Source organism: Camellia sinensis, chromosome 4 (assembly GCF_055761805.1).
Source record: "Camellia sinensis isolate YWXY chromosome 4, ASM5576180v1, whole genome shotgun sequence".
Lineage (NCBI taxonomy): Eukaryota > Viridiplantae > Streptophyta > Magnoliopsida > Ericales > Theaceae > Camellia > Camellia sinensis.
The window spans coordinates 221,534,584-221,647,658 of NC_138964.1; the positions used below are offsets into that span (position 1 = coordinate 221,534,584).

The 113,075-nt window shown below is 38.8% G+C and overlaps 8 protein-coding genes and 1 pseudogene across 31 annotated transcripts; 4 read left to right on the forward strand and 5 right to left on the reverse strand.

Moving 5' to 3' along the window:
- The first annotated feature begins 4,695 nt into the window (after window positions 1-4,695).
- LOC114273310 (lysine histidine transporter 1) lies at window positions 4,696-10,669 on the forward strand. The gene is made up of 8 exons (XM_028215075.2): window positions 4,696-4,992; window positions 6,833-6,990; window positions 7,382-7,765; window positions 8,409-8,802; window positions 8,913-9,018; window positions 9,136-9,227; window positions 9,967-10,035; window positions 10,136-10,669. The coding sequence occupies exons 1-8, from the start codon at window positions 4,948-4,950 to the stop codon at window positions 10,232-10,234; spliced, it is 1,347 nt and encodes a 448-aa protein (XP_028070876.1). The 5' UTR covers window positions 4,696-4,947; the 3' UTR covers window positions 10,235-10,669.
- Window positions 6,573-15,073, reverse strand: LOC114273311 (transcription factor GTE8). 10 transcript variants are annotated; one of them, XR_014328456.1, is made up of 5 exons: window positions 14,765-15,073; window positions 11,623-13,378; window positions 11,237-11,516; window positions 7,468-7,808; window positions 6,573-7,003 (listed from the first exon to the last, which is right to left on the reverse strand). XR_014328456.1 is itself a non-coding variant. In XM_028215076.2 (3 exons), the coding sequence occupies exons 2-3, from the start codon at window positions 12,637-12,639 to the stop codon at window positions 11,457-11,459; spliced, it is 1,077 nt and encodes a 358-aa protein (XP_028070877.2). In that variant the 5' UTR covers window positions 12,640-13,378; window positions 14,765-15,073; the 3' UTR covers window positions 11,033-11,456. The 10 variants fall into 10 exon arrangements, 3 of the variants coding, with proteins under 3 accessions (XP_028070877.2, XP_082723755.1, XP_082723754.1); XR_014328457.1 differs by having other exon boundaries at window positions 11,623-13,422; window positions 14,765-14,924; XR_014328455.1 differs by having other exon boundaries at window positions 11,623-14,894.
- Window positions 15,074-15,140: 67 nt separating this feature from the next.
- On the forward strand, window positions 15,141-19,023 carry LOC145788758 (thymidylate kinase-like). Of its 6 annotated transcripts, none has more exons than XR_014328458.1 (7): window positions 15,141-15,400; window positions 15,542-15,605; window positions 16,295-16,627; window positions 17,509-17,620; window positions 17,725-18,071; window positions 18,253-18,357; window positions 18,764-19,023. XR_014328458.1 is itself a non-coding variant. In XM_082867630.1 (7 exons), exons 2-7 carry the CDS (start codon window positions 15,568-15,570, stop codon window positions 18,911-18,913), a joined length of 798 nt encoding a protein of 265 aa, XP_082723756.1. In that variant the 5' UTR covers window positions 15,141-15,400; window positions 15,542-15,567; the 3' UTR covers window positions 18,914-19,023. The 6 variants fall into 6 exon arrangements, 4 of the variants coding, with proteins under 4 accessions (XP_082723756.1, XP_082723757.1, XP_082723758.1 ...); XR_014328459.1 differs by having other exon boundaries at window positions 18,771-19,023; XM_082867630.1 differs by having other exon boundaries at window positions 17,725-17,784.
- An 803-nt stretch (window positions 19,024-19,826) lies between these two features.
- LOC114273314 (cytochrome c1 2, heme protein, mitochondrial) lies at window positions 19,827-27,621 on the reverse strand. 7 transcript variants are annotated; one of them, XM_082867638.1, is made up of 8 exons: window positions 27,462-27,621; window positions 24,805-24,871; window positions 22,665-22,885; window positions 21,927-22,157; window positions 21,716-21,810; window positions 20,631-20,748; window positions 20,478-20,543; window positions 19,827-20,397 (listed from the first exon to the last, which is right to left on the reverse strand). In XM_082867638.1, the coding sequence occupies exons 2-5, from the start codon at window positions 24,859-24,861 to the stop codon at window positions 21,735-21,737; spliced, it is 585 nt and encodes a 194-aa protein (XP_082723764.1). In that variant the 5' UTR covers window positions 24,862-24,871; window positions 27,462-27,621; the 3' UTR covers window positions 19,827-20,397; window positions 20,478-20,543; window positions 20,631-20,748; window positions 21,716-21,734. The 7 variants fall into 7 exon arrangements, with proteins under 7 accessions (XP_082723764.1, XP_082723760.1, XP_082723765.1 ...); XM_082867634.1 differs by having other exon boundaries at window positions 20,631-21,242; window positions 21,716-21,787; window positions 21,878-22,157; XM_082867639.1 differs by having other exon boundaries at window positions 27,149-27,582.
- Window positions 27,622-28,683: 1,062 nt separating this feature from the next.
- LOC114273326 (4-coumarate--CoA ligase-like 9) lies at window positions 28,684-34,822 on the forward strand (annotated as a pseudogene).
- Window positions 34,823-40,173: 5,351 nt separating this feature from the next.
- On the forward strand, window positions 40,174-43,171 carry LOC114302275 (uncharacterized). Its single transcript, XM_028247277.2, has 4 exons — window positions 40,174-40,500; window positions 41,283-41,426; window positions 41,597-41,802; window positions 42,762-43,171. The coding sequence occupies exons 1-4, from the start codon at window positions 40,253-40,255 to the stop codon at window positions 42,926-42,928; spliced, it is 765 nt and encodes a 254-aa protein (XP_028103078.2). The 5' UTR covers window positions 40,174-40,252; the 3' UTR covers window positions 42,929-43,171.
- Window positions 43,172-43,574: 403 nt separating this feature from the next.
- LOC114302276 (Ribosomal protein L13 family protein) lies at window positions 43,575-46,906 on the reverse strand. The gene is made up of 5 exons (XM_028247278.2): window positions 46,663-46,906; window positions 45,514-45,585; window positions 45,095-45,261; window positions 44,658-44,769; window positions 43,575-44,088 (listed from the first exon to the last, which is right to left on the reverse strand). The coding sequence occupies exons 1-5, from the start codon at window positions 46,699-46,701 to the stop codon at window positions 43,864-43,866; spliced, it is 615 nt and encodes a 204-aa protein (XP_028103079.1). The 5' UTR covers window positions 46,702-46,906; the 3' UTR covers window positions 43,575-43,863.
- Window positions 46,907-59,920: 13,014 nt separating this feature from the next.
- Window positions 59,921-67,334, reverse strand: LOC114302273 (sister chromatid cohesion 1 protein 2). Of its 3 annotated transcripts, XM_028247273.2 has the most exons (13): window positions 67,009-67,334; window positions 65,190-65,454; window positions 65,060-65,097; window positions 64,937-64,980; window positions 63,448-63,500; window positions 62,937-63,352; window positions 62,518-62,629; window positions 61,713-61,849; window positions 61,285-61,637; window positions 60,977-61,013; window positions 60,555-60,576; window positions 60,322-60,454; window positions 59,921-60,218 (listed from the first exon to the last, which is right to left on the reverse strand). In XM_028247273.2, the coding sequence occupies exons 1-13, from the start codon at window positions 67,130-67,132 to the stop codon at window positions 60,108-60,110; spliced, it is 1,845 nt and encodes a 614-aa protein (XP_028103074.2). In that variant the 5' UTR covers window positions 67,133-67,334; the 3' UTR covers window positions 59,921-60,107. The 3 variants fall into 3 exon arrangements, with proteins under 3 accessions (XP_028103074.2, XP_082723767.1, XP_028103075.2); XM_082867641.1 differs by lacking the exon at window positions 64,937-64,980; XM_028247274.2 differs by lacking the exon at window positions 64,937-64,980 and having other exon boundaries at window positions 65,046-65,097; window positions 67,009-67,319.
- A 3,028-nt stretch (window positions 67,335-70,362) lies between these two features.
- MDA1 (Mitochondrial transcription termination factor family protein) lies at window positions 70,363-73,538 on the reverse strand. Of its 2 annotated transcripts, none has more exons than XM_028247275.2 (4): window positions 73,285-73,538; window positions 72,231-72,280; window positions 71,877-72,095; window positions 70,363-71,770 (listed from the first exon to the last, which is right to left on the reverse strand). In XM_028247275.2, exons 1-4 carry the CDS (start codon window positions 73,353-73,355, stop codon window positions 70,656-70,658), a joined length of 1,455 nt encoding a protein of 484 aa, XP_028103076.2. In that variant the 5' UTR covers window positions 73,356-73,538; the 3' UTR covers window positions 70,363-70,655. The 2 variants fall into 2 exon arrangements, with proteins under 2 accessions (XP_028103076.2, XP_028103077.2); XM_028247276.2 differs by having other exon boundaries at window positions 71,877-72,092; window positions 73,285-73,528.
- Between the last annotated feature and the right edge of the window lie 39,537 nt (window positions 73,539-113,075).

A 113,075-nucleotide genomic window follows, 5' to 3' on the forward strand; every position in this document is an offset into this window, starting at 1 on the left:
CTTGGTCATATATGTGCCTCTGTTTGACCACTCGTTAGCTGTTGCAAGTTGCAACAAAGATGAAAAAAAGAAAACCTTTGTAAGCACTTTATTTTTTGCCTTTAAATATCTCTCTTCTTTTGTCACAATAAACTTTTGTAAGTCAAGTGCATTGATTAGAGCTTTTGCACTTCATTCCATGTCTCAATATAGTTTCATATTATCTCACTGTTTAAAATTTGAGTGAAAATTAAAAGATGCGAGACCAAAATAAAATTTCTAATATGATTCAATGATTTTAAGTGCAATGAACTAAGACTTCAAAATTTATGTGCCTCAAAATACATTGAGGCGGAGGGTTGAATATAGAAAATTCTTAATCTTACATGTATACTGGATGAATGCTTTATTTAAAAAAGGGATTTGGAATTCAACCCTATCATTTTTATTGTGGGCATGAAAATTTAATGCACTTCAACAAAAGGAGGCTCAAATAAAAAGAGAAAAGAGAAAAGAAAGATGGCGAGAGCATTACGGCATCTAAATTTGAAAGTTCAAACCAATTCATGAATTACTAAACTTGAAAGAAAGTATAAGTAGCGTCTGGAATTTGCAATGCAAGAATTGAGAGGTTATGTGATAACGACTCATATTGAGTCCAATAATGTAATTTCATCATCTGATTTTTATATCAATATATTTATTTTTTTAATATAAATAACTTATTGAATGGTTTTACAAAATAAATTATTTAGTGGATCCAAAATAGATCCCACAGACAGACACACCAAGGCACAATAAACATTCAACATAAATGTCGCTAAAAATCAATGAAGTAAGCAAATCTCTTAGTTACTGAGCAGGTACGGGCTTAGAGAAGGTTGTTAAACACTGATTGTTTCTTACTTTTTATTTATTGAGGGAAGAAAAAAAAATCATAGTTATCGCAAATTTTTATTTTATTTGAAAGATAATTGATATTTTCTCATTTACATTTTCTCATGTAACTTTCCAACTACCCATCTTGCGCCATATATAGTTGAGTTCTTCTAAAAGAAAAACGTCAACTCATTACCTTTGTGAAGTTACAAGGCCAACCTCAGTAGTAGTTATAATTTTTTTTGTCACGATTAAAATAACTATAGCTGCCCATTATCCATTGATTAATCTTATGTTTATGTTGCAGGCAATAAAGACCAGTCTTCCCTTAATAGTATAGTTAGCTATCTGATTAAGAACATGTTAAAATACGCGAGTCGGTATCTTGGGGATTAGACAGTTCATAGTTTTGGAGTGATGCTTAAACCAAATTGACTGTCCTAACATACCACCACCACCACCCCTAGGGATGGCAATTTGAACTCGGCCTGACGGGGACCCGGACCGCCCCATCCCGATAAGACGATTTTTCCCCAAAAATTACCCGTCATAGGGCCGGGGCTGGTATTAAAAATAAATCCCCTACAGTTTTCGGGCCAGGGATGGGAATAAGTTCTCCGACCACAGCCCCGCCCTGAATCTATCCCCGAACTTATCCCCGTATATATATACTTTTCTATTTACTCATCTACACTCATTTATTCACTCTCTATTCACTGATTTCACTAAATCAATTCTCCTCTACACTACTCTCTTTCTCTCTCTCTCTCTCACACCCTAATCTAGATTTCATCTTCGTCTTCGTCTCACCCTAAGCCCCCTTTCTCTCTCTTCTCCTAACCTCCGTTGCTGCCTTGTCACCGACTCACCACCAATCGTCAATCGAAGAACCACTCTCTTCTCTCTTCTCTCTTCTCCTCTGTCACTCTCGCTCTCACTCTTTCTCTCTCAGATTTGATCACACTCTTTCAGACCTCTGTTACTCTCTCTCACACATTTGAAACCTTAACCTCAAACCCACGTCGATCGAAGCGGAGAAGGAGCCACCAGAGACGACGTCGTCCCACCACCTCTACCACCGCCTCTGCTATTCCACCACCGCCTCCGCCGATCGCCAACAGATCGTGAATCACCTCTGTTGCCACCGATCACCGATCTGAACAGATCGTGAATCGTGAAGCCCTTAGATCTCAGATCTAAAAATCATGATTCATGGAAAGTGAACCGTGAAGCTCTCTCTCTCTCTCTCTCTCTCTCTCTCTATATATATATATATATATATATGTATGTATGTATGTATGTATGTATGTATGTATCATCTCATTGATTTTTCAATACATATAAATATAGATTAACTTGTATGTATTTATGTATGTATCATCTCATTGTTGTTGTTGATTATTGATGATGTTGTTGACGAAGAAGAAACAAAGGATCATTGTTGTTAGATTATTATTGTTGTTCATTGTTGTTCATCTCAGATCTAACACAGATTATTATTGTTGCTACTGTTTTTTTTTTTTTTTTTGGCCCGGGGAATGTCCGGGGTCGGGGAAAACCGATCCCCGTTAGGGGACGGGGGCGGGGACAATGATGGGTCCCTCGTCGAGGATCGGGGCCAGGGCCGGAGACGGAGTAATTTTCAACATCGGGGACGGGGACGGTGATCCCCGGCCCCACCCCGACCCGTTGCCATTCCTAACCCCCCCCAAAAAAAAAAATCTAAAAGCTAAAACATGTAAACTACATTATTATTATTTGATTGAAGAACCGTGATTGGGACCCCCAATTGCCCCCCACCCCTACACCATGTGGAGGTTGGTTATTGGAAGGAAAAAAAAAAAAAAAAAAATTGCTGGCCAATCAGACCCTACTGGGGGTTCTAGGGGTCACCCCCAGTGGGGGTCTGAAACAATTCCGTTGATTGAATAAGCACAAGATTTAGATGTTGCTAAAAAAAAAATTTTAAAAAAAAAAATAGAGAAATAAGGAATACAATTTAGAAGATTGACCCCATTGGCTTTAATATTAAAATCATCGATTAGATCATAATTGTTAAACTAATAGTCATTAGGATTGACTCACCTCAAATCTTTCTATTGTCTCTCTGTTTCAAAATACTCACTCCCACAATATCATTAAAAATTTCAAAATACGATAATCTTAAGACATAATTCAACAAATATAAATAGAATAAGTCTAAGAATCCAAACTTATCTTCCCAGATTTTTTTGGATAAATAATTGTGTGGTGAAGATTAAATTTGTATAGTGTAAGGTAATCTGAATCACAAAATGATAATTTTAAATAATTTTTGAATAGTTAAGTCTAGATTCATAGTATTATTGATATAAATATTTTGAGATAGAAAGACGAGAATTTAGGGATAGAGATTTTCAAATCGTCATTAGATATTATTGAAAATTTTATATCTAAATTAGTCATCATAAAAGTCAATTACTATAAAGTGGACGTCAAAATTTAAATTTGACCGACTATAAAAATAATAATAATAAAATAAATAAAAATTAGTTAGACAGAAAGTCTCAGGGAGAGGGTATAATGAGTCGGTTGGCCACGTAAGGCCAATAATTCGGAGATCAGATACTTCAAAGTTAGGCCAAGTGTGGGTACTCTTAAAAAGGTCAAAAAGTTAAAAAATTATTTAGGTTTCGTTTGGGAACTTTTTTTTTTAGTTAAAAAATTAAAAAATTATTAAATTAGCTAAAAAGTCAACAACTCAAACTAAAAAGTCAAAGATTCTCTTTTCTCTCTACTTTTTACACATCTTTTCGTAAAAACCAAAAAAATCATCCCAAACATACTAATTTTTTTTAGCTCATATTTTAGCCAAATAGCCAAAAAGTTACTAAATTAGCATGTTCCCAAACGAGGCTTTAAAAAGTTAAAAAGTTAACACTATTTACCAAAAGTCAACAATTACGGCTGCACAACTCTCAATTCAAAATTTTCTCTACAAATCAATTTTTATAATTTTTTATTACACATTTTTCAATAAAAAGTCAAAAAATTAACCCAAACATCCATATTTTCAACCTCAATTTTTTAGTCCAAAAAGACAAAAAGTGCACTTATTTAGGACACCCCAAACAACCCCTTAATTTAATTAAAAGACGGGAATTCGAATACTTGCGAAGGTTTCCCAAGTAATTTCATATCGAAAAATACGAGAATAAGAGGAATTCATTTAGTCAAGTTTGCCACGCAAAAAATCATAATCGTTATCTACAGTTGTTTTAAACTTATTTACAATCTTCCTCAAAAAATAAAAAAAAATAGAAAAACTTATTTACTTATTTAATTTAAAATTTTAGATTGATTTGAGAATAGATTATTTTTTTTATATTTTTGCTAAAATATGAAATGAAAAAAAAAATTAATATATTTAGAATGATTTTTTAATTTTTTTATAATAAAAAAAAAAGCAAAAAATAGAAAGAAAAAAATCTTTACTTTTTAATATATTTTGTTTAGCTTTTTAACATTTTTAATAACTTTTTGATTTCTTAACTATTATAGGAGTCGCTTTAATTTACATTTGCTAAAAACTTTAAAATAAATTATATATTTTTATAAAAATGTCTCTTAAATTTTCTAGGACTTTTTGGATACAGAATTTTGAAACAGGATTTTCGTGCAAATTTCCCTTTGTTTTATTTTTTTATTTTTTTCTGTTATTTTATTTTGAGGAGATTAAATACGATTGGCGGCAAAAGAGATGTTCGTGAACAAAGAAATTACAGTGAACCTGCAAGTGTGAAAGGGCAAACTAATGACACAGTTTAACAAGTTAGATTTGACATCATGAAGACTTTTCTGTGCAAAGGCAAACAAAAAAAACTTCTTTCTTCCCTCTCTCCCTCCCTCTCTCAACTGTCTCATTCACATACTAACCCATGGCAATGCACATACAGGGGCTATAGGAATATCTTATATATATATATATATATATATGCACACAGGGAAATTGGATATTGTGTGAGTTCGAAGTCTTTATATCTTCTTCTATCTTTTGTGCTCTCTCTGTCTGTTTTCATAACAGACAGTACTCTCTGCTTTTGAAGAGCCATGGCACCTCAAGCTCCAACTGATCACAACTCTAACCCCAACAACGTAAGTCTGTGTGTGTGTTTATGTGCATATCTATCTATCTATCTATGTATCTATCTAGCCTATTATATAAAATCTACACGAGTACACATGTCACATTGATTTGATTTTCAAAAATACCCACAAGAGCAAATTGCATAAATAAGAAACAGTTACGTTATAAATTAAATAATAATTTTAAAAAAACTGTCAGTTGATTGTAAATTTCATAATAAACATGATCTTTTCAATTGCACACGTTCGTGTATATATATGCATGATGCTCGCATGCTCTCTCTCTCTCTCTCTCTCTCATGTGTATATATGCAGAGAATAGAGAATATGATAATGCTCTGTTTCTGCAAATGAAGTGACGGGTGTCTGATCCTCATATGCTCCAAATTTGGAGTTCAATCTAGCAATTTGTTTAGGCCACAGTTTCCCAGAACTGCTCGGTGTCAATTTTGTGAACCATTTGCAAGAATTAATGTCTTCAGTTCTTTGGACCTCTCTCTCTCTCTCTTTCTCTCTCTCAAAGAGAAAACTAAGAAAAACAAAATAAAAATAAAGAAGTATCTACTAAGATCTGTATGTACATATAGGGACGTGGTGAACATGACGAGTGACAGTCTGTTCAGTTCTATTAGTCTTTCCTTATAATCCTACCTCAATTTAAACATAGGATATGTTACACAATCCAAAAGGATTCGTAGTTCTAATGCTAGTCCGCCCAAACAAACATGACCTTACTGTAAAAGCTCTTTGGACTTTGCTTAAGAAACAACAATACTATATACCTAGAAAAATTACATTACTACCCTTAAGAAAAGTTGGTAAATTTTGTTAGTTTTACTAAACATTACTATGAAGCACAAAAACTGTAGCATATGACTTGGTTAGCAGTCAAATTTTGCACTGCTTAATTGGTGTAGTGTTCGATCATCTTTTGAGTCCAACCAAACAGTTAATTGGTGGTTGGTTAAACACTACATGAAATAAGCAGAACAAAAATTGACTCTGCCTACAAAACATGTGTTACAGTCTCTGCCTAAGAAACTACCTATATCAATGCATACAGTATGCACACCTACTCAAAAACATAAAATACACAAACTGAACAATTAAATATTAATTCCGAATATGGTTGGATATTCAAGATGATTTTAAAACAAAGGCCTAAATAATCATTACAATAACAATGCTCCAAGAACACCTAATCATTTTTGGCACTTAGAGGATGGCAACAGCTAAAATTCATTGACTTTATTTACCAGAAAATACCTTTTCAATGTACCTCGGATTGTGCTAAGAAATTTGTTTTGTTCTTTAGGTTCTCTTTGGATTATAACCCAATATCACCATGTACTAATTTATTCAAATGATGTGTTAGAAATAGACTTTTAACTCAAAATACATGGTAAAATAAATTCTATATCCCCATTAATATTCACACAAAAGTTTGCTAAGTATAGTCCAAGTAATTACCTAACTAACTTTTAATCATCGTCGCATACAGATTTCATTTTTGATCTAATATTCTAAATTCTGCCATGAAGGAAACCAATGGGCATGTATGGTTTTGCTCACCAGCTAGCAATTTTTCCCCGCTCTTCAGTGAAGCACAAACTTTTCATAATCTTCCTCAAAAAATAAAAACTATTCATAATTATTATCTTCCACTGTTTTTACAATCAAAAGTTTATAATTTGATTACTTTGGCTTAACTACAAGGACACTATTGTGCAACTTGATTCTCTTTTCTTCTTCTTTCTTTCTTTCTTTTTTTTTTTTTTTTCAATTCAAATATTAGGTATATTTTTTCTGGTGAATTAGTCTGAAAAGCATGTGTTGCCATCTATCACAGGTTGACACGCGGTCTGAGAAGGAGAAAGCAATCGATGCTTGGCTTCCAATCACTTCTTCAAGGAATGCAAAATGGTGGTACTCAGCTTTCCACAATGTCACTGCCATGGTTGGAGCTGGAGTTCTCGGTCTCCCTTATGCCATGGCAGAGCTAGGATGGTATGCTTGATCCCTAAACAATTTGTTTTTATTCATTAATAATATAACTCAAATCCTTATTAGTTGAAAATGTATTACAATGGAAATTAATATGTTTGTAAGTCAGTTTAAAGTTTGTGGAGGATAACCATTGACCGGATACATATTTAACAAAGCACAATGTTATTGAAATGTTTATTTTTATACCTTTTCATTCTAATAAATTATTCTTTGAAGGTTTTCAAGTCTTTCTTTAGAACCTCTGCATGTTTTAACCATGGGAATTTTCTTATCTAACAATTGAGGCATACGGCTTTCTATAAAATAACCATTTTCATTTACTTTTCAAGAAACAAAATTGTAATTCTACATCTACAGGTAAGTGATACTATATATATCTTTTGGTTTTCAGGGGTCCTGGTGTTTCTGCACTTGTAATATCATGGGTTGTCACTTTATACACCTTATGGCAAATGGTTGAGATGCATGAGATAGTACCTGGAAGACGTTTCGACAGATACCATGAGCTGGGTCAGCATGCATTTGGTGAAAAGCTCGGTCTTTATATTGTGGTGCCCCAACAGCTTATTGTTGAAATCAGCGTGAACATACTCTATATGGTCACTGGAGGGAAGTCACTCAAGAAATTCCACGATGTGGTGTGCAAGGATTGCTCAAACATCAAGCTGACCTACTTCATCATGATTTTTTCCTCTGTCCATTTCGTGCTCTCCCATCTTCCGAACTTCAACTCCATCTCTGGTGTGTCTTTGGCTGCAGCAGTCATGTCCTTGAGGTACAGCCCTTTCTTCTTCTATGCATTTTCTCATTATTGTTTGCTAGCATGGAAACATGAAAGTTACGTTTAAAAAAAAAAACCAGGAAAATATATCAGAAGACAAAAATACAAGAATCAATATAGTTCAAACACTAGTAGTTGCCACATTGACTGGCTAAGAAAGATGGACTGTTCTAAGAATGTAATGTGTTGTGTCCAACACGATACAACACTTGTCGGACACTTCCAATACTTGGAAATACGCAAAACATATAACAAGTTTGAATAATGTAACTTGGAATCCAGTGATAAAAACAAAACAATTTAAATTTATACCTCTTCTCCTTCTTTAGACTTTAAAAATTATTATCTTTGACTAAGACGTTCATATAATAATTATCTAACCTTATATATTATATTTAATAAATATACAAAATTATATATTTTGCAAGTGTTCCTCACATGTCATATCTTATATTTTATAAAAAATTATCTATCGTCGTGTCTGTGTCATGGATGTTCTTCTTAGTTGATTGAACAAGATTAGTGGGCAGAGAAATGCCGCAATACAGGAGGAAAACCCTCATTCTCAATAGTTCAATGTTTAATATTGAATGGCAAGTACTAGCATGTTTGTGCTTTAATGTTGTCTGTCCTACAGTTACTCTACCATTGCTTGGGCTGCTTCTCTGCACAAGGGTGTGCAATCAGATGTCGAATATGGATACAAAGCTAAGACAACAGTAGGAACAGTTTTTAATTTCTTCAGTGCCTTGGGTGAAGTGGCTTTTGCCTATGCGGGTCACAATGTGGTCTTGGAGATTCAAGCAACAATCCCTTCTACACCTGAAAAGCCTTCCAAGGGCCCTATGTGGAGGGGAGTGATAGTTGCCTACATAGTTGTGGCCTTGTGCTACTTCCCCGTCTCTCTAATTGGGTATTGGGTATTTGGGAACAAAGTTGATGACGACATCCTCATCACATTAGAGAAACCTGGTTGGCTCATTGCCATGGCTAACTTGTTTGTCGTTATTCACGTTATTGGAAGTTATCAGGTGCAAGCCAAAACTTTTTTGATTAAGTTGTTTCAAACAATTCATCATATTGATCAATTCTGATGATGTTTCTCTTTCTAATTTTTTTTTGTTATTTTCTGTTGTTTTAGATTTATGCAATGCCAGTGTTTGACATGATAGAAACCGCTCTCGTAAAAAAATTGCATTTCAAGCCAACTATGATGCTTCGCTTTATTACACGAAATATATATGTTGGTAAGTGAATTGTAATCTTTATTCAATTACTGCATTATATGAATAAATTTGTGATTTTCTCTAAGTTGAAGCTACATTTCTCTGATCTGAAGTTAATGTATTTTTTTTTTCTTGCAGCATTCACAATGTTTGTTGCCATTACCTTCCCTTTCTTTGGTGGTCTACTAGGATTCTTTGGAGGATTTGCATTTGCCCCAACAACATACTTTGTAAGCAACTATCTGACTCGTTTTGTTATTGAATTGACCTTGTTCGGTGCAGTTTATGAGGGATGCTTATAGCTTTTTTTATTTTATTTTAGGAATATGTGCCAAAATAAATAAATAAAGCAAGCTATAAAAAGGGTGTCATTTAGGCGGTTGACCAAATGGTGTTTCTATCTTTTTTTTCTATTTTTTTTATAATGCCACTAGGGTGTTCGGATTAAAACCCGACTAATCCCCAAGGGTGCACAGGCCCTCAGCAAGGATTTTCCCTCAAGTGCATCACGGTTAATTCAAGTGTTTTCCTCCAGTGCGATGGCCCCAAAAAATTGTTAGCACCTAAGAGGCTTCAATCCCTGAACCTTCGAGAGAGCGCACCCCCAAAACCCAAGGCCTTGCCACCAACCCCTTGGGGTTCAAATGGTGTTTCTATAATTTTTTAAAGCTTAAGCTGAGGGAGAGAGATAATAACTTTCTTTTTTTTTTAAGTGCGATATCTTTAACTTGTGTTTAGATTATCAGCTCTTTTTTTTCTTTTTTCTTTTTTTATGATAAATAAGAACAATATTATTAAAGAAGCATGATGATGCAAAGAACCAATAACTACAAATCAACGAACAAATAAAGACTCAATAATTGTCAGCTTTTAAATTGGCAAACTGCATCAAACCGGGTTTAGCATGGTTTATACGACAAAGATTATATAATTGTTTAAATATACTGTAAATTTTTTTCCTTTCTGCAGCTGCCTTGTGTCATGTGGCTTGCCATCAAGAAACCAAAGAAGTTTAGCTTGTCTTGGTTTATTAACTGGGTATGACTCTGACTTAAAACTTTGCATTGATTTCATTCTTTACCTTATGCTTTGAAGTTTAAAGCAAAATTAATTTTGATTTGGCTTCATCAATTTTCAGATATGCATTATACTGGGTGTTCTTTTGATGATTGTGTCACCTATTGGAGGGCTAAGGCAAATTATAATTCAAGCAAAGGGCTATCAATTCTACTCTTAGGTCTTAATCAAATCGTCCCACACCAAGAAGAATTGTCACAAATACCTTGGTTGGCGGAGAAACGAAAATCACAATGATACTTGCAATGGCCATGGAAAAATGGCAGCAACACATGAAGTAAAAAATGGGACCTCAAAAAGAGAATATTGCCCATGGAACCAACTTAGAAAGCTTCCTAGAGACCTTCATTATTTACACTTTTCATTAAATGGTGTGCATATGTATGTCACTTTTCATGTTTGTTTTTTCTCTAAAGCTTCATGTTTTTTTTTTGAAGTTTACTATCAGTGGTGAGATAGAAGTAGATTCTATAAAAAGGATGTGCAACTTTGTATTGTGTAGGGCACATATATGTTGTTGCCACTTTTTCTTTTTTTTTACCTTCCAAAGTGCAATATTGTGCGAATAAAATTCAATATTAAATGCTTTCATACATTTTTTTTTTTGCAGAAATACATCTCTTGCACAATCCTAATTATGTCTCCTCCTGTTGAGATTCAAGTTATAATACCTATGGCCACATTAGTTTCTCGGGGAACTTTGGTTTCATAATAAAATTGTGATACAGCCGGGTCTTATCATGTTGGAAACAAGGCAAAAAAAAATTGTTCCTTATGAGAAAATGTGGCTTGAAAAGCATGAAAAGAAGCAGATGATTATGCATACTGCTGTGTTTGGAATATCAATGATGTCAATCATGTACTGTTCCAAGAACAACAAAGGTAATTGAAGTCCATCATTGCCAATATGAGAAACAAAAACTTAGAATCAAAGAAACAGGAAACGGAAATGTGAAACATGGTCCAAAAATAGCTAGGTGATTTAAGTTAAAAGACTGAATTTTACATTTACAAAATAAACTATTAAGTACTTTAAAAATAGCAATATGAAGATTAGAATACTTTCATAATCAATTACATAACTATTCCCTAGAAAAGCACAAATCTTAAGTGGATACTTCACTATGAAATGACCAAATAGTAGAAATATAGGAAAACCAACCAGAATTGTAACTGGAGCTGCCTGAACTGATACATGTGTTGCTTTTACAGCCTGTATCTTTTTCTTTCTCTACTGGACTTGGCTCGAGACAGGAGGCTCATTCACATCAATATCAATATTGTAAATCCATACAAATGTACAATATATAAGGCGATATATGAAATATGGTTTGAGATGCAGTAAAGATGCCTGCAATTTTGGTAGCAACCAAATAGAATGGCTAATAACCTTTGCACAAAAATTGCATGGATAAATCACTAAGCCACGATCTGTTTAGTACCTGCAACAGATATGAATAGCGCATTAATTATGATAAACCATACTTGTTTAACAGAAGGCATTCATCTTCATTTTCATGAGGGAATATTGCATCAAAGGTAAAATACCTCTATTTCACAGGGTTCGGCTTTTGCTTGGTTCTTTCGTATTTCTCGTAAATAGTCATCTAGAAGCTTCCGTAACATGAACAAGGTATTATCACTGAGATCATCAATATAAACTTCAATCTCATCCTCTCTAGCTTCCCATCCATTTGAAATCTGATCCCTCACAAATTCAAAAATATTGTCTGGCAACTCTCCCAGCAAAGCCTCAAAGTCTCTACTTAACTTACGTTTTTCCTCATATGTCATTATTCTCTTTGCACGGCCAGGCATAGCTTTATGTTGCGGTGAAGTAAGTTTTCTTTTTTTTGATGGAGGCATTGGCTTAATAGTCCCCTTTTCTTCATGTACGTCTGATTTTTCTGGTAATGGCTGGGAATCCTTCAGAAGATTATTCGCAATAACTTTCCATCTTGCTTCAAAAAATTTACTCAAAGTATCAGCAATGATGTGGAAATCATTTCCTGGTGGATTGTAGGTCATGGCATTAGAGAAAGTTAGTCTGACATCAGCCACAAATTCCAACGCACTTGAGTACTCACTTGAAGCAATCTTGCTCTTTATTGTCCCCAAATCCATTGGATGCTTTATAACAGTCAAATAATCAGGAATGTTCAACTTTACTGCATCAACGGGAGTGTTAAAAACCCAACCATACTGATGTTGCATCAATTTTTTTAATAATGTCTTGCACTGTTCAATCGAAATTGCACTCAAAGTGCTTGATGCCCAACTTGCAGACACAAACCTCCCTGAAGTACCACGATTCCAGCCACGCCTCTTGCAGCCTTTCTTCCCTGGCCCAGAAGTCAACCCTTCCGATTTCTTGAAGTTCTCTGCTGAATACCCAATTAATAATGCTTCAGAGTGTTCAATCAAAATTGCATTCAAAGTGCTTGGTGCTGATGCCTGACTTGCAGACTCAAACCTACCTGAAGTACCACTGTCACCTGCAGGGTTTACTTTCTCTATCGAAGGCCCATTTTGTGTGTTGCTACAACTACGAACATCACTTTGCATCTTCTCTCTTCTGGAGAATCTGCGAATCTGTTTAACTTCAGCTCTCAATCTTTTAGTTTTGGATTGTGAGGTGAGAAAAGAAAGGAACTGATTATAGTTTCTCACCTAGCTGAGAGAAGAAAAGAAATTATTGTGGTTTCTCGTCTTCTTGTTTGGATGTATTGTGATTTCTCATCTTCTTGTTTGGATGAACATTGATTAAAAAAAGGATATATGTATCTTTTTATTTTATTTGTTTTGTATTTAGAGGGGTAATTTAGGTATTATAAATTTTTTATAAAGAGTAATTTTGGTTTCTCACTACTTTGGTCAGAAACAACTTAAATTTTGAGTGATTTATCTTTCTCACTATTTCTCTTCCTTTCTCACCATTTTTCACCTCATTAATTATTCAGACAAGTGATGAGAAACCTCATTCTCTCCATTTTCTTTCTTTTCTCACCAAACCTCTCCATCCAAACGGTAAATCCTTTCTCTTGGAAGGTGATACTTTTTAAAGACACCAAAACCATCGCATGTAGCAAAATTCAAATGGATGCATTTCCTCCTTGGACCACTTGAATCCTTCGAAGTATCTGTGTGTCAACATGCCCTGAGCCATCCGAGTCTTAATCAGGGAGTTAAATCAAAAAAATACCCTCCACGGAACCAATCCTTTGTTGACATCATCCACACGTAGCATGATTCTCAGACTGCTTATGTTCCCTTCTATCCAATATGTAACATAAATTGCTTACTTCTGCAAATTTTAATTGCAGGAAGTTAATTTCCTAGACCTGCACACTTTTTATACATCATAATAATATACATAAGAACATATACACATATTTTAATATTTAATTTAGAGTGCTACATTCGAACCCTATATTTCTGTTCCTTCTTTTCTTTTGTCTCCCCGTTTTTTAATAAGAAATCAGTAAAAATGATTCACATTCTCTAATGTATATATTCTTTTGCAACTAGAGTCATTAATACAGGTTCTGTTAACTTGATTGACTATTGTATATTCTTCAATAAGTTCAGCATTCATATTAAAGTAAAAATCCAACGAATCAAAAAAGTAGGTTTCAAGTACAAACGCAATTTCTGTTCAAACAAGAAGTACAAACGCAATTTATATCGAAGAGTGAAAAACAAAAAAAAAAAATGATTGTGGTCTCTCATCTATATGAGAAAAGAAAAAAAATGAATATGTTTTCTCGTTATCATGTTTGGATGAGTGAAATATTCTTCCATTGCATTTTAAGGGACAATTTAGATATTATAAATATTTTACAACCAATCAACTTGTATCTCACCAAATCTCATCATTTTAGTGAGAAATGAAATAGGTTTGGTAAGAGATTTCTCTTTGGGCAAATTACATTTGTAGTCTTTCTATTTTTGCTCTTGTGTCATTTTGGTCTCTATAATTTCAATTGGCTCAATTTTGACCTTGAATTTTAAGTTTGTCTCAATTAGTCCAATTTATCACAAATGTTAGCATTTTTTAATAGAAAATACATACATAAGTGGTATGTGCCATGTTTTTAGAAGCAAAATTACAAACTTGGTCTACTTAGTAAGTTAATCTCAAACCAATTTAGTTATTATTTCTTTAAAAAAAAAAAAAAGGAAGAACAAGAAAAAAACACTAACAATATTATTAATTGGACAAAATTAACACAAAATCTAAAATTAATGGTCAAAATTTAGTCAATTGAAAGTGTAGGGACAACAATGACACAAGGAGCAAAATGTAGGGACTTCTGGTGTAATTTGCCATTTCTCTTTTCTCACCATTTCTCACTATTTACAAACCAAACATGAGAAAAGATTATCATTTCTCACGAAATCACCCCATTGAATGAATCAAATGAGTAGGTTTGAAGTACATACTCCAATTTATACACACACATGGCCCTTATTAGAAACAAGAAATGGAGATAAAAACCAAACCTTGAAATCTTGTCCCAAAGGTCATCATGAGTTCCAAATAGCGAAATCATTCAGCAAAGCAGAATCTAGGACTCTTCTAGACATTGAATGAACGAAATTTCATATACAAAACCCAGAAACTATGACTCGTGTACCATGAACAAAACCCTAGATCAATTACTTCAACAAATTTAAAGCTCAAAGTTACCTTGAACAGCAACATTGTGATCCAAACCCTAAAAGGTAATAACATCGACTGATTCACAAAATCTGGATTTGCGAGCTAGAGCTCCGGAGGCGAAAGAGAAGAACTATGGAGGAGAGAGATACAGCGAGAGAGAGAGAGAGAAAACAGAGAGAAGCGGCGTGTATTAGTGCTCCACTCCACCTATGGCTTTCTAGCAATCTGGATCGTTGATTTCCAAGGCTTCGAATAATCTGACGGCTAGGGATACTGGGGACGTTCGCTATCAGATACAGATCCGATGGATGAGGTGGGTTCCGACTTCCGAGTAATGTGAATCATTGGGTTGGGTCCCACTCACAATTAGGGATTAAAAACCGGATCAGACCATTCACGGTTCGGGCTAACTGTCCGGTTTGATGAATCCTATAAATTGGGCAAATTTTTATTTATTTATTTTTAAAACCTAAATCCGATATCTGATCTGAATCTTAATCCGACGAGAATTTCACCGGCGACGATCATCTTCTCCGGCGAAATTGTTCTCCTCCAAAACCTCGCTTTCATGGCGTTGGTGTAGTGAGAGTTGACTGTAGTTGTTCATGGCTTCAGAAGCTATGTTATAACCAGTGAGAACCCTAATTTGTTCATCAGCCAAAGGTACTTCAAATTAAAAAAGCTTCTATTTTCAGATTGCTTGTCTTCTGGGCCAAAGATGTGTTTGTTAATCCTTCAACTTGCTCAATTGGAATAACTATTATACTTTATGTGCCTTTTTAAAAAAAAAAAAATTTATCACAGTTTGGAGGCGAGGCTTGAGAGTGTCAATGACACATGCGTGCTATCTCACAGCTTTGAAGGCTTTGTGAGCACCCTTTCACTGAATATCTTGTTTAAATGCTCTCTTTACTCATTTTTTGGACACTTCACACTATGTTTGGATATTTAGGAGAGAAGAGAAAAGGAAAGAAATGATTGAAATATCTCTCCCATCTTGTTTACCAAAATAAACTTCTATGTTTTTATTTCTTTTGTAGTTAGATGGGCAATGTTGGTAATATACAAAATTAGTAATCTTTCAATTTCTTTTCTCTTTTATTTCTCCTCATTTATCTCCTGTGTAGTAATCCAAACAAGTGATTAAGATTAAGGGAGATTGGTTTCTTTTCTTTTCTCTCCAAATCACTCAATCCAAACACGGTGTTAATGTGATGTCTGCTCTGTTTGGTTGCTGAGAAACAAAGGGGAATGAGCAGAAAAATAAAGCTTTATGTCAAATCCTTATGCTTTTGCATTTTGGAAGAAAGAATATCACCTCAGGTTCTTAGCTAAGCTAAATACTTCCGTTGCATTGGATTCAGACGACAAATGGTGAAATCATTTCCAACTGTTGAAAAAGTTTGTTGAAATAATTCATATCATTTCCCTTGTTTTCCCTAAAAACTTGTCAGGATCCAAACAGACCACTTTGTGTGTGTTGTGTGGATTGTTAGCCAAATGATAGATTATCATTGCTGAAGTCTGTCTCTCTGACTATTTGTTAGTTATGTTTAGAAATTTTGGGGCAGCAGGGACTCGACGGTCATTATTTAATTTGAAATTTCCATTCAAGTCTTCAATAAGGCAAATACACATGGAAAATAATCACAAAAGTGATTCAAGAGGTGCTTTAATTGTACTAGAAGGGTTGGATCGAAGTGGGAAGACTTTACAATCAAGAAAGCTGATTTCTTACTTGGAAGGACTCAGCTATTCAGTTGAATCATGGCGTTTTCCTGATAGAAATACTGGTGTTGAGCAAATGATTTCCTCTTATCTTGCTAACAAGTCAGAGTTGGATGATCACGCAATCCATCTACTCTTTAGTGCAAATCGTTGGGAGAAGAGGTTCGTTTCAATGTCTCATGCATTATGTTACGTTCTGCTTCTTCAAAGGTCTTGTGAGAACCTCAAGTTTAAACCTTATATTTGTGTTTAATGTTGCTTCTATTAGTAGTTTGTCATTCACATGAAGAATTTTTAAGTTCAATGCACATCAATCAAATTTGTGCTAGAATGGAAATTCAATCCTTCAATTTGAAGCCATCCCCATTTCATCTAGGAGAAGTATCAATGCCAAAGCTGAAATACGATTGTTCAACTTAAGAATAAAGAGAGATTATTATACCCTAAATGGTTGTTAATTTTAAAATTACTCTCATACGTAGAACAGTGCTCGTTTAAATTTTCAAGACAAGGGCTCAGCCAGACCCCTAATTTGACACACTAATTTTTGAAATATTTCATTATTATGCTCTTTCTAGTATGATTTCCCGATTCAAATTTCGTTTCACTGGATAAATTTCATTCTTGTGATGCTAAAAAAATAATGACTGAATTGTCAGAACTTATCTTAATTTGAATATTGGCTGGATTAGCTGTAGAATTTGTCTTCAATTGGTTTAGCACCCAGGTCCCAGCCCAAACTTTTCACAATTTCACATAGATTTTGAGAGTTTTATTGCCATCTTGAAGGTAAAATAGTCTTACTTTGATAACTTCACTTTCTTTAAAATAAAAAATAAAAAAAATCATTATTGCCATTTCTTTTCCATCAACAGACGCATCTATTTACAGAAAAAGTTGTTAGAATGTTGGATTTGTATTCCCTATGTGCCCTTTTCATGGGATCAGTCTGTGATTGATAATGATTTTGATTTGTGCACAAGCAAATGTTTGACATGTCAAGACTTATAAGTTATAACTGATCATCTGCAATATATTTGCAGATCCTTGATGGAGAATAAACTGAGAAGTGGAACCACCCTAATTGTAGATCGCTATTCATTTTCTGGGGTGGCTTTTTCATCTGCCAAAGGACTTGATATTGAATGGTGTAAAGTGAAGACATGCTTCAAACTATTTTTAAGTGGGATTTTTTTTTTTTTTTTTTTTTTCGGTGCCATTTCTTCCCTTTTGGTAGTGAAAAATGAGTTGTTGCACAGGCACCAGAGATGGGGTTGCTCTCTCCAGATTTGGTATTATATCTTGACATACCACCAAAGGTAATTTGTTCTATTATCAAGTTTGTTGTTGAACTTAAGGTACCAGAACATCGAAGATCACAACCATGTATTGAACCTTGCAGATTGAGTAGTTTTCCACTCTCTTTCTCAACAAATCCTGCTTGTCTGATGGCTAATTTAGTCCTTGATGATAAATGTAACTTCCTTTGTCATTGGTTGATGTTGTGTAAGTGTAAGGCACTTTAATTGGCTTCATATTTAGGGGACTCTTGGTCCAGAATGTGATGATCCTTGGTCAATTTATCACTCCTTCCTCATTCCATATGGTAAAATATAAGTTTACTGTTGATTGAGCTGTTGAGGTCATCTATTTAAGACTGATTTTTGTGGTATCATATTATATAAATGAAGAGAGTCTAGTTACTAGTTTCCTTTGTGTGTGTGCATATGTGTCCACCAAGTAAAACAGCAGCCAGGGTAACTGAAAAGTCCTTTTGAAATTGCCAGAAAGTGGCTGAAAGAGGAGGCTATGGAGTTGAGAGATACGAGCAGCTTGAGTTTCAAAGAAAAGTTGCCCGCTCATATCAGATACTCCATGATGCCTCATGGAAGGTAACATATTTTTAATAGCTCTTTTATTGTTTTGTTTTCCAGTGCCAATGGAAATGGTCTGGTGGTGTTACTCTGACCAGACTATGTACTCACTCCTTGTGATGTCATCCTTTGGCTCTCACCTCAGAGTTTATCACAACCTTTTAGCCTTAACATCAAGTCTTGTAGTTTATTTTCAAAATGCTTTTTGGTTTTCATATGGAATGATAGTGAGATGGGGGAAAACAAAAAATTGAAGGCATTAAATGTTGACACCGACTAAACTTGAACAATGATCCATTTATCTTTATATCATTTTTTAAGCATAACAAAAAAATAAATAAAAAATGGTCTTTTTGTTTTTAAAGTCAAGATTGGCGAATGTGTCTCGTTTTTTAAGGCTCCTTTTTTTGTGGATGTCTTGCAGACCATAGATGCCTGCCTCCCCATTGAAGATGTTGAGAAACAGTTGCAGGAGGCGGTACTGGATTGTGTGACAACATGCCAAAAGGGAAAACCCTGTCACAGCTCTGGTCAAGTTGAGATTGATTCCCCAGAAAGGAATGGGATAACTTAAATGTTGGCAACTACGATTATAAACAATAGTTCAGTCTGGTTTGTTATGAAGACAAATGCTTTTGATCCTCTCTGCCATGTTTTTATAACCATATTTAGCTTTTTTGACAACTTATAGATTGGTATATTTTTTCCAGCTTATTTTTGTTTTTTATTCAATTTTCAGAATTTTTTTTTATTATTTTATTTTTTTATTTTATAGATCCACTTAGATTAGATGATTTTAAATTTTTAACAAAATCAACTAAAAATGAAAATAAACCAAATTTTGAAGGAAAAAACAAAACAAAACAAAACAAAACTTTAACAAGTTGGCTTATTTTATTTTCAACGGACTTCTTTAAAAAAAATTATAATTTTTTTAGACCGAGCTAAAAGTAAAAAAAACTGATACTTAGAAACAAAATATAAATTAACCTATACATCATAGCCAAAAAAAAATTCCAAAATTTTTGAAGGTGGAACAATATTTAAGCAGGTTCCAGGAGCGTTGATTTTTTTTAGTAATTTTTATTTATTTATTTATTTTAATAAAAAACTATGTTTGGTAAAAAAAATTTTAAAAAAAATCTCTTTCGTTAGTGAAAAAGTTGAATATATGCTTAACTTTTTTTAAATAAAAACTAAGGTATCTCTCTTGTCCATAGACCTTGAAACTAAAATCAATACCCATTTATAAGCAAATAGTCAAACTGTTTTTTATTTTTTATTTTTTATTTTTTTAAGAGATGGCCAGCATTACTGTTCAATAAGACTACACCAAGCTCTCTCAACTCTTGTTCCCCATACATAGACACACCCACAAGAAACAAAAAGTTCTAACTCAATCTTATTTCTGCAACTACTATGAAAATTTTGCTTTCCTAATTTCTTATTTCCAATCAAACAATATTCCAAACAGTCAAAAAAGAAAATGGGGAAAAAAATAAGCTTTCACCAATTACAAAATTACACCAAACTGTCCCCAAGAGAAAGAATGTGGTATCATTTCAAACAAGGCCAAGAGGACTTCACTTGCACACACACAGCAACTCAACTCATGGGCATTGTTCAAAGCTCCACTCTTATTTTCACCATCACCAACCACAACAATGATCAATCTGAAAATGACAGGATCAACCAAATACATACTGGAAACTATCCAGGAAAATTTTGCATTCAACAACAATTCTAAACTAATTCAAAATTCCAAAAGAACAACACGTTTATACGAGTCACTTATTTCTCCCTGAATTGAAAACTTAACTCTTTGGGTCACCCACATTACCAATGGACAAGTTGAACAAATTCTTCGCAGCAGAAAAACATAATTGGCTTAATAAAATAATTATAATTATTGCCAATTCGAGTCCTCCCACAAGAGGATATCTAGTTGACGACATCGAGCACCAACTTACGAGACTTGAGAACAGACCACCTCATGCGCCTGTAATAAGCAGCCTGAAGCAATGCCAATGACAGTACAAATATCCACTTGAATCCCATCTGCATTAAGAGAAGTACACGTGTGAGAAATTAACTACCTCCTAATGTAATGTCGCGTGATAATATTGAAGCCAACATACCAGTTTTCTCTCTTCCATTTCTGGTTCTGCAGCCCATGACAAAAATGTCACAACATCTTTTCCCATCTGCACCAATATTAGAATATGAGCTTAACTGTCTCATATGCTTTACGATAATAAGCATAACAATATAAAAGTACGAGAGAAACCAACCTGAGATTCCGTTGCAGGGGTACCATCTTCATACTCAACAGCACCATCGATAAGCATTTTAGGCATAGCAATGGCTTCCCCCAGGAAAGTAAGGGTTATAATGCAAACCTTCTCAGATCTACAATACCATTACAACTTGGCAGATTATGGAAAGAAATATTACCCAAATTTACAGAAAAAACAATTTCAAAATATAAGCAACCTTGTGGTGGTTAACCCTATTGTGTATTATCCTAACTTTCACAATTAATTTAAAAAAAAAAAAAACCACCCAAATATAAGTTGATCAGGAAATAAGTGAAACACTATGAAGACAAACAATTCTTTTCACCAACAATCCTTCAAACACATGGGAGTGTTCTACCAAATAGAACAGATGGGGGGTGTATTATGCCTCTAATGAAAGCCTCTGCTTAAGCATACCTTTGAATCTGCTTATTCACCACGAAAGTCTACTTTTAATGCACCAAATCTAAAAAGTGAAATGCACCAACTACTAATGTCTAACAGAATATCAATGCAGACCCCAAAAAAATAAAAACACTTATAGATGGCAAAAGCTCTGATGCTATCATGATATAAATCTCTCAGGAACACAACAATGACATCCATCTGTAAGTGACATGAATTAATTTGCATAAATGACAGTATTAGCACTCCACATGATGCAGAAAAGGCTAAACTACCTACCACCCCCCAGACGTCAAACAATGAATAAGAATAATGAGAAAAAGCAGAGGACAAAGACAAAGACAGTTCCCTACATGCAAAACTATGACCAGCACAAACCATTACAAATTTATGACCATTCTTTGGGTGCTGCTATTGCCACAGCAGCAGAGGCTGCTAAGCCTTCAAGACAAAAGTTCTAAAATCTGGCAATAGTTGCATTCTTCTTTTTCTATTATTTTTATTTCATTATTACTTTCTGGGTATCAATTCATTAACCAAAGTGATTATCATTATAGAGCATCTACATGATGGCAAACTATAAAATTCTCCAAATGTGAACATACAAAACCATCATTGATCATACTACAAGTTCAAGAAGAAAGTTGAAGAAGACACTACAAATCAGAACTTACTGAAACACCAGCAAGAGGATCATGGTAACCAGTTAGAAGGGAAAATACATAGTTCTGACCATTGTGACGAGCCTGAAACTCCAAATAGTAAGAAACTGTAGAGATAGATAAATAATTAAAAAAAACCTAGAAATGAAATTAAAAACAGAATAAAGGAATTACTTTGGTGATAAGACTTAAATCTGGAGGATAGGCCCCTCCATTAGCAAACCTGGCAGCTTGTTCATTTGGATATGGCTGTGGAAAACGATCACTCAGTTTACCAGGCCGAGTAAACATTTCACCCTCATCATTAGGCCCATCAACGACCTCAATCTCAGCTGCCATAGCCTTTGTTTCCTCCTCTGTATATGCCACACCCACCAAGTCACGATATGAAATCAGGGACATTGAATGACAAGAAGCACAGACTTGCTGGTAAACTTGGTGACCACGACGGATCCTGTTTGTGTAAAATTAAACATATTAAGATTAGTGGAAGCATGAAACAGTAAAACAACTGCAAACAAGTGAGTCAAAAATCATTATGCAGTTCCAAAGGAAATGAATCTATTTAGAAGATATCATGTGTGAAACAATTCTTCAGCACCATGCTGCCAGCAGAATAGGAAGAAATATGTTTTGTAGTTAAAAAAGCTAAGAGAGGCGAATGGGATGAAAATATTTCATATTGATTTATCAAGAGAAGTGGTGATCTATGATTAAAATGGCTAGCTCTCAGATGCACAACTGAGAAGTGAAACAAGAAATTATCAAACTGGAAAATTGAGGCTTAAGTAGTTTCAATTCAAGGGTTGACCATAAATCAACCAAACTACAACAAGTTGCAACAATAGGTGGAATGATTTAAAAAGCAGTCCACAGATGACCCACTTGCTCAGGCTAAAGATGTATGCAACTGCAATAGAAAGCATCTGAAAAGCATGTCATAGGCTCAACAGATACTCACGAAGCATGGTCATATGAACTGAGAATGCCTTCGTGAGGCCAAGGATAGTTTGGACAAGGTAGACCATGTTCAGCCTCATCAGCAGCTGCTATTGTTGTGAAGCTCAAAAGCCCAGATACACCTGCTCCAAGAAGTGCAAATGCTCTCAGGGACTTCATTCCAGCAGATCCAGCTCCCTCTTGATCTTTCTTTGAAACAAGGGATGACAAAATTGGAGGGGCCTGACAGATGAACACCACCAATCAAAGTTCAAATTTCAAGTATGAAGTGAAAAAAAATAAAATATAAATAAACAAATAAAATTAAATAACCTAGTCCCGGACTCCCAGCCCAGATATAACAACTCACTTTTATCCAACACCACCCTTGCCCAACCAAGAATAACACTGATTCAACACCAAAACTTTTCAAAGTCAGTTGCAACATGCATAGCCATTGGTTCAAAAAAATTTCCTTTCTTTAAGTTTTGCATATATGTAATGGCAAACACATCAAAACAATACTAAATTCTTGGAAAAGAACTGGAGAAGACCACAGAGAAAAACAATTATGAGAGTAAGATTCTAATTTCATATTATGTTCCACATAAATTAAGTTTATAAGACCAAAAATAAAATCATACAACTGATAAATAGGGAATCCTTGTGCAAATATTAATATATTATGAGTTAATTACTTAAAAACCTCACAGCTTTAAAACAAGGAACTTCCCTATCGCTGTGTTTAGTTGGGAGACTTTGGAAGGGATTTGGAAAAAGAAAGGGAAAAAGGTAGAGTGAAATGTGAATAAAATATACTTACATTTCACACACATTTTCCCTTTCCCATTCCAAATCCCTCCTCAAATCCCCCAACTAAACACACCATAAAGGTGGAACTTCCTGAATTGTGCCAATAATTTATTAGAAACTAAAAATAGAAGTATTTCCAAGCAGCTCATATTATGTCTCTCTATGACGAATTTTCAAGGACTTTCTGAAAGTTTAGAAAAAACAAAATAAACTTGAAGTGCATCTTATAGTCTAAAATATTCTATCTTCAGTTCAATTTGAACTTCATAATGACGAAATCCTTAACGAACATCTCTGTTTAACCACCTAAAAAGGGATTTCTTCGCTCACAACGTTGATCAAGACAAGGCATCAAAAAGAATGACTCTGAAGTAACTTCCAGACCATGATCTCATTGAGTTGGAACCTCATCTTATTTCTAGCTTGAAACAAGGAAAAAACAGAGAAAATAAGAGGCATGAAACAATACGAGCTAACCATTTACACATGGCTGGTCATCATTATAGTAAAGAACCAAATGATATATGGCATGCATGTAGTTCACTTCTGAAAGCTATTGTGCAACATTTTTATAAGGCTGTGCTTGTTTCGGTGTGAGACATCTCCCAGAAACCATTTTTAGTCTTATGTACTTTCTAGATCGCTAGTCCCCGAAAAAGAAAAAGAAAACAATGAAGGGCAAACATTAAAGATTCATGTTCATGAACATGTTAGATGATACTCATTGCAATTGGACAGCCTAACAAATGCTTCAATCTCTTTCTAAACGATTTGACCAAACACACAAAAAATAAAAAGGTTTTCACAGATAACATTCCATTTGGTACCTTGAAAACACTACACCCAAGACTGAACTCCTTAACTAAAACTTCACACATTTTGTCTCCAGTATTTGTTTCAGGAAAAGAAAAAAAAAAAGAAAAAAAAAGAGGAAACAACATATTTTGTGGGAATGAGGAAGAATGATCCCACAAGATATGTTGTTAGGTTGCTGTTTCACTGAACATGGATTACAAAAGTCTGAGGGCTAATAATAAACACCAGCCCTCCGTACCAAGGGGTACCCAATTGGTCTCTCATTCTTGATTTCAGGGGCTCCAGTGCCATGGTTTTCTTGCCTAAAAAAGAAAACACATAGATACACACCACAACCAAAAACACAGTAAATTGATGAAAACCAGTCTTCTTTGCAACAGAAAATGATGGCCCACCAAAAACGAATACTAAGAAACATTTGAACCTCATATAGTATACACTTAATAGGAAAATGCAATGAAGTTCAAAAGCTACAAGATTGCACCAGTGAAATACACATATGAAACACTGCAAATGAGGAATGAGATTCTTACACTGGACTGAGATTGAAGTCTCCCCCTCAGTAACTGGTGGACAGCTCTACCAGCCATGTTAGTCAATCTGTTGATTTGTTCACCAAAAGAAACACAATTTTAATGAAAATAAACAAAAACTATGGATCTGGAAGAGCTCAACATTGACTTTATCAGAAGATTGGAGGCATCACTGAGAAGCATGGGAGCCGAATCCATACACCAAAAAAGGACAAAGTAGTGACCAGATAATAAATTTTACCCCCAACCGATCAAACAAGACATTGCAAAAAAGGCTTGGTTTAGTGAAGTTTCATTGTATTTAATGGTACGTGGACAATTTTATGCATATCGCAAAGCAAAATCTCTACTTTTCAGCGGCAACTATCTCTTATAAACCACATATACAAAGCTAACCTGCTAAAATTTGACAGCTCTGAAAGTCAGGTGCTAAGAAAAATTTGCAAACAATGAGAAGTTGAGTCTTACAGTGTGTTTGGAATTGGGGGATTTGACAGAATTTGATGGCATTGGCATTTCAAAATGGAATTCGATATGTTTGGAATGAACGGAATCTAAAATGGGGAAAAGGGAAAGCAAAATAAAGGAGTCTTGAAATCCAATGAAATGGCTGAATTTAAAGGGAATTAGAATTATAAAATCTTATCTAATCCCATATACCCATAATACACTCTCTTCTAATAAATAAGTTCCCTACTAGCTAATAAGGGCATGATCTTCAACAAACAAACAAAAAAACTCCTTTCCAATTCCTCATCAAACCAAACAAAAGAATGGAATAGTTTCCTTCTAATTCTAATTAGTTCTAAACACAAACACACACACACACACATGAAAAAAAAAGGAATTCCTTAGAAACGTTTTCTTTTCCTTTCCCATTTTGAAATCTACAATTCTAAAAAGATTTGGTCCCAAACACAACGTTAAGAGCCTAGAGGTAGAAAAAGAAGAAAGTTGGGAGGAAAGGCTAACGAAATCATATATATGGTCTTGACCATCACCACAAAAATAAAATAAAATCACATATAGAGCCTTAGTCATTAAGAGGTGGTGTAATTACACATTCCAAAATAAGAATGTAATCACACAGTGAATAGTAGCTATTAGCTTCAAAGGACCTCTCGTGAGTTCCTGTCTTCGTACACATCACCAGTACAGAATTTTTCCTTAGCTGAGCTGAATATAGAGTACACACAACTAGGCCTCATAGTATCAACTATGTTAAGCCTTTTAAGTTTTAGCTATTGCTTGCTTCCAAATTCACTTAGTTTATGTCCCAAGTTTACTGGTTTCCCAAGCTTGAGTCTACACTGGGTCGTCTATATAAGCTATGAAGCATAGGTACTCCAAAAATGGCGGCGTACAAGTATCGAGTACTTACTGGGTGCAGATACACGTACCTATACGGTGGTACACGTACCGGGAACGCCGAATACATGCCGGGTACAGCAAATACATTTGGGTACGGCACCGGTACGGCAAAATGATTTTTTTTTTTTTTTTTTTTACATCTGCTAAAATTTATTGCAACTCTTATTATTCTTCTTTTAATTTTGAAAATATCAAGTAATTTATTTCTAACACCCTTTACCCATTAGTCATGATTTTACTCTCTTTTACATCCTGTTTTAGACAATTAAAAAAAAAATAAAAAATTATATAACTTTTTAGACAGGTTCTTTTTTTAGTTTTGATATTGAAACTTATGATTTGTATGTTAGATGTTTAGCTATATATATATATATATAAAATCGACATACCCTAGTCGTACCCGTACCCTACATTTTTAAGAATTTGCCGTATCGACATACCCGTATCGCACCCGCACCCGCACCCATGTTTCATAGTATATAAGTGATGTACTCGTACATTTTTGGCAAACACTTGAAGTTAAAGAAGATCATCTGAGTCCTTTAGTTCTACATCCCTCATCTCATGGTAAGATACAATAAAAACACATCAGTAAGTGCTACTCTTAATGTCCTGGGAACACAAAATGCCTCAACCTATCTCTCTTTACTTTATCCTCCCTCTTCCTTGATTCATAACTTTTAGTAATCGCACTTGTTCCTCAATCTATCTTTCATTCAATTCTTCACCTTACATTAGCAAGATTGTCTTTTCACCTTACACAATCATGTACAAATTTCCATAATGTAAAAACAATGCTTGAATAGTGTTAAAACCCAAAATGAAAAATTAATATCCCCTCCAACAAAAAACCAAGACACCAAACAAAACAGAATTCAAAACCATAATCCATGTCAAAATCAGACATTTAATATCATGTTATAAAAGATACCACTGTAGAAATTCACATCCATAACACTACAAATTATGAGACCTGATTGGATCCTAAAAACCAATTCTGTACATTAGCTTCAACAATGAATTGCCTTCCGCACCCTAAATTACCTTCAGAACCCACGAAAAAGAAAAGAAAAAAAAAAAATGGCTATCAGACATGTTATTTATCGACAGTATTTAAGGTTGACGTTAACCAGTAAACAAAAATAGTGTGTTTTCTCATCTGAATTTGCGAATACATGTGATGTGAGGAATAAGATACGATACACAACCCTACTGAGATACAATGCAACAGAGCAGATCGTGAAAGCTTTCAGTGTGACCAGAAAATGATGAGAGACAAAACTCACAGGGGCGTCGTTGCTGGAGATAGCTAGATCGACGGCGATTTTAGTCTCGATTCCGATCACAGAGAGAGAGAGAGAGAGAGGTCCAATCCAACGAAGCAAGGCTACAGAGAGAGAAGAAACTATGTTACTGGAAATAGCCAAGTTCAGTCTATCTTTTGCTTCTTCAGTATTGTTTTGGGCTTTCGAAATTCTGTGTGTGTTGGGCTTCTTCTGGCCCAAACACATGATGGGCTCATCTTGGCTTGGAGCAAAAAATGGATGGTCCCTTCTCTCTCTCTCTCTCTCTCTCTCTCTATCTCTTCTTTTTCTTTTTCTTTTTTTTCTTTTTTTCAAGGAGTTAATTACACTCTTCACCACGCATATTTATCTATCTATCTATCTATATATTATATAAGTAAAAGTGAATTTTCGTGAGAAATTTTGTGTAACTTTAAAATTTTATAATAAATTTGTGAATTTATCAAATTAAAAAATAAATTTAAAAATAGTATTGGCTAATCCATTAAAATAATAATTTTCAAAATATTAATAATTCCATAATTTATAATTTTCAAAAGAAAAGATAAAAAAATATTTCATATCTTTTCAACTTAATGATTTTTATTTCTTTTAAAAAGAATTAAAATATATTTCTTACTATATTACTATATTATTCATACCATATATAATTACTCTCGAATTTTTAAAATTGATGATAAAAATTAAAAAAATTCAAAATATTTTAATTTAATTACACAAATTTAATTTCTTTTGTACCCCAGTCAAGATCCCCTCGTTACACTTCCTCCTTGCATTTTCTACTTGCAGGGCCTTCGGGCCTACTTTTAGGGGCAATTTTGATAATCCGAACCGTTTATATATTTAAGACTTATTCAGTGTATCATACCTGTAAAAAATCAAGTTGATCGGATATCAAAAAGTATGTGTTCGGAAAACTGTTTATTAAATTCTTTAAAACAATAGTTTTTAGTTCGATTTTTCAGAACACATGCTTTCTGATATCCGATCAACTTGATTTTTTACAAATATAATATACTGAACAAATCTTAAAATATGAACGGTTCGAATTATTAAAATTAGACCTAAAAATGGGCCCAATAACCTTGCAAGTAGGAAATAATGCAAGGAGGGCATCCTAATTCCCTTGCACGGAACCCACCAGCACGTGTTGTCTACTTTTTTTCTTTTTTTCTTTTTCAGGTTCATGAGCTCTCTCTATGTTCACAACAGTTGAAATGTAACCATGGAAAACTCAAACAAATCAATTGATCCCAATAGTGGTTTCTACTCACAAACAAAAATTTTCCATAGCCTCCGATCAACCGTCGTCCTTCCACCACAAACCACCCCTCTTTCCGCCGCTTCATTTGCTCTCTCCCTTCAACTCTCTTGTCCATGGTGCGATCCAACGGCTCTGATCAACTCAAACACTAGCCAACGCATCTTGTACTCCGACTTCATTCAGAAAACCAAAACCCTAGCTGTCTCTTTCCAAACCCTCACCGGCCTCTCCAAAGGCGACACCGCTTTTATTCTCTCTCTTACCTCGATTCTCGTTCCAATCATCTACTTTTCTCTCTTATCAATCGGCATCGTGGTCTCTCCCGCTAGCCCATCTAGCACAGACTCCGAACTTACCCGCCAAATCAAGTTATCAAAACCCGTGATCGCTTTCGCCACGTCAACAACCTGTTCCAGACTCCCAAATCTCCGATTTGGAACGATTCTCATTGACTCATTAAAGTTCGATTCAATGACGACGAGTTCAACTCGGGAACTCAGCCGAGTGGAAGTGAGTCAAAGTGACATTGCAGCGATCATGTACTCGTCTGGGACGACCGGAGAGGTTAAGGGAGTGATGCTGACTCACCGGAATCTGGCAGCTGCTGTTGCGAGCTATTATGTGCAGCAGGTGGAGGAGAGGGATTCAGCGCCGGTGCTGTTGTATACAATGCCATTTTTTCATGTATATGGCTTTTTTTACAGTTTGAAGTCGGTGGCGGTAAGCGAGACGGTGGTGGTGATGGAGAGGTTTGATTTGAGGAAGATGATGAGGGCCGTGGAGGAGTTTAGGGTGACGAATGTTGTCGCGGCTCCGCCGATGGTGGTGGCGATGGCGAAGGAAGATGTGGCAGAGGGGTATGATTTAAGGTCATTGGAGGGTGTTGGGTGCGGTGGATCTCCGTTGGCGAAGGAGGTGATTGTTGCGTTTAAGGCCAAGTTTCCATTTGTACGGTTGTTCCAGGTCAGTTTCGAGTTCGTGCTTGTTTTGGATTTGCTTATTTGGGTTTTTTTTTTCTTTAAGTGAATTTTTTAAAAAAGTTTTAAACTTTTAGACATACGGATGAACTAAAAAATTCAAAAATAAGCAAAAAAATATTACTCTTTTTATATAAAAAAAAATTTAAAATTTTTTAGATTCAACTCCACAATACAGATTAGAAAAATAAAAAAATTTGACATAATTTTAAAACAAATTTGCTCAAAACAACAAAATTCAAAGAAAGATGTAGCTTCTTTTAAGTGCATTTTTTGTTTCGGGTGTCCTAAATAAGTGTACTTTTTGTTTTTTTGGACTAAAAAATTAAGAAAAAAAATATAGATGTTTGGGTTAACTTTTTGATTTTTTATAAAAAAATGTGTATTACAAAATTGTATAAAGAAGTGTGTAGGAGAAGATTGTGTAGGAGGCTGTACGGACGGGCGATGGAGTCGACTGGTTGAGTAGATGAGAAAATATTGTCTCCTTCTCAGGCTTTGATTGAATGGTGTTGTTTGGCGCGTGAGGGCCCACCACGGGTCCCTTTTTTTAATCGGAACCGTTCAATGTGTAGAACTCGTCGAGTACTATATATTTATAAAAAAATCACGTTGATTGGATATCGATAGCTATCTGATCGTGTTAGTTTTTTTTGTTAATTGTTAACTATAACACCATCCATATTATACAACACTAATTTGATCATGTAGTTAGCGATATCCGATAAACATGATTTTTTACAGGCATATAGTACTAGACGAGTTTTACATATTAACGGTTCAGATTATCAAAACGGGACTCATGGTGGCCCCCACGGGCCGAACTTTATCATCCAATTTAGTTTGGGGCACACATGGAAAAAAAATTTCCTTCCTTTGACTGACTAGTTCATCACGTCAGTGGTCGAAAAGTTGATTTGAATTTACATTTGTATATTATTTTTTTAATGAATAGTAATAACTTTTTAATTTTTTTGATAACTTTTTCGCTTTTTGACTTTTTCTAAGGTTGCCAAACCAACCCTAAGTGTTTCCAAACACCCTTGTCAACTTCGGTCATAATTTTTTTTTTTCCTAAATTATCTGGTCATAAATTTTTTTTTCCTAAATTATCTGGTGTCTAGGTCTACTTACGTGTATGTCAACTAATTTCGAGATCCTGAGTAAATAATTTGAATAATTCGACAAACCTCTTGTACTTTCAAGGTTTTGAATAACTATGATCATAGTTTGTTATAGGTTTGAAAGTTAATAATCAAAATACTAGTAAAATTCTATTCATATGCATAAATTTTTCACAAAGATATTATAAAAATAAAATTGTTTATATCATTTTCAAAACCAATCTTATCTTTATATATGTTTTTTTGAAGAAAAAATGAGTAAAAATGTTCATTTCACTCGCATGTCAATAAGTTAGATTTGACAGTTACCAATTAAAAGTAAACTTATATATCATTTTTCTTAAAATAATTAGATAGGATTTGTAATTGTTCCAAACAATGTGATCCGGCTTCATCCACGCCTGAAAGTGGAGAACTATGAAGTAATGACAAGAAGTTATGAATAGTGTACTAACTGATTTTGATGCAAAATGCAAAGGGTTATGGATTGACTGAATCAACTGGGACAGCGTTCCGAGCAGTGACTCCAGAGGAATGTGAACGTTGGGGCTCAGTGGGGAGGCTTCTAGGAAACTGTCAAGCCAAGATTGTAGACCCCCACATTGGAATTGTTTTGCCTCCATGCAACCAAGGGGAGCTTTGGATCAGAGGACCCATGATTATGAAAGGTGACGACCCCACATTTGGGCCTAATTTAACCTTTTTCTCCTTCTTATCTTCCCTTATCAAATAAAGATGAATCAAATATAAATCCTAATCCAAACGCAGCCTTCCAGTCATTAAATTTGCCTCGAGATTTTTATATAATTCAATTCTTGGCTATATTTGGAAGCCATGAGTTGAAATATTAATAAACAAATACTATTGACATTATAATAAGAGATTTGGTGATAGCCTCCTCACTATCTAATTTGTCTTTCAAAAGGACAAGAATTATATAAATACTTTCAAAACCCCCTAATATTTTAAAACTTGTTTCTTTTACTATATTACCCTCATATCTATCAGCTCTTCTATTAAGCCATCTTCACTGTGTATTTCAGAGTAAAATTTTACTCTGTATGAAAGTAAAATTTTACTCTGAATAAGAGTAAAATGTTACACTTTGAAACTAAAAGTAAAATTTTACTCTGTATGAAAGTAAAATTTTACTCTAAAAAACTAGTAAGATGTTAGACTCTATACAAAAGTAAAATTTTACTCTGTATAAAAGTAAAATTTTACTCTAAAAAACGAGCAAACTGTGAGACTCTGAAGCTAAAAGTAAAATTTTACTCTGTATAAAAGTAAAATTTTACTTTGAAAAACTAGTAAAATGTTAGACTCTACACAAAAGTAAAATTTTACTCTGCATAAAAGTAAAATTTTACTCTAAAAAATGAGTAAACTGTGAGACTCTGAAGTTAAAAGTAAAATGTTACTCTGCACAAAAGTAAAAAAGCGAAGGCAGTGTTTGCGGCGGCTGAAGTGTTTGGCAATGACCACCTCTTGATAGTAAAATTTTACTGTCATTCCAACACCAGAATAAAATTTTACTCTAATTCTCTCAAACAAAAAACAGAGTAATAGAACAAGAGTAAAATTTTACTCTCATTATCTGAAACGAAAAATAGAGCAATAGAACCAGAGTAAAATTTTACTCTGGTTCTGTCAAATGAAATTAGATCAAAGCAACAAAAAAAAATTAAAAAAAAAACAAACAAAAACAAAACAAATTAATCAACATATCTAATTGAGAAGAAAAACTTCTAAAACTCAATCAACAATCACAAATCTCAATAAAAAGAATACATGTGTTCAACAACACTCATACACACAAATATATATATATACATATATTCAAAACTCAAATCTGTGTTTAAAAAAATATGTATAACCAAACAACTCCACCAAACATGCCTCAATTTAGAGACGATATGTTTCTCCTCGTAGACGATCTCCTTCGATTCCGGCACCGGAGGACAATTTTCCAGCCCGTAGTTGATTTCGTTCCCGATGTTTTTGATGAGTTCATCGTAGAGATCGGTTTCGGCATTGTTGATCGCCGGAGTTTCGCCTGATAACTGACTGGACTTGGCTAGGAGAGTGATGACGATGACGTTGCTATCATCGCCGGAGAAGAAGAAGTTACCAAAATTGTCGAGAAACAGAGTTTCAGATCTGGAAGGAGCACGTCGGCGGAGAACAAAGTCAGAAGGGAAAGAGGGTGGAGAGAGATAGAGAATGTGGGAAGAGAGTGGGTGGAAAAGGTGGAAAAATTTAGTTGAGGGTATAATAGTCTAATAAAATATTTAAATAATAAATTTTGTCCTTTATGCAAAACTTTATAATTATGAGGGGGTTTAGAAAGTATAATTTTTTTCTTAATCCTTTTAACAATGAAAGGAAGGTAAAGGGGGTTTATAGCCAAATTTCCCCATTATAATTGTAGGTTATGTTAGTAATGAGGAGGCAACATCCGCAACATTACTGGCAGATGGGTGGTTGAGAACGGGTGATCTTTGTTATATTGACAATGAAGGGTTTCTTTTTATTGTTGATACGTTGAAGGAACTAATCAAATAGAATGGTTACCAAGTATATATCTCTCTTAATTCACTTATTTATTTCAGTTGTTAATCAAAACTGGATACAAGCACATTTTTCAAGTGCTACATTATTGTGCAGGTTCCTCCAACTGAACTAGAACAACTGCTTCAATCCCACCCTGAGAGAGTAGATGCTGCAGTTGTACCGTAAGCCTTGTATTACTTGTTCGAGTATATCACGCCTTTTTAATTGGAAAATGAATATTTTTTTTACAATTTTATATTTCATATCAATCATCGTAAAAAAATAATAAAATCTATCATTTTTCATCGTAAGTATTTATGTCACGTGATATAAAATAGTGACAAAAAATTTGAGTGATATATAACATTTTTTCTATTTTAGCAGGTGAGAGGGTGGTCATTTAAATCCCCTTAGGAAGGGGGAAAAAAAAACAATTTGCACTGAGCTTAATAGGAAAAAAATGATTGATCTTTGAAATTTGCACTGAGCTTCAAAATAGGTCTCCACTTTTGATAGTTTAGTCAAGACAATCTCAAGTGTTTTGACATGAGTATTGAGTCTCTACACTTATCATTACCTGTTTGAAATAAGATATAAAGCCATTGCAGAATTCAATACAATACAAAGGACTTGTTTGTTGCTGTTTTTGCATAGTCTCTAACGTATGGAAGTTGAATCATAAAATTCTACACAGATACCGTGATGATGAAGTTGGTCAAGTACCCATGGCTTTTGTGGTAAGGCATCCCCAAAGCAACCTCAGTGAAGCACAGGTCATGGATTTTGTTGCTAAGCAGGTGCCTCTCTCTCTCTCTCTCTCTTCCATATTTGTTCTATGAGCAATGTTATATATACAAACAAAAAAAATATATATTAAAAAAAAACTTATACAAAATGATATGATGTCACAGTGAGCCAACCACTTTAAACTTATTAATTACAAAAATACTATAATCATATCATTCTAGTGATAAATTCCAACAAAAAAAAAAGAATTCTTTTTCCACTTTTTAGCATTAGCAATAGGTGATTATCGAATACACTTTTAAAATTAAGAGAATCAAACTTTTCATGAAATTCAAACTTATAACTTATGTTTCATGAAGCACACTTATCACGATTCAACTAACAACTTGACTAACCCGTTATGCATGATTTTATCAGCTAGTGATTCACAAAGGCAAAGATTGATCTTAAAATGTATATACATATTTGGTTCAACCTTTGACTAATCTGATTGATAAATTGTCAAAATGGCATGCATTAGGTCTGATACCCTTTTCTTCATAATAGTTGCAGGTTGCACCCTACAAGAAAATTAGGTGTGTAGCATTTGTTAATTCAATACCCAAAAGCCCAGCTGGAAAAATACTGAGAAAAGAGCTGAGAAAAATTGTTATCCCGCTGACTTTTTCTAAGCTGTGATCTTTAACTTTTGTTTGTGTTTGTATTTTTTTGTTAACAACATTTTAAATCTAGAATGTACACAAAATATTTAGATCATTGACTCGATAAATAATACTTAGTGCATGCAAGTACATCATGTTACGCATGTATGTAGCCGATCTTCTTTTTGATTGATATATAAACAGAAGGGAAAATTTCAGAAATGGTCTTTATGGTTTATTCGTGGTTTCATTTTGGTCCCTGCACGTCTAAATGTATCAATTTTGCCCCTACAAATTAGTTTTTAGATCGAAATGGTCCAATAATTAACAGTCGTTAGACTTTTGGACGGAAATTCCACGCGTGCAAGGCATACACGAGACTTGCACAGCCTCTATGTTTCATTATGTTTATCAATGAACAATTTTGACTTTCTTGACTATTTTTGCAACAATTCAATTTGTTCTCTAATATCATTACTCAAATTTAACTCATTTAATAGATGTTTTATTTAATTTCATTATTTAATTATTATTATTTTTTTAAATAAATTTATTTAAAATTTTAATTAAAAAAATAACATATATTTTTAGAAAAAATTAGTCTAAGGTCCCTCTCTCACTTTTAGTAATGTATAAGATCCACAATATTATTTTATGATATCTGAGGTCCCTCAATTTGACACTCTTAAATCAAACCTCTTTCTCTCTGTCTGTCTTCCCTATTTCAATTCTCTCTCTCCCTCTCTAAATCCAAACTTCACTTCACTCCCTTCAATGGCCGCTCTAGATTCTGTCGGAGTTCATCATCTTCGTCCTCTTCTCCAACTCTCTCTCTCCTCCATCAAGCGAAACACAAAGCATCCTTATCCATGTACGATTTCACCGATATCGGAATCGAAGCGTATTACGACGAGAAGACAACCCAATGGTGGAAGTGAACGACGATACCATTTCTCAAAAACAGAGCCGTTTGTGAATGGTGGTTTGGAGTTGAGACCGTAGTCCAAAAGGCTTTGAGTATCAATTTCCATTGGCAACACCAGCAGTCAAACAAGTCCTAGAAATTCATGAAGATATATATATATGTATATATAGATATAGAGAGAGGGAGACAAGGTGTTGGTTATCATAGTGGAGCTCCAGAGAGTTGATTAGAAATCAAAGTTTAGGTATTGTAGTAGTCATCACTCTCTCAATATAAATCAAAATCAACAACAAATTTTTTAATTATCACTCTGACTCTACCAATTTTTTAATTCTCTTTCTATTCTATTTTTATTTCTATTCCTGTGTTTTTCTAGACTGATCAATTTCTTTTTAGGCATAACAATGTTTGTGTTGAAATTGAAACATTGAATGAGCTATTTTTCTTTTCTTTTTGCTTGTTTGTTCATCTTGAGCTGTTTTATTAAATTATTGATACAGAAAGGTAGCTTTTTTGTGGGTTTGTAAAGGATGTTATGTTGAAGGACGCAATTAAGGCATATTCACAAACACATAATCAGAAATGATACACATAAGTTGAATTTTTCTAATTTGAACTTAAGCTACTATGCTTATTTGAAAATAATAAGTATTTTTTCCCCCCATTAATTCTAAGTTTATCTTGGTCACTCAATTGTTTGTTTTGCTGTGTTTGGCCAAATAAATGAGTCAACCACCTGTGCATCATGGTTCAGGGAAGCAAGCGATGAGCTTAATGGGTGGTATAGATGTTGAATTTGAAAACATCCTTTTGTATCTCTGTGATTATGTTTCTCTGCCATGTGTAATTATGATATGTGTTTGTATATGTCTGTTTTGGATCAAATGCACCTCCAAAGAAAATCAAAGAAGCAGCATGGCAGAGAAAATTAAAGAAGCAGCATAGCAGAGAAAATCAAAGAAGCAACCTAGCAGAAAAAATTAAATAAGTAACATGGCAGAGAAAATCAAAGAAGCAACATGGCAGAGAAAATTAAAGAAGCAGCATGGCAAAGAAAATCAAAGAAGCAACCTAGCAGAGAAAATTAAATAAGCAACATGGCAGAAAAAATCAAAGAAGCAACATGGCAGAGAAAATCAAAGAAGCAACCTGGCAGAGAAAATTGAAGAAGCAACATGGCAGAGAAAATCAAAGAAACAACCTAATAGAGAAAATTAAAGAAGTAACCTGGCAGAGAAAATCACACAATTAGCCAGAGAAAACAAAGAAGCAACATGGCAGAGAAAATTGTAAATACCAGAGAAAATTACACATGACATATAAAATTAAACATACTAGAGAAAATTATACTAGGACTTTACTTGATGGTACTCACTTCGATTCGAGTCGTGATAGGGGCACACCGTTTAAGTTCACTCTTGGCCAAGGTAAGAGTTTCGTAATCTTTTCCTTATTTGATAGATCATTATTGATTGTTCAACCAGAAAAGATTGTGAGGATGAATTTCTCTGGTTTGGAAAATTTTCTCTAGGTTTGGAGAAGGGAAATTTCTCTGGAGAGAAGGGAAGCCCAGGAAGGCCAGAGAAATTTCCAAAATTTCTTTGGAGTGTGAAATTTCCCTGGAAAGAAGGGAAGGTCAGAGAAATTTATCTGGGTTGGATAGAATTTCTCTAGTTCAGAATTTCTGTAGATAGAATTTCTCTGGCAAGTCTAGAGAAATTCTCTGAATGAAATTTCTCTAGATCAAATTGAGAGACCATAGACATCATGAAAATATTAGATGTCCTTTATGTTATAAAATCTTAATACCAGGGATTTTAAAAAAAAAATTTAAAAAAACCCATATTTTTATTAATATTTTATTTATTTAATTTTTAAAAATAAATTTATTTAATTGTGTAAAAAATAAAATAAATTTTTAGTTAATCTAGCTAAAAATAATTAAAATATTAAATATATGTTTAATATTGTTATTACGTAGTAAACAATTGAAAAAATGGTAAAATAATCTTTTGCAAAATTTATCCTTATCCAGTCTGTCCGACCAAACATTAGATTCACTAAAAATAGTTCTTTCTAGACATTTAATCTCATGAGAAACAAACATGGGACACACATCCAATTTAACCAAATAGTTCAAAAGATTCACAGTCTAACCCCCTCTTTTCTAATTGTTTACTAAGTAATAACATAACGGTAAAATAGACATTTCACACATTAGTCCCATTATTCCACTCCCCCTAAGATTGTTTAGTCCCCCATATGAGAGATATGGAGTCTGACAGGACTCCATGTTCGGCTGACTAAATTATTAATAAAAAATAATTTATTATTAAAATAGGCATTTATAAATATATTAATAAAAAATATAGACATTTATAAATTATGTTTTTAGTATTGTTAATTTAAAATTATATATTAATAAAAATTATAAATTTAATTTAATTAAAAATAATAAATTAAAAATTATAGCCTTATAAATTAAAATTAAATTTATAATTTATAATTTATATTTTTTTATTGCTTACCCATCATTTGATTCGGATGGTTGTTAATTTAAATTATTTTAAAATTAATAATAAATTATTAATTTAGTCCATCGTTTGTTGATTCATCGTTTGATTCGGATTGTTGTTAATAAATTATTTTTTATTAATAATTTAGTTCACCCGACATGGAGTCCGGCCGGACTCCATATCTCTCATGTAAGGAACTGAACAATCCTAGAAGGGGTGAGATTATTTCCATGGGATTGATATCCCATGGTACTAATGTATGAACTGTCTATTTTACCGTCATTCTATTACTTAGTAAACAATTAGAAAATATGGAATTAGAATCTAACGGACTTAAATCTTGGGACTGTGAATCCCCCGGACTATTTGGTTGGATTGGATGTGTATCTCGTGTTTATTTTCTCATGAGATTAGATGTCTAGAAATGACTATTTTTAGTGAATCTAATGTTTAGTTGGACAGACTAGATAATGATAAATGTGCAAAAGACTATTTTTACCATTTTTCAATTATTTGCTAAGTAATAGCAATATTAAACATATTTTTAATATTTTAATTATCGTTAGCTAGATTAAATAAAATTTTATTTTATTTTATTTTATTTTTTACACAATTAAATAAATTTATTTTTAAAAATAAAATAAATAAAATATCAATAAAAATATATGTTATTTTTTTAATTAAAATTTTAAATAAATTTATTTTAAAAATAATAATAATTAAATAAAATATCTATTAAATGAGTTAAATTAGAGTGATGATATTAGAGAACAAATTGAATTATTGCAAAAATAGTTAAGAAAGTCAAAATTGTTTATTGATAAACATAATGAAACATAGAGGCTGTGCAAGTCCCGTGCGTGCCTTGCACGTGTGGAATTTCCGTCCAAAAGTCTAATGATTGTTAACTATTGAACCATTTCAAGCTAAAAACCAAACTGCGGGGGTAAAATTAATACATTTAGAAGTGCAAAGACCAAAATGAAACTACGAGTAAACTATAGGGATCATTTCTGTAATTTGCCCTAAATAAAAAATTTATATAAAATTTATCACAAACATAATGTGACAATAATATTTTAAAAAATAAAAGTCATTTTAATGAGTTTTTTATTTTAAAATAAGACAACCTAAGGAAGCCACATCGTTAAATTGAAATAGAAGCGTATGTAAATTTTCTATTTCAAAAGCAGTACTCTTTTGATAATAATAATAATAAATAAATAAATAAATATCTCAAATTCTATCTCTTTTTAAATTTCATAGGATTATAATAAATAATTTTTGTTAAAAAATTTGATTCATTCTTAATTTGATATATAGTTGACGAAATGAGGGAGGGCCACTTTTTTATTATTATTAAAATTGAATTTAATGAAATAATTGGATATGCTATAGCATAACCAATCAAGTATCAAAGGCAGGGAAACTATATGCATCTTATCACAAAAATATATAAATTTATATAAAATTTCATAATATCAATTAAAAAAATTATAATATTGTCATAAATTAGCGTAACAAAATGTCTAAAAATTTATGATTTAATTATATCAATTTATGACGAATTTATAAATTTTATGATAGAGTGCATATAACATACACGCCATAATATTTCCCGTGCAATTTGTTAAAACATACAAAAATCTTCTATTCCTAAATAATTTTACCCCCCTGATCCAATTCATTTATAACTATTAAATTATATGAGAATTTTAAAATATAAAAATTTTAAGACATATCTAATAAGTATGAATGAATTAATACAGGAGATAGAATTATTTAAGGGTGGAGAATCCTTGCACTGTTAAAACACTATGCCTTGAGCGGCGTGGTTATGAACCAAGAACTGGTCGTAAACGGGACGAATAATTATGGGCCTATAGCCCACTTATCAGAATCGTAAACGGACCGAATAATTATAGGCCTTTGGCCCACTTATCTGCAAGTCCGTAATTCGTTATCACATACCAAAGCTTCATCGAAGCAGAACGAGACACAGAGAGAATTGATCGGAGATTCAAAAATGGCGAACTATCACTTCGTGTACAAGGACGTAGAAGGAGTTTCGACTCAATGGGACGATATTCAGAGAAAATTGGGAAACCTCCCTCCGAAGCCCCCTGCATTCAAGCCCCCATCCTTCACGCCCGCCGAGGACGAAGACTCTAAACACAAAGACGAAGCTTGGATCGATGATAGGACCGAAGAACAACTCGAAGATCTCGAGGACGATCCCGATCTCGACGACGATCGCTTCCTTCAAGAGTACAGGTATCATTTTCCGTCTTCTGATTCTCCTAATTATGCGTTTGGTTCCCAAGAATCCGAGGGAAACCCAATAAAAAACCCAGCTATTGGCTCAGTTAAATTGAGTTTCTTTTTGCTGTTTATTTTGGTTTTTTACCTTAAAAAAAAGGTGGTGTTTTTTTTTTCCTTTTCTGGTAGCTTAATCAAAACCCTTGAAGGATTGTCCTGAACTTCGTGGTAACAGTTCATTGAAGATAATTGGAGCCCTAATTTCCTGACAAGTGTTCCATGAACTATATGCCATCAACATAAATTGGACCTAACTTTTCTTCTTCTTTTTTTAAAAAAAAAAAAAAAAATCACATTAGAGCATCTCCAATCCTTACTCTTCTTCTTCATCAATTTGAGTGAAATTTTGGTTATATGCTTGATCTGGGATGGAACACAACAATCCTTACTTTTTTTTTCATCAAATCTTTTTAAAAAGTTCCAAATTTATCCTGTTTTAATCATTTATTTATGAAAAGAAAATCATCTCCAAACCTTACTCTTTGTAAAATTTCATCAAATTTGACTAATAATATGACTGTTGAAAATTTGGTGAAGGATTTAGTTCATCCTTGATTTGGTGAAAATTTTGCCTCTCCTTGATTTGATACAAGTTTGATGAAATGATTGGAGCTCACTGTTCTTTATTCATCAAATTGATGAAAGAATTGGTGATGGATTGGAGATGTTCTTATTGCCTTAACATGTATGTTTTAATTGAATATTTCTTAATTTGATTGCATGGTGTGTATTAAAAGGAAGAAGAGGTTGGGAGAATTGAGACAAGCAGCTAAGGTTCGGAGGTATGGATCAGTGGTTCCAATTTCTGGATCTGATTTTGTACGCGAGGTTTCCCAGGCTCCACCAGATGTTTGGGTCGTCGTCATTTTGTACAAGGACGGGTAAGAATTATTCCTGGAAATTTGATGGTTCCATTGTTGCACTACTTATCTAATTGATTACTGTTACTTCTTAAACAGCTCCATTCTTTTTATTATACCCCTTTGGATTCTTATACTTTTGTAAATGCGTATCCATGTGTGTGTTGATATCTGTTTTAAGTTTTTTATAGATACCCAGAATGTGGGCTTCTTCTTCAATGCTTGGAACAGCTAGCAACAAAATACCCGGCAACGAAATTTGTTAAAATAATATCTACTGACTGCATTCCTAACTATCCAGATTGTAATCTTCCAACTCTTTTGGTGTACAATAATGGTGCTGTCAAGGCAAATTATGTGGGCTTGCATAATTTTGGGCGCAGATGTACCCCTGAAGGTATCTTATTATATCTAAAACAATTTCAATAGTTTTTATCATCCTTTCTATGCCCCTTGGAATGTGCCATTAAGTGCTGTTTCTCTAAGAATCTGAATTTCTTAGATCTTTGTGTTAGTGTATGTAGTTATCATGAGCTTATATGTAGATATCGTGGCATCAAAAGCGAGATTCTGAATTCCAAAATTGTTATACAGTAAAAGAAATTTTGAAATGCTTTCAGACCAAATTGCATAAGCATGTGAATTTGTTCCTCTTTCTTCGTTTTCTAATTTGTTTTAATAAGAAACATGAATGCAGATGAAATATTTGTCTGACATGATTTTCAATTTATAGTTGTTGTGGGAAGGTATGGTTTCTAATCAGACTAATGCGCTTCAAGTGTATGGATCAAGTGAACAAAGAAATTTATAGTTGATTTTTTTCAATGTTAAGTATTTTGAAGTGGTTAATTATAAATTTATAGCTATTTGGATATTTCGTTTTGTGGACTATAGAATGGATCATTAATTGTGATGAGTTTTATTTTGCATCAAGTGAACTTTCAGAAAAACAACAGGATCAAACATAAATGCACTAGTGTGCATGTGAATCCAAAAATCTATTTGAGCTATATGGGTGCAGGTGCTTTTTCATCTTCTTCTCTATTGATGGAAGTTACACCTCACATGGATATAGGGCTCTTGCACAGATATACACGTATGGGCACCAGATTCACCATTCATCTGAGCTCACCCTCTATCTTCTGCACTTGAGCATGTGTTGGAACTATTATAGTTACATATACTTGGGGTTGTTTTTGATTTAACAAATTCCTTGTTGAATTCACTGTTTTGTCATGTAAGAGCTTTGTCTGTAAGTGTAGAAACTGATCTGAAATGACATATATCTTATTCAAGTTTTCTAGCCCCTAGGTGTATTCGGATTTAACAACTCTGTTACTTTTTCCAAATTGCTAGGTGTTGCCTTGGTTCTCTGCCAGTCTGATCCTGTTCTCAATGATGGGCAAAGTGGAAGCGAACCATCATCAAGAGAAGCTGTCCTCAAAGGAGTTCGGCAGAGGCTCATAGAGAAGGTTGTTAGAGATCATGAAGATGATGATGATGATGGATCTTCTAGTGATTAGGGTCCTAAGTCTTTATTTCTATCTCATCCTTGTTCTTTTCATTTTGTTTTCTCTTTTAGTGGAAAAAGTATAGATTTTGTGTTTTCTAGTAGTAGAGATGCTGTCTGTAGACTGTATTGCTGCTTCTGCATCTTTATTTGTTTTTTAACATATTAAATTAAGATATGGTTTGATGTGGTTATGAACCCCGAACTTAATGGGTAAAAGGGTTGGAGTTTTAATGTATCCTTTTTGTTACTCAAACTGCTTGCCAAGTTTTCATTTCAGATCTATTAGTTTTGCTCATGTGAATTGTTCAGCTTCTTGTATACTTTCTGCCTGGATTGTCACAGTGACACTGAACCCTGGTAGCATGCTGTATACAAGCAAGGCATTGCATCTTTCAAATTAAGTCCTAAGTTGTCCATGTTTATAGTTTTTGTTTGTTTTTTTTTTAAACTAAAGGGAGGGAAAAAATGATACAGTGCAAAAAAAAATTTCCTCCAATTTTCCATTTTTCTTTCTTTTTGCTTTACAAATTCAAGATTCAAACACGGCACAAAAATAAGAAGATAGCATGTTAGAGAGAGAAAAAAACCTTCTTGGCAATACTTTTTTCAGAAAAATCACCATTTTAAGGTATAGATATTTCATACTCTTCTAATAATTTGATGGCAATGAAAAGTTCTCCCCTTCAAATTATTTAAAATTTGATCATACTACGTCAAAAGTTGAAAGCAATGTAAACTAACTTAAGACATAGCTGTCTACATTCATGGCATCATGGCCAACTCGGCCCAATTTGACTCGCTACAAAGGCAGAAGATGAAAAACCACACAAAATCTAGATAACATGAGAAAAATTCCAGTGCCAGGCTTGACTGACTTCCACGGCAACATAACCCTTCTGAGTTACAGGACAGATAACCAAGCTTCAGCTCTTAAATCTACACTCTTCATGCCTTTATTTCTAATGTATCCTCTTCCTTCTTTTTGCCTTTTCTAGTGTCTGCACCACCCTGTTTTTGTAGCTCAGCCTTCTTCTGAGCTCGAATCATGGCTCGTCTCGCACGTGGACGCATTTCCCGTACTTGTCGAGGAGGCATCACATATGGTTCAATAGGCCTGTCACCGAATGGGTGCTCATTGCCAGCAAATATTCTCAGCTTTCGATCTCTATCCTGCATAATGATATAAGAACTTCCAATTAGGTCTGTTTCAGGAGCCTCCTCCCCTTAACATTCAACAAATCATAATTTGCAGTAACCAATTGCAAAGTACCTTCACTATGCTTCACTACATATCCAGCATCCTCCCAAGATCACTAAAGTTTTAGTGTAGTCTACTATAGTGTGAACATTTTTTCTATACTGAGTTGGAAATGCATGAGATCATAATTCCTCTTATAAGGCTTTTAGAAGTAAATAATTCTTTTTTGGCATCAAACCAATCATCACATCAAAGTACTGCTAGTTATATACTAATTCAAATGTGTGTCACACATTTCACATTTGCCATACAGAATATTAATAGTAAATCACAAATTATCATTTTCCTTCTTTTATTTTGGGGTTTTTAATTGCCTTTCATTATAAATTATGAACACATGATGCTATTCTATAAAGGCAGTTTGAGAGGTCAAGAAAGTAACAAAACAAAATCCAATTAGTTGAAAGAAAAACTAAATCCGAAATTTCAAATGGCTTTAATTAGCTCTTGTAACAGGGAAAGAGGTTGCGATAGCACTTACATCACGCAATTTGTTTCTTGGAAGCATGCGTAGGACAGCTTTGCGAATAACTTCTGTAGGATCCTTTGCCAGCTGATCTTTTAAACTTCTTTCCTTGAGGTGGCCAATGTACCTATGAGCCAAAATAGTTCATTTTTAAGACAGAAATTCTACACAAAAAATACAAAAAGTCGGGGCATTTGGTTAACTGCATAAATGATGTCATACTATGACAGTCATCTACTAATGTTTTTTCAGCATTTGACTAGTCCGTGTTTTAAATCAATCTATATATTAGAACTTGCTAAAAGAAAGTCATAACAGATTTCCACCGCACCAAAATAGTCTTATGATTCTTAACACATTTTTATTATAAATTTGAATGGGGTAAGAAAACCAAACAGAAATATTTCATTTTCATGCTATAAGAAGTTAGCACTAGAAAATTGGTTACTTGCCCAGTATGCCAGCGATAAAACTTGTCCGTAAGTTTCCTTCCTGTGACACAAATATCCTTCGCATTGAGCACAATGCACATATCCCCATCATCACGATTAGGTGCATATGTTGGTTTATCCTTGCCTTGAATCACAGTAGATATTTGAGATGCTAACCTCCCAAGGACCTATATGACAAGTGACATTTATTATTTAATCACAACTTAAAAGAAAATAAAGTTGGTAGCAAACATCTGTGCTTCCACATAGATGGGACAGTTTGTATCACATATTTCCATCACCAAGTTTTTTGTCAAAACACTTGAATGATTCAACCCATCCTTCAAAATCTTTTCCCAAACTTTGTAGAAATACACAATCTTAAAGACACACAACAACAACAACAAAAGGAACACGGGGGTGGGGGAGATAGTTCCAACCTGTCCTTTGGCATCAAATACTCTCCACCTCAAACCATCCAAATTGATACGTCTCAGGCCAGCAAGAGCTTTCTGCGTGAAGATAATATGTATAAATATTTGTCATAATATGCATTAAGTTCAAAAACAAACTTAATGACCTTAGGTAATAGGAACACGCACCATTCATCATATTATATGAAAATATTAGAATTTAAAACTACTTCATGTGGCATCCACATGGCATGGACAGAGAGAAATTGTCGCCTGTCAATCAACAGGAATTGGAGTTTATATATTTATAAGCACCCAAAAATTTAAGCTTTCAATGTCTAAACTTCAATCTCACAGAATATTTGTGGAAAATTTACAATGTTGATCTTGAAAAGGATGAGTTCCGTGGTATGCCATTTGTTTCGTGAACAAAACAGAGCATAGTTCGTTAAAAACAGACAACTTTCTTGCCTGGCATGGTGGAGTTCCTATGACAAGTGACCCCTCAATTTTCTATAAGATAGCTACTACGAGAAAATTCAATATAAAGCAATATGTCGTAAATTTTGGGCTATTTTTGTATTTCATAATAGAACCACCAGTTGGGCATCTCAAGACACTGTGAATAACACATTGCAACGCATCAATGCTTGAAAACATAAATGCAAGAGAAGAAAATGATGACTATGTCTTTGGAGTTCAGGACAGCTTAGAAGCTAACTTCAAGGTTAGTAAAGCACGCAGAAAAGAAAATCCTGAATGTTTGAAAAGCTAGGCACTTATCATGCTGAGTATGTTTAAAATTGTTTTAGACATGAAAAAGAATAGTTGATTATTTCTCAAATTCGAAATTAACTCATTAAACAAATCCAAGAATCAGAGCATATCCACTGTGAAATAGAACAACAAAACTCAATCATTTCATTATAATATAGCATTACATGAGTCACTCGGTACTTTCCACAAACATCTGGTATGCATTCTCAATTGTAGACAAAATTATTTCTTTTATCAAAGAATGACAAAAAATTCACAATTTGGCTAGAAAAGCTTGGCAATTTCAGTTTCCTTTTCTTTCTATACATTTATCTTCCTTTGCTTTCTCAGCAGCCAAACAAGAACAACGGTAACGAATAAAGATCGAATAAAAAAAAATGAAGAAGTAGAGAAGCTTGCCTTCAAGTTGCCATTGAAAGACTGAGCTGCGGTCGTCATAGCTTCCTGGATCCGCTCTCCCCGAAAGCTACGATCATTTAGGGAAATAGCGAATCAACAGATATCGCAAGATGATGATTTGGGAATGAAGAAGTGACTTCGATTTGTAAAACCCTAGAGAGTGAGTCTTTGGGTCATTACCTTCTAGTTGCGCACACAATTTTTCCAAGTACACGCACCAACGAAGTAGCCTATTTGATTTTTTTTTTTTTTTTTTAAATTTGATTAAAATGATTGCGCTTAAGTAAATAGTTGAATTTTTTTTTATTGGTAATTAGATTGGTGTAAAAAAATAAAAAAAAATTATATATTAAATGTGATATTTTACCTTATTGAATCTTTTAACTTATTTTATCTTTTAATAGGTTATTTTAATCCAATCCTCTTCCTAAACACTCTCAAATTTATAATTTTCAAAATAAAGATAAAAATATTGAATAATTAATGACTTACACCCTCAAGTTTATTTCCTTTTATGATTTTCAAAATAAAGATAAAAATATTAAATAATTAAGGGATTTTTTTTTAGGATCCTTGATATTAAGATTTTATAGCATAAAGGGTATCTAATATTTTCATAATGTCTAAGATTCCTCAATTTCATCCAGAGAATTTCTCTGGACTTCGCAGAAAAATTCTGAACTAGATAAATTCTAAACCAAAGAAATTCTCTCCAACCCAAAGAAATTCTCTGTTTCTTTCCAGAGAAATTTCCAAATTATGTAAATAACTAATAGCTATGGTTTTTAACTTAAAAAAAAAAAAGGGCAAAACAACAATTTATTACCAGAGAAATCCAGAGAATTTCACAGAGAAATTCTTATAAGGGAAGAATTTTTCTAGACTCACTTCAAGAAATGTGCACACCAGACAAAGCATACACAAAATTATTGCACTGAGTACAACCAAGAAACAAAATTCAGTTCTTTTGAAATTTTTCTGAGTTGATAATTTCTCTGAGTTGAGAATTTCTCTGGACTCACTTCAACTCAGAAAAATTTTCTCAAAACCAGAGAATTTTCTCTCACCAACCCAGAGATATTCTGTCACGACCCGAACCCGCCCCCGTGGGTTAAGGACGTAACCGGCCAGTAATCATGAGATTACCTACGGCCTCAAACTGTTCTAAACGTATTTTAACAGAGTTAATGGGGGCCAAACGGAAGCAAAATTAAAAACTTTGTCCATAGAGCCGTGCTTATATGCACATCAAACAAACCATACTCAGATACGTTAATAACTCACATCAAAAGTACAGTTTCACAAAATTTATTACAGACAGGATCGTCCAAAACGAGTCAACCTATAACAGACTATGTACAGACATGCACTAGGTCCTTGCCAACAAGACAAAACATAGGTACATAGTAAAAGGGCAAGGATGGTCTCATGCGCGAGGCACAAGGCTGACTCTCCCAAAACTCCTGTTGTTCCTAGCAGACTTCACTGGGGCTGGGTTTGGACTTCCCTTGGCTCACCTACAAATACATGAATGAGCGTGAGCGATAGCCCAGTGAATAATATCAAATATAACAGTTACATAACAATATGTAGAACAACATGCTCCAAACGGCCTTGGGCCCAATTCATACTTCTGTTTAACAACAAAATATATATATATATATAACTATACGAAATGCAAGTCAAGTAACTGTAGTTCCAAACATTCTGGCCTTTGGCCCATCCGGGTTTCCATTCATGGCAAAACGGCCTTTGGCCCATTCATTCTTGTCAAAACGGCCTTTGGCCCATTCATTCATGTCAAACGGCCTTTGGCCCATTCATTCATGTCAAACGGCCTTTGGCCCATTCATTCATGTCAAAACGGCCTTTGGCCCATTCATTCATGTCAAAACGGCCTTTGGCCCATTCATTCATGTCAAACGGCCTTTGGCCCATTCATTCATGTCAAAACGGCCTTTGGCCCATTCATTCATGTCAAACGGCCTTTGGCCCATTCATTCATGTCAAAACGGCCTTTGGCCCATTCATTCATGTCAAACGGCCTTTGGCCCATTCATTCATGTCAAACGGCCTTTGGCCCATTCATTCATGTCAAACGGCCTTTGGCCCATTCATTCATGTCAAAACGGCCTTTGGCCCACTCATTCATGTCAAACGGCCTTTGGCCCACTCATTCATTTATTCTTGTCAGACTTTTGTCCACAATCCCAATTAACAACTCATAATATTTATAGGGGAATAACAATTGGACATTGACAAGTTTTCAAATATTGATATTACTCACAGTGATCGGCTTGTGGATGCGCCCTGGAGCTTGACCCTACACATTTCATGAATACAAAAAGGTCACTAACAGTTCAATCCGTTCTTTAATTCACATATTCCTCTTTAGGCTTTGTTCTTATCTCATTAACTCATTTACAATGCTTAACATATGCCTAAGAGTGCTTACAAGTGAAAGAGAACGGAAAACGAATCACAGAATGCATGAACAAAATTTCAGGAAACAGGGTTCCCGCTCGAGCGTAAACTTATCCGCTCGAGCGGACCCTTAAGGCCTGCAAAAGTACTGGTTGCACGAAAGATGCGCTCGAGCGTGGAATAGAGCGCTCGAGCGTGGAATAGAGCGCTCGAGCTGAAGGCCTGTCTACAAAAATCCACGCTCGAGCGTGAAGTGTCCCGCTCGAGCGGACATCCAACTCTGCAAAAATGCTGGGAGCACGATTTTCACGCTCGAGAGGCCATTACCCCGCTCGAGCGGACCTCAAAAATCTGGGTTTTCCCAGATCGTGTTCTTGAGCTCCAAATCGGTTTTCCATCTACATTTCTTGCATGCAATGGTTCAAATTACACCTTTACACATGCTAACATGCTACTAATGCAAGATTACAACATTAGGAAAGCTCAATTACATGAATTATCTACATGCATGTCCCAAAACATCTCAAACCCATCATCAACATGCTCAAATTCAAACATTCAAGACTTATACTCCCATGATTTGTACATGCATGTGGGAGATGCTCATCATTCTCAACTTAGATGGTACAAATGGTGATTACAACATGAGCTTTAACCAAAACTCTACATGAATCATGTGTTTCAAGCTCAAACATGCAAATTCAAAGTAATTTCTTACATGCATGAGTTCTAAGACTTCAAACTCAACAAAAATCAACTCATTACATGCTCTTGATCACAAACAACCCTTGAACTTACAAATTACAAGTAAGAGTCCATGAATTCACTTACCTAAGAGCTTCAACACTCAAGCTCTAGCCAAATCTTGAGCTAGATCTTCAAATTCCCAAGTCTTGAGCCCAAATTACACAAATCTCTCCCTTTTTCTCTCCATGGCCGGCCTCTCTCTCACTCTCAATTGTCTAACTCAGATTTTGAGTTTTAAGAGAGCTAAAGGAGAGTGCAATACAAATATACAACAAGCTCCACTAACAAATATTTTAATATAAAATAATGGGGTACTTAATTTATCAATTTAATCAGTTTAAATTGACCAGAATCAAATTTCAATTAAATTCCACCGTAGGCCCTAAAAATTATGCCAACCACAACGGCGTAATCAATTTCGGGTTCCGTGGCCGATAAGGCCCTCAATTAAATTTCCAAAGCAGACTACTCAAACAGATATTCCTACGATGAACAGATAAAATTTCAAACCACATATTTTCACATAGTGGAACACAAAATCATATCAAAATACATAATCACATCATGTTAAAGACCAATTAACATACTACGGAACAGGGGTGTCACAGTCTTCCCCCCTTTAGGAAGTTTGGTCCTCCAAACTTAACTTACCTTCGTCGGGAAACAAATGTGGATAGCGTAGACGCATTTCCTCCTCTTTTTCCCATGTAGCATCCGTCCCATAGTGTTCCTTCCATTCCACTTTCACCATTGGAATGGATTTGTTTCTCAATTCTTTCACTTGTCAGTCAACAATTTTTTCCGGCCATTCAGCATATTCCATATTTTCATCAATAGCAATCCAGTGATAATCAATCACATGCAACGGGTCTCGGAGGTAACCCCTCAACATTGACACATGAAACACATTGTGGATTTGCTCAAATCCCGGTGGCAAAGCAACTCTATAAGCAACTGGACCAAGTTTCTCCAAAATTTGAAACGGCCCAATATAACGGGGCGTCAACTTGCCCTTTTTCCCAAACCTAACTTGGCCTTTCATTGGAGAAACACGGATGAACACATGGTCGCCGACCTCATACTCAAGAGGTCTTCTCCGGACGTCTGCATAACTTTTCTGTCGGTCTTGAGCTGTTTTGAGCCTTTGCCGAATAGTTTTGATCTTTTCAGAGGTGTCTTGTACAATTTCAGGCCCGAGCAAAGCTCTGTCCCCGACCTCTGTCCAACAAATAGGTGATCTACACCTCCTACCATACAAAGCCTCGTATGGTGCCATACCGATGCTGGAGTGGAAGCTATTATTATAGGCAAATTCTGCAAGTGGCAAGTAGTCTTCCCAACTCCCCTGAAAATCCAAAGCACACATGCGAAGCATATCTTCCAAAGTCTGTATTGTTCGTTCTGACTGCCCATCTGTCTGTGGGTGGAATGCAGTGCTGAACCTTAGTTCTGTTCCCATAGCTTCCTGCAAACTCTTCCACAATCTAGATACAAATTTCGGATCTCTATCCGACACAATGGATACCGGAACTCCATGTAAACGGACAATTTCATCAACATAAATAGTAGCCAACCTATAAGCAGTAAATGTAGTTTTGACAGGCAGAAAATGTGCAGATTTAGTCAGTCTATCAACTACAACCCAAACAGAATCCATACCTCGAGAGGTCCGAGGTAGGCCAACAACGAAATCCATAGTCACATGTTCCCACTTCCACTCAGGAATAGGGAGAGGTTGAAGTAGACCGCCTGGTTTCTGATGTTCAGCCTTAACTTGCTGACACTGGAGGCACTTGGACACATACTCTGCAATCTCTTTCTTCATTTTAGGCCACCAGTAGGTTTGTTTCAAATCCTGATACATTTTATTATTACCCGGATGCATAGCAAATACAGATCTGTGGGCTTCATCTAAAACCCTCTTCCTTAACTCTGGAATATCTGGGACACATATTCGGTTTCGAAATTTCAACATTCCATTCCCAACACTGAACTCTGTTTTTGGGCTTACTTCAAATTCATCAATTACCTTTCTAAGGAACTCATATTCTTTCTGTTTCTGCTTGATCTCATCAACAATTGCCGGCTCGGCGGTAATAGCGGCTATCAATCCGCCCTGTTCACATACCACCACTTCAATCTCAGACTTTTCAAAGTCTCGCAAAATCTCCCTTTGTTCAGTAAGCAAACAAGCCATACTCCCTGCTGATTTTCTGCTCAAGGCATCAGCCACTGTATTAGCTTTCCCGGGATGGTACTGAATCTCTAGGTCGTAGTCTTTTATCAGTTCTAGCCATCTTCTCTGACGCATATTCAACTCCTTCTGCGTGAAGAAGTATTTTAGGCTTTTATGATCTGTGTAGACTTCACACTTTGCCCCATACAAATAATGCCGCCAGATTTTCAAAGCAAAAACAACTGCGGCCAATTCTAGGTCATGTGTTGGATAATTCTTCTCATGTGGCCTCAACTGTCGGGAGGCGTAAGCAATAACCTTTCCGTTCTGCATTAACACACAACCCAAACCCTTATAAGATGCGTCACTGAAAATCACAAAATTTTCCGTACCTGAAGGTAGTGTCAAAATTGGTGCAGTGGTCAATCTTGTCTTCAATTCATGAAAGGCTGATTCTCTTTCACTATTCCACTCAAATGGTTGTCCTTTACGTGTCAATTGGGTAAGAGGCACAGCTAATTTCGAAAAGTCCTTTACAAACCTTCTGTAGTACCCAGCTAAGCCCATGAAACTGCGAACTTCTGTCACATTAGTTGGTGTAGGCCAATTCACAATTGCTTCTATTTTCTGCGGGTCCACCGAAATTCCTTCCTTGTTGACCACATGCCCTAAGAAAATAACCTCATCCAACCAAAACTCACATTTCTTTAACTTAGCAAATAGTTTTCTTTCCCGAAGTATTTGTAAAACAATCCTCAAATGATGTTCATGTTCGAGCTTATCTTTAGAGTAAATCAAAATATCATCGATGAAGACTACAACAAACTCATCAAGGTAGGTTTTAAAAATTCTATTCATTAGGTCCATAAACGCTGCTGGAGCATTAGTCACTCCAAATGGCATAACAAGGAATTCAAAATGACCATACCTTGTTCTGAATGCGGTTTTCTCAACATCCTCTGCTTTAACCTTCAGCTGATGATACCCAGATCTCAAATCAATCTTAGAAAACACCCGTGATCCCTACAACTGATCAAATAAGTCATCGATACGGGGTAAGGGATATTTGTTCTTTATCGTTACCTTGTTCAATTCCCGGTAATCAATGCACAGGCGTAAGGTACCATCCTTTTTCTTTACAAATAACACTGGTGCGCCCCAAGGCGAAGTACTGGGCCGGATAAACCCTTTATCAAGAAGGTCTTGCAACTGTTCTTTTAATTCTTTCATTTCGGCTGTAGCCATCCTGTAGGGAGTTTTAGAAATAGGCTGGGTGCCTGGCACAGTTTCAATAGTAAACTCTATCTCCCTGTCTACCAATTCCCCTGGTAATTCATTTGGAAACACATCTGGGAATTCTCTAACAATGGGAATATCATTCAATTCAACATTCACGGATTGTTCAGTCAATACATAACACAAATAACCCTGGCATCCCTTCCTGATCAATTTACATGCTTTCATTGCAGATATCAAATATGGTGGAGGTACTACCCCATTTCCCACAAACACAATTTCTTTCTGTTCTGGTGGTTTAAACACAACCCTCTTTGTCACACAATCTATAGTAGCACAATATTTGGTCAACCAATCCATGCCCAAAATTACATCGAAGTGTCTAAAGTTTAAGGGCAACAAATCTACATATAGGGTAGCATCCTCAATATGCATGTCACAAAACCGATATATATAGTCACATAACACAGATTCCCCCGATGGAGCAGACACACATAACAAAGATGGCAACAATTCTAGGGGTCTTTTCAGTCTAGATGCAAATGCATATGTCACAAATGAATGCGTTGATCCAGAATCAATTAACACAAAAGCATCCTGATTACATATCGAGATAGTACCTGAGACAACGGCATTGGCATTCCGTGTATCACCCGGAACGAGTGCAAAGACTCTCCCTTGTCTCACTGTATCCCCAGTAGTAGCAGATCTCAAAGTGTTTCCCGGTTTCGGGATCGATGCAGTGGAGCTAGCAGCTATCTTCCCACTATTCTGATTACAATCTCGGGCTATATGCCCTTGTTTCCCACACTTAAAACAGGCTCCTGATGTACAGTAACAGACTCCACGCTGCTTTTTGCCACAAGTGTTGCACATGGGAGCTGTGTCTCGGGAAGAACCGGAAGTAGTTGAGGAGCCCGTGTTTTGCTTTTTCAAAAATTTCTTCTTCGAAAAGAAGCCTTGTCTTTTGTTGCCTTTCCATTCGGTTGTTGGCTTAGCTTGTCTAGCTATGTTAGCCTCTGATATAATGGCCCGGTCAAGCACCCCAATGTAGGTCTCCAATTTCAGGACATTCACTCGCTCTAGGATGTCACTTCGGAGCCCACCTTCAAAATGCCTTGCCTTCTTATAATCAGTGTCAATCACGTGTGGTGCAAACCTGGCCAACTCAGTAAATTTGGCCTCATACTCAGCTACAGTCATGCTGTCTTGTTTGAGTTCCATGAACTCTGCCACTTTCCTGTCCCGGACACACTGCGGGAAGTACTTGTCATAGAAGATTTCCAAAAATTTCACCCAGTCAACATCCCTGTGGTTTTCTTGCATCAACATCCACCATCTTCTCGTTTCGTCTTCTAGCATAAAAGTAGCTAGAAGCACTTTCTGTGTATCCGAGCACGGAAATACTTCAAACAGTTTTTCGATCCCAAGAACCCAAGCTTCCGCTTTCAAAGGATCCAGTCCACCATGAAACTGTGGTGGTTTCATTTTCTTGAACTCCTTGGTGAGAGCAATTATCCGATCATCATTTTGATTATCTGGCACGGGTGGTGCCGGAGGTGGAGGTGGCGGGTGTGGTTGCTGCCACTGTTGCTGCCACTGTTGTTGCCACTCCTGTTGCTGTCTCAAAGTTTCTGCCATTTCCTGAATCAGTCTTTCCATTCTGTCTAGTCTGGCAGTAGAGGATTCCTCTAACTCATCACCTCTGGTTCTCACCATCTGATTAAACTTGCATTATATTCCATACCAAAGGTACACAAGTACACATACACTAAGGAGCACATATTTCCAGATAATTCGTAATGCAAGTAGTTCACAACTTACACATATAATTATTCATAACAAAACATTTAAGCATATAATCAATGCTTCCAAACTCGTATTTATCCCATGAATGCATCCTAGATCTTATCTAGACGCTTATTGCTCTTTTTGGACAAGTGTGTGAGTTATTAACTCGTGCTCTGATACCACTCTGTCACGACCCGAACCCGCCCTCGTGGGTTAAGGACGTAACCGGCCAGTAATCATGAGATTACCTACGGCCTCAAACTGTTCTAAACGTATTTTAACAGAGTTAATGGGGGCCAAACGGAAGCAAAATTAAAAACTTTGTCCATAGAGCCGTGCTTATATGCACATCAAACAAACCATACTCAGATACGTTAATAACTCACATCAAAAGTACAGTTTCACAAAATTCATTACAGACAGGATCGTCCAAAACGAGTCAACCTATAACAGACTATGTACAGACATGCACTAGGTCCTTGCCAACAAGACAAAACATAGGTACATAGTAAAAGGGCAAGGATGGTCTCATGCGCGAGGCACAAGGCTGACTCTCCCAAAACTCCTGTTGTTCCTAGCAGACTTCACTGGGGCTGGGTTTGGACTTCCCTTGGCTCACCTACAAATACATGAATGAGCGTGAGCGATAGCCCAGTGAATAATATCAAATATAACAGTTACATAACAATATGTAGAACAACATGCTCCAAACGGCCTTGGGCCCAATTCATACTTCTGTTTAACAACAAAATATATATATATATAACTATACGAAATGCAAGTCAAGTAACTGTAGTTCCAAACATTCTGGCCTTTGGCCCATCCGGGTTTCCATTCATGGCAAAACGGCCTTTGGCCCATTCATTCTTGTCAAAACGGCCTTTGGCCCATTCATTCATGTCAAACGGCCTTTGGCCCATTCATTCATGTCAAACGGCCTTTGGCCCATTCATTCATGTCAAAACGGCCTTTGGCCCATTCATTCATGTCAAAACGGCCTTTGGCCCATTCATTCATGTCAAAACGGCCTTTGGCCCATTCATTCATGTCAAACGGCCTTTGGCCCATTCATTCATGTCAAACGGCCTTTGGCCCATTCATTCATGTCAAACGGCCTTTGGCCCATTCATTCATGTCAAAACGGCCTTTGGCCCATTCATTCATGTCAAAACGGCCTTTGGCCCACTCATTCATGTCAAACGGCCTTTGGCCCACTCATTCATTTATTCTTGTCAGACTTTTGTCCACAATCCCAATTAACAACTCATAATATTTATAGGGGAATAACAATTGGACATTGACAAGTTTTCAAATATTGATATTACTCACAGTGATCGGCTTGTGGATGCGCCCTGGAGCTTGACCCTACACATTTCATGAATACAAAAAGGTCACTAACAGTTCAATCCGTTCTTTAATTCACATATTCCTCTTTAGGCTTTGTTCTTATCTCATTAACTCATTTACAATGCTTAACATATGCCTAAGAGTGCTTACAAGTGAAAGAGAACGGAAAACGAATCACAGAATGCATGAACAAAATTTCAGGAAACAGGGTCCCCGCTCGAGCGTAAACTTATCCGCTCGAGCGGACCCTTAAGGCCTGCAAAAGTACTGGTTGCACGAAAGATGCGCTCGAGCGTGGAATAGAGCGCTCGAGCTGAAGGCCTGTCTACAAAAATCCACGCTCGAGCGTGAAGTGTCCCGCTCGAGCGGACATCCAACTCTGCAAAAATGCTGGGAGCACGATTTTCACGCTCGAGCGGCCATTACCCCGCTCGAGCGGACCTCAAAAATCTGGGTTTTCCCAGATCGTGTTCTTGAGCTCCAAATCGGTTTTCCATCTACATTTCTTGCATGCAATGGTTCAAATTACACCTTTACACATGCTAACATGCTACTAATGCAAGATTACAACATTAGGAAAGCTCAATTACATGAATTATCTACATGCATGTCCCAAAACATCTCAAACCCATCATCAACATGCTCAAATTCAAACATTCAAGACTTATACTCCCATGATTTGTACATGCATGTGGGAGATGCTCATCATTCTCAACTTAGATGGTACAAATGGTGATTACAACATGAGCTTTAACCAAAACTCTACATGAATCATGTGTTTCAAGCTCAAACATGCAAATTCAAAGTAATTTCTTACATGCATGAGTTCTAAGACTTCAAACTCAACAAAAATCAACTCATTACATGCTCTTGATCACAAACAACCCTTGAACTTACAAATTACAAGTAAGAGTCCATGAATTCACTTACCTAAGAGCTTCAACACTCAAGCTCTAGCCAAATCTTGAGCTAGATCTTCAAATTCCCAAGTCTTGAGCCCAAATTACACAAATCTCTCCCTTTTTCTCTCCATGGCCGGCCTCTCTCTCACTCTCAATTGTCTAACTCAGATTTTGAGTTTTAAGAGAGCTAAAGGAGAGTGCAATACAAATATACAACAAGCTCCACTAACAAATATTTTAATATAAAATAATGGGGTACTTAATTTATCAATTTAATCAGTTTAAATTGACCAGAATCAAATTTCAATTAAATTCCACCGTAGGCCCTAAAAACTATGCCAACCACAACGGCGTAATCAATTTCGGGTTCCGTGGCCGATAAGGCCCTCAATTAAATTTCCAAAGCAGACTACTCAAACAGATATTCCTACGATGAACAGATAAAATTTCAAACCACATATTTTCACATAGTGGAACACAAAATCATATCAAAATACATAATCACATCATGTTAAAGACCAATTAACATACTACGGAACAGGGGTGTCACATATTCACTCAAATTAGAGAAATTCCCCCTCTTTAAATCACTTAACCCAGAGAAATTCACAACTCAGAAATTTCATTTTCTGTCACCATTCGAATCCAACCACTTAGCTTGCTTGATCTTCTCAAGCTGAACCTGAGTATCCTTGAACAGCTGCATCCTCTTAACCTCAAAATCTTTAGCGAATTGCATCATCTACTTCTACAATTCAATCATCTGCCTCTGCTTCTCCTTCTCCAATTCCTCATAAAATATGAATCATCCACCACTGAAGACAGCCGTTTCTAAGGAAACACCACCTGCTAGACCACCAGCCCCGACGATGGCTACTGGTACACCAAAGGCATTGCCAACGACAAAGAAGGAGCCTTTTTGGCGGGCATGGTTATAGATCCAATCAAGTAATCAAGGTGAGGAAAGAATGACCAAGAGCTAATGATCGATCGGTTAAATTCAAAAACCCTAAACCTCCTTTCAAGTACACCTTGTTCTTGTGGATCGATTCAATCACCTCCAGAGACGCGTTCTTCATGTCGCTTCGGACTTGGTAGCGATCGAAGTACACCGGCGCATGCATTGCCTCCATGACCTACTCGACGGCACTGGTGACCAGAGGTCCAATTCCGTTGCCGAAAATTAGAGTGATGGCTCTCGAAGCGCCATCTCTGGGTTGGGGCATGTACGTTACGAATCATGATGGTGATCAAGTGCGGAGTTGTTTGAGGATGGATGCGAATCGACGAGCCATTCATGTGGAGCACTTTGATTTAATTTTTGATTGGATTTCTTGACAGAATCAGAGAGGTCTGAGAATGGAGAAGTTGATAGAAAGAGAGAAATGAGTTTTGATTTGATAGAGTCAAATTTCTCTGTGATATATGAGTGTAATATTGAGGGACTTTAGGCATCACAAAATAAAATTGTGGATCTGTTCCATTATTAAAAATGGAAGAGGCACTTTAAACTAATTTTCAAATAATTAATTACTTTAATGTATCTGACAAACCAATGATGAACAAAAATTAGAACAAAATTTCTTTGGATCTTTTTAAAATGACACAAATCTACTAAAAAAATATATTAAAAGACTTTGAAATATGAACAATGCTACACTTACAGACTAAAAATATCAACAAAAAAAAAAAAAAAGAGTCTAGAATATAACATTAATGGCCTAGATTCCCGTAAAATATGGTCTCACAATCACAATAACACCTTTTAAATCTGCACCATTGATATAAGGATCTGGTTAATTTTCTGGTACACTTTTTGAGCCTAGGCTTTTCGTTCAAATAATGATCAAAACTAATCAAACACCAAAAATAATGATCAAACTCAGAAGTTATTCTAGGAGAGAAAAAAAAATCAGTAGTTTAAATTCGTAGTACTCATGAACTTTATATTTCATTAATTTAATTTTCACCACATAAATATATTAGAGATAAATTATGAGTTAATAAAGGTAGATTTATAACATTTTTGCTTGGAAAACCTTTTCACAATAAATTAATACAATCATACCTTCAAAAAATTTGTATACAAAAGGATAAGAGCTTAACGTTGTATTTAGATTATGAATTTGAGTAAGAATTTTAAAAAAAATTTTAAAAAATGAATAAAATGTAAATCCATTTTTCCATATTTTTGTTCTAAATTCTTAGTAATTATCCAACTCCAAAAATGATAGGAGAGCAAAAACAGAGTGGTAACGAAAGAGGGAGGCATGTGGTAGAAGAAAAGGGCGCCAAAGTAAAATAAAATGTTAATTAAAAACATCCATTCATTAATAAACCAGTAAAAGAAACTGATACAAACTAAGTTAAAATAAATTTAAATTTTAAAAAAATTGGTAAAGTTTGACAGTTTAATTTAGAACACTTAACAGTTATGTTAAATGACTTTTAGTAACGGTTTTAATTAATTTATTTTTATATTAAAAAAAACTTGACTTTATCTTCTGTTTTTTTTTATAAAAACAACTGAAACCCACACTTTGAAAACTAAAATACAACTGCTTTAGAATGTTAATTCGAATTTTAAGCTAAATAAACTACAAATAAATGAAAATAAACCAAGAAATCTGGACCATTACTAGGCAATAGTTAAAACTGGACTTAAATAAACATTCTTACACCTGATAATTTAATATACAAGCTATCCGGGTTGCAAAATTCTAAACTCTCTCTAACAACTACTGATGTATGTACATGAGATGATACATATTTTGTTAATTAAACACAGATAGACCCTACAGCTTTGGATCCCCACTAGCATTTTACTTCACATCAGCTTCACAACATTGCAGCAACTTTGGAGTTTCTAGTACAAGTATGTCATCATAGGCTGCATTCTGCTTCATATCTATACATCCTTTCGTTTTCAAAACCTGAAGTCATCAGATTTTTATTCATGTTAACTCTTCATTTAAATCTGCAAAGTTGGGACAAACACTGGTATAGGAAGAAAGGAATGGAAGGAAAACAGCGTACCAGTATCTCGTAGAATACCCTTGCACTTTCGCCCTTGGTTTTCCGTTTCAGAACCTGCGATAAGTTCACTACCCCATCTTCTCTTTGTTTCTTTCGATGTAGAAAGCTTCTGTGCAGGTACCTTGCTAGCATTCTGTTCGCCACAAGTTTAACAAATTGAAAGATTTTTTCATAAATTCACAATAGGAGCTGTGAAATTAAAGCGAAAAGAGAAATTCTATCCATCAACCTACCTGGTTCTGACCGACCATTCACCTGCAACCAAAATAAGAGTTGGATAAGAGCGCCATATAAAATGCACCAAAACCTGTTTGGAAGAACAAAATAAGCAGTTTTTTGGAAAATTTGTGAAAAAATGATTTTGCCCTCAATACTTTGAGAAATTTCAGTCCCCCATAGGGCTCTACAACACTATAAGGGTAATATGGTAATTTCCCATCAAAAAGCCAGTTTGAAAAGGCTCAAAAAAGTAAAATAAAAAAATTAGCAAATACCAAAAGCATATTCTTTTTTAGATTTTAAAAAAGAAAAGAAAAAGCAATTGCCAAACCCCACTTAAATGTCCAAAATACTGTTTAATTTATTAAAAAGAAAAAGAAAAAGAAAAAACGAAACCATATGTACAAGAATGGAATTAATTTGGAAGTGCTCTTACTCGTTTCGTGACTAACTCCTTCGCATGAATTAATCTCCTGACATGGAATTAAGAGCAACATTCTATCATCACAGTTTGCCAGGTAAGTTGAATTCCAACAAAATTGTGAACTAAACAATCCAGCATTTGAGAACAGAATATGAAAATACAATCAGCGTAACAACGTAGCATTTGATTAGTCTGAACTTATCACAAGCAGACTATAGAAGTCTCTCTATTCTGTACTATTCTTTTGACAGAAATTTCGTTAAATGCTCCCAAGAAAATTGATAGACAAGAATGCATAGTCTACATAAACATGAAGTCACCTCATTTAGCAGGCTAAAATCAAATTCTTTATCCTCAGATGACTCTTTCTCTATGCTTTCAAATGATCTTGAGGGTCCCACTCTATCCAACTTAGTAATTTCAAGAGCCTCTTGCAACCTCAAAGGAGGAGTTGAGCGGGTAACAGGTGTTGAAGGAGCAACAATTTCTGTTTCATCCAAAGATCTATGAACAGTTGGGGATCCTAATATGTCTAATTTTTCAGGAGCTTCCGTAGTTTTAACTGCATCTGGACTTAATATATCTAATTTTTCAGAAGCTTCCACGGTTTCAACTGCCTCTTGGGTTTTTAATTTCTTTCTGCAGAAGAGAGATATGAGCTCTGATGAAATACCTGCAGAAAGGCATCATTAGTAAAATAGAATGACATCTATGGCCACCACATATCAGAAAATTAAATAGAACTCACAAGGAATCAAAGACTCTGAGAAAGTGTGAGGGAGATTTGAAATTTGATACGCCTTCCAGGCATGGAGAGAAGTATGAGGAGCTTTCCTTCGTTTACAAATCAAGTCACTCGAGTCATCAATGCTTTCCTTAAGTACCCTGTAAGAACGAAAAGATGAAGTACCGTACAAAATTAATTTTCTCCTCCGCATAAATTTGGGCCATTTTAAGATAAGCGTGTATGATTGTGATCAAATAGATGTCTCCTATGGATGTCAACAGATTTTCAAATTCCATGCATATACTAGCAAATTCCAGATGTTACAAGGCTTGGTCCGAGCGCTAAGATCATTAGAACCAGAAGTGAATTCATAGCTAGAATTGTAATGACAACTCAAAAACAGGAGTTCAACCTTATAGCCTACCAATTGATTGGAAATTCACTAGTTTTTCTTGCAAGTGATTTAATTGTAGAATTGATTTGAAATTAGATGTCATTTCCACTAAAGAGTGTTCCCCATTGTGTATATAAACTCGTATGATTGTCAAAAGGAAAGAGTTAAAACTTTTTTAATAGAACAGTTAAATATTGATTTAACATGTCCAATATGGACTGTTATCAAGAGTAAAAAAAATTATTGGAAGCCACAATAATTACAATAAAAGACCCATCACCTTTGAAACTACCAATAAGCATTAGGATTATCGGTTAAAAGCCATCATAAAAACCATTTTGAAAAGACAATATTATCTAGCGTAGAATTCTAACATCAGCAAGTTGGAATCACCTCTATGTAGAATTCAAACACAAACTTATTCTCACATACTTGTTAGGCAACACGATGATGTCATCAAACAAACACCTTCTCTTCCTTGAAACTCTAGCTTGCTCCTTAGCAGCTGGAGTTGGAACAACCATGACCTCTGGTGTAGTGGCGCCTGCATTAATAGAAGAATTGTCGATCTACGAAAAAATTTTCAAACATAAATAACTTCTCAGAAATTAATATCATAACTTTCACTTGATTTCACAAAACATAAAACCAGTAAAAGCTAAGAATTGAAGAAACAATAAGAGCACAATCAAGTAAAAGCTAAGGTTTGCAGAAACCAGTAAAAACCAAGATTTGGCCAATCTCAAGTTGGTGCGAGCACAATCAACCCTTTTACTGAGGATACAGTTAGAAAAGATTCTACAATTTTCATTTCCAATAAAAAAAAAAAAAAGGATTGAGCCAGCATATACCTGAAGCATTTGGGTACTTGGACTGGAAAGTTACATCAACAGTAATGGGTTCCAGGTGGTCTTCTGTATTTATCCGACACATTCCGCTTTCTGGTGATATCATTTCTGGGATTTTTATCTGCTCTGCATTCATTTGTTGCTCTTGATCAAATGATCTAATAGGGTCTGGGGGGTTCTCCTCAGCCCTAACAGTTTCAGTGTCGGGAAACTTTATCTGCTCTGTGTCAATCTGATACTTCTCACCCAATGGTCTAACAATACCTGGTTCTTCCTCACACTCACCAAGTGGCATAGGATCCAGACGTTCTTCCAGTGAAAAAATATTGCCTCTAAGTTTCTCTATGCTTGCTTTGCTTAAATTATGTGATGCACTTGCCACCATCATGTCATTCTTCATGATGTAATGTGAAAGAACACTGCAACAGGGATACAAAAGTATATTTTCAACAAGCTCAAAGAAATATATCTAGAGCAATTCCAAGAAGAAACATGAGGGATTTTGTGTACATACTCTTTAACCGGAGTGTAAGTTTCAAAATTTGCAGCATCTTCCTCAGAGTGATACTGCAAATTAAAAAGGCTAAATTATGTATATTCAATGAGAAAGAGAGAGAGAGAGCATCTTCCTCAGAGTGATACTGCAAATTGAAAAGGCTAAATTATGTATATTCAATGAGAGAGAGAGAGAGAGAGAGAGAGAGATCCAAATGTTTGTCCTATAATTAATTCGAATTTTCTCAGCACCTTCATAGCAAATTTCTCCTTTTGGATGTCAACCTAACAATAACATTGTATGAGTACATAACAAAACCAACCAATTTCTTGGATTGGTAATTAAGGAAAAGGACATTATCCATGGGTTAAGCAGGTTCTTTGAAGAGGAAAGAATGATCTAGAGTGTTGTGTGGCTGAAGAATTCCTCTCAAATCATTAGAAACTCTTGGGAGAAGATCACAAGGCCAACTATTATTTGGGTGGAGAACACTCATTAGCGACGAGTAGCTTAATTAAATGGCAATAATATGAGCAAGATAAGAATGGGCACAATCGGTAATGAACACCTAAAAAATACACTATACAAGTAAGTAGAATTTTAAATGCTTATTCAAGCAATAAGAGTTGCCAAACAGAAACTGAAGAAATTGAGTAAGTTGGTTGTAGCATTTATTTGGTTTAGTTAATAACCCATTAAGTATCATGCTGAAGAAGAAGAATAATGGAAAAATAAAATCTTTGCACAGATGTTTTCAATACTGTTTTACTAATTATGCAATGAGTCACTACAATAATCTGCTGCTGGGTGCCACTATGAGAAAATGAACCGAAGAGACCATCTATAAGAGGATGATACTGTCGCTTGACATAGGCAGAGAGATAGGGCCATACTGTCCCCTCACCTTTATTTTGCCAATAATACATACATTACTAATCCAACCATTTCGTAGCAATTTGCTAAAAGGACAAAAACTATTGATCTTTAAGTTCTGAGCTAAGAAGATGGGAAAATCCTAACCACCGCCCAATGGGTGTTGATTAATATTGGTATGTGTAAAATGTTTATCGAAATAAGCGAAAGATGTATAGAAATATATGTGTAGGGAAATATGTCAAATGTGTATTGGATTTCTAACTTTTTTTATATTATTTGATCCCTAACCAGCGCCCATTAAAGGTGGTTATCAAGACCCATAACACACAAGTTAACCAACAAACTTTCAAAGACATAATCTTACAAAAAAATACAATCTTAAATGGGTTTTGTGGTATCAAACAATCTTACACATGATTTTGACAGAATTTGAACGAAGTAGAAACAAATCATGAGAAATCAAATTTGAAGAATAAACGCGTGCATAATGGGCTAGAGAAGTTAAAAATAAATTTATAATCTCCTATGTTCAATTTGATCCTATGGTGTTCTCAAAAACTTAATTATATTCTTTCATAAACAGGGAAAAAAGACACTGAAGATGTTGCATCGCAACACAAACAATGCACACCTTGTCAAACGAGTCATGTCCAGCGCCGTCATTTTGCCTTGCATCTGTTTTATATAAAGGCCAAATTATGCAAAGTGCAACCAAGCCAATGAAGTTATAAAGAACTTACTGTAATTTTAATACCTGGAAGCATAATATCTTCATCAGGTCTTTCATTGACCCTGCAAAATCAGAGTAAAGAGGTGGCCAAGAGTTAGTAGCAGGAAAGATGAAAACTTCAAACTTTTGAAATGGTGATTATTATATAGCTCACCCGCTTCCATCTTCCAATATCTGCAGATCAAAAGCATCGAGTTCAAACCTTTTTGGTCGAGTGATGGAGAGATAAGGTGGGCACATAGCTTGAATATGCACATTAGTTATTTTGCTACCCGCAAAATCATTAACTTTAACCAGCACCTTACGGCAGTCATGGAACAGATACTCAACCTTCTTTGAGTATATCCTCACAACACCCAGGAGAAGGTGCCCTAGTACTCTATATGTGACAACAGGAACTTCATCTACCAATATCTTGTCTGTATTAAGAAAGAAGAAGATAACTAAGGCTGTCAAAATATTCAAGACACCAGCAATTGGAAGTAATTGGCAATAAGATAACCATTCCAAACCAAACACTAAAATTGACTAAAGATATGAACTCCATTCACAGTGCCGCAAGAAGAAACATATCTTTTGTTTTGGGAGTCTCAATCTCCCCCATAATACCAGAGTTACACCTTAAACATTTGGTCAAAACATCTCAAACACTGTTCATTTTTTATTTGATTACTATGATATTGTGTGAATATTGTTGATAAAATTGATTGAGAAAAATTGGATTGAGAGACTAAAATTGACAAACCTTTTAGCCTATTCAAACCCTTCTAGGCACAAACATATCCACCTCTAGGGGTGAGCATCAGTCTGTTTGGTTCAGGTTAGCACTAAACTTATAACCAAACCAAACCAATCATGATCGGTTCCAAGTTTTTGGGCCTAGAACTGAACCAATCGTGCACTAGAACCAAACCAACCCAATGTAGCTCAGGTTGGAACCACGGTTCCACTATACTAAAAATTAGTGAACCAATCAACAATAAATGATTAGAGAAAATAAGCCTGTAACATTTTTTTTAACATAACACAAACAAAGAAGAACAACATATATACCAAAAAAGTTTATGTGAATAAGTCAATATGAAAAAATAAATACCCTTAACTGTTAATGAGCCAATGTAGAAAATTTTAAAAAAATTTATCTAGTTTCTATAAATGAGTTGTCTAAATGAAGGTGAGAAATGAATTCTATTTAATCCGATATGTGAACATATATAGAATTTTATACAATATATATATATATATAGGTTCGGGTCTTGGTTTAATCATGGCCTAAACCAAGGCCTAGCCCAATCTTGTTGGGTTGATGATTGTAAGACCCAGAACCGAACCAATGTCTTGAAAAAACTGAATTTACTGGGTTTTTTGTGCACCCTACCTTTTTTTTTTTCAAAAGGTTTCCAATAATTTCACAAATTAGGAAAAGGTTAGCCGATAACTATTTCATTCATTATATCATAAGTTATTGTTATCGACAATTTTCAAATCAACTGATTTCAACAAACAAACAATTATTTCTCAATTAATTCTTATCATCCAGTTCCTACAATGTCCATAGTAACCTACAGAAAAGTAACTAATCAATACAATTCAAAATAAAGTACCCATGGAAAGCCCAAAGCTAGGTTACAAATACATGTAGTAGAGAAAAGTTAACACAGTAAAAAAATCGAAATTATAGGGTAGAAAACCCAAAAAATAAATAACATATATGAAATGCCCATTTCTCTCCTTGCACTATCTTACCAAAAACAGAACAAAACAAGCACACCATCTGTTTGGTTATTGGGAAAATTTATAGGAAGCAAAATAAATTAACTCTAAAAAAGGGTTAGAAAATGAAGACATTATCAACTAAATTAAAGCATTATTCATTTCATTTCTCACTTAAAGCTCTCCGGGAAAAGAAAATCAGCAGAAAGTATGAAATGGGCAGTGAAAAGAGAGACAAAAAAGATAAATTGGGAACTTACCCACTGAAGAAGAGATGTTAATCTGAGCAACTTGGTGTTTCTTCACCCTTTTGAAACAATGAGCAGCGACCCATATGGTTCCTAAAGGCCCTTTCCTAGAAAGGAAACAGTGCGAGTAGAACATGTTTCTCTTCACTTCGCTATCTCTCTCTCTCTCTCTCTCTCTCTGAGTTTGATTCAGAAATTTCAAAAGATGTTCTGCAACTGATACATGAGAGGGTGGTTTTGTGTGCCTATGAGAAAGAAGAAACGGTCGACCTGAAACAAAAGTGTATCAGAGAATTCTCAGGGGAAAAAAATTAAAAAAAAATGAAAATGAGAAGAGTACCAAATAAGTCTTAAAATAATAATAATAAAATCAATTAATGAATTAAATTTAATTACAAATACATCCCTAGTGTTTATTTAAATTGCAATTAATTTCCTGAGTTTTTTTGGGAAAATACCTCTCACCCCTTGAGTTATATGGTATTTTAATTTCTGTGTTGGTTAGTTAATTATTGCATCAATTAGTTGATGCCAATAATTTTATTTTTCAAAATGCCTAAACTTATAGTCTATCTTTATTATTATTTCTAAAATGCCTAATCCATATAGATGAAGGAAAAAAAATGTAATAATGCAATGGAAAAAGTGAATTATATCACATAAATGTTATATGCTCTTTCATATTGCAAATATTATTGAAAATCCAAGAGGACTTCTGCCAATTGATGGCAAACTTGAGGTTTTAATAAGTTCGACAACAATAGTTGACCTTTTGTATGTTAATTGTTATCATATACCCCTTAAGATTCTTAATAGTATAATGCTTGGGACCCCCAGTGGACGGTCATTGGCCAATTTTTTTTTTTCTCCAATCAATAACCCCCATGTGTGTGAGGGGTAGTGGGAGTGGGGGATAGTGGAGGTCTGTATCATGGTTGTTCTTAATATAAACAATTTAACTCTTTTAGATAAAAGATAGGAGATAATGGTTGCGCCACCAAACTATCAGATATTAGGGATATTGTTGGTCTTTTTCACAATTTTTGCAAAACTTGCTATCCATTTAGAGCACTTTAGGTTAATTAAATATGATAATACCTCAACAAAATTGCTAATGCCTTCAATAATCTCCAAATGTCAGATAATAAAATTGTCCATTTTAGTTTTTTATTATGTGAGAGTAATAATGTTGAGTTTTAATAGCTAACTTGAACAATTGAAGTCTATTGTATGATTCGAAATATAAATAGATGACTACAAACAACTAAATTTGAAAGCAAGCACATGATAATATAGCAAGTCATTGAAATATTGAGGGCAACTTTTTAATTTTTTTAAGCGTTTCAAATTACTTATTTGAGGAAGGATGTAAAGTGACGAAAGTGGCCATGATAGCCAAGAACGGATGGTAAGTATAAAGGGTAGAGAGCGAAAGTTTGTGATAGAGTGGCTTGATAATACTTGATGTGCCATTTTCTTTTAGTATTAATAATTTATTTTAAGAGAAAGAAGCTATGATAGGAGAATTTATAATTCATATGACTAAGGGGGAAATTTATTGTTATTTTTTTTTATAAAGTTTAAGGAGATTGTTATAGTTGAGTCCAAAGCTTATGGTCTTGTTTAGGAAGGTTATTTGGATTAAAATAGTCAATAAAAATAAATAATTTAAAATAGTCAATAAAATAAAATATCACATTTAATTTATAATTATTTTTTTTTTCTCATAATTATCGAATTAATTGTATTTGTAAATATAACTTTTTTTAGTTAACTTAAAATGATTAACTTTCCAAACGAGACCCATATGATGGATGAAAAGAAATGCAGGGTGAAGTTGTAAAATAACATGAAATTCGATTTATAGGCAAATTTTAAATTTTACTGCCGACAGTAAAATTTGACAGCTTTGCGTTTCATACTTATCCTTTTAGGGCCGCACACTTCAATTAACGGATTGTGGTAAGCCATATGGTTAATTTGACCATGCCACGTGTCATTGTCCACGTTCCTTAACGAACTGTATTCTGTCGTTTGGTTATGGGTGATGATTTTGTCTTTTTTTTTTGGAAATATTAAATCATTTATATTTATAAAAATAATTAAAATCAATAATAAATTTTATAAATATTAATAATTATAATTATAATTTTTTTATGAATTTATAATTATTTTTTAAAATATGGACTGAACAATAATTTTTATTTATTTATTTTTAAATTGTCACATATACTTTATTATTTGGTATACACATAATTACATTATATTTTTGAAATATCAAATAATTTCTTGAGAATGTTATGACAATAAGATCATATTTGATTCATAAGACTAATGTGAAAGTATTAATAATTTCATTAAATTAATGTGACATTCACTATTTAATTTGATTAGTAGGATAAATTATTCCCTAATCTATTGCTTGATTTGTATTGAATAAAAAAACCTATAAATGTAAGATTATAATTATATTTATTTTCTTTTCCAATCTTACCCTCCATTAATATTTCTTCACAATCTTTACTTTATCAAAATTTCTTCATAAACGTGGTTTTAAAAAAAAATTATAAATAAAAATAATTAAAAGCAAAATAAAAATACAAAGCCATGTTTGGTTTGTTTTTTATTTTTTATTTTTTAAAATATAAACTAATTTGATAAATAATTATCAAAAAATATTTTTAAATTTTTAAAAATTATTTTTAGCCTTCTAAAATATAAAATTATATAAAAATAATATGTGTTTTACTTTTTAGTCAAGGATAAAATAGTCTTTTTTATTTTATTTCCCAACTCAGGATAAATAATCTCACCCCTAACCCATTACTAATAATCCTACAAATTTGTTGGATTAATAATCCTAAAATAAAATTTCAAAACAAACACATGATTATTGGACTCACGAATTAATAATCCCAATTTTATCATCTAATCTTGTCAATTAAACATGCCCTAAAGGATTTAGACAACATATTACGGTTTACATTCCTTAAAACTGTATTTGAACCATAGAGTATAATTGTTTTTTTAAAAAGTGAAAATATAAATGAATCAGAAATGATACAAACCCTTTTTTTTTTTTTTATCCTCACAACTCTCACAGACACATGTCAGCCAAAGATGAGAGAAAAAAAAACAAAAAACAAAAAAAAAAAAATTAACCAATCACAATACGGTGAGAATGATAGAAATTCCCAAAAGGGCCCAACCTTTTTTCCATATAATTATACTTCACTCACATTTTTCATTTCTATTTCCCTAGCTATATCTATATCTATATCTAAACACAGCCTAAAGGATCACTAGCAAACCTTTTTTTTCCTAAGAAAAAACTCGTAGCAATCAGGACACCATAACACAAAAATATGTTGGAAGAAAGAGCTCACGGAGCAAGGTGAATATTTCCTTCATATTATCTTTTTTTACACAATTATACATGAAATAATTATCTACTCTTGTCCTTGAATACACACATCAAAACAACAACAATGAAATGCCCGAAGTCTGGTAATTTCTACTTCTTAAACAATGCATCATGAGTCATCACTAAGGCCCCATCCAACAAATTACTGGGTTTGTGGACCAAGCAATCACAAATGTCTCGTTGTTCCATGCCCAAACCTAGATCATGGCCGCTAGATCAGACACCCGGAGTCATGTCATCCAGTATTCTTCTTCATTTTCCGCTTCAACACCTTATCAAACTCGCCATCTGAAAGAGATAGGACTTGGTTCAGCAGCAACCTTACTCCACTCTCAGTCACAATTGCATACCTAGGTTTAATCCTCTCATCCAAGCTGTAACCGAAATACTGAGGAAATTTAATCAGTTCAGATTTCGGGTAATCCATTGTTAAAAAGAACTCCCACTTGGGTATCAAATTATCCAACAAGCTAAAAGTATACAGAGCTCCGTATCTTGAAATCATAGTTGCAACATCCTCTATATTGTAACCCCTCTCCAAGAAAAATTCTGTCACGGGCTTCAAATTGGCCTCAATACTTAGACCAAAAGTTTGTGGTGATCTGTGGAGAAGAAGCGCAACATCAACTCCCAAACAACGAAAATATTCAGTTGTAGGCCGTAACTTATCCTCCACACTGTAGCTTATAATATGTGGGCAGCGTGTTAGAATCTTGCCCACGCTCTCCGCTGAAAGCCCCATTTCATAAAGAAAATCCACGGTTGACATCAATTTTTGCCTGCTATAAGTGAGAAGTGCTGGGAATCGGTAAATCACCTTCGCCCATTGTTTCTTGTCCACACCCAAGTCCTCTAAAAATGTCATAGTGGGTATTAAGTTTTCGGAGAGGCTGATTCCACAAAGTTGAGGCCTTTTGGTGAGGATGGTGGGAATATCTGATTTTGATACCCCGAGATCAAGAAGGAACTCAACAATAGGCTTAACTTTCCCCTCTAAGCTGTAGTAGGCAAAGGCAGGGAATTTGCGTGTCACTTCTTTGATCAGCTCAAGTTCCATGCCAAGTTCTATGAGGTAGATAATGTGAGGAGGGAGCTTTCCAGGACTGACATTAGTCACTCTGGCCAAGGCTTTTAACTTCTTGGGGTTGAAGGCGGTATTGGGGGCCGAAACTGGCACAACCGATCTGTGTTCAATTGATGGGTTTGGTAACTTTTCTAATGGCTTTCCTTTAATTGGTGGATTTGGAAAGTTTTCCACTACATCTATCAGAATGTCTCCATACTCCTCATAAAGGGTATCAAGATATGAAATAAGAGCATCCCTGATCTCAAGAGTTGTAAGCTCTCGTCCTGCAATGTCAAAGAAAAATCCAATAAGTGGGGCAGTAAAGCTTGAAACACAAGACAATCATAAAACTTATGCTTCAGGGAAAACAGTGATGTGTTTAACTCGAACCTACTAGATACCGGGCTTTATGAACAGAATGAAGCCTTGAAACGAGGTGATCAATGAAAAGTTCTGACTTGTTGATAGTTCTTGCTGCAACTGAATTGCTTAAGCCTTGTTTTTTCAAGAACAAGGCCAGTACAGCCTTGGCTTCTTCTTTCTCAGCCACTAACAAATTTGAAGGCACCACTCTTAAGCTGAACGACCCATCATTCCCAGATTCAGCTGCTAATGTATCAAAACAAATTCTCCGATATTGTTAAGATGAACCAAATAATACAAGCATGATAGTGAACTTCTGAGTGAAAGTATGGATGGTCCATCAGATGTAACAAGAAGATGAATGAAAAAGGAATTGCTTACCAAACTTTGCCTGGCAGAAGAATAGTTTCTTAGGAAAATTGAGCTGAGTCCTGAGAAGATACTAAAATATAATCAGTTTTGCCAACTTGGAAATAGAAAAAAAATATATATATATATATATATACAGAGAGAGAGAGAGAGAGAGAGAGAGAGAGAGAACTGGTAGCCGTTGTTTCCATTACCATTTGCAATGTTAGCCATTAAATATCTTTAAAAAAAATTTAAAAAATTTCACAATTACTGGGGTTTCACAAAGTTCCCACACTTGGGATTGCCTGCACATTCCATGGATACCAATGAACAATCATTGTCTTATCACACCCGTATGTTTACGTGCCACCAAGTAAGGAACATGTGATTTACTTAACATGTCCAGAGCCTGAATTGTCTCCAATCTCTTCCCCTTATTGCACCACATATTGAAATTTAAGATGATGTCTTAAGCTATCCCAAACATATTTCCTCATAGTGCCATGAATCATAGCTTTAAATTATTTATTTTCCTTTCTTTTTTCTGCTCAATCATATCATAATCTTAATACTCGCATTGTTTGGTTCACTAGAATGAAGTTTGGAATGGTATGGTTATTCCCTCGTACTATTCATTCTCATGCTTAGTTGGGTAAAAAATAAATAAATATAAATTACAAATAAAATCACCATTCACTAATTTAGGAGAATTGTCATTCCATTAGGGGCCAAGGAATAGTCATTCCATTCCTACCTAAAATACTAAAATTTAACTAAAAGGTGCATGAAAGTTTGTCAATTAAGCAACATCCAGTCTCAGAAGAAATATGCTTTCAAGGCCTCAACTCAACCATTCACACACACTATGATGATTAACAAGCCCAAGTACAATACATTCACAGCCAATTCACCAACATCCATAGCACAATAAATAAAACCCCAAAATTTATCATCAAGTTTCTTACAAGTGCAGGAAATGTGAATCTTTAAGCAATAACAATGGGCAATCACAATACTATATAAACATGCCACATATTAAAAAAATAAAAGACAATAAAAGAAAACCATGACAAGACATCGTTACCTTGGTGTGGAAAAGGTTGCTCTGGCTAGAGAAGAAAGGTCGGAGAAGGGTACGGTAGTAAAAGCTTTCATTTTTCCGATAGATGAGTGCGTTACGCTTTGGGGAATCTGGGTTTCCCAAGAACTAGTATAACGTATATATGGATATGAAAATATTTCAAGGGTTTTGATTTGGTGTGGGTTTGGAGAAACAGAGGAAGGAATCAAAGAAAGGAGGTTTATGAGGGTGGTGTTGATTTGGAGATGGATATGATTTTATAAGCTATTAGATAGATAGATGGATACATATCAGCTGCTGAGTGAGCTGACCTTGGGGCAGCAAAGCAAGTGGAAGAAATGTCGCATTTTATTGGGCTTTATCTAAGCAACTATTGATTTGCAAAAGCAAGCCCAATGGGTTGAGATTTTAACAAAAAGTTGATTACACTTTTTTATACCCAAATTTTACTTTACTTTTTATTATTTTATTTTAAATAATTTGATTTTTATACTTTAAGTTAGATTTTAATTTAGATATTATATCTAAATTTTTATTAATTTTATCTATTTATACCTTAAAAATTGATAAGTATTTTAAAATTGCTAATTTTAATTTTAATTTTGAATAGAATACGCAAATTAAAGCTACACATTGTGTGAACCAAATTATTTAGTTTAAAATTATATGAATTAAAAGTGAAATTTGGAGTAAATTACATAGTAAAAAGCGTAACTAACCCTTTTACAAATATAGGTTAACTATGTCTCGTTTGCACTTTAAACTGCAAAATCTAATAATTAATTATCCCAAAGTATCATATTGATACATATTGAGAGGGAAATTTATGTGAAAATTGGGCCGAACTAGGTGATGGGCCGTTATGAGTCACAGTATAAAGGGCCGAAGTGAAATGGCCATATAAGATACTCCGGTCGTACGTTATTTTGAGTTAGTCCGGTCCTAGGGACGTGAAGGTAGACCGGTCCAGTAGGAGATCAAAGTTAGATCGGTCTAAAGATTCCTCGGAATTAGACTGGTCTTAAAGTTACACCGGTCTCAAAATATTAAGTTCGGTCTGACCGCACCATGGGTTGTGCATGAGGAGCTGCCTTAAGAGCAATAAAGGGAAGAATTAGTTCGGCTTACTCTTCGACTGTACATAAACATATTTACTTCGGTCATATTGGAGTTTGACCATGATAAAACCATCTCACTTGGTTTAAACAGTGAGGGGGGTGTTAAAGGATAAGCATTATCCTACAGGAGTATGAATCCTAGGAGGACTCTGCATGAAGGAATAGAAGTCCTACTAGGATTGTGCCATACGAAACTTATAAAAGCTCACAAACATCACATTGGGAGAGGTAACACACAACTTTACTTTCTGAATAAGCAGAGCTTTTGTCTATTTGTCAAGATTACTGACTTAGGCATCGGAGAGGTTTCCGGCACACACCCGCCGGCTAACTCACGTTTGTGTTTTCAGGTGACGAAGCGACGACATACGGAGGAGAGTGGACTTGGTCAACAAGATTATACGAGAAGGTTTATTTCTTTCCCGTACAATTGGCGCTGTCTGTGAGAATTACAGACAGAACAAAACCTCTTGACTAAAAGCTTCTCATCTTTACAAACAATGGCGCACATTGAAGAATTGCCACATTCCGCCATCGACGGGCAAACTCCAGATGGGGGAGGAAGACGTGAAGGATTACCTTTTGTCCCTCCCATGGCAGATTTGGAGCCCCAACGACATAACCCCAGGAGAGATACTAGGGGAAGACGGACTCACAGCCCCCGTCAATCTCGCTCGCAAAGTCCTGACAAGCAAAGACGGAGAATTGATCCTCAAACTCTGGAAGACCGCGTAAAGGAGCAAGATGAATTAATAAGGAAGATGGCGACGGACATGGAGGCCTTAAAACGCCAGATGAAGAGAAAAGAATTGACGACAGGAGAGGGGCACAAAACAAGACGCCCCATCGCCACTCAGAAAATCGTAGTAGGAATACCACACCTTCGTAAGGAGAAAGTAGAAGCCTCAAGACAGGCGATACTCAATCCTGGTCTTCCAGAACTCGTCACTCCAGGTCTGAGAGGACGAGATCTAAAAGATCATACACTGAAGGAAGCACGTATTGGCCCTCACATACGCACCAAACCAGATCTAGATAGACGGAGTTACCCAGATTATCCGATTTACGAACCGTGCTCGAAGAAAAAGCACGATGCAAGGAGGATGCCAGGGCACGGGATCCACACAGAGTTTCTGCCTTACAGCGGTTGGCTCCTTGGACGCATGGAGGCATCGAGGTTGGAATGCCAATACCGCGCCCTGCCTACGAACCAACGGACAAAGCATTGGCAAGGCTGCAGACTTCGCCGTTTGTTCCGGCGATTGAAAACGCGCCCCTACCATCAGGCTTCCTTCAGCCAAAATTCACTACATATGAAGGGAAGACGGACCCCTACTCACACTTGAGCCACTTTCACCAGGTCATGGTTGTATATAGGCGAAACGAGGCCTTAATGTGCATACTCTTCCCATCTAGCCTTGGCGACCTAGGCTTGACTTGGTTCGAGAAACTTCCAGAGGGCAGCATAGCCTCGTGGGCGCAATTGGCAGAGGCCTTCGTAACAAGGTTCCGAACAAACACCAAAACCCTAGTGGAGATCGACCAGCTACTCTCCATCGGCATGGGCGATAAAGAGACCCTAAGATCTTACAATAGTCGCTACTGGGAGACATTCAATCAGATTGGGGACTGCCCCGCCAATCTCGCCATTGCACAATATAAAAGAGGCCTTCCAGTCGGGAACAGACTAAGGGACTCAATCACCATGACGCCGCCCCTCACCATGGAAGCCTTGATGGAAAGAGTGCACCAGCACATCAGGGTAGAAGAGGATGGCGCACGTGCCAAAGCAAAATCTGGGACGACCACAGTACCAGAAAAGAAAACTTCAGCAAAGGTTAATACGGTAGATCGACCGAACAGAAACGAACGCGGCAGACGAGATAATGGAGAAGACCCGGATAAAAGATGGTTGAGAATCCGCACTGCCATAACCACGGTGTTCAAGAAACCGATATATCGGATTCTGAGCGAAATAAGAGATGAGCCTTTCGTCAAGTGGCCAGCCAAGCTAGGGGAAGCACAGAAGGACTATGACGAAAGATCACGGTGCACCTTCCATAAAGAAAAGGGGCACCGCACTGAGAATTGCACGCCATTGAGACAACACCTGGAGGAATTGGTGACAACAGGTCACTTGGATAAATACATTGAAGGAGGGACACAGCCAGCCCCCCAGGACCATAATAACCCCAATGGGATGCCAATCGACGCCCCACCTCAAAGCGTTATCAATGTGATACATGGGGTCTTTGAACCTGAGCGTGTATGCGAGCTCAGAGGATCAATCAAAAAGGCTGAACACTTAAGAGAGGTGCTAAGTGCCCCACCTGCCACCAAGAAGGGGAAGACAGAGGCAACAAACGTCATGTCTTTTTCGAATAAAGACTTGGAACGGATATATTGCCCTCACAACGATGCCCTGGTCGTCACTCTCCGAGTCAAGGATTTTGACGTCAAGCGGATTCTGATTGACCAGGGTAGTTCATGTGAAATCATGTACTACGAAACATTTAAACAACTAAAGTTATAAGACAAAGACTTGGCGCCTGCTGTATCACCTCTAATTGGATTCAACTCTATGCCAGAATGGCCCGTCGGCAAAATAATTCTTCCAGTCAGAGCAGGAAGCGTGACGAAACAAGTGGAGTTCTGGGTATTAAAGGTCCCCTCCACTTACAACATCATCCTAGGCAGAACATGGCTACGTGCCATGTGATCGGTGGCGTCATCCTACCACCAAGTAATGCGGTTCCCCAACGACACCGGTGTAATTGAAGAAGTCTATGGAGATCAGATCATGTCAAAGCAATGCTTCGTCACGGTGAATGGCAGCCGCGCTGCCAAAGGATACGTTCATTTGGTGGAGGAACCTGAGAGTAATGAGCTATTCGCAGATGTCGGCAAAGCGGCAGATCAGAAAGCAGTGGAGGACTTGGTAGAGGTAAAAATAGATGAAAAGAACCCGGATAAGTTCTTTTTGCTTGGTTCGTCGTTGTCCAGCACTGAGAGATTAGAGGTCTTGGAATTCCTAACCTCTAACATCGAAGTGTTCGCCTGGACACCCTACGACATGCCAGGCATTGATCCAAATTTCATCTGTCACCAACTCAATGTCCACCCATCCGCCAGGCCAGTCATTCAGCGCACTCGCAGATCGGCACTTCACTATGTCGAAATAGTGGCGGAAGAAGTAGGTAACCTGTTGGGGGCAAGAGCAATTAGAGAAGTGCACTACCCAAAATGGATCTCCAACACGGTCGTAGTACCAAAGAAGAATGACAAATGGCGTGTCTGCGTCGACTACAAAACAGTCAACAAGGCGTGCCCAAAAGACAGCTTTCCTCTACCACGAATAGATCACCTAGTAGACCTAACGGCGGGGCATAACCGACTTAGCTTTCTGGATGCATACAGAGGCTACCACCAAATCGCCATGCATGAACCAGACCAGGAGGTCACATCCTTTACAACTCCAAGAGGACTATACTGTTACAAGGTCATGCCCTTTGGCCTGAAGAACGCAGGGGCAACATTCCAACGAATGGTCACCAAGATGTTTGAACCATTGTTAGGAAGAACAATGGAGGCTTACATCGACGACATGGTGGTCAAAAGCAAGGATGAAAATGACCATCTCAAGGACCTAGGAGAGATGTTTGATATCCTGAAGAAGCACAAGTTGCGCCTCAACGCATCTAAGTGTGCATTCGGTGTAGGATCTGGCAAATTCTTGGGCTTCCTTGTGACCAACTGGGGTATAGAAGCGGACCCCTCCCAGATCAAAGCAATTTAGGAGTTGGAGAGACCAAACTCAGTAAAGGAAGTACAGCATCTCACCGGCATGGCGACCGCACTCAATCGGTTCATCAGCCGATCATCAGACAGACTACGACCATTCTTTCAAGCTTTAAAAGCCAAATTCGAATGGGACGAAGAATGCGACCAAGCACTGGAAATCCTGAAAGAATACATGTCTTCTCCACCATTGCTGGTCACCCCAATACCAGGAGAAGAACTCTTCCTATACCTTGCAGTCTCTCAGCACGCAATTAGCGCAGTGTTGGTCCGTGCGGAAGGAATTCAACATCTGCCCATCTACTATGTCAGCAAGACATTACTGGGAGCTGAAACAAGGTATTTGCCACTGGAAAAACTGGCATTAGCCTTAATGATGGCCTCCAGAAAATTGGCACACTACTTTCACGCCCACACCATAGTTGTTCTCACAGCTTTTCCACTAAAAGCTTTGTTTGAGAGGGCGAACTTTTCTGGGTGAATTTTGAAGTGGGCAGTAGAGCTGGGACAATTCGACGTCAAGTTCCAACCTAGAAACGCAGTAAAGGCCCAATCTTTGGCAGACTTCGTCGCAGAATTTACTCCAGGAGGTCATCATATCTGCCCAGTCGACCTAACTAACACAACCGAACTAGAGATGGAAGTTGACGCCGGAATAGCGCAACCCCTAGCAGAAGGCACTCAGTCAGACTCCAAGGCAGACCAAACTAAAGACAGCAAGGAAGACTCACCACAAAATAAAGACTTGGTTCAGTCAGATAGCGAGGGGCAGACAGCAAGCATGGACCTTGAAGAAAACACCAGCAACATTCTTGACCCCACGACATCATCTGACCCCTCCATTTGCTGGAAGTTATTCGTTGGTGAGATGTGGAAGCTCTTTGTGGATGGAGCATCCAACCGGCGTGGTGCAGGACTTGGCATAGTCCTCATCTCACCAGACGGCCTGGTTGTGGAGCAACCAATCAACCTTGGCTTCCCAGCATCAAACAACGAAGCGGAATATGAAGCACTTCTAGCAGGTCTCAAATCAGCATACCGTATGATGGCCACCGAATTAATGGTCTACAGCGACTCACAGTTGGTGGTAAACCAAATTTCTGGCGACTATGAAGCAAAAGATGATAGGATGGCCAAGTATCAAGAATTGGTCAGAACAGAGATCAAGAAATTCGAAGTAGTAAGGATAGAACAAATCGGCAGGGAGGAAAATAGTAGAGCAGACGAACTAGCAGGTTTCGCCTCAATGGCAGACACCTCCATCCCTTATCCACTACTGATCGACTACCTACCTAGACCAAGCATTGAGGATCCCGAAGCAGAAGAGGTATGTTGCACAGAACTAGGCCCCTCATGGATGGATCACATCATACTATTCTTGAAAGATGGCGCCCTACCGGAAGAAAAGAAAGAAGCCAACAAAATTAGAGCAAAGTCACAGCGATTTTGGCTCTCCCCATCTTTGGCATTATACAAAAAGTCGTTCTCAGGACCCTATTTAAAGTGTGTCCACCCCAGCAAAGTGGAAGCATTCTTGTACGAGATACACGAAGGGGTGTGTAGAAGCCATCAAGGAGGAAGATCGCTATCTTACAAGGCCATTTCACAAGGATACTGGTGGCCATACATGCAGGCAAACTCAGAGAAATATGTGAAGAGGTGTGAAAAATGCCAAAATTTCGCACACCAAATACATCAACCAGCAAGAGAACTCCTACTATTAACTAGCCCATGGCCTTTCGCAATGTGGGGCTTGGACATAGTAGGACCACTTCCAACAGCACCCGGCAATAGAAAGTTCTTTCTCGCAGCAACAGACTACTTCACAAAGTGGGTGGAAATGGAAGCAGAAGCATTGGCATCAATCAAGGAAAGAGATGTGAAGAAATTCGTATGGCAAAACATCACCACTCGGTTTGGCATACCAAAAGCCCTTATCTCAGACAATGGCACTCAGTTCGACGGAAGAATTTTCAGAGGCTTTTGTGAAGAATACAAAATAGAGTTCTATAATTCTACACCGGCATATCCCCAAGCAAATGGACAGGCAGAAGCCTCAAACAAAGTAGTTTTTGATGGACTGAAGAAAAGGTTAGAGAAGGCAAAAGGCAAGTGGGCGGAAGAACTTCCTCATGTTTTATGGGCTTACCGCACCACACCTCGACGATCAACAGGAGAAACACCATTCTCCTTAGCCTACGGAATGGAAGCAGTGATCCCACTGGAAGTTGGCCTCCCCACAATTCGAAGCGAAAATTTTGATCCCGACTTAAATGGAGAAGCCATAACATTGGAGCTCGACCTTGCGGAAGAAAGAAGAGAAAGAGCACTGGTCCACATTGCCTCGTATCAACAAGAGTTATCTAAGAAATACAACAAAATGGTGCATCCAAGATAATTCAAGATCGGAGATTGGGTACTACGCAAAGTGATGGGAAACACCTTAATACCAGGAGATGGCAAGCTAGGGCCAAACTGGGAATGTCCTTACAAAGTGGTTGGATTAGCAGGCAAAGGGGCATACCACCTAGAAGACAAGGACGGCAAAGCAATCCCTAGGCCATGGAACACGGCCAATCTTAAGTTATTTTATTTTTAGCTTTCAAACACGTGTAATTTTTTCTTTCCTCAATAAAACAAATCGATTCTTTTCAGCATAAGTTGTTTCCTGTAAAAGATAGCTTTAGTGAAGTTAGGAATATTGCAAACATTATTCTAAGTTGGTTGGAAAAACTAACTTAGAGGTTGGCTGGAATAAACCAACACCCTTCCTAAGCCTAGGATAAGGATCCAGGTGTAACAAGCCCGCGGGGGACCTCGCTACAGCTCGGACTCGACTTTTTGTAGTCACGGTTCTAAATCTGAACCAAAGAGTCCAAATCCGGCAAATCGTTTTGAGAAAAAAAACAGATTTTTGAAAGAAGTGCCAAACATGGACTGCTTTGCCAGATACAGAGTCGCCACCTAAATATTTTATTTTGGGAAATTTAGGAAACCCTGACTCGGTGCCAAAAGGCCACGTGTCCGTCATCACCAAAGTTGCCTCGGCTCGGGAAGTTGGGTACGATTGGGGAAGGTCACTTCGTGAGCACCCCCGCTCGCCCGGTCATAGACCGGCCTCTACTAACCATGATATCTATTTTTGAAAACATTGTGAGTTCTTATTCCGGTTATTAGCCTAGTTTACTATGTGATGCTCACAGCATACAAATATAGACCGGGTCGCCCGAATTGGAACAAAACATTTCATGCTTGTCTTTGAAAATGGTTTGCTACCCGCAGGTAGGCTTGAAACATTTGATGATTTATTCCGATTCAGATAACCCAACCTTCACCCACAGGCATTCAGGCAGTTATATCAGATAAGCACATAGCCTCATGGTAAGCATGCTATTCATGGCAGTCACTCACACGCATGCAAGGATGCTAAAACATAAAGCTTACCGAGTACTCCAAACCAAAATAGAAACCACATTAGAAATCATGCATGATCCTAAGTATACAAAAATGCTTAGTGCAACACATGCAAAATGCAACTGTAGCAGGCTCGGCTATTCTAAGATGATATATGAAATGCTACAACTACCATGTATTCAACTTGGAATTGAAAGTGCGATGCAGTTAGTATGATGCGCCGAGCCCGGTGCATGTAATACAGATGAATGATGCAAGCATGCTGTCATACTGTATGCTAATTTAAATATGCCCTAATCTAACCATCAAAAGCGGATAAATGAAAGGGAGAAAGACGTGGGGTTGGAAGACATACATCACACACACGCACACTTATTACAGTTATGCCCTCGCACAGAGGGTCCGAATAAATATACAGTCCAAATATTACAGTCCCCAAATAAAAGAATATTACAGTCCAAAATATTACAGAATTCTAATTAATTAATGAATTAACTAAGAAAGCAAGTAAAACTGGCGTGCAAGCCAGGGACTACCTTGCTTCTGATGGATGATGCATGTCCGGGTTGCCTTGCGCGGAAATCCACCGGAATGCCCCAATTAGCCTCTGTTTACACCTGTTCTTGAAATGCGTGCCAAGCTCCAAAAGGTTGCTGATTCTTCGTTTTGCTGCAACAGAGAGCAGGAAAGGGGCATAGCAATGTATTTGCACAGATATATGCATGTCTTGATTCTCGTGCCACCAATCACGCATACCGAGGCATGATGGCCGAGGAGTCGAAATGCACAACTCAATATATGATGAATGCACATGAAACTACAGCTAAAACCTAACTCCATCATGGATAATCCGGAGTGTCGGTGACTGGGGAATTGAGACACATTCCGTCACTCGGAGTACGAAATGTACCTCGTTTCCCGTGCCCGGGCTAACTCCTATTCCGGACACGATGCAATATGCATGATATGCATGAAATGCAACCAAGATACAATCCTAACATACACAATGCTATGGAAATGAGATGTCTCGAAATGCGTGCACACGGGCACGCAAACCGAGAAAATGACAGAATACTGTCTAAGATACAACCTAGTATGCACTATGCTACGAAAATAAGAGGCCTCGAAATGCGTGCGCACGGGCACGCAAACTGAGGCAATGCAGAATACAATGAAAATGAGGTGCCTCGAAATGCGTGCACACGGGCATGCAAACCGAGGCGATGACATACACAATAAAAATGAGATGCCTCGAAGTGCGTGCACACAGGCACGCAAACCGAGGCGATGACAAACACAATGAAAATGAGATGCCTCGAAATGCGTGCACACGGGCACGCAAACCGAGGCAATGGTAAATGCAATAAAAATGAGATGCCTCGAAGTGCGTGCACACGGGCACGCAAACCGAGGCGATGGTAAATGTAATAAAAATGAGATGTCTCGAAACGCGTGCACACGGGGCACGCAAACTGAGGCAATAGTAGGTGCAATGAAAACGAGATGCCTCGAAACGCGTGCACACGGGCACGCAAACCGAGGCAATGGTAGGTGCAATGAAAACGAGATGCCTCGAAGTGCGTGCACACGGGCACGCAAACCGAGGCAATACAAAATGCGATGAAATGGCATGGAAATGACAAATGGGCTTATACCAACGTGAGTGAGCCTCAGCCACACTCACATAGGATGCCAGCGGATAAAAATGAAGTGCCTCGAAATGCGTGCACACGGGCACGCAAACCGAGGCGATGATAAAATGTAATGAAATGACATGAAAATGACCAATGGGCTTATACCAACATGAGTGAGTCTCAGCCACACTCACATAGGATGCCGGCGGATAAAAATGAAGTGCCTCGAAATGCGTGCACACGGGCACGCAAACCGGGGCGATGGCAAAATGTGATGAAACATGGCAAAATGATATGCAAGCCTGCCAATGGAATTTCAGCACTAAAATATGGGGGAAAACAGTCCCGAAATGAGGCGAAATGACATGAAATGCATGGAAATGTCCCGAAATGCAACACTAGGCGCCCGAAATGGCCTATAGCTATGCTAAACATGCACAATATGGGCATGCAATGCAAAGACAGAAGTTAGACAGTCCCAAAAGATGCACTTTCACAGTTATAAACATGGCCAAACAGCAAGTATAGGTATGGAAAAAATGGCATGCAAGAATAGGGGCCAAAAGAGGGGTAATGAAGCAAGTGGCATAAGCAAAACTCAAACTGAAAAATTTCCTTCTACAACATTGAAGAGGGACCAAAAATATGAATGTTTACAGTATATGGCAGACCTCAAATCAGTATACAAACATGATAGAAATGTGATGCAAAACAAGGCTCAAAAATGGCTATAACATGAGGTATGCAAAATAATCATCAAACAGCCAAAGACCCTTAATAAAATATGTAGAATGGACCAAAATAAGCACTTTTCTAGAACTGTAAAATGGCCAAAAACAAAAGCATGGTAGGCTGCCATTGCATGCAAGAATGGGGAAGAAAAGAGGAGTATAAAAGGAGGTATAACATGGAAACCCCAAATGATGTTGAGCCATTCTTAAATGTTGAAGAGGGGCTCAAAATAAGCCTCATATCAGTTTACAACATGCTCGAAAATAAATTGCTCATGGGTCAAAAATAGCATGCAAAATTATGACATACAAGAGGATCAATGAAGCAAGTGTATTATGGAGGGCTCAAACAGGGTTGAGCCCTTAATGAAAAGTGAAGATGAGCTCAAAAGAGGGCCCTTTTCAGTTAGGGCCGGAGCTTGAAACAAAAAGCAAGTGGGGCTTAGAAATAGATCAAGAAAAAGGGTCAAAAGGGTAAAATTATTACTTACCCTTGAAGACTCAAGCTTTTGTTGCTTCTTGGATGGATTTGCAGCTTCTTTGACCTTTGAGAAACCTTCCTTGTTGCTGGAAATGAGATGGTGGTGGTAGAGCTTGGTGGTGTAGAAGGAATAATGGTTAGGGACTTAGGGTTTTTTGAAGAATTGAGAGCTATGGAGATGGAGTTCTATATGGGAGCTTGAAGAAGAGTTTTTCTAACCCCAACAAAGGAGGCCACCAGCTGGTTATAAGGGTTCAAAAGGGGGTGTAAAGGTGGGGGAAAAGGAGAGCAAAATTCCCCCACAAAATATCCCCCGGATAAATATCTTGTCTGGGGGATATTGCCCCACAGCTGTAAAGTGCACAGTGCAAGGAACACGGCCGGCCTATCACTTTTGCTGGAGGTGGCCGGCCGGCCACACCACCTAGCCGGCCGGCTAGGGGTCAAAAGGTTCAATGAGATTTTCTGGCCGGCCAGCTACTGGGGAGGTACTCCTATGTGTGTACAACACAATCATGTGGTTGAAAGCTCAAGAAAGTGGGTCCAAGGGGTTCAACATTGGCTCGGAAAGAGGGGGTCAAAAGGGTCAAGTTGAATTACTGGCCGGCCATGAACTTTTAGGGGCCTCCCAGGTGTGTACATCACAGATATGTGGTTGAAAGTTCAAGAAAAAAGGTCCAAGGGGTTCAACATTAGCCCGGAATAAAGGGGTCAAAAGGGTCAGGTAACCTTAATGGCCGGCCACCAACTTTTAGGGGCCTCCCATGTGTGTAGATCACAGATATGTGGTTGAAAGTTGGCAACACTAACCCTAGGGTGTTCAACATTAGCCCGGAAGTTGGAAAAATGGGCGCCGGGAGGCTCCGGAGGAGAGATAACTGGCTGCTGCAACAATTGATGGCCTCCCACCCTTCAGTGACCTTCCCTGTGATGAAACAGAGGTACCTGCCAAAAATGAACGAAAACCGTTGCAAAACGAATGTTCGGGGGCCAAAACGCGCAGTTCGGGATCCCGAAAATGGGCTGTTAAACACTGAAAGTGGCGTTCGGCCACGAAGTGGGTTTCTGGGACCCCAGTGTCCCTCAAAAGGGAGCAAATAGGAAGTATGCCAAAAATCAGAGCAATAGGAGATGGTTAAGCGGTCCCGAATCGAGGCACACGGCCTGACGGCTCCGAAAACCGGGAACCGGGCTCCGAAATGGGCAAAATGGCCTACGGCCACCAAATGTAGCCTACGGACATTGAGAGATGGTCTACGGGACCTCTCCCTCCCCTCAGGAAAAGAAACAGAGAAAACCGAGTCTGGTTCGCAAACCGAGACAAGGCACAGAAGAGGGTTCGGAAGTCTGGAGGCAGGGCTCACGGCCGCAACTCTGAGACTTCTGAACGAGCACGATATGCAACATCACCAAGCGCTCAATCGGTGACGTCTGAGTCTTAAGGTCGGTCAAAAATGGGGTGTCTACAGTTGCCCCTCTTTGACAGAACTCGGAAGTCACAAGTGACGGGAGTGAATGTCAAAGCCCAGAGACGACCCATTTTCGACAAGGCCGAAGACTTAGACAAACATACAGGATAAACAGAGATGTGTCCGCAGCCATGCCCGCAGGCAGGGGGCAAAATGCAAATGAAAATGCAAGAAGCCGAAGGTAACCCAATGATCGTGCAAATGCAGCAAGCTGTAATGAAGCAAGTATTCGCAAATAGATGCAACAGTTTTAAGCAAGAATGCAAAGCAACAACTACATTTCATGCAGTTAAGAATGCGGAGGATTATTCAATCCCCGCCACGTCTCACACGGAGAAGATACGATACCTGCGCGATTCGTCTGGTCGCACCAGCCTCAATTGAACCGTACATACAATATCGTGCCTGTAAAAGAGAGAAATTGCAACAAATACAATATGCTGACAACATGTATTTAATGTGATTTCGAAAGTTCGACACACGCAGTGCCGGTGAGTGAATACATCGCAATGCAAGAATGGAACATGCGTGACAACGCATGCTCAAGCATGGAGGTATGCCAATATCAAGAAATGCACATGACAAGGCAAGTATGCTCATGAGAATGCAAGTTATGCGCACGATAGTACAAAACGAGCATAAATCGAGGTGTTCATTTGTCATGAAACAACGAGTACGAAAATGCGCGTTTCGGCGAAGGCGACTCGACCATGGCCTCTGATCTGCTTCCCTGAAAGGTTACAACTCATTCAAAAGGGATACACTTTGATTTCGATGAATGATGATGAGACACATGTCATAACTTGAAGCCGAAGTCCCGGCGGATCATTTCGCGACCGGAAGTGTACTTTTCTTGAACTTTTTCAGGTCCCGGGAACTCCGATCTTCCTCAAAATTTGCAGAGAGCTAGGTGAGCATGTGGGGAACATGGCCGGCCATTTATCTTCCCAAGGGGAGGTGGCCAACCTGTTTCCAATAAAGTGGATAGCTGGCCGGCCATTTCTGTAAAAAGCAGATAGCTGGCCGGCTAGGAATAGGGGCCGGCCGGCCATGTGCTTTTTCTGGGGCTATTTTGGTCTTTTTTCCTCCTTTTTGCATGCCTCTTCAACCAAGGCTTGAGGCTTATAAAAGGCAGCCGAGTCCCCCTTCTTTTCTTGCATTCTACAACATTTTCCTCTCCAGATTTGAGTTTCACGCGCGTTTTCCAATGCCCCGCGCAAATTGTTTCCGCAAAAACACTCAGTTTCAAGCACTTTGAAGCGATTAAATTCCGGCTTCGGAGCTTCTTTTTGCATTTTCACCACTTGAGGTAAGTCTATCTTAATATTTGGAATATTTTCTCGAGAGTTGACTTTTGTTGACTTTTCATTTCCCGAGAGTTGACTTTTTCCATTTTCGCTCATTTTGCTCATTTTTGCTCCCTTTTACAGACTCTTTGGAAATGGCGGGCAATTCTCCTCATAGCGGAGGTTTTTCGGGTGCCGGAGATGATTTCGATCCCATGACTCTACCTCCGAGGACCCGACCTTTCATTCCCGGGAGGTACCGTCCGCCAGCACACGTCCTTCCGCGCGCTGTCTTCCGTCATTTTACCAGTTTTGACGAGCGAGCACCCGGGGATCTGCTTCTCAGAGAGCCGGAGCAGCATCTCTCTCACGAGGCCCGAGAGGTATTTACCCCATCTTCTGTATTTTACATTTCGCATCTTTGCCATGCTTGAACATGCAGTTTAGCTTATGGCATAGTACTTTGCTTATATCTTGAACATGTAATCTCAACACTTGAATTTCTGAACACTTGGCTCACCAATTAATTGCGAACACACAGCCCACATTAGAACACACGGTTCAAACACTGATTTGTCGAACACACAGCCCGAGTTCGAAAGTGAACACACAGCCCACACTTTAAATTTTCTGAACACGCAGCCCAGATTAGATAGTGAACACGCAGCCCACAATTTAACTGAAAGTTGAACACGCAGCCCAAATTTCAAATTTTCTGAATACGCAGCCCAGGTAGATAGTGAACACGCAGCCCACAATTTAACTGAAAGTTGAACACGCAGCCCAAATTTCAAATTTTCTGAACACGCAGCCCAGGTAGATAGTGAACACGCAGCCCACAATTTAACTGAAAGTTGAACACGCAGCCCAAATTTCAAATTTTCTGAACACGCAGCCCACAAATTAACTGAAAGTTGAACACGCAGCCCAAATTTCAAATTTTCTGAACACACAGCCCAGGTAGATAGTGAACACGCAGCCCACAATTTAACTGAAAGTTGAACACGCAGCCCAAATTTCAAATTTTCTGAACACGCAGCCCAGGTAGATAGTGAACACGCAGCCCACAATTTAACTGAAAGTTGAACACGCAGCCCAAATTTCAAATTTTCTGAACACGCAGCCCAGGTAGATAGTGAACACGCAGCCCACAATTTAACTGAAAGTTGAACACGCAGCCCAAATTTCAAATTTTCTAAACACGCAGCCCAGGTAGATAGTGAACACGCAACCCACAAATTAACTGAAAGTTGAACACGCAGCCCAAATTTCAAATTTTTTGAACACGCAGCCCAGGTAGATAGTGAACACGCAGCCCACAATTTAACTGAAAGTTGAACACGCAGCCCAAATTTCAAATTTTCTGAACACGCAGCCCAGGTAGATAGTGAACACGCAGCCCAAACTTCAAATTTTCTGAACACGCAGCCCAGGTAGATAGTGAACACGCAGCCCACAAATTAACTGAAAGTTGAACACGCAGCCCAAATTTCAAATTTTCTGAACACGCAGCCCAGGTAGATTTGCATGTAGCTTATCTCACTTCATCGGTATACAGCCCACTTTATCTTATTGGCACACAGCCCATTTTATTTCATTGGCACACAGCCCATTTCATTTCATTGTTGATACATGTATTCATTTTGAATGCAGGTTTGCTCCCGCAGTGTGCGGGGGTATGGTTCCACCAGTGCGCGGGATTGGTATGCCGAGCTCCCGGAGGGTGTTCGAGACTTAGTCGACTTGGCAGGGTTCGGGCCCTTCTGCGTCGGGTTGTCACGTTGTCCTGCCAGGAGGACGCTGATGGCAGCATTGGTAGAGAGATGGTGGGACACCACCAATTCCTTTCATTTCTCTGCTACCGGGGATATGACCATGACCCCTTTTGACTTTGCTGTATTGACCGGTTTAGACGTCGGAGGTTGGTCCATCCCCTACGACGAGGATATGGGCGAGTGGGAGGCCGCCTGGATGTATCTGTTGGGGGCTCGCCCACCTGTTGACAGGGTCTCTGGGAGAGTCCGATATACTTGGTTCTCTTCCCATTTCCGGCGGGCGGAGATGGTGCTTGAGACTCCTGAGGAGACAGAGCAGTATGCCCGTGGTTTCCAGATGTTCCTCTTCGGGACTACCCTGTTCGCCGACAGAGGGAACACCATTGGGCTATACCTGCTGAGCGCTCTGGTTGACCTATCACAGGTCCATCGTTATGACTGGGGTGGCGCCGGCCTGGCTACCCTTTACTTTTATATGAGCGCGACCTCCCGCGGGCGGGGCGACTTACTTGGCGGCTACTGGAGAGTCTGGGAGGTACTTTCTGTCCCCTTGATTTACATTTCTGCTTCTCATTACTTGTACATTGCACACACAACGCACTTTTACAATCTGTATTTTGCTCTCAGCATTTCGTACTTACATTCTGCATTGCTTTTCTCAGTTATGGGTCTATGTATACTTCCCATCATTAGCCCTAGAGCTGGAGGTGGTAGGGATTCCAGTGACCCCTTATTCATTGATATTCGAGGGCCCGCACCGGCCGAGGCCTCGAGAGACCCTCCTTCGCCTGCGACAGTATTTCGACACAGTGCAACATTCAGAGGTACCTCAGAACTTTCAGTTCTTTTCATTTTCATCTTTGACTTACTCTGTATATTCTCGATTTCTGATTGGTTTATGCATTTATCATCCGCAGATTACATGGCAACCCTGGGTGTCCCTAGGTGACGGCCTCCGTCTTCAGTATACCGGAGCGTCGGATATCTCCCAATATAGGGTCCTGCTTGAAGGGCCGGTTGGCAGGGTATGGTTCGTGGGGGAGCGCTTTCTGCGCCAGGTATGGGGGTATCTTTCTCAGGATATTCCCGCAGTACCCCCAGCCAGTATGCGGACCGCTGACAGGCTCTCATACTCAGAGGTAGTCGGCGCCATGCTGGGTACTGATGCTTTGCTATATATTGAGGAGGGGGACTACGCCACTTACCGTCACATATATTTGATGCCTCCATTGACGGAAGCTCGTATCCCGATGATGAGGCCTGCCGGTATGTCATCCTCGGACCAGGCTCGGGCTCGGGCTGCAGACGCCCCTTCTACTAGCAGGGCCGGTACATCTAGAGGTGGGAGTAGACCGGTTCCTCCGGCTCCGTCGGTCCATCCTCATCCCGGATGGCCAGATATGCCTACTGAGTTGATGGCGTGGCAGTATGGGGCTAGCTCTCCGACTCCGATTCCACTAGAGCCTCCGATGCCCAGTGATCGATACGCCATTGATCCGGACTCACCACCGGTATGCTCCACTTCTTTTCATTCATCATTCAGATGTTTAGACACTCTTCTGTTCGCTGATGATTATGAGCTCATCTTGCAGCCATCGCGAGGGTATATGGAGGAGGTGGTTGGACTGGTGGCCACACTCGAGGGCATGGTCCTACGCAGGGAGGCACAGTTGTCTATCGCGGGCATCCAGGTACCCTTCAGTTTTCTGGCATTTATCATACTTCTGATGACATGCTGATTTCCACTGCATCGATAGACTTTTTGTGTAGAGCACATCTGACACACACCCCACTTGTACACTGTATTTACATGCATCCACTTTACGTATCCCTTGCTTGTATCCGCATCTGATGTATATACTTGGACTGATGCATTTGAATTGAACTCTTTGTTTTCAGATGCCTTCATGGTCCGGTCAGCCGCAGGCTAGGCCACCTGGGCCTCATTGGGGAGCTGGGCCATCTGGGCCTTTTCAGGGGGAGGGGCCATCTCGGCCTTCCCGAGGAGCCGGGCCATCTAGGCCTTTTCGAGGAGCTCGAGGAGGGCCCGTCCACAGACGCAGGGCTCACGTTGTGGAGGTGGAGCCTGATGAGGAGGAGGAGGATGCTGAGGAAGAGGAGGAGGAGGCTACCGATCGTCAGTCAGAGGCATCTGCTGAGGAGGGAGGCTCCGACTCAGATGATGATGATGGTGCGGAGATTGTCCCGCAAAAGAGGATGAGGAGTGCTTCTCGTTCCCGCTCCCGAGGACTTTGATGCTGCTATTTCCTGCTTTATTTTTCTTTTTGCTAGTAGTTTATAGCACTTTGCACATTGTTAGTTAGTTTTATTTTTTATTTTTTAAAACTTGTACCTTTGTTTGTTGTAAAGCATGATGAAATGAAATAGCTTTTGAAGAGATGTTTGTATTTTAAACTTTAGCATCGTATCGCATCATTTTATTTTGCACAAAAATGAAATTGAATGGTAATGCGCATTATGTAATCACCAAGTCAGGTAGTGAACCGACGCAACAAACTAAGCAACTCAACTTACTAAGATATAACAGAATCTTTAGCAAGTTTACAACTCGATAAACAAAATGCAACAACGTAAATAAACAAGACTTTAACAAAGATTGCTTAAACAGAGAGCAATGACTCAAAAACACGAAACACGTCCGCTCGACAAACAACTCGATAAGCAAAACAACAACTCGATAAACAAAACACAACAACAACAGAGTGTACTTCTGACGATCTGGGGACCGGAACGCATCCGAAACGGAGGCCTTTGACTCTCCCGTTGCATGGAAATGCTTGGAATTCTCTCTCGAAGGGTAAAACAGGGCCAAGGAGATACACTGCAGCTTTGCCAACCATCCCTGGGAGCCGGCCGGCCATTTTTGGTAGAGAGAGACAGCTGGCCGGCCATTTCTGAAAAAGTAAATGGCTGGCCAGCCAGAAAAAGTGGCTGGCCGGCCATTCAGTCCTGCAGCCACCAGATTTTTGACATGTGTCCCCGTGAATAGTGTTTTTCCTTCTATAAAAGCCTCAACTTCGGGAACATTCATTTCATCTTAGTTTTAGGCAAAGATGGAAGCGTTTCTCGCAGAAAATGTCGCATCTTGGATCTCTTCTCTAGATGGCTCGGAAAAATTGAATTTCCGGGGTTTCGGCTTAAATGCACTATTCACGCTGAGCCGTACTCCGTTACAGCTTCCTTTTCTCCATGCCGCGGCAAGGTTCTGGAATCCAGTGACGCACGTTTTTAGCTTTGGCGGCCAAGAGATGTGTCCGACTTTCGAAGATTTTCAGATTTTGATGGAGTCTGAATGCTCTGAAGTAATCTTGCCCCAGCTCCGTTTTGGCCATGCTCAGGCTTTAGGGCGGATGTGTGGGCTCACGGCGCATGACGCTCGATCTCTGATTTGTAGTGGGGAATTGGACATCCTCGGCTTGATCCATCGTTTTTCCGACGCCGGTGACCGCAGCAACCATTATTGGCAGGGTTTTCGGCAACACGCCCTCTGCTTATGTTTGTTGTCTCACTTTCTGCTTTCCTCGGGCTTCGGCGGGGCTAGCATTCGCCTGATTGAAGTCGCCCAAGGTTTGAGAGAAGGAAAGAGCTGTATTGCCATGGCCTTGGCCGAGACATTGATGGGCTTAGATTCTGTCTATCGCCGGGAGGCGACTAGGTTCGCCGGGAGTCCACTGCTGCTGCAGGTAATGTTTCCCACCCGACCTCACATATATATTTGCTCACATCACTCGGCCCTCAGGCTCGGTTTTTCTCACAAAACCCTTGTCTCACTTTTCTCTCATCGTACATCTCTCTGTTCTTTATTCTCTCATTTTCCATCCCTCTCCTAGGTATGGTTAATGGACAAGTTGCAGGTTGTGGACTCTTGCCCGGCCTATTCAGCTCGAGGCTACTTCTTTCGGCAGCACCTAGTCAATGCTCTTGACGAAAGGTGGTGGTTCGATTGGATGTGCAATTTGCCTACAGACGGCATTGCTTGGCGTTGTCCTTGGCTCAACCTCCCGGCAATGAGCTATAGTATGTCCCGGCTGATTGGGATCCAATTGATTGGTCTAACCCACTGCGTATTTTACTTTCCGTTCCGGTTCCTGCGTCAGTTTGGTCATGATCAGACCTGTCCACCGGAGGGGATTGAGTACCCAGCCGCTTTCCCGGTCCGGGGTGCACAGCTTGCCCGATATGCCACGGCATGGAGAACTAGAGAGCTCCTGGCCCCTGCTTCGACTTTCAGTTGCACTTTGTCCGATGAGTGCGTGGATTGGCTCAATGAGGAGGCACAAGTCGGGCCCAGCTTGGCATCAGATGTTCCGTCCAGCCCTGGGAGGGGGCGCAGAGATACTTGATTCAACTATGCCCCAAATTTATTGCTTATTTAGCATTTTCAAGTTTTCATTATGAATGTACTAAAAAGCAACCTCGATTGTAATGCAAGAGCAGGAGAACTCAGTTTTGAAATCAATGAAATTGAAAGTCGCGGTACTGAAAATTTTCCGTTTAGGGTCCAAAAATGGTCTTAGTCGTAAAAAGATTGATTTGAACAAAGTCAACTTTTATTAAAACTTTTCAAAACTATTTTCGATGTGAATCAGAACTGGACACACCGGAGATCTGTCACTGAGATGCACAACCCCAGATCCCTGCAACTGGAAAGTTGCCCCTAGTCTGAAGAACAAAGCGGCACTGCATAGCAACGGAAAGTTGCCCCTAGTCTGAACAGCACTGTACCGGAGATCACGATAAATGCTGATGGATAAAGATGACTGAGATGATCAAAATGGACGGAGTTGATCGGGGAAAAGTTTATGGCTGAACTTCAAGGTGAAGTTGCCTACGTATCCCAAAGATGGGAATCAAGCCTTACGTAGTTCAGGCTAAGGTTCACTCGAGTATTTTCACTCTCCTTTTGCGCTCTAACTTTTGCCAAGGCCACCCTTTGAGGGTTTTCAACCTTCCGAGCTCAGTTTTTATATTTTCTATTTTCTTGTGCTCTGAATTTTGCCTAGGTCGCCCTTTCGGGTTTTCGGCCTAACGAGCCTCTCAAGGATAGTATTTCTTCAACTTGTCCATATTGATCGGTTGTGAGAACTCTAAGCCATCTAGATCCATCAGAACCACAGCTCCACCTGACCAGATAGCTTTGATGATGTAAGGACCAGTCCAATTAGGTTTGAACTTGCCCCTTGGGTCGTGGATGGGAGCTCGGTTGTCTTTGAGCACCAAATCTCCTTCTTTCAGATTCCTAGACTTAACCTTCTTGTTGAAAGCCCGGGCAATTCTTCGTTGATAGCCTTGGATGTGGTACAGTGCTTTCAGTCTTCTTTCATCAAAGAGCATAAGTTCTTCGAATATGCTTTGCTGCCAATCTGCTTCGGCTATCTGACATTCAGCCAATACTCGTAACGACGGAACCTCAATCTCAATGGGTAGAACAGCCTCCATTCCATAGACCAATGAATATGGAGTTGCTCCAGTAGAAGTTCTGATTGACGTCCTGTAGCCCCACAGAGCAAATGGCAGCTTGTCTGGCCAATCTCGATAGGTTTCCACCATCTTCTGTAGTATATGCTTGATATTCTTGTTGGCGGCCTCAACTGCTCCATTGGTCTGCGGCCGATATGTAGATGACTAATGGAAAGCCACATTGTATTTCTCCAACAAGTCTATCACTTCTTTCTTGAAGTGGGAACCATTATCTGAAATTATCTCGTTTGGCACCCCGTAGCGACAGATGATGTTGTTTCTGATGAACTTTGCGACGTGCGACGCCTTCAACACCGCGTATGATTGGGCCTCGATCCACTTTGTGAAGTAATCTATCGCTACCAGGATAAACTCATGCCCGTTTGACCCCTTCGGGGTAACAGCTCCGATCACATCAATTCCCCAGACTGAAAAAGGCCACGGCGAAGTCATGTTGTACAGTTTTGACGGCGGGATGTTCATTCGGTTTGCATGAATTTGACACTTGTGGCATCGCCGAACAAAGCTAATACAATCCTCCTCCATGGTTGACCAGTAGTAGCCCTGTCTGAGGATCTTTCTGGCCAGCATTACTCCATTCATGTGTGCACCGCACTCCCCCCCATGGATGGCTTCCATCAGGCGTTTTGACTCTTCAGCTTCTACACAGAGCTTATGCATTCCCAGATGACCCCTTTTGTACAAATTTCCCCCGCAGATAACGAATTGAGCAGCCATTCTTCTGACAGCCCTCTTATCTTTGGCGTTTTCCCCTAGTGGATATGTCTCATTTTCCAAGAAGTTCCAGATGTCGTAATACCAGGGGTTGCCGTCTTGAACCTCATCTATGGCGGAAATTGACTCGTATGCTGGCACGAACTTCTGATCAATAATGACTGGACGCATCCGGACTCCGGACGGAATGTCTATCATAGAAGATAGAGTTGCTAGTGAATCTGCAAACCTGTTGTTCTCTCTTACGAGGTGGGTGAAATTTAGCTTCTCAAACCGAGGAATTAGCAGATCCAAGGTTTGGTGGTAGATTATCATCCTTTCCTCCTTGACCTTCCAATCTCCTTTTGCTTGAGACACAACAAGGTTCGAGTCCCCAATGACGTCCACTCGTCTTGCCCCTAGTTCCAGGGCTGCTTCCAGGCCAGCAATACATGCCTCATACTCTGCTTCATTGTTGGAAACTTTGAAACGGAGCTTGAATGCTAAAGGGATACGAGAATCGTCGGGCGTTATCAGCAACACCCCTATCCCATACCCATACTGGTTTGACGCTCCGTCAAAGTACATTGTCCAGGTTTCATCTTCGACGTGTAGAATAGCTTCATCTGGGAATAGATATTCAATCGCTTCATCCCCCTCAACCGGGTGGTCGGCAAGGAACTCCGCTACCACTCTGCCTTTTACTGACTTGCGCGTTACATACTTCAAATCAAATTCGGAGAGCAACAGCAACCAACGAGCTAGCCTACCCGTAAGTGCTGGTTTCTCGAAGAGATATTTGATGGGATCCAAACGCGAAACCAACATTACAGAGTGGGCTAACAGGTAGTGCCGCAGCTTCCTGGTCGCCCATACCAAGGCCAAACAAGCCTTCTCCAGCGGTGTATAGCGGGTCTCGTAATCCAGCATCTTTTTGCTCAGATAGTATATGGCCCTTTCCACTTTGTCTTCTGACTCCTGCGCGAGCATGCAGCCCATGGTAGTCTCAGTTACCGAAAGGTACAATATCAACGGTCTCCCCGGCTCTGGCGGTGACAACACGGGTGGGTTTTGTAGATACTCTTTGATCTGCTCAAAAGCTGCTTGACATCGGCCGTCCCATTGGAATTTCTTTCCTTTCTTCAAGAGACCAAAAAGTGGTTCACAAGTCAAGGTTAATTTAGAAATAAATCGTCTTATGAATTGCACTTTACCCAGAAAGCCTCGCACCTCCTTTTCAGTCCTTGGTGGTGGCATTTCTAAGATGGCCTTGATTTTGGAAGGGTCGACCTCGATGCCCCTTTGTGTAATCAGAAACCCTAGCATCTTCCCTGCTGTAACACCAAACGTGCATTTCTGGGGATTCAGTCGCAGCCGAAACTCTTTGATCCTTTGAAAGAATTTTTGTAAGGCGGTGTAGTGGCCCTCTCTATCTTTGGACTTGACAATCATGTCGTCCACGTACACCTCGACCTCTTTATGGATCATATCATGCAATATTGTAGTTGCTGCCCGTTGATACGTAGCTCCAGCATTTTTCAACCCGAATGGCATCACTCGATAACAATATGTCCCCCACGGGGTAGTGAACGCAGTCTTCTCTCGGTCTTCGGGTGCCATCACTATCTGATTATAGCCTGAGAAACCATCCATAAACGAAAGCAAGGCGTGTCCTGCCGTGAAATCCACCAATTCATCAATGTGTGGCAAGGGGAAGTCGTCCTTCGGACTGGCCCTGTTCAAATCTCTGAAGTCTACACAGACCCGAATTCTGCCGTCCTTCTTTGGCACCGGAACTATGTTGGCCAACCAAGTTGGATATTCAGATATCAGCAGGAACCCTGCGTCAATTTACTTGGTGACCTCTTCCTTAATTTTGAGGGCCCAGTCCGGGCGAATCCTTCTGAGTTTCTGTTTGACAGGGCGGGCCTCGGGGTCAAGAGGGATCCGGTGCTGTACAATCTCAGGATCGATTCCAGGCATGTCTTCATAGGACCACGCGAAAACATCTTTGAAATCTTTTAATAAAGCGACTAAGCGCTCGCGCTCCTCTGAAGACAACGTGGACCCGATCTGGACCAGCCGCGGGTCCTTCTCAGTACCAACATTCACAGTAGTGATTTCATCCATTAAAGGTTTAACAAATCTTTCCTGCTCTTGATCAATTAATCGTTGCAAAACTGGGGGAATTTCTTCCTCGCTGTTTTCATCAAAATTTTGAAAATCCTGATTTAAGCAATAAATCAAAGGCACAGAAAAATACTCGGAAATCACATCCACATCATTCTCATTAAATACTTCCAAGCCGTCAGATTCCTCTGTTACAACAGACTCAAAAGAAAATGAAAAAGACGACCTAGATAGGACTGTGGCATCCGGGTTATCACTCCCAGGAATACCGGACTCAGACTCAGTCGAGCTGGAATCTGATTCCGACGTACAAGATTCGGTAGAATCAGATTCCGGCTCACTACCTGACCCGGAACTGCTAGATAAAAAGCCTTCTTCATATTGCCAGATGAGAGAAGGTGCGATAGATGCATCCAAGATCGGCGCTGGAAAGCCCGCAGCTATTTCATCTCCAATCACGGAAACCGAAGAGTTATCCCCCAAGCACTCTTGGCCGATCGGAGGATCTGATAGTAGACTCGCCAGTGCTACCCCCATTTCAAGCTCTGTGCTCTCAGGATCCACTGTTTCACATTGCTCAACCTCAGTTGGTGGGTCTGTCTGCGCTTCGGCAACGTCATCCCCAGATAATTGTATGTCGAAGAAGATTTCAAAGCCAGGCACGCGCGTCCCCTCCGCGTTTAGCCATGGCTCCGGGAAGCCGCAGAATGGAAAATCTTCCCCCTCCCAGACGAAGCGTCCGTTTAGGGTACCCCAGATGGGCCTGTGCATTAAATCAAATGGCTTCCCGGCCTTCTTTGCCCTGGCCCTTCCGGCCATTTCTTTTCCTTTCCTCACCCAATCTTCCTTGGTGGGCAGATAACCCAGTCCAAAAGTGTGAGGGTTGTGTGGCACTTCGGCCAACACTGAGACGCCCTTCCGGCCACTTCTCCCTAATCCCATCCCAGGGGTATGCTTTAGCTTGTTCATGAGGTATATGGATTGTGCACTAACATACATGCCCTCATTCGCAGCCATGACATTCTGCACCACTTGAGCCTCGGCCAAAGTGAACCCCGACAAAAACACATCCTCCGTGCCGTGCTCAATCTCCAAGACAAGTGTAGACACCTCCGGCGGCGGATGGATTGATGAATTCCCAAAAACGATCGCTACCCGTTTCCCGTGAGGGTACTTTAGCATTTGATGTAGAGTGGAAGAGACTGCTTTGACCTGATGCAACCACGGTCGCCCCAAAAGTAGGTTAAAGGTTGCGGGAACGTCCAAGATATGAAATTCAATGCTGTGTTGTCCTGGACCAACCTTGGTTTGAATTTTAACAGTCCCCATCACCTCTCTGCTGGTATTATCGTATGCTCTAATCACTTGGGTGGTTGGGACGAAATCCGCGGGTTTTAACCCGATTGCATATGCCGTTCTGGTCGGGCAGACATTAATCGCAGACCCGGTATCAACAAGTACCACCGGTATCCACTTATCTCTACATTCCACAGAAATATAGAGAGGTTTGTTATGGTTTGTGCCCTCAGGCGGTAGCTCCTTGTCCGAAAAGGTTAATGCCGGGGAACCTCCTCCCGGAAAAACCAGCCCAACCAGCTGTTCAGGCGTGGTGTCTATGGAGAGTTTGGACTTGTCCATAGCAGATAGGACAGCTTCTCTGTGTACTCGTGATGCCATTAGCAGTCCCCAGATGGAGATGTCTGCTTGTATCTTCTTTAATTGTTTCAGCACAGCTTCATCTTCAATCTGCTTCTCCTTCTGTCTCTCCGCTTCTCTATCTTTCCCGGATGCCTCGGGTTGATCCAGGTGTGGGGGTTTGAAGTACCGCCCACTTCTTGTCATATGGTCCACTTCATCAAGATACCAAGTATCATCCGGCTGGTTATTCCCCCAGTCTTCATCCGTGTGGGCAAGACACAAGTCGTCATCTTCCCACCACATTCCACTGGCAGCCAACAGACAACTGTCTGGCTCCGGTCCACTCGCACTCTCAGTGCTCTCTGTCCATATTCTCGCAGCATTGTCTGTCTTCGTGCACACAGCACTTTCAGTCCCCTCAGGGCCCTTTGCCTTCCTGGCTCTCTCAGTAGCCTCAAACTTTTCTTGCTCCAGCTGCGTCAGTACAGCTGTTTGTTCAATAATTCCCGTATCGATAATGCCCAAATCTCGAGCGGAATTCTTAGCACCGGCGCTCTCCGGCGATACAACTTGACTTTCGGCCGTTCCGGCCACAACTGATATTTCCGCCCCTGCCGGGCTCTGTTCTGATTGGGCTTCCCCCACTGCATCCGGTTGATCTTCGAGCCATCCCGTGGCCTCCTCTGATCCCTCATAATCATACCAGTTAATCGACGCATCCCCCAGTTCCTGGTCGTCGAGAAATTGCAGGTTGGCAAAGTCCTCCTCGACGGTTGTCAGATTATCTGCCCATAGCCCAGATCCATCCCCCCGGATCATGCATAGTTCTCCTGTCTCTGGCAATTCTGCACTTAGCCCAATTCGGCTCGTTGATAGGATGTACTTGCTTGGATCATAGGCTCCCCCAACAAAATTCTGCCCAATTTCAGATTCAACAATCTCATTTTTTTCCAAAATCTGCCCTGCCCTGTCTTCGACGGTCACCACCACCGGTTCTGGTTGGGTTTTGGAGATGTCCACCATGCACAAGAAATCAATGCAATCGGGGAGGAACACCTCCGGCTTGGGTAGGTGGGTGGGCGTAATATAGATGCTAGGATCGTAAGATGCGACCCCAGTCTGGATAAAGTTAATTCTTTTGGGATGAGGAGCTTGGTTATGTGGTGGGAGAGGGTTGGTGGTGACATTGGGTTGATCGGGAGGTGCGATCACCTGTTTGTCAATAAGATCTTGGATCTCATGACGCAATCTGTAACAACGGTCAGTGTCATGACCGTGTTGTTGGTGGTATGCACAGTATTTTGACGGGTCGTATGAGGGGGGGAGTGGATTCGGTAATGGCTTTGGTTCCAGGGGTTTTAAATGATTCTTTCTGATCAGTACTCCCAGAACTTTGGTCAGAGGCATATATAGTGGGGTAAAGGTTCTTTGGCCTCGCGGTTGGAATCTGTTGGTGGCTTGTGTGTTGCTTCCGGACGCGCCGGAGAAGGGTGTGGCAGTCATGGGCCTTGGAGGGGGAGGGGGAGTGGTGGTGACCATACCAACTTCCGAGGCTCTCGTATTTGCAGCGCCGCTCGGGCCTGCATTGTTGTTACGGTTAAAGGTCCTCCTCGGTTGTTCTCTGTCGTGGTCAAACAGACCTTGTTTCATTGCGTCTTCGATTTGCACCCCCATATCATGTAAATCTGCGAAAGTAGGGAAGGGGACCACAATCATTCTCAGCATCAGTTTTGGGTGGAGATTGCGCACAATCATCCGGATTTGATCTTTGTCTGTGGGCCTTAAAGTCATTGTTGACGCCTTCGCCCTCCATCGGATCACAAAGTCCGAAAAAGATTCCTTGGGCTCTTGCCTTGTCGTTTCGAGATCACGAGTTGTGATCTCGATCTGAGTGTTGTATGAATATTGCGTGACAAAGGCCTCAGCCATCTCATCCCAATTCTTCTTCACTTCATCTTGTAATCTTGCGTACCAATGAGAGGCTACACCCGACAGGGTTCGGCCGAATAATGAGAGCTTCTGTGGTCGTGTAAGGCCCATTGGCCGCAAGACATCCGCAAACAGTCGGATATGGACCATGGGGTCGCCGGTCCCGTCAAAACGGTCGATTTGTGGCATTTTGAACCTATCGGGGAGTGTTACGGCCTCCTCGGTATATCCATCTCCGATATCCGGCATAGCCTTGACCCCTTGGGACTTCTTAAAGAGCTTCTCCAGTTTGCTCAATTTCAGAGCTGTATGATCAACCTCGACCTCGAATGGAGAGTCCGGGTGATTGGATGTATGGACCTTGGACAGTTGTGGTGGAAGCGGGGGCGGAGCTGGCCCTGTTGGAAGATTCGTGTCCTCTTGTACATTTTGGATAGTCGGTAGAGTATTCTGGGTGTTTGGTGGGGCGTTCTGAACAGTAGGTGCCTGTTCAGGTAACGGAGCCCCTGCCGGAGGAGGAATTTGGTGTGAAGCAGATGCTGTATTCTGCTGTTGCAATCTGGCGATTAGTTCGGCCTGTTGGGCCATGATCGCGGCCTGCTGTTTGGAAAACTCCGTTTGACGGGTGGCATCATCATGCATCTGTCTCATGCTCTCCTGCATCTGGCGCATTAGAGCCTCCATCCCTGATGTATTCGGTTGATCCATCTGTCTAACTGGTATGTCTATTTCTACAGCAGTAATTGAGACCTCAGTCCTGTAGTCCTCTGATAAAGTAACCCACTGTTCTGACAACCTCTGTTCTGACGTACTGCGCCTTTTCGGCTTCCTTCTGGTAACAGGGGGTAGAGAACGGAACACTGGCTGTCCGTCGATTAGATCCTCAGATCGGTGGAGTCGACGACCTCGTGTCCAAGGTGCTTGGGGAATGCCTGTTGGGTTGGAAGCAATCGTGCTAAAACTGACCCTAGCAAAAGATAAATAAAGCGAAGAGGAAATAAATAAACAGATAAATGGACAGCATAACAGCTTAAAATAAAATGCAAGACACACAGTCGGGCATAATCAACACACAGTCAATAAGCTGAAATACACACTGGCCTCAAACACTGATTATTATCCCTGTATCACTGTTCCCTGAAACAGAATCTGATATCCGCAGATAACTCGTTCGCAAATACTGGCTAATGCCCGCAGGCCTGATACCCATAATACTGAACTGATGCCCGCAGGCCTAATGTTGAAACTCATGTACTAAACTGATGCCCGCAGGCCTGATACTTGTACTCATATACTGATCTGATGCCCGCAGGCCTGATACTGACAATACTGAACTGATGCCCGCAGGCTTGATACCCAAACTCATATACTGATACATGCATTCCTGTAGAGACGCACTCTAAAGCACATAACAGATAAGTGAGAGCCAAAACACCCCTATGTTGGGGTAGGGTTTCCCTGTCCTATTGTGTCAGGAGTTAGGGTTTCACTACGCACGCAGCAGTTTCAAACAACCTATAAACGGGTAAGCAACCTGTCCTAATTTGGAATAGTCACTATGGATCCGAATATGCACTAGGTCGGATGGTCAAAAAGGGTGCCCCGGTAAAATCGGGGTTTGTGTTCCCATACTGGCAGAGCCCACAACCGGTGAGCCTTATGGTCATGCCTTGACAAGACAAGCCTCCGGCAAACCGTTCAGGAATAGCAGATGGCAAACACGGTGTCCTAGGCGCACCAATGCAAATGCAATGCAAAGAAACACACAAGTGTAGTCAAAAAACAGATATCACGAGTTCGAGTCAAGTTCTCTAAATCCCCAGCAGAGTCGCCAGAAACTGTAACAAGCCCGCGGGGGACCTCGCTACAGCTCGGACTCGACTTTTTGTAGTCACGGTTCTAAATCTGAACCAAAGAGTCCAAATCCGGCAAATCGTTTTGAGAAAAAAAACAGATTTTTGAAAGAAGTGCCAAACATGGACTGCTTTTCCAGATACAGAGTCGCCACCTAAATATTTTATTTTGGAAAATTTAGGAAACCCTGACTCGGTGCCAAAAGGCCACGTGTCCGTCATCACCAAAGTTGCCTCGGCTCGGGAACTTGGGTACGATTGGGGAAGGTCACTTCGTGAGCACCCCCGCTCGCCCGGTCATAGACCGGCCTCTACTAACCATGATATCTATTTTTGAAAACATTTTGAGTTCTTATTCCGGTTATTAGCCTAGTTTACTATGTGATGCTCACAGCATACAAATATAGACCGGGTCGCCCGAATTGGAACAAAACATTTCATGCTTGTCTTTGAAAATGGTTTGCTACCCGCAGGTAGGCTTGAAACATTTGATGATTTATTCCGATTCAGATAACCCAACCTTCACCCACAGGCATTCAGGCAGTTATATCAGATAAGCACATAGCCTCATGGTAAGCATGCTATTCATGGCAGTCACTCACACGCATGCAAGGATGCTAAAACATAAAGCTTACCGAGTACTCCAAGCCAAAATAGAAACCACATTAGAAATCATGCATGATCCTAAGTATACAAAAATGCTTAGTGCAACACATGCAAAATGCAACTGTAGCAGGCTCGGCTATTCTAAGATGGTATATGAAATGCTACAACTACCATGTATTCAACTTGGAATTGAAAGTGCGATGCAGTTAGTATGATGCGCCGAGCCCGGTGCATGTAATACAGATGAATGATGCAAGCATGCTGTCATACTGTATGCTAATTTAAATATGCCCTAATCTAACCATCAAAAGCGGATAAATGAAAGAGAGAAAGACGTGGGGTTGGAAGACATACATCACACACACGCACACTTATTACAGTTATGCCCTCGCACAGAGGGTCCGAATAAATATACAGTCCAAATATTACAGTCCCCAAATAAAAGAATATTACAGTCCAAAATATTATAGAATTCTAATTAATTAATGAATTAACTAAGAAAGCAAGTAAAACTGGCGTGCAAGCCAGGGACTGCCTTGCTTCTGATGGATGATGCATGTCCGGGTTGCCTTGCGCGGAAATCCACCGGAATGCCCCAATTAGCCTCTGTTTACACCTGTTCTTGAAATGCGTGCCAAGCCCCAAAAGGTTGCTGATTCTTCGTTTTGCTGCAACAGAGAGCAGGAAAGGGGCATAGCAATGTATTTGCACAGATATATGCATGTCTCGATCCTCGTGCCACCAATCACGCATACCGAGGCATGATGGCCGAGGAGTCGAAATGCACAACTCAATATAGGATGAATGCACATGAAACTACAGCTAAAACCTAACTCCATCATGGATAATCCGGAGTGTCGGTGACTAGGGAATTGAGACACATTCCGTCACTCGGAGTACGAAATGTACCTCGTTTCCCGTGCCCGGGCTAACTCCTATTCCGGACACGATGCAATATGCATGATATGCATGAAATGCAACCAAGATACAATCCTAACATACACAATGCTATGGAAATGAGATGTCTCGAAATGCGTGCACACGGACACGCAAATTGAGAAAATGACAGAATGCTGTCTAAGATACAACCTAGTATGCACTATGCTACGAAAATAAGAGGCCTCGAAATGCGTGCGCACGGGCACGCAAACTGAGGCAATGCAGAATACAATGAAAATGAGGTGCCTCGAAATGCGTGCACACGGGCATGCAAACCGAGGTGATGACATACACAATGAAAATGAGATGCCTCGAAGTGCGTGCACACAGGCACGCAAACCGAGGCGATGACAAACGCAATGAAAATGAGATGCCTCGAAACGCGTGCACACGGGCACGCAAACCGAGGCAATGGTAAATGCAATGAAAATGAGATGCCTCGAAGTGCGTGCACACGGGCACGCAAACTGAGGCGATGGTAAATGTAATGAAAATAAGATGCCTCGAAACGCGTGCACACGGGCACGCAAACCGAGGTAATGGTAGGTGCAATGAAAATGAGATGCCTCGAAACGCGTGCACACGGGCACGCAAACCGAGGCAATGGTAGGTGCAATGAAAACGAGATGCCTCGAAGTGCGTGCACACGGGCACGCAAACTGAGGCAATACAAAATGTGATGAAATGGCATGGAAATGACAAATGGGCTTATACCAACATGAGTGAGCCTCAGCCACACTCACATAGGATGCCAGCGGATAAAAATGAAGTGCCTCGAAATGCGTGCACACGGGCACGCAAACTGAGGCGATGACAAAATGTAATGAAATGACATGGAAATGACCAATGGGCTTATACCAACATGAGTGAGCCTCAGCCACACTCACATAGGATGCCGGCGGATAAAAATGAAGTGCCTCGAAATGCGTGCACACGAGCACGTAAACCGAGGCGATGGCAAAATGTGATGAAACATGGCAAAATGATATGCAAGCATGCCAATGGAATTTCAGCACTAAAATATGGGGGAAAACAGTCCCGAAATGAGGCGAAATGACATGAAATGCATGGAAATGTCCCGAAATGCAACACTAGGCGCCCGAAATGGCCTATAGCTATGCTAAACATGCACAATATGGGCATGCAATGCAAAGACAGAAGTTAGACAGTCCCAAAAGATGCACTTTCACAGTTATAAACATGGCCAAACAGCAAGTATAGGTATGGCAAAAATGGCATGCAAGAATAGGGGCCAAAAGAGGGGTAATGAAGCAAGTGGCATAAGAAAAACTCAAACTGAAAAATTTCCTTCTACAACATTGAAGAGGGACCAAAAATATGAATGTTTACAGTATATGGCAGACCTCAAATCAGTATACAAACATGATAGAAATGTGATGCAAAACAAGGCTCAAAAATGGCTATAACATGAGGTATGCAAAATAATCACCAAACAGCCAAAGACCCTTAATAAAATATGTATAATGGACCAAAATAAGCACTTTTCTAGAACTGTAAAATGGCCAAAAACAAAAGCATGGTAGGCTGCCATTGCATGCAAGAATGGGGAAGAAAAGAGGAGTATAAAAGGAGGTATAACATGGAAACCCCAAATGATGTTGAGCCCTTCTTAAATGTTGAAGAGGGGCTCAAAATAAGCCTCATATCAGTTTACAACATGCTCGAAAATAAATTTCTCATGGGTCAAAAATAGCATGCAAAATTATGACATACAAGAGGATCAATGAAGCAAGTGTATTATGGAGGGCTCAAACAGGGTTGAGCCCTTAATGAAAAGTGAAGATGAGCTCAAAAGAGGGCCCTTTTCAGTTAGGTCCGGAGCTTGAAACAAAAAGTAAGTGGGGCTTAGAAATAGATCAAGAAAAAGGGTCAAAAGGGTAAAATTATTACTTACCCTTGAAGACTCAAGCTTTTGTTGCTTCTTGGATGGATTTGCAGCTTCTTTGACCTTTGAGAAACCTTCCTTGTTGCTGGAAATGAGATGGTGGTGGTAGAGCTTGGTGGTGTAGAAGGAATAATGGTTAGGGACTTAGGGTTTTTTGAAGAATTGAGAGCTATGGAGATGGAGTTCTATATGGGAGCTTGAAGAAGAGTTTTTCTAACCCCAACAAAGGAGGCCACCAGCTGGTTATAAGGGTTCAAAAGGGGGTGTAAAGGTGGGGGAAAAGGAGAGCAAAATTCCCCCACAAAATATCCCCCGGATAAATATCTTGTCTGGGGGATATTGCCCCACAGCTGTAAAGTGCACAGTGCAAGGAACACGGCCGGCCTATCACTTTTGCTGGAGGTGGCCGGCCGGCCACACCACCTAGCCGGCCGGCTAGGGGTCAAAAGGTTCAATGAGATTTTCTGGCCGGCCAGCTACTGGGGAGGTACTCCTATGTGTGTACAACACAACCATGTGGTTGAAAGTTCAAGAAAGTGGGTCCAAGGGGTTCAACATTGGCTCGGAAAGAGGGGGTCAAAAGGGTCAAGTTGAATTACTGGCCGGCCATGAACTTTTAGGGGCCTCCCAGGTGTGTACATCACAGATATGTGGTTGAAAGTTCAAGAAAAAAGGTCCAAGGGGTTCAACATTAACCCGGAATAAAGGGGTCAAAAGGGTCAGGTAACCTTAATGGCCGGCCACCAACTTTTAGGGGCCTCCCATGTGTGTAGATCACAGATATGTGGTTGAAAGTTGGCAACACTAACCCTAGGGTGTTCAACATTAGCCCGGAAGTTGGAAAAACGGGCGCCGGGAGGCTCCGGAGGAGAGATAACTGGCTGCTGCAACAATTGCTGGCCTCCCACCCTTCAGTGACCTTCCCTGTGATGAAACAGAGGTACCTGCCAAAAATGAACGAAAACCGTTGCAAAACGAATGTTCGGGGGCCAAAACGCGCAGTTCGGGATCCCGAAAATGGGCTGTTAAACACCGAAAGTGGCGTTCGGCCACGAAGTGGGTTTCTGGGACCCCAGTGTCCCTCAAAAGGGAGCAAATAGGAAGTATGCCAAAAATCAGAGCAATAGGAGATGGTTAAGCGGTCCCGAACCGAGGCACACGGCCTGATGGCTCCGAAAATCGGGAACCGGGCTCCGAAATGGGCAAAATGGCCTACGGCCACCAAATGTAGCCTACGGACATTGAGAGATGGTCTAAGGGACCTCTCCCTCCCCTCAGGAAAAGAAACAGAGAAAACCGAGTCTGGTTCGCAAACCGAGACAAGGCACAGAAGAGGGTTCGGAAGTCTGGAGGCAGGGCTCACGGCCGCGACTCTGAGACTTCTGAACGAGCACGATATGCAACATCACCAAGCGCTCAATCGGTGACGTCTGAGTCTTAAGGTCGGTCAAAAATGGGGTGTCTACACCAGGCTGCAGGACGTTTGGCCGGAATAACCAAACATTATTCTAAGTTGGCTGAAAAAACTAACTTAGAGGTTGGCTGGATTAAACCAACTCTTTGTATTCTTCAGCTGAAGTATGGGTATGGCTGAAGAGTGGTTGGCTGGATTAAACCAACTCTTTGTACTCTTCAGCCGAAGTATGGGTATGGCTGAAGAGTGGTTGGCTAGATTAAACCAACTCTTTGTACTCCTCAGCCGAAGTATGGGTATGGCTGAAGAGTGGTTGGCTAGATTAAACCAACTCTTTGTACTATTCAGCCGAAGTATGGATATGGCTGACGAGTGGTTGGCTAGATTAAACCAACTGTTTGTACTATTCAGCCGAAGTATGGGTATGGCTGAAGAGTGGTTGGCTGGATTAAATCAACTCTTTGTACTCCTCAGCCGAAGTATGGGTATGGCTGACGAGTGGTTGGCTGGATTAAACCAACTCTTTGTACTATTCAGCCGAAGTATGGGTATGGCTGAAGAGTGGTTGGCTGGATTAAACCAACTCTTTGTACTATTCAGCCGAAGTATGGGTATGACTGAAGAGTGGTTGGCTGGATTAAATCAACTCTTTGTACTCCTCAGCCGAAGTATGGGTATGGCTGACGAGTGGTTGGCTGGATTAAACCAACTCTTTGTACTATTCAGCCGAAGTATGGGTATGGCTGAAGAGTGGTTGGCTGGATTAAACCAACTCTTTGTATTCTTCAGCCGAAGTATGGGTATGGCTGAAGAGTGGTTGGCTGGATTAAACCAACTCTTTGTACTCTTCAGTCGGAGTAAAGGTATGGCTGAAGAGTGGTTGGCTGGATTAAACCAACTCTTTGTACTATTCAGCCGAAGTATGGGTATGGCTGAAGAGTGGTTGGCTGGATTAAACCAACTCTTTGTACTCTTCAGCCGAAGTATGGGTATGGCTGAAGAGTGGTTGGTTGGATTAAACCAACTCTTTGTACTCTTCAGCCGGAGTAAAGGTATGGCTGAAGAGTGGTTGGCTGGATTTAGACTCTTTGTACTTTTTAGCCGAAGTAATTATGTCAGCTAAAGAGTGGTTGGCTAGTAAGCATAGTTAGATTGACCAGTTAAAACCGAGATAACAGTTGCAAGTGAAAAGATCATGGATGTACAAACATACAGATCAACCGAAGTAAGAGTTAGAGAAAATTTTCATTCATCAGAAAGCAAATACAAATGAGGGGCTATAGCCCGGTTACAAGATTAAAGAAGTAACAAAAAAGAAAAGTACAAAATCAAGAGAAAAGGTCTTCAATCTCGGCGTCAATGTCAACTTGAACACCGGTTGCAGATGGAAGATCAGTCTCAGTAGCAACTGGCAGAACGATATCAGTCGATGGCTCAACAGTCAGGTCTTCGACCGTTGCCTCCAACCGAGCTGATTGATCGTTGACTTGCTCGTTGACTACCGGAATAACAGTTTGTTCATTTTCATCATCTTCATCATCTGAATCCTGCAGAAATTGTTCTTGGACCGAAGCAGCATATTCCGCAAGCGAGGCCAGAATGAAGTACTGAGGAGCATTGTAGACCTCGATTTCAGGCCCACAGCCGAGCTGCTCCACAGCACTTCTCCAACCGCACTTGAAGAACAAATCCTTTGCCCCCTCGCATTGCGGAATGTATAGGCCCTCCGCCTCTTTGAAACCTTGGGCGTTGGCATCACCGACCTTCTTCTTGAGATCAGCTATTTCGGCGTCTTTTTTGCCTTCGAGTTTGGCCAACTCGCGCCAGTATTTATCCTTCACCGTTATTGCAATTTTTTGCTTCTCAGCTTCAGCCGAGCTAACAAGTCCGGTCAAGCGACTATTCTCGAACTGTAGCTCGGCTATCTATTTTTTGGCTTGCTCAAGCTGTGCTGTCTTTGCCTCGGCTTCCGCAACTGCTTGTCTCGTTGTTTTCCGGAGCTCCAGCACTTTCTTATGTGCAAGATTGTTCTTCTAAATGGCCTGCAAAAGAGTAGTAACTCTCTTTAGCCGGACTGACAGTTCGAAAAAGTTAGACAAAGGAAAGGGAGAGCTACTTACCAGGATCATTGACTTTGTTGAAGACCGGATGGCCTTCAGCTCGGTGTTTAGCTGCTTGTTGTGGTACTCCATATCTTTCGGAAGGCAAACACTCTTGGCTAGATTGAAAGCCATTAAGTGATCCTTCTCAGCAACGACCGAGTCAGTCTCCTGGATATTTCGGTCTTGAAATGTGAGATTTGGAGCCCATTTGGAGAAGTCAGCTCGGTCAGGTTGCTCCGGTTGAAGGATGGGATGAGGACTTGGTGGAGTGATGGATTCGTTCTCGTCCACAAGCTGTTGTTCGGTCGGGCTAAATCGGGCGCGCTTGGAGGGGCGTGATGAAGAAAGCTGTTGAGAAGGGAGGGCCACAACGGCAGACTGCGTTTGGCTTGGTGGCGGTACTTCGGGTCTGTTAGTTTCGGTTAGAAGCGCCCTTACTCTGTTCTTTTTAGCCATTTCCTCTTCAGTAGTTAGTGGGATTAGTCTGATTTCTAGCAAGGTTGGGTCCGGTTCTGGGGCCTCCTCAAGCAAAAAATCGGTCACTCTCGCTTTTCGGCGACCGCTGTATCTATAGGTCGGCTCGAATTTTAGCAACTTGGCCCAACTACGTTCTGGATACCGTAGTACGGCACGCAAAGTCGCTAGGTTTGGGTAGCTGTATAAAGAATGGAAGTGGACAGAATCTGCGAAGAAACAAAACAACTGTTAGTTCGGCTGAAAGATTGACAAACCGAGATATAAAATAGCACGCAAGAAAACTGAAATAAATTTACCAGGTTCCCCTTTTTTCCAATTGATACGTTGGCCAGGAATCTGGGCTTGATGATCCTCAAAGTTCCCAGACACCCAGAAAAAATCGTCGTCGTTTAAGTCTTTATCCGGTGTATTCTTTATTATTTTCTCACGACGGCAGCGTATTCTCAGATAGTATACCCAGCCGTCTTCCTTCGAACCAATGGAGTATTGGTGAAAGATTTCGGCCAGACCAAGGTTGAGACCGGCTTGCCGATTTAGTTCGGCTATTCCCATTATTATGTGGTATGAATTGGTGGATAGTTGGGTTGGGCATAGCCTAGTTTGCCTAAGAAACTCGCAAATTAAAGGTTGGACTGGAAATCGTAGTCCGGTTTCAATAATTGACAAAAGGGTGAAGGGGACAAAGCCTTCATTACCCCAAGGTATGACATCCTTTTTGGCTAAAATCAGGTGGACGTCTTCAGGTATATTGTAGTCTTTTCTGAATTCGGCTAGGCCGCCCGGAGTGTCTACTAGATACCTATACTTCCCCATTTATGGTATAATTTATGAATAAATTAAAGTTCGGTCCACAAGATTGTCTCAGTAGCTCTGTTGAGCACACAGAGGAGTGCCTGGGCAACCTAAGTCTGCAAAGTAGAAAATAGAGAGGTTAAACACAGATCATTGGACCGTCCTACAAAATAAAAGTACAAAAAATAGGAGCCCTACTTCGGCTATGTGGATGCTACAGGTTCTAACTCGGTTTCTGCAAAGTGATTTGTAGCTCGGTTTGAGCAGGGCTTTGCTAGTTCGAGCTCGGCAAGCGTCTAGATATCTCGGTTAAGGAAACGGTTCTGTTTGGCTGGTTGATCGTCTAGGGGCAGCTTTCTGAGTTCCATCTAAAAAACTAAGAAAGCTGGTTTAGCCCCAAGGCCTAGATCGGTTGGAGTTCAGGTATCTCGGTATGCTAAGTGCGAACCTAGTTCGGTTGGTTATCTCGGCTAAGGTCTTTCAAGAAGTGGTTTGACTTATTCAAAGCTATTGGTGTAAACATAAGTGTTAGTCCGGTTGTATGCTGACTAGACTTTTACCTAGCTTAAAACAATATCCTAGTTCGGTTGCATCGTGATTTTGGATCAAAAATCTATTTTCTACAGGGTATTTCATATATTCATATGTTCTACTGTTAAGTTTTTTTCCATAGAAGTATAATGCAAAGCAAAACAGAAAACGTATTTGCAGAAAACACAGAAAACAAAACGCATAGAACAAATACGAAAACAAACAGAGCAAGTAAGATGTATAATACTAACCAGATGAGGGAGCAGGAACTGAAGATGGAAGCAAAAAGCCGCAGTTCACGAGCTCTTTCAGAAAAAACGAAAAACAAGGAAGAGCTCAAAGGAAAGGAAGAAGATAGATGGCAAAAGTGAAGGGACTCTGGCCTCAGGGTTTGTTTTTGTTTGAAAGCCCAAAAATTAGGCGGGACTGTTCAAAAAACACGAAGTACGAAGACGGTGTGACAGCCGTCCTCAGTCAATCAGAGCGTGCCACGTGTGATTAGAATGGAAAGCGTTACAGTCGTTGTGATTGAAGAGACGTTTTGACCGGACAAGTAGAGCCCGGAGTGAAATTATATCGGTTGGAAAGGCTAAAGGTTTTTTTTTAGCTCGGCTGGAAAGGCTTAAAAATTTCAGCTCGGCTGGTAAACAGGTAATGCCTATCATGCTGTGCAGATGGAATTAAGGGGCAATTGAGAGGGAAATTTATGTGAAAATTGGGCCGAGCTAGGTGATGGGCCGTTATGAGTCACAGTATAAAGGGCCGAAGTGAAATGGCCATATAAGATACTCCGGTCGTACGTTATTTTGAGTTAGTCCGGTCCTAGGGACGTGAAGATAGACCGGTCCAGTAGGAGATCAAAGTTAGATCGGTCTAAAGGTTCCTCAGAATTAAAGTGTTGAACTTTGGCGGGTATGGTTGATGTCTCCACCTAAGTCAGTAGGGGGAGAATCATTGGGTTATATCTCCTTAGTGGAGTTTGGAACCCAATTGGTTTATTAAAAATATTTTAATTTAGTTTGATCTAAGTATAATATATTTTATATATTATATCTGACTTTGGAATCCTAATAGGTATTTGATAGTCAATTTGATAGAAACTAAGATTTTGATAAAAATCCAAGATTTAACAATATATATATATATATGGTCTTTGTTGTTCCCGAAGCATATATTATACGGCTGCTATAAATTGAAAATTAATTCGGTGGAATCAAATTTGGGTGAGTGAAAAGTGCTACTTTTCTGCTCCTGTGTGTGGAATTGTAAGCGTGCATCTTGATTGTTTTGGTGAAATTGATTTGGATTATTATTTTCGATCTTCTTCAATTCTGGTTTCGAAGATTTTGGTTCATCTATTTGGTGAGGCATTTTCTCTTGTTTATTTATGATTTTTTGGAATTCACCTAATGGTGATTTTGTGAGACCATTCGTGTCTTGTTTATAATCATTTATAAACTTTTTGGTTGATAGTGGAATCGGATTTCGATTCCGTTGACGTACCCCTCACATTGAGGGAACCACGTAAAAATTCTTGTGTTGCTTTTTGATTTAATTTTTTCGCATTAGCTTTTAT

Excerpts from the sequence above, each read along its gene's own strand:
- LOC114273311 (XM_028215076.2), bottom strand. The coding sequence starts at position 12,639 with ATGCAAAGTGATGTTCGTAGTTGTAGCAACACACAAAATGGGCCTTCG. Across the intron at positions 11,517-11,622 it reads CCGAACCCTGTGAAATAGAG|GTACTAAACAGATCGTGGCT; the intron begins GTATTTTACCTT and ends TATCTGTTGCAG.
- LOC114302276 (XM_028247278.2), bottom strand. The coding sequence starts at position 46,701 with ATGACGACCGCAGCTCAGTCTTTCAATGGCAACTTGAAG. Across the intron at positions 45,586-46,662 it reads CTTTCAATGGCAACTTGAAG|AAAGCTCTTGCTGGCCTGAG; the intron begins GCAAGCTTCTCT and ends ATCTTCACGCAG. Across the intron at positions 44,770-45,094 it reads TTTTATCGCTGGCATACTGG|GTACATTGGCCACCTCAAGG; the intron begins GCAAGTAACCAA and ends TTTGGCTCATAG.
- MDA1 (XM_028247275.2), bottom strand. The coding sequence starts at position 73,355 with ATGAAAGCTTTTACTACCGTACCCTTCTCCGACCTTTCTTCTCTAGCC. Across the intron at positions 72,281-73,284 it reads GCAACCTTTTCCACACCAAG|GACTCAGCTCAATTTTCCTA; the intron begins GTAACGATGTCT and ends GTATCTTCTCAG. Across the intron at positions 72,096-72,230 it reads CTTCTGCCAGGCAAAGTTTG|CAGCTGAATCTGGGAATGAT; the intron begins GTAAGCAATTCC and ends TTGATACATTAG.
- LOC114302275 (XM_028247277.2), top strand. The coding sequence starts at position 40,253 with ATGGCGAACTATCACTTCGTGTACAAGGACGTAGAAGGAGTTTCGACT. Across the intron at positions 40,501-41,282 it reads CGCTTCCTTCAAGAGTACAG|GAAGAAGAGGTTGGGAGAAT; the intron begins GTATCATTTTCC and ends GTGTATTAAAAG. Across the intron at positions 41,803-42,761 it reads GCGCAGATGTACCCCTGAAG|GTGTTGCCTTGGTTCTCTGC; the intron begins GTATCTTATTAT and ends CCAAATTGCTAG.
- LOC114273310 (XM_028215075.2), top strand. The coding sequence starts at position 4,948 with ATGGCACCTCAAGCTCCAACTGATCACAACTCTAACCCCAACAAC. Across the intron at positions 6,991-7,381 it reads GCCATGGCAGAGCTAGGATG|GGGTCCTGGTGTTTCTGCAC; the intron begins GTATGCTTGATC and ends TTTGGTTTTCAG. Across the intron at positions 9,019-9,135 it reads TACACGAAATATATATGTTG|CATTCACAATGTTTGTTGCC; the intron begins GTAAGTGAATTG and ends TTTTTCTTGCAG.
- LOC145788758 (XM_082867630.1), top strand. The coding sequence starts at position 15,568 with ATGACACATGCGTGCTATCTCACAGCTTTGAAGGCTTT. Across the intron at positions 15,606-16,294 it reads CTCACAGCTTTGAAGGCTTT|AAATTTTGGGGCAGCAGGGA; the intron begins GTGAGCACCCTT and ends AGTTATGTTTAG. Across the intron at positions 17,621-17,724 it reads TTGATATTGAATGGTGTAAA|GCACCAGAGATGGGGTTGCT; the intron begins GTGAAGACATGC and ends GTTGTTGCACAG.
- LOC114273314 (XM_082867634.1), bottom strand. The coding sequence starts at position 24,861 with ATGGCTGGTAGAGCTGTCCACCAGTTACTGAGGGGGAGACTTCAATCT. Across the intron at positions 22,886-24,804 it reads GACTTCAATCTCAGTCCAGT|GCCCCTCCAATTTTGTCATC; the intron begins GTAAGAATCTCA and ends TTCATCTGTCAG. Across the intron at positions 22,158-22,664 it reads AGTTCATATGACCATGCTTC|GATCCGTCGTGGTCACCAAG; the intron begins GTGAGTATCTGT and ends TTACACAAACAG.
- LOC114302273 (XM_028247273.2), bottom strand. The coding sequence starts at position 67,132 with ATGTTCTACTCGCACTGTTTCCTTTCTAGGAAAGGGCCTTTAGGAACC. Across the intron at positions 65,455-67,008 it reads TAACATCTCTTCTTCAGTGG|ACAAGATATTGGTAGATGAA; the intron begins GTAAGTTCCCAA and ends TTCTTAATACAG. Across the intron at positions 60,455-60,554 it reads GAATGGTCGGTCAGAACCAG|AATGCTAGCAAGGTACCTGC; the intron begins GTAGGTTGATGG and ends TGTGGCGAACAG.